Here is a 120483-nt window from a genome sequence, read left to right as displayed (position 1 = left end):
GCTACTGAGCTAATATTGGTGATGGACATTGATCTCCCGCACTCAGAGAACATTCCACACCCTTGATACTCCCAGTGCTTCTTCCAAATGTTTAACATAAAATACTGATTCATCAGCTGAGGGAAGGCAGTAGGTGGAAGTAAGCAGGAGGTTTCCTTGCCCTTAATTGTTTAACCTGCTGTTACTATTTCTAAATTGGTGTTTAGCCGATGTATTTGATTTAAATTCCTAACTCTATTCTTGTGTCATCAATAAACTTGTGAAAGCCTTCATGCAAATAATTTATGTAGATGGGACTCCAAGTGAAATTGGCCCATGTGAAGATATTTCCATTGAAAACTACCATTTGTCTATGAGGTTCATTTTTGCATCTGTGGTCAAATCAACTAATGTATTACATTAAATGAGTATAAATATACAGTAGGTGTTTGAATGGAAAGACTATGGGCCAAAGTATTCACATGAATGTATACATGTATTAGGATAAAATTGGCCATGTACATGAAATTCTTCATTTAATTTCAATGTGACATATTTTAAAAGTCAAGCAACCCCATCTATCAAGATGCTTTGTTACACTGAAGGTGGTGCATCAATGTATTATCAAACTGATTTTTTGATCCAGTACTTATAAGAGTCTAGTACTCATTATACTACAACTTTATAATCTGTGTAAATTAAACTAGTAGACTGAGGTTTGCTACTCATTGAATGTCTGTGATTTTCCTGTCCACTGAGGTAAACAGGTGCGGGATCTTGAACTGTAGTTCATATGTGGAAAACGTTGCCCATGACATGTAAATCCAGAGTTACAGCCTGATCTGATTTTGAAACAAAGCAGAGATCCTTATCTAGACAATTTAATCCACTTCGTTCTTGAGTCAGCTTAGATTGTGACCCTGGATTTGGCTGCACTTTCCGTTGTTGGCATCCTTCCATCTACATAAGATGATGGCTGCATTACAATATAGGTTTAAGCTATAAACTACTTTGTACTGATATTACAGTTGTAATGTAAGTGCACCATGTATCTCATTCCTGACATCAAATTATAGAAATTACAACACAGAAAGTGCTAATGCTAGCTCTTGAACAAGTTATTCACTTTAATCTGATTTTCCAGCTTTTTGCAGTAGCCTCATATCTTGGGGGAGGTGGTGACATAGTGGTATTGTCATTGGACTGGTATTCCAGAGACCCAGGGTAATGCCCTGGGGACCTGGGTTTGAATCCTGCCACAGCAGATGGTGGAATGTGAATCCAATAAAAATCTGGAATTAAAAGTCTGATGATGACATTATATTAATGAACACAAAACCATTGTTGATTGTTGTAAAAACCCATCTGGTTCACTAATATCCTTTAAGGAAGGAAATCTGCTGTCCTTACCTGGGTCTGGCCTACATGTGACTCACAGCATTGTGATTGACTCTTAAAATGCCCTCAGATATAAGGGCAATTAGGGATGAGCAAAAAAATGCAGGCCTAGCCAGCGACGCCCACATCCAATGAATAAAAAAAATGTCAGGGTCATCTGCCTGGACTGCTATCTCAGTGGTTATGAAGATAATCACCACACAATTTTTATGACACTGGGTTATTTCTGGCTGCCTATAATAGCAGAACTGGTACATATTCATCGAGCAACTTGCAAGGGAGCTGGGGAAGTCAGCACCTCTGGTATCACACAATAAGGCCTTCCAGTTTTACAGGATTGCTGGCTTTTGCAAGGCTCAAAGTGCAAACTTGTTACTGTGTAAGTTTTAATGCCCATGCAGCACTGCTTATTACACCTACTTTAGTTGGAATTTACACAAAGGACTCCTCCATTGGATGTCCATAGAATACCCCTCCGGGCCACCAAAGGGAACAAATCGTTTTTCACTGGCGTAAAAACAATGCAACTCACTGTGTGAAAATTCACCCGCTCCATCTCAGTAGCCACTTGAGCTAAAAATAAATTCTGGGCAAGAAATCATTTGCTTTTAGTGGCAGTATGCAGACTTATATCAATTTACTGGAGTAGGCAGCATAGGCTGCTCAGGTAGTGGTCCATGAGGCTACCTGATCCCAGGGAATTGACACAAGTCTGCGCTCAAATGAATTTCTCCCCCTCTACGTTCTAAAAACCATCTGCGTAAAAGCATTTCTTCTAACTTCTCTCTTTTTCCTTCAAGGAATGATATTAAGTATATTTCCTCATTATCAATTTGCCAAATAGAGAAAACAATCTTTCATTATAGAATCATAGAATGGTTATAGCACAGAAGGAGGCCATTTGCACTGTCATGTCTGTTCATGATTTCAGCAAGAGCAATTCGCCTAGTTTCATTTCCCCAACTTTTCCCCGTAGCCCTACAAATTTTTTCACTTCAGATAATTATCTAATTCTCTTTTAAAGACTTTGATTCCCAGGCAGTGCATTCCAGATTCCACTTTGCTGTGTACATTTTTTTTCTCATGTTACCACTGCTTCTTTTGCCAATCAATAAATTGGGGTCTTCCGGTTCTCAATCCTTCCACCGATGGGAACATTTTCCCCCTACCAACTCTGTCCAGACCCCTCATGATTTTGAACACCTCTATCAAACCTCTTCTTCTCTTCTCCAAGGAAAACAGTCCCAGTTTCTCCAATCTATCCATGTAACTGAAGTCCCTCGTCCCTGGAACATTTCTTGTGAATCTTTTCTGCACCCTCTCTAAGGTCTCCACATCCTTCCTAATGCGTGGTGTCCAGAAATGGATACAATGATCCAGTTGAGGCCAAAACAATGTTTTATACAGGTTTATCATAACTTCCTTGCTTTTGCACTCTATGCCCCTATTTATACAGCTCAGGATCCCATATGCATACAGTGTTGCCAGTGATATATTAGCATGGCTAGAGGACTGGCTAACTAATAGGAAACAGAGAGTCAGGATAAATGGGTCATTTTCAAATTGGCAAGTGTGGAGTTCCAGAGGGATCAATGCTGAGTCCTCAACTATTCACAATTTATATTAATGACTTGGATGAAGGGACCAACTGTATTGTAGCTAAATTTGTTGATGATACAAAGATAGGTAGAAAAAAGTTGTGAGGAGGATATAAAGAGTCTACAAAAGGATATAGATAGGTTAAGTGACTGGGCAAAAATTTGGCAGACGGAGTATAATGTGGGAAATTGTGAGGGTGTCCACTTTGGCAGGAAGAATAGAAAAGCAGAATATTATTTAAATAGAGAGAGACTGCAGCATGCTGCAGTGCAGAGGGATCTGGGCGTCCTTGTACATAAATCACAAAAAGTTAGCATGCAGGTACAGCAAGTGATTAGGAAAGCAAATGGAATACTGACCTTTATTGTAAGGGGGATGAAGTGTACAAGTAGGGAAGTCTTGCTCAACTGTACAGGGCATCAATGAGACCTCACCTAAAGGACTGCAGACAGTTTTGTTCTCCTTATTTAAGGAGGGGTTTACTTGCATTAGAGGCAGTTCAGAGAAGGTTCATTAGGCTGGTTCCTGAGATAAAGGGGTTGTCTTATGAGGAAAGGTTGAGCAGGTTGGGCCTTTACTCATTGGAGTTTAGAAAAATGAGAGATCATATTAAAACATAAGCTTCTGCGGGGGCTTGACAGCGTAGATGTTGAGAAGATGTTCCTCTCATGGGGGAATTTAGAACTAGGGGGCATAATTTAAAAATAAAGGGTCTCCCATTTAAGATGGAGTTGAGGAGAAATTTCTTGTCTCAGAGGGTTGTTAATCATTGGAATTCTGTACCCCAGACAGCAGTGGAGGCTGGGTCATTGAATATAATCAAGACTGAGTTAGACAGATTTTCGACCTACAAGGGTTGTGGGGGAGCAGGAAGGAAAGGGAAGTTAAGGCTACAATCAGATCAGCCATTATCTTATTGAATGGAAAAGCAGGCTCGATGGGCCAAATGGCCTACTCCTGCCATTTCTTCCTTATGGTCTTATGATATTCTTGGTTGCTGCATGGTCTTATCATAGATGCACTGTTCTTATATGGTCAGGTAGAGAGATGAGCGAGTATTCCCAGCCATCTCTGGGTCTTCATGTTGGGCCAAAGATGACAGGTATGGTTAACTGCCACAGAATGAATGCATCGTGGCTGCTGTAAAGGTAGCAGGCATTCACAGAGTATCTCCTGGGTAATGTTTACACACCAAGTGGACTTTGATAGCCCCATTGAGAGCCCTCCTCCTCCTTCAGTGCACAGCTTCCCCTCTCTGCTGGCTGTGTTCTATTTCAAAGTACTACTGCAGCTCCAGAGGTACATCAATAATTGTTCTCATTACAGAAGCAGACTTTCTCCTGAAAGACCACCTCTGATCTCATTGTCAAGATTCAGCACCACTCCCTTGCAATCCCAAAAGTTTGCAAAACTCTTCCAGTAATACTAATCACAGTACTTCCAACTAACTCTGCACCAGCAAAATAAAGTCAAAAGTGTGTCATCTGAAAGTTGGATGGTTAGCCCTTTAAATAGTTCTACTGGGGCATCCCATATGCTGACAAACATATGTGATTATAGTGATTAACAGAGTCTGTGTGGTCAAAAATGGTAGATCATGCACCGAGTCAGTGATAGAGGCTGTTTGACACCACAAAACGTCCACTCTGCATGCTTCCAATGCACACACAGGTTAGCGCACTGGCAGTCAGGGAATGCTGCATGGGCTGCTCAGGGGCTTACGAAGGAGGTTAAGGATAGCAGTAGATTAAAAGAAGAGTAGTAGCAAGTCTGAGGATTGGGAGTGTTTTAGAAACCAGTAAAGGGCCACCAAAAAGTTTATAAAAGGGGAAAATATAGATTATGAGTATAAACTAGCCAGGAATATAAAAATAGATTGTAAGAGCATTTTGTCAACAAGAAACAGAGTGGCTAAAGTAAACATTGGTCCCTTAGAAGCAGAGGCAGGCGAAATTATCACAGGAATGAAGAAATGGCAGAAGCATTGAACAAATATTTGGTGTTTGTCTTCACAGTAGAAAACACAAGTTGCAAACAGTAGAAGGCAACCTAGGGGCAGATAAGAGTGAAGAAATTAAGGGAATTAATATCAGCAGAGAAAGATATTGGAAAAGCTCATGGGACTAAAATCTGACAAATCCCCAGGAGCTAATGGCCCACATACTAAAGTTCTTAAAGAGATAGCTGCAAAGATAGTGGATGTGCTGGCTATGACTTTCCAAAATTCCGTATATTCTGGAATGGTCCCTGCAGATTGGAAGTTAGCAAATGTGACTTCAAGAAAGTTACATTTGCTATTCAAGAAAAGGTGGAAAAAGCAAACAAGGAACTACAGGCCAGTTAGCTTAACATCAGTCATCAGAAAAGGGCTGGGTTCTATTATTAAGGAAGTCTTAACAATGCACTTAGAAAAGCATAGTATGATTAGAACAATCAACATGGTTTTATGAAAAGGAAATCCTGTTTGACAAAGTTTTTTGAGAATGTAGCTAATACGGTAGATAAAGATAAGGGCTCATGGAGAGGGGGGTAATATATTAGCTTGGTTAGAGGATTGGTTAACAGACAGGAAGCAGAAAGTAAGGATAAATGGGGCATTTTCAAGTTGGCAGGCTGTGACTAGTGGAGTGCTGCAAAGATCAGTGCTGGAGCCTTAGCTTTTTACAATCTATGTTAATTACTTAGACAAAGAGACAGAGAGTAATGTGTAAGTTTTCTGATGATACAAAGCTAGGTGAGAATGTCAGTTATGAGGAAGGGTACAAAGAGGCTGCAAAGAGATAGAGACAGGTAAATTGAGTGGACAACAAGGTGGCAGATGGAATATGATGTGGGGAAGTGTGAGGTTATTCACTCTGGTCATAAGAATAGAAAAGCAGAATATTTCCTAATAGTCATGTAAATTATAAATGTTGATGTTCAGAAAGACTTGGCTGTACTTGTACCGGGAACTCAAAAAGTTAGTATGCAGGCAATTAGGAATGCAAATGGCATGTTGGCCTTTATTTCAAAAGGATTGGAGTACAAGAATAAAGAGGTCTTGCTACAATTGTATGGGGCATTGGTGATACCACATCTGGAATACTGTGTGCAATTTTGGTCTCCACATCTAAGGAAGGATATACCGGCATTGGAAGCAGTATAGAGAAGGTTCACTAGATTGGTCCTTGGGATGAGAGAGCTGGCCTATGATGAGAGGCTGAGTAAATTGGGTCTGTATTCTCTGGAGTTTAGAAGAGTGAGGTGATCTCATTAAAACATACAAGATTATGAAGGAGCTTGACAGGGTAAATACTGAGTTAATGTTTTTCCTGGCTGGGGAATCTATAACGGGTCACATTTTCAGGATAAGAGACCAAACATTTAGGACTGAAATGAGGAGAAATTTCTTCACTCAAAATGTTGTGAATCTTTGGATTTATCTATCCCAGAGGTTATGGATGTGCCATTACTGAATAGATTTTAGGCTGGGATAGACAGATTTTGGGTTGCTTCAGAAATCAAGGGATATGAGGAGCGTGTAGGAAAGTGGAGTTGAAGCCCAAGATGATATTGATCATATTGAAAATGGCAGAGGACTGTATGGTCTTCTCCTGTTCCTATTTCTTGTGTTCTTATGAAATAACCCAGCTGACGTTTTTGCAGTTTTGGCTTCTGCAGCAGCACTATGGAGTCCAACTTCATGACCCTAGCTCACCATTAGGAAAATATACTGAATTTTCTTTCTCAGATTCAAAATGCACGACTTCACATTTCCTCACATTTAACTGTATCAGCTATAGTTTTTACTCTACTCATTTAGTCCATCCATGATCTTTTGTGACGTGTTTCTCCCATTCACACTTTTCTGTACCTCCTCACTTAAATGTCATCTGCAAACTTGGATTCACAACTCGCTATTCCTTCATCCAAGTCATTAAGCTGGATGGTGCCAGAACTGATCCCTGGGGAACACCATGGGGGGGTGAGTTTTCCCGTTTTCGACGTCGGACTGACGTTTGGGACTCGAACCCTGACTTGTACGTGTGGGACATTGGGCGTGATCTCCCCACAGGAGGCCAATGAAGAAACTGCCTTCGGGAGTACCATGCAACCAGGAAAGGTGGGCAGCCTGAAGACTAAGGACACGGGAGGACCAATCAGAACGCCTAAAGTGAACGGAGGCCGATGGACCCATTGTGAAACAAAAACAGAAATACCTGGAAAAACTCAGCAGGTCTGGCAACATCGGCGGAGAAGAGCAAAGTCGATGTTTCAAGTCCTCATGGCCCTTCAACAGAACTAAGTAGAAATAGGGACCCATTGTGAATGTTGGTACTGCTGAGGTGAATGGAGGAGGGGGCGGCACAAGTTGGAGGTGCCATGCTGCTGATGGGACAGGTAGCCAATCTTCACTCCAGCACTATCCGCCGGGATCCCTCTGCAAGGCGACTACCAGTTTGCCTTCGAATGCCCTGAGGGTTGCCAACATTGCCCTTTGAAGTGACCATTGCATATGAATCTCATGTTGGGACCTCCTGCTGTACTCTCGCCTTCTGTGAGCAGACGAGCTGCAGACACAGCAAGGGTCCTGTGTGCAGCGGGAATATTGCACGGCCTTCCAGAAATACTGCTAATTGCCTCGATAACAGGCTTCCCACCACTGCTGGGCAAGGTGGTTGTCACCGCTCTGAAGCCGCCTCTGGTAAAAATGCGAGGAGGCCCTAACAGGTCGGGAAATCGGTCCGACGAATTCTTTAGGCATTTTCCTGCTCTCCCCTCCAAACCCACCTCCAAAGTATTGGGAAAAATCCCTCCCACCCCATGTGCGTCAACCTACTCCCTGTCTCTAACTCCCAACTACTTAAAAACGAATTCTCTAATTTCTGTATCATTCTACTGAATCTCGATTGTACTTCACTGTTATTCCTAATTAACTTTTTTAAAGGTACAGAACATTCTTTTCTGTTTTATTTGTACAGGATTTTAAAATTATGTTGTGAGGTCTAGGGCTCAATACTCTAAACCAAAATTAGTGAGTGCTCACCAAACTCTGAAGGCACAATATACTACTAGGTGGCAGGAGAGACACTATCCCTGTAACAGCATGTGACATAATGAAAATAATATGGAGCCACAATGTAATGTGACAGGGCCCCCTAAAGGAAAAATTATGAATCCACCCCGGGCAAAATAGTTTAAAAAGGAAAACCAAAAGGATCACGAAATAAATTGAAACATGAAAAATGTTTAAATTGGAAATAAAGTCATAAAAATGTAATATCCCTCTTCCGAATCTTGCTCCTGATTATAACCCTCTTTCTACCTCTCTCCCACCTTCCTTTCCAATATCCCTCAACCCCCAATTTCCCTTCTCTCTCCCCTGATTTTTGTCACAAATCTTTCCCCCACCCACCTCCCTTTCTCTCCCGTTCCACCACCCTTTCTGTTCTCTCTCCTCCACATTTTTCTTTCATCTCCTTCCTCCCAAATTTTCTCTCCACTCCCTTCCTTCCTTTCTTTCCCACTCATTCTCCCCTTGTTGCTAGTGTTCTCCCCCCTCCCTCTATCTACCTCCTTTTTTCTCTCTCTCAATCCCTCTCCACCCTTTCTCTCCCTCCTTCCCTTTCTATTCTCTCCCTTTTTCCTCCTGTTAGATCCTGTGGATCCTCGTTGGCAGTTTGTGAGAGGTGTCCGAGTTGGTACTTCTGATAGAGTTGATCAGCAGACACTTCTTAGGTGGAAATTCTTAGTTTATTTACAATGGTACTCAGCAGCAACTAAACATGTGAAGTTCTTCATGTATACCGGCTCTCCCACGGTAAATTTCCTCTCACCATTATGCCAGTCATGTCTAGTTTTCTGGCTTCCCTGACTCCTTTCTGCCTTCCCCTCTAAATTTGGCTTTATTAAACTCAATCTCGTCCTGAGATGGTGTTTCAACAATAACTCCGCAGGTGTGACGCCTGTTGTTGTGACGGGTAGTCCTGTAATGAAAAAGGAAGCGTGCTAGCTTGGTTGCCAAGGAACTGCCAGTTAGCTTTTTCATGCCTGCCTTGAACGTTTGAACCGCCTTTTCGACCAGTCTGTTTGAGGAAGGGTGGTACAGTGAAATTTTTACAAGTAATACAGTTGAGGCTGATAAACTGTTGAAACTTGGCACTCGTAAATGCCATGCTGTTCTTGGAAACGACTACCTCTGGTAGCCTGTGAATGGCAAAACATTGACGTAGTTTCTCAATTGCAGCAGCTGACGTTCGTGACTTCACCTTATATACATCCAACTATTTTGAACTGCATCGACAATGAGCAGAAACATTGTTCCCAGGAAAGGTCCAACGTAGTCAATGTGTAACCCACACCCGGGGTCTACCTGGCCACTTCCATGGGTGTAATGGAGCTGTCACTGGAAACTTTTGCAGTTGCTGACATTGCACACAGTTCTTTACTAAACCCTCTATTTCTCCATCCATCCCAGGCCACCATGGATAGCTGCGTGCTATAGTCTTCATTTGGGAAATTCCTGGATGGGCACTGTGTAGTTCAATTAAAAGCGACTCCCTTCCCTTTGGAGGAACTATCACCCTTGCTCCCCATAATAAGATGCCATCCTGACTGGTTATTTCATGTCTTCTGTTGAAGTACGGTTTAATTTCATCAGATATGGGCTTGTGACCAACCATGCAGCACTTGTTCTTGTATTTGAGATAGGACTGGGTCTCTACTTACCCAATCTCTAATCTGTCAAGCACATATCGGCGAAGAATCTAAGAAATTTAACAGTAAAACAAGTTCCTGTGGAACTGGGACATGCTCATCATTTTCTTGTAAAGCCAAACAACTAAGGGCACTGGTGTTTGCGATTTGATTGCCAGGGCTATGTACGAAAGTGTATTCGTAGGCTGCCAGAATTAAAGTCCTATTTGTATTTCTGTATCTTCTTTCTACGTGCCTTCTTCTTTCTAGCACAGACTTTAAACTCGGCCTTCTTTTTGACTTCACTATAGGCCAGACTTCTCTCAGGTGCAAGCGCAGCTTGTCTGAGCTCAGTGGCTGAGTCTCCCAAGATTTCATTATGCTTCTTGGAAAATTCTGCGACTTTTGCTTCTAAAACCTCTTTGGCTTCATTTAGCTGATTCTTCAGCTCTTCTGTCTCTTTTTTGTATTTGTTTGCTGCCTCCTGGAAAATTGAACATTATTGTGTCTTCTCTGCCAAATCATTCTTCAGGTTGTTCAGAAAAGCGCTGAATTCTTTCTGTTTCTCTTCATACTTTTCCAGAGGTACAAACTTTGACCTGAGGGAATCTTGCAGTGTATGAAGATCTTTTAATAGATTTCCTTTTTCCCTGCAAAGGTTTCTCACCTTGTCTCGAACTCTGTCATCTAGCAGGGTCCCTTCGAATTTCTTTTGCTGTCCTTCCAGGTTTTGGCTTAAGACAGCCTGCATTTCTTCAGGTTGTTGAGTCCTTACACACTCCTTTTCCAAAACAGGAATGCTTCCAGCTTCCATTTGGAATCTCAGTGGCCAATCAAGGTTGATTTCCCTTAGCCAATTTCACCCTAGGAGGCTTAGTCCTCTGCCTCTCAATACCAACACTGGTAGCTTTGCTGATTGGGTTCCATAATGGACAGTTACTCTGCTTGTGCCTTTTACTTGAATGTCTTCACCTGTGTATGTTTTTAGCTTGGCAGCTGTTTCTTCCAAGCTTAATTGGTGTTCACCATTATTCAAATACCTGAAAGTATGTTCCCCAATTATTGTTGTGGAAGCTCCTGTGTTCACTTCCGTTCAAACCGTAACAAATTTCATTGTAACAAATATTAGTTCCGTCTTTCCAACTTTCAGATTAAACGATGAGTAAATGTCTGAATTTGTTGTTTCAGGCTCTTCTATATTGTAGATTACATTGAGTTTCTTCTTTTGTTTACAAGCCTGCTTGAATCTTTCCTTGCACTGCCTCATTTTATGTCCATTTCTGTGACAATAGTAGCATTCGATTTTTTAAAAACTGCCAATCGCTAAAAGACTATTTGTTTCCACCTCTATTAAAATTATTCCTTGTTTTCTCTGCTAAGTCATTTTCTCTTATCTTTCTGCTAGTGGGGGCTGTTTCCCACTTCTTGGCAGAGTGTTGCATTTTCCCGCCCTTTTTGGCTCGGGCTTCCCACCCAATGTGGAGGACAGTGCCATTTTATACACCCTGTATGGCTTTTGAATCTCATACTGCGCTTTCCATTGCCAGTGCTACCTTTAGCGCCTTCTCGAAATCCAAATTCACTATGGATTACAATCTCTTCTGAATTGTGTCCTCATTCACACCGCACACTAAACAATTTCTGAGAATGTCATTTAGAGATGTACCAAACTCACCATGTTCCATTCACTGCTTCAGTTTTGCCACATAGTATGCAACTGTCTCCCTGGGGCTCTATTTCTTGAGGTAAACTTGAACCTTTGCATAGATAGTGAGGGATTTGACTGATAATAACCCTTCACGAGGTCCACCAATTCATCAAAATTTTTCAAATCTGGGGCACTGGGTGCCGTCAAACTTTGAATCAAGCCATTGATTGTATTCCCACACGTACTTAAAAGGATCACCCGCCTCTTCTCTTCCCCAGTAATCTCATTTGCTTGGAACAAGAATGTTAGATGTTCAATGTAATGAGACCAATCATCCATTGCTGGACCGAAAGGATCAATTCTTCTGGATTGCAGCATTCTGAGAGGGAATTACTTTGTCAATTTGAACGGAACTTCTACTGACAATTACTTTGCGAGGTACAGTGCTGATTTTGTTTCTCTTGATTTCTTCTGTTAAACTTGTTTTATCTTTGTCGCCGATTTGTTGATCCTGTGGATCCTCATCGCCAGTTTGTTGTAAGGGTGGCTGAATTGCTACTATTGTTGATAGAGTTGATCAGCAGACACTTCTTAGGTGGAAACTCTTAGTTTGTTTACAAAGGTACTCAGCAGCAACTAAACATGTGCTTTCGCTTCAAACTCTATCTCTACACTACTAACTACTGAGGTAGCCCACGCTACTCTTCTATTGGTTACTACAGATCATGTGATCTTCCCTAACACATATTAGTCTTAAAGGTACATTACACACTAAATAAAACCATAATTACTACACTACCCCTCTTTCCTCTCCTCCTTTTCTGCCTTTCTTCCCATCCTCCTTCTTCTTACTCTCCCCAACACCCTCCATCTTCCTCCCCTTTCACTCCTTCTCCTAGCTGTCCCTTTCTCCCCTCTTCCTCCATCCTCCTCTTCTCCCCTATATCTGTCTGCCTCCCTACCCATCCCCCTACTATCCTCCCTTCCCCATTCCCCTCCGTCCCCTCTCTCTCCTCCAACCCCTCCATCCCTCACCCCAATTCCTTCTCCATCCTCTCTTTCCTCCCTCTTTTCCCATCTCCCACCCTTTCCCCTCTCCTCCTCCCTTATTTCCCCTCCCACTTTCCCCATCCCCCTCCTCTTTCCCCAATCCCCCAACCTCTTTCCCCCATAACCTCTCTTTCACTCCCATTCCCCTGGTACCCCCATCCTCCTCCCTCTTTCCATTCCTCCCTCTTTCCCCACCCCATTCCCTCTTACCCCTCTTTCTCTTCAACTCCCCCTCTCTCTCCATCCCCCTTCTTTCTCTCTCTCCCCATTCCTTTCTCTCTCTCTCCCGTCCCTCCCTTCCTCTTCATATCTCCCTTCTCCTTCCTCTCACTTTCTCCCCCTCTCTCTCCCTCTCCTCTTTCCTTGCCTCTCTTTCTCCCTACCCCCTTCTCCCTCCCCCTTTTCTTTCCCTCCCCCTTCGTCTTCCTTTCCCTTCTTCCCTCCCCCCTCTCTTCCTCCCTCTCCCCGCTCCCCCTCCCTCCAGCCCTCCCTCTCCCCCACCACACCCCATCCCTCTCCCCCACCATAACCCCTCTCATCCTCCCTCTCTCTTCTCCTCTCTCTTCCTCCCTCACCCCCCTTCTCCACTCTCTCTCACTTTATCCATCTCTCTCCCTTCCCTTACCTCCCTTCCTCCCTTCTTTCTCTCCTCTTCCCTCCCTGCCCTCTCTATCTCTTCCTTCCTCTCCTCTCTCTCTTCCTCTCCCCTCTATCCCCCTCTCTCCAGCTCTCCCTCTCTCCTTCTCCTACTCGCTCCCACTTCCACCCCTTCCTCTCCCACTCCACCCCTTCCTACCCCCTCTTCCTTCCTCTCCCTTCCTCCCTCCCTCTCTCTTTTCCCTCTCCCCCTACTCATCCTCCACTGCCCCCTCCCCTCCCGTCCACCTTTCTTTCCCTCCCTCCCCCTCCCCCACTGTTTGATAAGAACATGGCTGCTCTGATTGTGGTTTCTACTTTCCTGGCTGCTTCCTATACAGTTTGACTCCCTTGTCAGTCAATGATCTATCCAACTCAGCCTTAATGATATTTAATGACCCAGCCTCCACTGCTCCCTGAGGAAGAGAATTACACTGACCAACAACCCTCTGAGAGAAAAAGTTTCTCTCTAAGACACCTTATTTTTAAACTGTGTACCCCAGTTTTAGTCTCTCCCATAAGGGAAAACATCCTTTCAGCATCCACCCTGTCAAGGCTCCTTATGATCTTATACGTTTCAATAAGATCACCCCTCATTCTTCTAAACACCAATAGATACAGGCCCAACCTGTCCAACCTTTCCTCATAAGGTATCCCTTCATCCCAGGAATCAGTGAAGTGAACCTTCTCTTCAATGCTTCCAATGCAATTATATCTTTTTTTCAAATATGGAGACCAAAACTACACAGTGCTCTAGATGTGGTCTCACCAACACCCTGTACCAACTGTAGCAAAAGTTCCCTAATTTTATGTTCAATTCCCTTGCAATAAATGACAACATCATATTTGCCTTCCTAATCACTTGCTGCACCTGCATGCTCACTTTTTGCGATTTATGTACCAGGACACCCAGACCCCTCTGTACTGCAATGTTCAGCAATCTCTCTCCATTTAAATAATATGCTGCTTTTCTATTCTTCCTGTCAAAGTGGACAAGTTCATATTTTTCCACATGATACTCCATCTACCAAATTTTTGCTCATTCACTTAACCTATCTATGTTGCTTTACAGGCTCCATATGTCCTCTTCACACTTACTCTCCTACCTATCTTTAGGTCATCAGCAAATTTAGTAAACATATCCTTTTGTCCACGTCACTGATGTAGATTGTAAGTAATTGAGGCCCCATCACTGATCTTGTGGCACCATTGGTTACATCTTGCCAGCCTGAAAATGACATATTTATCCCTCCTATACCATGAGCTCTTATTTTGTGCAGAAACCTTTGACATGCCACCTTGTCAAATGCCTTTTAGAAATTCAAGCACACCACATCTATAGGTTCCTCTTTATCCATGTTGCTTGTTTCTTCCACAAAGAACTCTAGTAAATTGGTCAAACACAATTTCTCTTTCACCATGTTGACACTGCCTGGTTGCACTAAGATTTTCTCCTCCACTCTCTCTCCCTCCCTCTCTCTCTCACCCCATCTCTCTCTCCTCCCCTCCCTCTTTCTCTCTCCCTCTCTCCCCTCTCCCTCACCATCCTGCACCGTCTCTCTCCCTCCCCTCCCCCTCCTCACCCCACTCTCACCTCTCCCCCAATCTCTCTCCCCTCTCTCTCCTGCTCTTTCTCCCTCCCCCCTCTTTCTTCCTTCCACCCTCTCTCTGCCTTCCACCTCCTCTCCGTCTTCCCCCAACTCTCTCTTCCGCGCACCCTCTCACTTTACCACACTCTGTCACCCCTCCTGCTCTCTTCCCCCTCCCTCTCCCCCTCTCTCTCTACCTCTCCTCCCCTCTCCCCTTCTCTCTCTCTTCGTTCCCTCCCCCCTCCCTCCACTCCATCTCTCTCCTTCCCATCTCTTTCTTCCCCCTCTCTCTCTTCCACCCCCCATCCCTCTCACCCCCCCTCCTCTTTGCTTCCCTCTCTGTCTTCTCCCCTCTCTCCCCACTCTTTACCCCTCCCCTCTCTCTCTTTTTCCTTTCTTCACTCCTCTTTCTCTCTTACCCCCGCTTTCTATTTTCTCTTCCCCCTCTCTCTTTTCCCTTCCCCTCCCCTTTCTGTCTCTGTCTCCCCCTCTCCTCTCTTTCTTCCCTCCATCTCTCCAGTCTCCCTCCTCTCTCACCCCCCTCTCTCACTCTCCTCCCCTCTTTCTCCCCCCTCAATCTCCACCCTCTGTCTCTCCTTCCTTTCTCTCTCTCCTTACTTCCTCCCTCCCCCTTTCCCTATCTCTTTCTCTTCCCCTCTTTTCTCTCTTCTCTCTCCTCACTCTCCTCCCCTCTCTCCCACTCTCTCTTCCCATCTCTCTCTCTCTTCCCCCTTTCTCCCATCTCACTCTCTGTCCTGCTCTCTCTCACTCTCCTCCCCCTCTCTCTACCATTCTCTCTCCCCACTTCCTCCTTCCCCCTCTCTCTCCCACTGTTATTTCTCCCTTTCTTCCCCCTCTCTCCTGTCTCGTTCTCTCTCTCTCTCTTCGCCCTCTCTCTCCCCTTTCTCTCTCTCTATTCTTTCTCTCTCTCCCCTCTCTCTCTGTCCCTCCCCTTTCTCCCCTCTCCTCCTTTGCTCTCTCTTTCCCCATTTCTCCCTCTCCTCTCTTTCTCTCTCTCCTCTTTCTCTTTCTCCTCTCTTTCTCTCTCTCCTCTCTTTCTCTCCCTCTCTCTCTCCCCCATTTCTCTCTCCCTCCCTCCATTTCTCTCTCCCTCCCCCCATTTCTCTCTCCCTCCCCCCGTTTCTCTCTCCCTCCCCCCATTTCTCACCTCCTTCACTCTTCCTGTCTCTCCCTCTCCCTCTCTCTCCGTCTACCTCCCTCTCTCTCCGTCTACCTCCCTCTCTCTTCCTATGCCCTCTTCCTCTCCCCCCTCTCTCCCTTTCTCTCTCCCCTTCTCTCTCTCCCCTCTCATTCTCTTCGCCCCCTCACTCTTTCCCCCATCTCTTCCTCTCCCCTCTCTCTTTCTCTCCCCCTCTCTCTTTCCCTCCCCCTCTCTCTTCCTCAATTCCCCTCTCTTCCTCAATCCCCCCTCTCTTCCTCAATCCCCCCTCTCTTCCTCAATCACTCCTCTCTTCCTCAATCACTCCTCTCTTCCTCAATCCCCCTCTCTCTCTCTTCCTGTCTCCCCCTCTTCCTGTGTCCTCTTTCTGGCTCTTCCTCAATCACCCCTCTCTTCCTCCCTCCCACTGTCTCTCCCCTTCCCTCTCTCCCCTTCTTCTCTCCCTCGCTCTCTCCCCCATCTCTTCCTCTCTCCCCTCTCTCTTTCTTCCCTTCTCCCCTCTCTTTTCCTCAATCCCCCCTCTCTCTTCCTCTTCCCTCTCTCTCTTTCTTTCCTTCTCTCTCCCTCTCTCCCCTTCCCTCTCTCATCCTCTCTCCCTTTCCCTCTCTAACCCTCTCTCCCTTCCCCTTCCCTCCCTCACTCTCTCCCCATCTCTTCTTTTACCCCCTCCACTCCCCCTCCCCCTCCTCCCTCCTCCTCTCTCCTCCTCCTCTCCCTTCCTCTCTCTCTCTCTCCCTCCCAAATGAAATCACATATCCCAGCCTCAGGCTCTGTCACCAAGGTAACGATGACGCCCGGAGACGCGGCGCTGCTGCTCGGCCATTGGTTGCTGTTCCCGATCTTAAGTCAGCGGCAATGGCGGCTGGAGGATCATCGGGCGCCGCTGGGCCCGGGTCATGACGGTAATTATGGTGTTAACTCAGATGGATTAAACCGGACGATGTGACACCCGGTAGGGAGCATGGGAAAGATCGGCATCCAGATGGCGAACAGGAAAGGTAGGTGCTGGCGGCCGAGCTCAGTGTAAGTGACAGCGGCCGCTGCTGAGTCAGGGCTTTAAACTGGAGCGGGGTGATTACAGCCACAGCGCAGTCCGCATTTCACCCCATCCGTGCAAACCAACCAGACCGACTTAGGCATAAACATCTACCCTCACCCCAGTCATCAACTGTATCTTTAATGTTTTCAAACATTTTGGTTTCACTTCATGCTCCCAAGAGTGAAGACTGCCTGACATCAGACCTAAATTTGCCTTTAACCGGTGCGAGTTTCCTCCTTGTGCTAATCTGGAATGCTGCTTCTGATTTCGGCTTTTTATGTGTTTTGTATCTGTGGTGTACTTTCATGTGATTCGCCGTTCCCTTCAGGCTGCTTTTTTCTCATTCACTCGCTTACTCACACAATCTTCAGTGTCTGGCGAGTTTAACCAATTTACATTGGACTTAAAAGTCAAGTCATTGGTGCAATTTAGATGTCGTGGGGGGTCCTAACACCTGGGGGCGTTTTCATACTTTTGAAAGCTATTTTGATATTTGCCACACTTCCAGACGAATGTAGCTCCTTTATATATATATAAGCTTTCTGGGTTACCAGCTATTTAGAATTTGGACAGTGTGGCATTGTAACAAATTAGCATGATTTCAGAGCCAGAGAGTATGTGTGTGTATGATTGGATGAATGTATTCTTATATAAAAACAGAATAAGTAAATAATAAACCCCCCTCAGTATTTATTAAATGGCACAATGTAAACTTCCAAAATCTAAGCTTTCTTTTTGGATTTTAACCTCTGAAGTCTCTTGATGCTGTAGCATCATGAAAAGTGTGTGATGATGTCACAATGCAGTGTAAATTATACTTAAATTTGTCAGCAATGAAAAGTCTTTCCTACATTATCACCAGAGAATGGCCAATTGTAGAAGGATATTAATATGGAATAAGATTTTTGTGGGTACTTACCTCAATGTGATAGCAATTTATTATACTCAAAATATACCAACATTGATTGTGTAAATGGAACATACCAAGATAGTACGACATTTAAACAGTAATTAAAAAATATATGGGAAAACTCAGCAGGTCTGACAGCATCTGCGGATGTCTTAGTTCTGATGAAGGGTCATACGGACTCGAAACGTCAACTGTATCCCTCTCAAGACCATAAGACATAGGAGCAGAAATTAGGCCATTTGGCCCATCGGGTCTGCTCCGCCATTCAATCATGGCTGATAAGTTTCTCAACCCCATTCTCCCGCCTTCTCCCAATAAGCTTTGATCCCCTTACCGATCAAGAACCTATCTATCGGTCTTAAATACACTCAATGACCTGGCCTCCACAGCCTTCTGTGGCAATGAATTCCATAGATTCACCACTCTCTGGCTAAAGAAGTTTCTCCTCATCTCTGTTCTAAAAGGCCTTCCCTTTACTCTGAGGCTGTGCCCTCGGGTCCTAGTCTCTCCTACTAATGGAAACATCTTCCCCATGTCCACTCTATCCAGGCCTTTCAGTATTCTGTAAGTTTTAATCAGATCCCCCCTCATCCTTCTAAACTCCATCGAGTATAGACCCAGAGTCCTCAAACGTTCCTCATATGTTAAGCCTTTCATTCCTGGGATCATTCTCGTGAACCTCCTCTGGACTCTCTCCAGGGCCACCACATCCTTCCTGAGATACGGGGCCCAAAATTGCTCACAATATTCTAAATGTGGTCTGACCAGAGCCTTATAAAGCCTCAGCAGTACATCCCTGCTTTTATATTCTAGTCCTCACAATGTTGGCATTTATTTCGAATTTGCCTTCCTAACTACCGACTTAACCTGCAAGTTAACCTTGAGAGAATCCTGGACTAGGACTCCCAAGTCCCTTTGCACTCCAGATTTCTGAATTCTCTCCCCACTTAGAAAATAGTCTATGCCTCTATTCTTCCTACCAAAGTACATGACCTCACACTTCCCCACGTTATATTCCATCTGCCACTTCTTTGCCCATTCTCCTAACCTGTCCAAATCCTTCTGCAGCCTCCCCGCCTCCTCAATACTACCTGTCCCTCCACCTATCTTTGTATTATCTGCAAACTTAGCCAGGATGCCCTTAGTTCCTTCATCTAGATCATTAATGTATAAAGTGAAAAGTTGTGGTCCCAACACTGACCCCTGCGGAACTCCACTAGTCACTGGCTGCCATCCTGAGAAGGACCCCCTTATCCCCACTCTCTGCCTCCTGCCAGACAGCCAATCTTCTATCCATGCTGGTACCTTGCCTCTAATACCATGGGCTCTTATCTTACTGAGCAGCCTCCTGTGCGGCACCTTGTCAAAGGCCTTCTGGAAGTCCAAGTAGATAACATCCATTGGCTCTCCTTTGTCTAACCTACTCGTTACCTCCTCAAAGAATTCTAACAGATTTGTCAGGCATGACCTCCCCTTGATGAAACCATGCTGACTTTGCCCGATTTTACCATGCACTTCCAAGAATTCTGAAATCTCATCCTTAATAATGGACTCTAAAATCTTACCAACGACCGAGGTCAGGCTAATCGGCCTGTAATTTCCCGTCTTTTGCCTCACTCCCTTCTTAAACAGGGGGGTTACATTAGCGATTTTCCAGTCCTCTAGGACCCTCCCTGACTCCAGTGATTCCTCAAAGATCGCCACTAACGCCTCCACTATCTCTTCAGCTATCTCCTTCAGAACTCTGGGGTATAATCCATCTGGTCCAGGTGATTTATCCACCTTCAGACCTTTCAGTTTTCCTAGCACCTTCTCATTGGTAATGGCCACCATACTCACCTCTGCCTCCCGACTCTCTTGAACTTTGGGGATGTCACTCGTGTCTTCCACTGTGAAGACTGACGCAAAGTACCTATTCAGTTCCTCCGCCATTTCTTTGTTCCCCACTACTACTTCTCCAGCGTCATTTTCCAGTGGCCCAATGCCCACTTTTGCCTCTCTCTTATCCTTTATATATCTAAAAAAACTCTTGCAATCTTCTTTTATATTACTGGCTAGTTTACCCTCATATTTAATCTTCTCCCTCCTTATTTCTTTTTTGGTTGTCCTCTGTTGGTCTTTGTAGGCTTCCCAATTCCCTGATTTCCCACTGCTCTTCCCGTATTGCATGCTTTCTCTTTAGCTTTTATGCTGTCCTTGACTTCCCTTGTCAGCCATGGTTGCCTCGTCCTCCCTTTAGTATGCTTCTTTGTCCTAGGGATGAATTTTTGCTGTGTCTCCCAAATTACTCCCAGAAACTCCTGCCATTGCTGTTCCACTGTCTTTTCTGCTAGGCTCATCTCAAAGTCAATTCTGGCCAGCTCCTCCCTCATGCCTCTGAAGTTGCCTTTATTCAACTGTAATACCATTACATCTGATTCCAGCTTTTTCCTCTCAAATTGCAGGGTAAATTCTATCATATTATGGTCACTTTCTCCTAAGGGTTCCTTCACCTTAAGCTCCCTTATCAAATCTGCCTCATTACACATCACTAAATCTAGAATTGCCTGTTCCCTAGTGGGCTCTACCACAAGCTGCTCCAAAAAGCCATCTTGTAGACATTCCACAAACTCCTTTTCTTGGGATCCACTACCAACCTGATTTTCCCAGTCTACTTGCATATTGAAATCCCCCATGATCACTGTAACCTTGCCTTTGTTACACACCTTTTCTATCTCCTGGTGTATCTCGTGCCCCACATCCTGACTACTGTTCGGAAGCCTGTACATAACTCCCATTATGGTTTTTTTACCTTTGCGGTTCCTCAACTCTACCCACACAGATTCTACATCATCTGACCCTACATCATTTCTTGCTATCGATTTAATTTCATTTCTTACTAACAAAGCAACCCCACCCCCTCTGCCAACCTGCCTATCTTTTCGATAGGATGTATATCCTTGAATATTTAGCTCCCAGTCCTGGTCCCCTTGCAGCCATGTCTCCGTAATGTCCACCACATCATACCTGCCAATTTCAATCTGCGCCACAAGCTCATTTACCTTATTTCGTATACTGCGTGCATTCAGATACAACACCTTCAGTCCTGTATTTCCCACCCCCATTCTCATTGTCATCCCTCTATCTGATGTGCTTGAAGTTAGATTCCTAGCCCTTTCCAAACACTCTGTCCTATTTTGTGTTCTGGAGACTTTAATAGCCTCTCCTGGGCTCTCCTTTCTTTTCAGTTTTTTCATAATTTTCCATGAAGTTGAATCCACCCCCCCCACACGCTAACCTGCTGCTTTGTTTCCTACTAGTCATACTTCTTGGAGTTTTACCCTTCCCTCCCCCCCCCCACTTTCTAGTTTAAAGTCCTGTTGACCACCCTATTTACCCTTTTCGCTAGAACATTGGTCCCAGATCAGTTCAGGTGGAGACCGTCCCAACGGTACAGATCCATCCTGTTCCAGTACTGATGCCAGTGCCCCACGAAATGGAGCCCCTTTTTCCCACACCACTCCTTTAGCCACGTGTTTACTTCCCTTATTCTCGTGTCCTATGCCAACTTGCAAGTGGCTCAGGTAGTAATCCGGAGATTATAACCCCTGAGGACCTGTTCTTTAATTTAGTTCCTAGTTCCTGATAATCCCCAAACAGATCCTCTTTCCTAGTCTTACCCATGTTATTTGTCCCGACGTGGACCACAACAACTGGATCCTCCCCCTCCCTCTCCAATATCCTTTCAAGCCAGTCAGAGATGTCCCTCACCCTGGCACCGGGCAGGCAACATACCATGCGGGACTCTCGATCCTGCTTACAAAGGAAGCTATCAATTCCCCTAATTATCGAATCCCCTACAACTACCACTTGTCTTTTTGCTCCCCCCTCTTGAATGGCCTCCTGTGCCATGGTACCGTGGTCAGCTGGCTCATCCTCCCTACAGCCCTCTTCCTCATCCACACAGGGAGCAAGTACCTCGTACCTACTCTCCACAGATGTTGTCAGACCTGCTGAGTTTTTCCAGGTACTTTTGTTTTTGTTCTAGATTTCCAGCATCCGCAGTATTTTGCTTTTAATTTAAAAATATAGTTGGGTGTCTGACATGCACAGAAACCTATCACCAGGTTTACTGAAAAACTCATATATGTGGAGTTTTGGTCCACCAAATGTAGTGTGCACATTGTCTTCTGTAGGGACATACTACATTGAACTAAGCCGCAGAAAACTTGAGTTGAAAAAGGCCAGGTCTTAACTGACACCATGATATACGGAGGGAGTTAATCAGCTAAAACTGCACAGAACTGTGGTAACCTGGTAAACCATGCTTACAAAGGCAGGGCAGAGGCTTGGTAATTTGTCAAATGGGCATCATCTCTTGACCCTTCAAAGCCTCTCCACTATCGACAAGGCTCAAGTCAGGAGTGTGATGGAATACTCAGCTCTTGCCTGGATGAGTGCAGCCACAAAAACACTAAAAAAAAGCAAGAGCAAAGCAGTCCACTTCATTGCCACCTCTGTCACTGAACTCAGTCTAAAATCCTTTCCACTACTGGTACGTAGTGCGAATTTCAACCACATTTTTCAAGATGTGCTTCAGCATGTCACCAAGCTTACTTTGGCAGCATCTACCTTCCCATGACCTCTTGGAACACCACCAATTGCAAGTTTCTTTCCAAGTCACACACCATCCTGATTTGAATATATACCACTGTTCTTATATTGTTGTTGGGTCAAAATCATGGAATTCTCTAGGTAACACAGTGATGGGAGCACCATCAACACAATGACTGTATCATTTCAAGGAGTAGACTCGCTATCTTTCAGGACAACTAAAGTTTGTCAATAAATGTGTTCTTCCCAGAACCTCCACCATCCCTAGATCAAATTTATAAAGAAAAGATATTCTGATTTCACACCTGATCCAAAATACTTTTAACTGAATTGTTTTTGCTGATTTATATATTTAAAAAAAAAGGTTATTTTCCCTAAAGTCTGGGCCTGATGGAACTGTAGGCAGCAATCTTGTCGAGTATCATATCTTTATTTCCAAGATATTAGCATGTTAAAATAATTTTTCTTCAAAGAAGTTTTGTAGCAGAACCAGGTGCCTTGGTTCTGAAGAAAGATCATTAGCCTAAAACGTTAACTCTGTTTCTCTTTCCACAGATGCTATCAGACCTGCTGAGATTTTCCAACATTTTCTATCTTTATTACCTTGATTCTGGAAATCCATGCCTACAATCCCAGTAATTCTGCCAGGATTACAAGTGCATGTGTCCTCCATGGCTGATTCTACTGGAGTTTGTGGGGTCAGCAGGAAGACACCTAATTTACATGGGGCTGGCTATACCCACGCCACTGCTGGCATGTTTCTGGTGTCCATCTGCCATGTTTTAAAGTTGTTCTCTGGATGTGGGTGAAGTTGGCAAGTCTACATTTATTGACCTTAGATAGTGGTGGTGGACCCTCTTCTTGAACTGCTTATTGTTGGCCATTAAGCCCCTCAAGCTTGATCTGCTGACATTCAATGAGGTCTTGGTTGATTTGCAGCTTAACTCCATATATGGGCTTGTGTCAATAGTACTTTCGCAATAATGTTACAGCATTCCATAATATTGATCCAGAGACAGTGATTGACAGCAAATTCTGTCCATGTCGGGATGGTATGTGACTTGGATGGAAATTTCGAGTGGATGGCAATCCCATTGCATTTTTGCTCTTCCCCTTCTTGTTGGTAGAGGTTTCAGGGAGGCGGGGAGTGTGCTGTTGAAATAACCTTGGTGAGTTGCTGTGGTGCATCCTGCAAATCAAAGATATGATGACTCCCCTCACCTGGCACACCTCATCCTGGAGGTTCCACTTGCACCCACCTTGTCTCACAGTGCACTAGCCTGGCGTAATTTACTAGGTCCTTACTTAGCTCATGGAGTGAGTCCAGTTCCTGAGTTTGTGTCTATCATTATTGGCCTTGTAAGGAGCTGGTAAATCTCTGAATTACATAGCTCTACATAGGGCAGAATTTAAGCCAAGAGGGAGAGTTGCAAAGTTGGAGGTGGGTGGGAGGGTGCAGGGTGGGACCCTACCTCCCCATGATTTAGTTTGGAGCAGGATGGTTTGCAGGCAGCCTTCCCAAACGGTCACCAATTGAGGTCCTTGTGGGCAATTAGGGGCTTCATCCCACTTATGACCAGTGGCAGGCAGAGGATATGCATGTGGGGAGATTGACCTGCAACCCTTGTCAGGTTTGTTTGAACCCTAGGGTGGGGAGAGGGGGGTGAGATTCCACGTTCAAAGACACAGTGCCTTATTGACAGCCCCAGCATTGGGAGTAGGTGGTGGTGCTGAAAGTCACCTCCATGCCCTTTCCTCTGACCCAGCTCCCTCACCTCACCGATGATCCCTCCCCAAGACCTTCATCCTACAGAACCACCCCCCCCCCCAAGGAAATCTGAACCCCATTTCCCAGTATGCTGACTTATAGCATCATGCTACCACCTTGGTGGCATTGCTGGTAATTGAGAGTTGCAGGCCTCTCTGATTAGCCAGCAGATCTCAGGGCAGAATTTCTGCCCTGCTGGGGGACATTCAGCAAATAAATGTCCGCCGAGGAGCTGGGAACCCCAGCGGCAGGGTTCCCGCTGCCAGTGAGGGACTTAACTCCCTTGGGATCCTGGAAATCAGGCTGACGAGTGTGCCGTCAATTTTGGTGGCAGATTCAGACGCCCCCAGCCCACCATCTTCATTAAATTCTGTCTATAGTGTAAACAGCAGAGAAGCAGGCAATTCGACCTAATGGTCTATGCCGGTGTTTATTCTCCACATGAGCTTCCTCCTACCATTCTCTATCTCTTTCTCTTTCATGTTTATCTCGCTTGCTGTAGATTGGTAGAAATTGGCACACTTGTAATTGGGTCATATTCTGGTAAATTCTGCTGGACTCCCATTTAGTTGCAGTAAGGAATTTGGCAGATCCCCCCTACCACCACCCCCCAAAGGAAACCTGGGCCCCACTCTCCAGTATGCTGACTTATAGCATCATTGCGCCATTCACTTTGAGCATGGTGATTAAAACAAAAGGAACTGTGATTAAATGTTCTTATTGGAATCAGTCTTAAAATCACTATGTGAAAACTATATCCAGCACGCTGGTAAGATGTTCAGAAGGATCAGAATAAACATCGCTTTGATTTAGCAAAGCATGTTGCAATTAATTTTAGACAAAGTCACTTAGAATTACAATCTCTCGAATTATTTCATTTAATGGTGATGGATTTAAATTACATTGACGTTCCCAAGAGTGATAATTTGCAAGAAATTAATTTTGTACTGACTGTCATTACTGTTTGAACACAGCAGCTGCTGTTTTATCTAGGCAATGTTCCTTCTGCAATTTAACTAGTCAATCACAGAAATATATAAGGCTTAATTTGATTTGTATCTACAGTCCAAAATAAGAAAAACACTTAGGAACTGGAGAAATCTTGTTGATTTGAACATCTGATGGCCATGTCCCTTCTAATAGTGATTTAGAAAAATACACTGCTCTGAATTTTGCAGTCGGTGCAAAGCAACAGCACTTGCTGCTGACCTCGAAGAAAGCTGCTCTCAAAGATCTAGGAGTTTTTGTGGCATGAATTTGGTCTTTTCCAAAGTTAATTTCAACCTGGTGCCAAGTCAGGGGAGGTTGTGGCACAGTGATAATATCACTGGATTAGTACTCCAGAGGCCCAGGCTAATGCTATGGGGACATGGATTCAAATCCCACCATGGCAGCTGGTGGAATTTGAATTCAATTGAAAGCTAGTCTAATGGTGACCATGAAACCATTGTCAAATGCCATGAAAACCCATCTGGTTCACTAATGTCCTTTAGAGAAGGAAATCTACCATCTGGTCAATGTGACTCCAGACTCAAAGCAATGTGGTTGACACTTAAGTGCCCTAGCAAACAACTCAGTTGTGTCAAATCACTACAAAATCTAAAAAATGGAATGAAACTGGAAGGACCTAGGCAGCAGAAACAACAACGGCACACCCAGCCCTGTCAACCCTGCAATGTCCTCCTTACTAACATCTGAGGGCTAGTGCCAAAATTGGGAGAGCTTTCCCACAGACTAGTCATAGTCACGGAATCATGCCTTACAGACAATGTCCCAGATACCATTATCACCATCCCCAGGTCTGTCCTGTTGGTGATAAGAGGTGGCGGCACAGTGGTATACAGTTGGGAGGGAGTTGCCCTGGGAGTCCTCAACATCGACTCTGGAACCCATGAAGTCTCATGGGCAAAGGTAGTTACCACCTACCTTCCCCCCCCTCAGCTGATGAACAGCTCCTTCATGTTGAACACCATTTGGAGGAAGCACTGAGGGTGCAAGTGCAGAGAATGTACTCTGGTTGGGGGACTTCAAAGTCCATCACCAAGAGTGGTTTGGTAGCACCACATGGCTGCTAGACTGGGTCTGTGGCAGGTGGTGAGGGAACCAATAAGAGGGGGAAAACCTACTTGACCTCATCCTCACAAATCTACCTGTCGCAGGTGTATCTGTCCAAGACAATATTGGTAGGTGTGACTACCACACAATCCTAGTGTAGACAAAGTCCCGTCTTCACATTGCGAACACCCTCCATCATGTTGTGTGGCACCACCACTGTGCTAAATGGGATAGATTTCAAACAGATTAATGGCCATCCTGAGGCATTGTGGGCCACCAGCAGCAGCAGAATTGTACACAACCACAATCTCATGGCCCGACATGTTCCCCGCTCTACCATTACCATCAAGCCGGGGGAATCAACCCTCGTTCAATGAAAAGTGCAGGAGGGCATGGGCAGGAGCAGCACCAAGCATACCTAAAAATGAGGTGTCAATCTGGTGAAACTACAACATAGGTATACTCGCATGTCAAACAGCGTAAGCAGCATGCGATGGACAGAGCTAAGCGATCCAACTACCAATGGATCAGATGTTCTGCAGCCCTGCCACACCCAGTCGTGCATGGTAGTGGACAATTAAACAACTCACTGGAGGAGGAGGCTGCCCAAACATCCTCGTCCTCAATGATGGGGGAGCCCAGCACATCAGTGCAAAAGCGAAGGCTGAAGCATTTGCAGTCATCTTCAGCCAGAAGTGCCAAGTGGATGATCCATCTCTGCCTCCTCCTCAGGTTCCCAGCACCACAGATGCCAGTCTTCAGCTAATGTGATTCAATCCACGTGATATCAAGAAACAGCTGAAAACACTGGACACTGCAACAGTTATGGGCTCTGACAACATTCCAGCAATTGTGCTGAAGATTAAAGCAAAATACTGTGGATGCTGGAAATCTGAAACAAAAACAAAAATAGCTGGAAAAACTCAGCAGGTCTGACAGCATCTGCGGAGAGGAATACAGTTAACGTTTCAAGTCTGTAAGACTCTTCATCAGAACTAAGGAAAAATAGAAATGTGGTGAAATATAAGCTGGTTGAGGGGATGAGACAGGTAGAGCTGGATAGAGGGCCAGTGATAGGTGGAGGCAAAGAAGAGATTGCCAAAGATGTCATAGACAAAAGGACAAAGGGGTGTTGACAGTGGTGATATTATCTAAGGAATGTGCTAATGGTGACATTAAGGGTAGATAGCAGGACAAGCAAGTGACAGATGGCCCTAGTGGGGGTGGGGTGGGGGGAAGGGGTCGAAATGGGCTAAAAGGTGGAAATAAAACGAAAGATCAAAATAAATTTAAAAATAGGTGGGAAAAGAAAAATATATTTTAAAAATTATTAATTATTGGTAAAAAGGGGATCAGAAAGGGGTTGGGGATGGAGGAGAGAGTTCATGATCTAAAGTTGTTGAACTCAATGTTAATTCCGAAGGCTGTATAGTGCCTAGTCGGAAGATGAGGTGCTGTTCCTCCAGTTTGCGTTGGGCTTCACTGGAACATTGCAGCAGGCCAAGGATGGACATGTGGGCATGAGAGCAGGGTGGTGTGTTGAAATGGCAATCAACAGGGAGGTCTGGGTCACGCTTGCAGACAGACCGAAGGTGTTCCGCAAAGCAGTCACCCAGTCTGCGTTTGGTCTCTCCAATGTAGAGGAGACTGCATTGGGAGCAACGAGTGCAGTAGACTAAATTGAGGGAAGTGCAAGTGAAGTGCTGCTTCACTTGAAAGGAGTGTATGGGCCCTTGGACGGTGAGGAGGGGGGAAGTAAAGGGGCAGGTGTTACACCTTCTGTAGTTGCATGGGAAGGTGCCGTGGGAGGGGGTTGAGGTGTAGGGGGTGATGGAGGAGTGGACCAGGGTGTCCCGGAGGGAACGATCCCTGTGGAATGCCACCAGGGGGGTGAAGGGAAGATGTGTTTGGTGGTGGCATCATGCTGGAGTTGGCGGAAATGGCGGAGGATGATCCTTTGAATGCGGAGGTTGGTGGGGTGATAAGTGAGGACAAGGGGGACCCTATCATAATTCTGGGAGGGAGAGGAAAGATTGTACTGAAGACTTGTGTTCCAGAACTAACTGTGTCCTAGCCAAGCTGTTCTAGTACAGCTACAATGCTGGCATCTACCCGGCAATATAGAATATTGGCCAGGTATCTCCTGTCCACCAAAAGCAGCACAAATCCAACCTGGCCCAGTCTACTCTCAATCATCAGCAAAATGATGGAAAGTGTCGTTGACAGTGCTATCAAGTGGCACTTACTGAACAATAACCTGCTCACTGATGCTCAGTTTGGGGTCCGCCACGGCCTCTCAGCTCCTGACCTCATAAGAGCCTTTGTCCAAGCATGGACAAAAGAGCTGAATTCAAAAGGTGAGGTGGGAATCATTGCCCTCGACATCAAAGCCACATTTGACCAAGTGTGGCATCAAGGAGCCTGAGAAAAACTGAAGTCAATGGGAATCGCGGGGGAGGGGAAAACTCTCCACTGGCTAGACGCATAGTGAGTAGATGGTTGTGGTTGTTGGAGATCAATCACCTCGGTCCTGGGACATTGCTGCAGTAGTTCCTCAGGGTAGTGGCCTAGACCCAACCATCTTCAGCTGCTTCGTCAATGACCTTCCTTCCATCATAAGGTCAGAAGTGGAGGTATCCACTGATTACACATTGTTCCGCACCATTCATGACACCTCAGATACTAAAGCAGTACATGTTCATATGCAGCAAGACCTGGACAATATTCAGGCTTGGGCTGACTAGTGGCAGGTAACATTCGTGCCATGCAAGTGCCAGGCAATGACCATCTCCAACAAGAGAAAATCTAACCATCTTCCCTTGACATTTAATGGCATTGCCATTGGAATCCCGTGCTATCAACATCTTGGGGGTTACCACTGACCAGAAACTGAACCAGACCAACCATATATATACTGTGGCTACAAAAGCAGGTCAGATGCTAGGAATTCTGTAGGGAGTAACTCACCTCCTGACTCCCCAAAGCCTGACCAACATCTACAGGGCACGAGTCAGGAGTGTGATGGAATACTCTCCACTTGCCTGGATGAGTGCAGCTCCAACAACACTCAAGAAGCTCGACACCATTCAGGACAAAGCAGCCCACTTGATTGGCACCCCATCCATCACCTTAAACATTCACTCCCTCCACCATCGATACACAGTGGCGGCAGTGTGTATCATCTCCAAGATGCGCTGCAGGAATTTACCAAAGGCTCCTTCGACAGCACCTTCCAAACAAATGACCTCTCCCACCTAGGGCAAGAGCAGCAGATGCATGGGAACACCACCACCTGTAAGTTTCCCTCCAAGTCATACACCACTCTGACTTTGAACTATATCACCATTCCTTCACTGTCGCTGGGTCAAACACTTGTAACCCTCTTCCTAACAGCACTGTGGGTGTTCCTACAACACATGGACTGCAGTGGTTCAAGAAAGCAGCATACCACACCTTCTCAAGTGCAATTAAGGATGGGCAATAAATGCTGTCCTAGCCAGCGAAGCCCACATCCCATGAACAAATTTTTAAAAAAATGTCAAGGGACCTCCAGGCATCCAGAAACAGTGGTGTTATCAGGCAGGCTAAGCAGCGAATCACATGAAGAATTTTCACAGACAGCAAACCAGGGAGTATAATGCACTGATTATCCTCAACTTTGTTATAAATGTTACAGAGAGCGAAATAAAGATTAGGGCATACACATTAAAAGCTGAAATATCATTAACTTTAAAAAATATATTTTTATTGTTTAAAAAATAAATTTTTATCTGAATGGAAAAAATATAGCTTTATGTAGAAAAATGAAGTTTTATATAGAAAAATATAGTTTTCTAGAGGTAGAGAGGTTCTTCAGCAGTAGGTATGATTTATTACAATGTTAAATCCTACACCTTATTAAGTATGCATTTTAACAAAGCGTGATATTTCAGCAAGATTTCCAGAAGATTTCAGTCTATGGGGACTTCAACAGCTCACCCTGTGTAGAAGCAGGGAATCACTGACAACTTTTGGATTCCCATGTTTAATTGTGCATGTGCGGATGCCAAAAGCTGCTGTTAGTTTCACAGTTGTAATGACAGCAAATGCTGACTATTTTGCTGTCTTTACAACTGAAAGATTTGGGCCATTCTTTCTTTGTCAGATGTAATGGGAATACATATCTGATGAACATGATCTTGGTGATCAGTCAGGACTAAAAATAGAGTTGGAGATGTTGCAATGGGGCACTATTGTTGGCAGTGGATATAGGGTATGGGCCCTGATAACATCCAGGTGGTACTGCAGAAAACTTGTGCTCCAGAACTAGCAGGACCATTAGCCAAGCTGTTTCAGTGCAGCTATAACACTGGCATCTACCGGACATAGTGAAAAATTACCCAGCTATGTCCTGTCAGCAAAAAGCAGGACAAATCCACTCTGGAAAATTACTGCCCCATCACTCTACTTAACACCTTCTACCACTTTGCTGATGGTTTAATCAAGCAGCACCTACTTAGCAATAACCTACCCACTGACGTTCAGTTTTGGTTCTGCCAGGGCCATTCAGCTCCAAACCTCATTACAGCCTTGGTCCAAACATGGACATAAGAGCTGAATTCCAGAGATGGGGTGAAAGTGACTGCCCTTGACATCAAAGAAAATTTAGGGATGGGCAATAAAAAAGGCAGTGACACCCACATTCTGTGAAGGAATAAGTAGTGAATGGTCTGCAGCCAGGGCGGGGAACAAGGGTAGCACAGGTGCCAGTTCATTTGGGAGCATGGTCACACATGAGTTCTGCTGTGGCGGATTTGGGTGACAAATTCAATGGACTGCTTTCAGAAGGAGGTTGATGGGTATGCATAATGAAATGCTTGCTGCATTGGCAAGCCTGCCAGAAAGCCTGCATTCATTGTCAAGGAGCATGAAGGAGTCTGACACCAACTTGACACAGGGCTTGCACAGAGCTTTGAGCTCAATCCTCCAATGTGGAAGTGGTGGCCAATTCTATTAGCACACTTATGGACTCAACCATGATTCAGCCTCTGATGTCCAATGTCTGAGCTTCCACTGCAGTAACAGCAACTTGTATTGCTATAGTGCCTTTAATATATTACTGTATCTAATATAACCACAGCATATTGAGAGAGTCACAACTGAGTTGGGCTAGTCATGTAGCCAGAATGCCTGACACTCGCTTGCCGAAGCAAATCTTCTATGGAGAGCTTGAGTCTCGGGTTCCCTGTTATGGCGGTCAAAGGAAGCACAATGAGGACACTCTGAAGACTTCACTTACACTTAGGATATTGACTTTGAATCCTGGAAGCTGTTTGCCTTGGATCACTGCACCAGGCATGGCCAAATAAAACTGGTGCGCCCCCCTTCGAAAATAAACAGATATCAGAGGCAGAGAGAAAATGCGAGGAGAGGAAATCCCAAGCCAGCAACTTGTCCAAAGCTCAGTCATCTGTGATATACTGTCCTAGTTGCAGCAGAACCTTCTGGGGCCAGATCGGCCTTAGCAGTCACCTATGTGCCTACCGCAACCCTATCAAACACCCCACATGCTGAACATGGTCATCTTTGCCTCGAAGGACAAATAGGAGACATCAAAGGCCCTTCAGGTGTTATAAAACAAGACTTGACACTGAGCCACATAAGGTGTTATTAAGGCAGATGGCCAAAAGCTTGGTCAAAGAAATAGGCATTAAGGAGCGTCTTAAAGGAGGAAGGAGAGGTAGAGAGGCAGGCAATTAGGGATGGGCAATAAAAATGCTGGTCTAGCCTGTGATGCCCACGTCCTGTGAAATAATTAAAAAAGAGATGTTTAGGGAGAAAGTTCCAGAGCTTGGGGCCCGGGCAGCTGGAGGCTGTGGTGAAACAGTTAAAGATACGCAAGGGCCTAGAATTAGATGAGCGCAGATGTCTCAGATGGTTGTGGAGTTGGAGGAATTACAGAGATAGGGAATGGTTTGAAAACAAAGATCAGAATTTTAAAATCAAGGTAGTGTTTGACTGGGAGCCAATGTATATTTGAGAGCACAGGAACGAAGGATACGAGTAAAGACAATGTCAGGATGCTGAGTGGAAGCTTAGAGTGCTCTCATGCACGCTTCGAGTTCCTCTCATGCAATTTCAGCTCACTGCCTTAAGCTCAGACTGCTTTTGTGCAAAACTGAGCTTGCTGCCACACAAGCTTCAGGTGGCTGCCATTGTAGCTGTAGAAACAAATGTTTAAAGGGGTTTACAGCCACAGCAGCCCAGCAATCTGTCCTCCAACTAATTGCTAGGATTGAGGCACTGCCTGTGGGAGTGACAGTGGCTATGTGGAGGATGAACTTGCTGTCTTCTCTCCGGATGATAACATTTATCCTCTCATTATTGTCACTCCGCCAGTGCCCCTGTCTGTCAGCAACCAGTGCAAACTGCTGTTGTCCATGCGGAGGTGGTGCTGGAGGAGGTAGAAAGCTGGGCTTTCTAAGACCAAGGCTGCAAGGCCATCTGCTGTTTCGCCCACTGAAAGCCAGTAGCCTTAATCTAGCTATACTGCACCCACTGAGGTAGCACTACATAAGAGAACTAGACCAGGCAAAGGCACATAAAGAATGGACACTAAGAGAATGCACAGAGTGATTAGCTGTTGTTTGTGTGCAATATGGCATGGTTTGATTTATAAATTTGATTTGAACTGTTTATTTTGTGATGGCTTTTATTTTAGTGTTGTGGCCAAGAGAATGGTGTGTTGGTGGGCAATAGAGGAAAGGTAAGATGTGGGACTGTTGGTGAATGGAAAATTGGAGTTTCACTTACTGGTATTACAGTCAGATGAGTCAGTCACAGCCAACCTGGGCAGAAAGGAGCTATGTTAGTTGCCTCTTCCTTTTCTTCCTGCTTCTCCTCCTTTCAAGGGCTGTGCCCTCATGATAGCAAGGTTGTACAGCATGAAGCAGACCACTTGGGATCGCAGTGCCTGCTCTGTCAAGTACTGCAGGACCACTCCAAAGATCTCGAAGATCTGCTATGTCACATCTTGTGTGGCAGCATGACTTTCTTATGTATGCATGCATGCTGCCAACGTGTGCATGGGTAGCACAGTGGAGTCATGAGCCATGTCACCAAAGGACAGCCTTGTGCCCCATAACCTCAGAGTTGAAGCAACATGCTTGCAGTCATTGCACTGTAACATGAGGAAGCCTGTAATCCCCATGAAGCTACACTCTGCCTGCTTTTCTCTGGCAGGAGAAAATGAAATGTATTCAGCGGTTTTAGAATACAAAGCCTTAGCGACCTCCCTTATGCAGCATTGAACAGCAAACTGGGAGATGTTACAAATATCACCTGCTCTAGACTGGACTGAGCCAGACACATAAAGGTCATAGCCACAGTCATCATCACAGCCCCTGGTAATGTTGTTCTTGGCCTACTTTCTGGCTGAAGCAGGTGGTACATTTCAGTGAGGATGTCCTTAATTTGGCCCAATGTTCCTCACTGAGATTCAGGTAGGAGAATTGCTGCTTGGACATCCTGAGTGGATATGGCTTCCTGCTGAGAGTCCTTCTCCTCCACCTCTTCCTCCTTCAAGTAGCTTGTTCTGCTCATTCTCCCTGTCATGCTCTAGTCCAAGGGGAGCACATACCATTACACCCATGTCCGGAAGCAGGTAGTTTGTACAGAATCCTTGAAGTCAGGATAAATCTTTAGCACATGCCCCACCATTCCTCCCTGTAGACTTCAGCAACTTTAAAGACCTCTGGAAATCACTGAACATTCCTGCAATTGCATCACGAACCAATGGGAATCAACGAGCAATTAACTTGTAAGCAATTGATGTTTGTCAGCTGTGGCTCAGTTCATAGCACCCTCGCCTTTGAATCAGAAGGTTGTGGGTTCATGTCCCACTCCCGGAAACTAAGAACTGTGATTGTACTCAAAAGAGTTGCAATCTGTGACTGTTGATAACTCGAAGGAATTTTTAGATGGCTCTTGGAGGTGTCAGCTGTGGCTCAGTTCATAGCACCCTCGCCTTTGAATCAGAAGGTTGTGGGTTCATGTCCCACTCCCGGAAAACCAAGAACTGTGAATGTACTCGAAAAAGTTACATGCGATCTGTTGATAACTCGAAAGAGTTACATAAATAGTTAGATGGCTCTTGGTGGGATGAGAAGGTCCCTTCCTGCTGCTGAATACATGTTTAGTTAAGTGAGGGCATTAGCTGAGGCATTGAGCTCCAAAGTGGCAGCTCTGGCTTCAAATCAATGTTGCAACACTGATTGTCCTCATGATCTGCCTATTCCGTATAGTTCCGCCGGAAACAAACAGCAGACACGCCACGTCCTCAGCATAATGGTGGACAACGTAACTTGCACCAGAAATGTGCATGCCATCTTGGAGGCAAAATGGCACTTGCCGTGCTGAATAAACAGCTGCTAAGGAGCTGAACTTTGAAGCCATACTGTCTTGGTGTGTGATGTGCTGTCAGCTGTACCTGGTTGTACATTCTCTACAGGAGAGAACTTGCACCCAGCTTTTCTCTTCTAACAGCTAATTTGCAGTGTTAAGAGAGTGTGAACAGAAACATCTGGTTAGGTGACAGCTGGAGTATCGTGTTCTACATTATAACAGTGACTGCACTTCAAAAGTATTTCATTAGCTGTAAACTGCTTTGGGATATCATGAGGCCATGAAAGGTGTTTGGCTCATGCAGATCTTTCATTTTTTCACTTCTGCTCGGAACACTGTAGGAAGTATGAACATAGGAAATAGGGGCAGGAGTAGGCCATTTGGCCTGTCGAGCCTGCTCCATGATTCAAACATCATGGCTGATCATCTACCTCTTGCGCCATCTTTCTCACTATCCCCGTATCCCTTGATGTCATTAGTATCCAGAAATCTATCAATTTCTGTCTTGAACATGCTCAATGACTGAGCTTTCTCAGCCTTCTGGGTTAGAGAATTCCAAAGGTTCACCTGAGTGAAGAAATTCCTCCTCATCTCGGTCCTAACTGGCCTGTCCCTTATCCTGACACTGTATACTCTGGTTCTAAACACACCAGCCAGGGGAGACATCCTATCCATATCTACCCTGTTATGCCCTGTAGGAATTTTGTAAGTTTCAATGAGATCACCTTTTATTCTTCGAAACCCTAGAGAATACAGGCCCAGTTTCCTCAATCTCTCCTCATGAGACAATCCCACTACTTTTTTTTAATTCATTCATAGGGTGTGGGCATTGCCAGCTAGCCAGCATTTATTGCCCAACCCTAATTGCCCTTGAGAAGGTGGCGGTGAGCTGCCTTCTTGAACTGTTGCAGTTCATGTGCTGCAGGTACACCCAAAGTGCTGTTAGGGGAGGAAGTTCAGGATTTTGACCCAGTGACAGTGAAGGAACGGCGATATATTTCCAAGTAGGATGGTGAGTGGCTTGAAGGGGAATTTCCAGGTGGTGGTGTTCCAAAGCATCGGCTTCCCTTGTCCTTCTAGATGGTAGCGGTCGTGAGTGTGGAAGATGCTGTTTATGGCATCTTGGTGAGTTCCTGCAGTGCACCTGGTAGATGATACACACTACTGCTACTGTGCGTTGGTGGTGGAGGGAGTGAATGTTTGTGGATGGGGTGCCAATCAAGTGGGTTGCTTTGTCCTGAATGGTGTCAAGCTGCTTGAGTGTTGTTGGAGCTGCACTCATCCAGGCCAGTGGAGAGCATTCCATCAAATTCCTGACTTGTGCCTTGTAGATGGTGGACAGGATTTGGGGAGTCAGGAGGTGAGTTACACTCCACAGGATTCCTAGCCTCTGACCTGCACTTGTAGCCGCAGTACTTATATGGCTCGTCCAGTTCAATTTCTGGTCAATGGTAACCCCCACCAGGATGTTGATAGTGGGGGATTCAGCGATGGCAATGCCATTGAATGTCAAGCACAATGGTTAGATTCTTTCTTGTTGGAGATGGTCATTGTCTGGCACTTCTTTGGTGTGAATGTTACTTGCCACTTTTCAGCCCAAGCTTGGATATTGTCCAGGCCTTGTTGCATTTAGACATGGACTGCTTCAGTATCTGAGGAGTCACAAAGGTGCTGAATATTGTGCAATCATCATCAAACATCCCACTTCTGACCTTAGAATGGAAGTAAGGTCATTGATGAAGCAGCTGAATCCCAGGGATTACTCTGTGAATCTCCATTGCATTCCCTCTATGGCAAATACATCCTGCCTTAGATAAATAGACCAAAACTGTACACACTGCTCCAGGTGCAGTCTCATCAAGGCTATACAACTTTATTCCTGTACTCAAATCCCCTTGCGATGAAGGCCAACACACTAATTGCCTTCCTAATTGCTTGCTGCACCTGCCTGCTAGGTTTTAGTGACTCATGAACAAGGACACCTTTGTACATCAACTCTTCCCAACCTCTCGCCATTTAAGAAATACTCTGTATTTCTGTTTTTTTTAACCAAAATGGATAACTTCACACTCATTCACATTATATTCCATCTGCCATGTTCTTGCCCATTCACTTAGCCTGTCCAAGTTCCTTGAAGCCTCCTTGCATCCTCCTCACAACTCATATTTCCACCTAGTTTTGTGTCATCACATTTGGAAATATTATATTTGGTCCCCACATCCAAATCATTTATATAGATTGTGAACAGCGATGGCCCAAGCATTGATCCTTGCAGTACCCACTAGTAACAGCCTGCCATCTTGTGAATGACCCATTTATTTCTACTCTCTGTTTTCTGTCTGTTATCCAATTCTCAACCCATAGTAGTATATTACCCCCAATCCCATGTGCTCTAATTTTGTTTACTACCTCTTATGTGGGACCTTATCGAAACCTTCTGAAAATCCAAATATGCCACAACCACTGGTTCTCCTTCATCTATGTTATACGTAACATCCTCAAAAAACTCAAACAGGTTTGTCAAACATGATTTCCCTTTCATAGACTCATATTGACGCTGCCTAACCATATAATTATTTTCCAAGTGTCTAGTTATCATATCCTTTATAACAGATTCTAGCATTTTTTCGTATTACTGACATCAAACTAACAGGCCTGTAGTTTTCAGTTTCTCTCTCCCTCCCTTCATAAATAGCAGGGTTACATTTGCTACTTTCCAGTCTGCAGGAACATTTCCAGAATCTGTAGAATTTTGAAAGATAACCACCAGTGCATCCACTATCTCTTTAGCCACCTCCTTCAACACTCTGGGATGCAACACATCTGGTCCAGAAGATTGATCAACATTTAATCCCATTAATTTTTTGAGTATTACCTCTTTATTATACTAATTTCTTTCAGTTCCTCATTTTCACTAGTCCCTTGGTTCCGTAGAGTTTCTGGGGGATTTTCTGTATCTTCCCCTGTGAAGACAGACACAAAGTAATTGTTTAGCTTCTCTGCCATTTCCCTATTCTCTAGCATAAATTGTCCTGTCTCTGCCTGTAATGGACCCACATTTGTCCTTGCTAATCTTTTCCTTTTCACATACCAAAGAAGCTTTTTTGGTCGGCCTTTATATTATTCGCTACCTTGCAGTCATATTCTGTTTTCCCTTTCTTCATCAGTTTCTTGGTCATCCTTTGCTGGATTCTGAATTGTTCCCAATCCTTATGCTTACCACTTTTCCTGGCAACCTTATAAGCCACTTCCTTCGATCTAATGTAAGCTTTAACTTCTTTTGTTATCCACAGTTGATTCACCTTTCCTGTTGGGTTTTTGTGTCTTAGAGAAATGTATGTTTGCTGTAAACCATGTAATACTTCTTCTTTAAATACTAGCCATCGCCTGTCTACCATCAAATCTTTTAATGTATTTTCCCAATCCACCATAGCCAACTTGCCCTTCATACCTTCCTAAATTCCTTTGTTCAGATATAGGATCCTCATTTCAGAATGAACTATATCACTTTCAAACTTAATATAAAACCCTATCATATTATGGTCACAATTTCCTAATGGCTGCTTTGCAGCAAGGCTATTGATTAGCCCTTTTTCATTAGATAATACTAAATCTAAAATAGCCTGATCCCTAGTTGGTTCCTGAGTGTACTGCTCCAGAAACCCATCTCGTAGACACTCCAGGAAGTCATCCTCCATACCATTAGTGCTAATTAGGTTTACCCAGTCTATATGTAAATTGAAGTCACCCATTATTACTGTATTAATCTTGTTAGATGCAGCTCTAATTTTCTGCTTTATACCATGCCCAATATTACCACTACTGTTTGTGGCCTGTAAACAAGTCCCACCAATATCTGCTGCCCCTTGTAGTTTCTTAGCTCCGCCAAACTGATTCTACATCTTGATCCTTCGATTTAAGATCCTCTCTCACTAATGTACTGATCTCGTCCCTTATTAACAGTGTTACCCCATCCCCTTTTTCTTTTTGCCTATCCTTCCTAAATGACGAATATCCCTAAATGTTCAGTTCCCAATCCTGGTCACACTAACCACGTCTCCGCAATGGCAGTTAAATCCTACCCATTGACCTCTATTTGCCCTTCAAATCATCTATCTTGTTGCGAATGCTGCGTGCATTCAGATGGGGTGGCCTTAACTTTGTCTTTTTAACATTATTCCACATTCTGACCCTATTTGATGCTTGCTTTTGTTTCATCTGCCTTCTAATTTTATTTACTACTTTTCTATTTCCTGTTACCAGTTTAGCTTCCCTCCAATCTGAGCTCCCTCTCAGGTTCCCATACTTTACTTTATAATGCCTTTGTGATGCCTAGGAAGTTTTATAGACCCAGATCTTCCGAGGAGCAGCAATCATCATCAGATTGCCACACTGCTCGAATTTTCCCCCGCCTTGACACTGTTCAACATTTCTTGCCGGGTCTTCCAAACCCAGTTTTACCAGAAATGCGGAATGCAGCGTCTCTCCAAGAATTCCATTGCAGCACTGTACAGTCGCGAGCAGGCAGGACATGCCCCCTTTTTATGGCACTAGCTGCCATAAGGTAAGCTTAAACATCTGGTGTGAGTGTTAGTGAATGGGTGAGTGGATGGGGTGGGCGAGGTAAGTGGATAGTCAGTGGTTGGATTGGTAGGTGGGTGGCGTGGCAGGTGGGGGAGGGGTAAGTAGGTGGGGAGTGGATAGTTGAGTCAGAGGTTATTTTGTTCAGGTTGTCAGGTGTCAGGAGGGGTGGTCAGGTTGGGGGCTAGTCAGGTCAAGTCAGAGGTGTGGTTGGGTGGTGTGGTAGTCAGGTTTGGTGGGGGGGCTACCTGATGGTTGGGAGTGGGGTATTAGAGTGGATGGGAGGGGTAGTTAGGTTGAGCTGGGGGAAGAATTGGAGGGTCGGGGGGATGGTCAGGGGTGTAGTTCAGTCAGGGATAGTCTGGGAGTTGGGGTAGCTGGGGAGTTGGGGGCCATAGTCGAGGATCAAAGGGGGAATTGGGGGGGGGGGTGGGTGGAGTGTCAGTGTGAGTGATTGGGGGGGAATCAGGAGTTAGACTAGTTTTTTTCTGTCTAACATTTCCTAGGTAACTAATCAGAGTCAGAGACATTCGCAGAGGGTCCAGGGAGGGAGTAGGAGAATTGCCCATCGAAAGTTCAAATCTTCCGGACAATTCCCACAGTGGTAAGCATGTCAGTTCTTCCACAGGGTCCCAACATCCATTGGGTGGCACATCCAATCTCCGACGACCCAGAAAATTTGGGCCATGTGTTAGCCATTTAGCACCAGATGTGGATAGACAACATAAAGCATTATTGAATTATGCTCTTCTCGACTGTAACTTCTCTTCTCCACGACAAATTATCTTTTTGTAAACCTCTCTTTTCCCCCTCCCCTCCCCTACCCCTTCTACTACCAGCACCAACAAGTGCAAGTGTCATGAAGCTATTAATGTATATAATATTTTGGAAAATATTTTTCTTTTAAAAATGAGGTTTAGTCTGCAGGTATGTCTTATTTGGATTAAAGCCAGCTAGTCTGGGTGCTTTGATATGTACTAGTTTTGATATGTAAGAGAGATAGCATGCATTTGCATTTTTTGAATAGAGCATTCAAGAAATGGAGTGAAAACTTGACTCCTTTCCAGTAGATACTAAGCCATATGTTTATATTACTAATAAAATTGGTACAATGAGTGGGGTTTCATCGTTAAAAGGTAAAGTTCAAAGAGACTGGTGAGACAATGAGAATTTGAATTCAATCAGTGGTGGTAGGTATAACTTCAGTAGTTTTCGAGTGTGCAGGGCAGAAGCAATGTAAGATCAAAAGGCAGCTGCAAGCCTCCAACTGGTTCCTCAGTGGAAAGAACCTCATTTTGAATTTGTACGGTGAAAATGCTTTGCCTGGCGTCTAGTTAAGTCTATGGGTTGCTGTTGCCTTAATGGAGATTAGTTTGGGAATTTGTTAAAAGTTATGATTGTAATAATTTGTAGCCATGTGTACATATATTTGTGTAAATTGATAAAATGTTTCATTTAGTTTAATGTAAAACCTCGAGAACTAGTGGTCTGATTCCTGACATTAGAGTCGCATCTCAAACATAACACTTAAAATTATTGGTTTTAACAGTTGTTTAAAGTTTCCCTCTGGGATTTTTAGAATAATTCTGCTTTACCAACTTCATCGGTCATAACAGCAAGGAACTCATGGACTTCTTTGTTACTAAAATTGGGACCATCTTTTCAGCTGCCTCTGCTGCTTCCCTTCATTCACCTAGCCCACCAAGCCAAATTTCCCCTAAGATTCCCTCTGCCTTAACCCTGAACTCACATTTTTTTTTCCAGTTTCTTTCCTATCTTCCATCATGCCGTTTCTGAGTTTATCATGTCCAGAAGACCCACCTCTTGTTTCCTGAACTCTGTTCCCACTAAACTGCTGACCACCCAACTTCCCTTTCTGACCCCCAGTTTATGTATTTTTTTATTTATTCTTTCATGGGATGTGGGCGTCACTGCCAAGGCCAGCATTTGTTGCCCATCCCTAATTTCCCTTGAACTCAATGGCTTGCTAGGCCATTTCAGAGAACAGTTAAGAGTCATGTAGGCCAGACCAGGTAAGCATGGCAGATTTCCTTCCCTAAAGAGAATTAGTGAACCAGATGGGTTTTACAACAATCAACGAGAGTTTCATGGTCACCATTACTGACACTAGTATTATATTCCAGATTTTATTAATTGAATTTAAATTTCACCAGCTGCCGTGGTGGGATTTGAACCCATGTTCTCAGAGCAGTAACCTGGGCCTCTGGATTGCTAGTCCAGTGACATTAGCAGAAAGTACTGACCCCCTCCCCTTCAAATTGGTCATCATTACCCATCCATAACTCCTCTGTTCCTGCAAACTACCCCATCCCATCTCCAACCTCCATTTCCTCTCCAAAGTCCTTAAATGTGTTGTCTCTTTGCCTTTCTCGCAACTCTATCTTTGAAACCTCCAAAAAGGTTTCTGCCACATCACAACACTGACACAGCCCTTATCAAAGAAACCAAATGGCATCCCATGTGACTGCTGGTCATCTGCCCTTATCACCTTGTCAAATATTTGATATTGCTCTTGTAAAGTGCCATGGGACATTCTACTACATTAAAGAGGCAATATAAATGCAGTTTTTGTTGTTCAGATAATTTGTGATCTAATTGAATGGCAGAGCATGCTCGTGGGCTGAATGTCCTACTCCTAAGTCCTGTGTTCCTAAAGTAATTAGGGTGGAAAACCTGATGAAGTCTTATCCTTGAACCTTAAGAATAAATTAATGTTTAGGCACAATGCCTCAAATTTCCTTGTAATCATTATTCCTGATTTTAAAAGCATTTCAGATTTGTTTTAGTATGTAATGCTAATGCTAAGGTCTTTGTCCTTATAGCTTACAGTGCAGGTCCTTCCAGGAATTTGATGGACCCATACCTAACCCAGACTCATATGGCATCCCACTACAATAGAATCCTCTCTGCCAAAGGTAATGTCTCAAAAGATTATTATATAGAAGCTAATCAGCATGGTATGTTTCACTGTGTAGTATTGTGTAGTATTATACTTTGTTGTATGTCTATATGCCCATTAAGAATTTCAAGCCTAAGAATGGCTGCAAAATAATTCCTCTTTTAGCCAAATTTGCTGATATTTAGCTACAGATAGGCAACTTAGATCAATTTCAAGTATCATGTTCTACCACTAGGTGGATCTTGTGTCCTTTGCGAGTCCTGTTGTGTAGTTAAGCACACTAGCAAATATAGTATGAGCAAAATGAACTAGGTAACTTTCTTCCTGTTATGAAAAATAGACTATTTTTACTAACTACATAATCTTTGTGATTACAAGCATTATCATTATTTTCATATCTTCACAATGAGGTAGTGGAATAGAAGGATCAGAGGCTGATTAACTGTGTGACAGCCCACAACATGAATGCTTCATCCATGGTTGTAACCATCTTGATATTAGCTGATAGGGTGCTTGGTTAAATAGTGGGAGGGTTTACTGTCTCACACAAACTCGCACTATCCACACCCATCAGAGGGGTCATCTCATTTGATGCCAACCTTGAATTCAGATTTGGAGATCCAATCTTCGCTCAAGTCTGGAGTTAGATTCAAACCCTGTACCTTCTAACTCAGATGCTGCCAATAATGCTATCAATAAGCCAAAGATTGTAACATAGATTACATGATTATGACAGAAACCTGTATGTGATAACGTGACATTGTTGCCATCTCTCCCGTCTATTGCAGTGTTAAAAGAAAATTTTATGGGAATTCTATAAATTAAGTGAGATACCAATTATGTGCCACTGATATTACAGAATGCTTCCAAGCATCACAATTTATTTTGCGGATAGGTACTTGAACTTGAAACTTAAGCCTTAACTCTTATTTACAGGGAAATCAGAAATAAGAAAGAGAAAATGGTAGAAATACTCAGCGTCTATAGAGAGAGAAACAAAATTAATGCTGTTATACTCCAGAAAGTCAGGTGGTGAAGGATAGACTTGAAACCTCATCATTATACACTTTTTTTATAAGCAATTATTCACAGAGATACACATTACAAACATCCACCTCCTCAGCCAACAGCTGCAGTTTCAGTCTCTTCCAATATATTCTTTCATGGAATGTGGGTATCGCTGGCAAGTCCAGCATTTGTTGCTCATCCCTAACTGCCCCTGAACTGAGTATCTTGCTAGGCCATTTTAGAGGGCAGTTAAGAGTCAACCACACTACTGTGGGTCTGAAATCACATATAGCCGGATCGGGTAAGCATGGCAGATTTCCTTTCCCAAAGGGCATTAATGAATCAGATGGGCTTTTACAAAAATTAATGATCGTTGTCATGGTCACCATTACTGAGACTAGCTTTATATTTCTGATTTATGAATTGAACTAAAAATTCCAGCAGCTGGTGTGGTGAGATTTGAACCCATGTGCCCAGAGCATTAGCCTCGGCTTCTGGATTACCAGATCAGTGACATCATCACCACGTCACCCCTGTTCCTATTTATTGAAATACAAATGAATCCCCAGTTAATGTCCACCACCTGTGCACAGTTAAACACAATTAACAAATGTTTCAGGTCAATGACCTTCCTGTGGACTGGCAAAGCTTAGGGATGCACATTCTGAAATTGTTGAATTCAGTGTTGAATTCAAGAGGTTGTAAAGTGCCTAATCAAAAGATTAAGTGCTGTTCCTTGAACTTTATTGAAATTGTGCATGAGATGAGCAGAATTTCCTCAAAGTGTACATTCCTGGAAGAGAAATGACAATGAATTGAACACTAATACAAAAGTAAAATATCGCTGATGCTGGCTGGAAATCTGAAATAAAGAGAGAAAACGGTGGAAATACTCAGCAGGTCAGGCATCTGTGGAGAGGGAAATCCGTTTTAATCATCTCTGCTGTATGAAAGTGAAGCTAGATTAGCACATGTGAAATAAAGGAATAGACAGATATGCCAATAGAGATAAATGAGGAGGGATGAAAGGAGGCTTGTGTAGATGGAGGATAAATGGTGGCATAGAACAGTTAGGCTGAATGGCCTGTTTCTGTGCAGTAGACTCTGTCATTCTAAGTTTTTATTACTGAAAATTATCAGATCTCTTTTAAAAGTTAATTGTATTTTTTTATTCTTTCAGCTTCAGTGGATTGTTCTGTTCCAAAAAGCATGCTGTTAAGTGTAAAATGTAAGTAATTTATTGTAAGTGATCAAGGAAAAATATGACAAAATAAACCCACAAATATTTCCATTAAAAATGGTAGAATCAAAAAATTAGGCACCACAGAAGGTGGCCATTTATTTGGTGCATCATGCCTTTGCCAATACTATTAAAGAGCAGTATAATTTGTCCTAATTTTCCCATGACATTTAAAAATTTTCATTTTGAAATATCTATGCATTTCAATTTTGAAAGTTTATGGATCTATTTTCATCATTATTTCTGGTAGAGCACTCCATGTACTAATGACTGCATTTAAAGAAATGTTCTCCTAAATTCTTACTTTGCTCTATTGATGAATTTATGCTCTATAATTACTGCACCACCAAACAGTGGAAATAATTTTCCTTGATTTATCTCACCAAAATTTCTTATCCATCTGAACATCGCTATCATATATCCTCTCATCTTTCTGTAGCGTAATGGGAGTAGGAGTAATGAGTAGTGTAAGAGAGTCCCAGTTTCTCCAGCCTATCTTCATAAATACAGTTTCCCATCCCTGCAATCATCTTGGTGAATCTCTGCTGCACCCTTCCTATGACTATGGCATCTTGCCCAAAGTAAGGCACCAAACATGGATTCATAAGAACAAAATAAATAGGAGCAGGAGCAGATCATACGGCCTATCAAGCCTGCCCTGTCATTCAGTATGATCATGGCTGATCTTCGGCCTCAGCTCCACTTTCCCGCCCCCTTCCCACATCCCTTGATTCCCAGAGAGGCCAAAAATAAATCTGTCTATCTCTGCCTTAAATATATTCAACAATGGAACATCTACAACTTTCTGGGTACCAATCCATGCAGGCTATCCATAATAAATCCACATCTTTCTGGATGATGACTAAATTTATCCCCTATTTAAGGCCTCCAAAAGTTTATCCACCACTGATTTTATGCTCAATGTTCTGTATTTTTGCGTGGTTTATCCTTTTCTCTGTTTTTGAACAGAGGTGTTGCATGCCAACCCTTCAGTAATCTGCCACTACCAAGGATATTCGAAAAAACGTGGTCAGATTTTTGCTATTTCCTCTCTGACCCTCAGCATTCATGCCTTCAGAAATAAAAACAGAAAATTTGGAAATACTCTGCAAGTCAGGCAGCATGCTGTTAAGTGTAAAATGTAAGTAATTCATTTATTGTAAGTGAAATCCAGAAAAGAGAAACAGAGGTCATGTTTAGGGTTGATGACTTTTCATCAGAACTAAGTTAGAACTGCCTTCAAATTTGTAGCTATCTCGTTTCATCGTTCCACCTTTTTTTGTACTTTTTCATGCCCATGATCATACTCATCTGTAAAAACTGAGCTAAGTTTCATTTGAATTTGTCATTCCTTAATTCTTCTATTTCATCTTCAAACTGCCCTACCCTTTTCCTAACCATTCTTTTACATTTTATGTTCATAAAATTCTTCACTATCTCCATTTTAGTCAATTTTTAGTCTGCCTTAGCTTTCCTAATTCCCTAGCTTTCCCTCCATATTTACTGTTGCTTGAATTTCATTTGTACTATTAGCCCCAGGGTTAATTCTATATTAATTATATTCAGGTGGTGGGCATTAACTGGGGATTCACCTGTGCTCATATATATAGGAATAGGCTAAAACTGAGATTGTTGGTTTGGAAATGCATGATATGCAAAGTGTGTCTCTGTAAATAAAAGTTTGTAAGTGTATATGTCCAGATTGTCAGAGACCAGACATACCACTAAAATGTGCTTCTGGACTCTGTGGAAATTCCGACACACTGACTCCATGGGACTTGCCTGGGAAGTTTGAACTTTCAATGGGCAATTCTCCTGCTCCCTGGAACCCTCTGAAAATGTCTTTGGCTCTGAGTTAGAGCCAGAGACTTTGGACGGTTGCGACTTGCTTAACTGGATAGTTATCCCGGAAATGTTCGACAGAAAAATCCTAGTCTAACTCCTGGATAACTATACAACTCATATCCTCACTCCCCCTCTGACTCTCCCCCAGGACCACTAATTCTCCCCCGCCACCCCCACCACCCAACCTGACCTGACCAGCCCCCACCACCAGACTCCCCACCCTCCCAATTAGTCCCTAACCAGAGTTGACTAACCACCGACCCACTCACCCATCCCGCCCGCCTGCTACCCTGCCTACTTACACATTCATCCATTCACCCATTTCTCATCCATTTACTCATACACTCATTCACTAACACAGAGGCTGTTTAAATGTCCCAACGCTTTTCAGTGTGTTAGTGAACACTTACCAGAATGCACCCCCCCGCCACCCCCAACAATCTAGTGCTACGAGGATGCAGTTCGATGGAAGACCGCTCTGCATTTCTGAAGAAGCTGAGATCGAAAGACCCAGACAGAGATGCAGAAGAGAGTCGTGGCGCAGAAAAATAGGAGCGGAGAAGCAATCCAACAGTGATTGCTGATCCTCAGAAGATTCGGGCCATTAAGACCAGGCTCCACTTCACCCTTCACTGCCTGGCTTTCTGAGTTAGAATACCTAAGTCTGTTGTTATGCTTGTTCAGGTCTCATTTTAATTTCTTTACTCATCCAAGGAACTCTAGCTTTTGAGGCACCACCATTACTTTTTATGGGAATGTAACTAGATTGCATTGTAATCATCTTGTGCTTGAATGTTTCATTTTGTTTGTTTACTGCCATTTTTGTCAGTTTTTCTTTCAAGTTTGTGTGTTAGATATTGTTTTATCTAATTGAAGTTGACGGCCCAAATCTTCCAATGGCAACAGCACTGAATGTTGAGACGCTCACCGCTGTTGCGCATCGGGATTCAGGGGAAGTCTTCACCTGTGCACATGCACGGTATTTACCTAGAAAGTTTAAACTTCCAATGGGTAGAATTACACTGCCCAATCCAGAGAATGTCTCTGACACTGACCTGAGTGTCAGAGACTTGAGCTAGATGCACTACACTTACCGAGATATTTACCCAATCCTTCTCCCACTGTTAACCTCAAGCATGACACAGTGATTAATATTGGGAAGAAAAACAACCCCCCAAAACCCCCTTCCCAGCAATGCTCATTCTTGCGCCCCCGACTATGCACATCCCTTCTCCCGCACCCCAGACAGTGGCTCACTCCACTCAACCTCTCAACTATGCTCACCCCTCAAACCCTTCCCGACAATGCCCACTCCCTTCAAACCCTTCCCAACAGTGCTCACAGCCCTCATCTCATTCCTTGACAATGCTAAATCCCCCTATCTCAACCCCCACTTACCCTCTCCCCCCCCCCCCCCCCCCCCCCCCCCCATTCTATCATCCCCACCCCAGTAAGAATAATTAAAAATCTTAAACATTAGAATTATTTTTAAACTTAGAAAATCAACAGGTGTCCAATATATCAATAATAAAGCTGAGATCCCCCTTTATTGAACATTTAATGATTTAGCATTCACCAATGTTTGAGATAAAAATGACAAAAAAAATTTTGACTGACCTTTGCCCTAAATTTGAGGGTCTCCTGATGACATACAGCAGTAAATACACTCCTCCTGTGTGGTTTTGTATTATTGATGGTGTTAGTTAAATGAGGTTAATCAACCCTCGCTGCCCCAGGCTAGGAAAGGTCAAACTAACCAGGGAAGGGTCATGAGGACTCGAAACGTCAACTGTTTTCTTCTCCACCGATGCTGCCAGACCTGCTGAGTTTTTCCAGGTAATTCTGTTTTTGTTAATATTTCTGGTTGTAATTGAGTAACTTCTGCTGAAAAGTGCACATCAAGTGGAGAGGCGTCAGCCATTAGGAATGGCCATTTGAATGCTATGCCAAGAGGCAGCTCAAGCCTTTGGAACGAACCATTCCTCAACATGTTCATGTCTTCTAAAGAAGAGAGGTGCAAATTGGGCGTTGCAAAAAATTCAGTTAAAAGATGGGTCTGCAGTTGTTTTTGCATGTTTTAAAAATATTTTTGATTTAGGTTTGATTTATTTAATTGTGAATCTAATCTAACATGAGGCACTTGAGGAAAATAACAAAAATACTTCTATGGCTGCATTGCAGCAATTTATATATCAAAACAAAAGTTAAGTGCATTGAAGATGATATTAATACTTTATGGTTTTTATTTTATAATCTATCCTGTTTTCCCCATCATTTGCATTAGTTACTTGCTTTAGCTCTTACTTCAGATAAGTGAACTGCAAACTGGCCCACCATGTTCCAATATAATTGCTTATTTCTTTAGCTATGTTACTCACTGTTGAGCTGAGATAATTTGTGAAACTCTGCAACAGCCTGCACTAGTGGACAAATATGCAGTGTAAAATTTTCAAATCCTGTCCTTATTGAAGTGAAGTTTAATAGTGAATTTCAATGCCTCAGGATAGCAGTTGAGATTTTATAATCATTTCACGCTAAAGTTTATACAATTGCATCTCAGTGAGACAGACTCTGTTTTTTGTTTATGTTGAACATGTTTTCAAACCCAGAAAACAGAACTATTCTTTTTTTTCAAATGTTATTCCATCACCAACAATCTGACCATAAAGATTTTCAATAAAAAATAGCAGATTAACTTTTTAGGGCCACTATTTTATTGCTAGTTATGTTAAATAAACAACGTCCTGCCTACTTGTATCTTGAATCAGTTCCCAGAGAACAATGCTTGGAATTCCAGTTGACTCCAGTGTTAGGAAATCTAGGATTTTTAAAAGATTCATAAAGAGAAGTAACATGACACTGCAGAAGAATAAAAGTATATCACATTTTCGTTAATCAGAAATGTGTTATGTTTACAATTACTGCATGAACTTTACCAATTCAAGATGGCAGCTTCATCACCACCTTCTCGAGCGCAATTAAGGATGGGCAAATAAATGCTGGTTTTGCCAGCGACACACTCATCCAACAACTGAATAAAAAAATTCAGAAGCCGCTTAGAATTGCACTAAATGTTAGTTGTTATGAGACACTTTAAACAAATCAGACTTGACATACAATAGTTAATATTAGATATAGACCATCATGCTTTTATATTCTATTTGCAATCAGGGCATATCTGTCCAATCTTTGTCATTGCTACATAACCTGCATTTCCTTCCTGTCCAATTGAATGTGGATTTTGGCCACCTTAGACTTGAGCCCATTACTTATATCCCCCTTTTGTTCTGTCCTCTTTACCCCTCTTGGGCCATTCTTTCTTGTCTCCTCCCTTTCTTGACAACTAGTCATTCCACCTTTCATTCCTCTCCAGAAATCCCTAACCCTACTGATTGTTATTTCTCTACCTATCCTTTGGCCATTGTGCCAGCCTTAAATCCCTTTTGGGTAAGCCCACAAGTCACCTCTTATTTCTGATTTCACTGCTGCCTTATCTATCCTGTTCGTCACCACCCTGCTGACTTTGCCTTTTCACTTGACCTCTCTATTTCATTATCTCAATCACAGACGAAGCTATTTTTAATTGTTTCCTTGTATCACTCACCACTCATCCTCTTTTCCCTTCCAATCCCACTTTCTTCTTTGTCTACTCCTGAAACAGTTCTTCCCCAAGCCACTTACAATTCCAATTTCAAACTTCCTATTGGCTTGCCTTTAGCGCTGTATTTCCATCAATACTTATTCAGCCATTGATCTGCTCAAGTGCTCCCTCACCTCTGATGTTGATGCATCTTTACCTCCAGTAAAACCCTTATTCTTTCCCACCCTGGGTATTCATTGGTACAACCCCCCATATTTACTTCAAATTCTAGGGGCTTGGTCTTGAATGTACCTGGTAAACAGCTAATATGGTCACCAGATCTGGCTGAACCACATAAAACACTATTGGGCCCAGCTGTCATCTACCAAAACACCTCATTATTCCAGGATCATCCTGGAATGCAAATATAACCCCCAGCTTCTTTCTACACTATCAGCTTTCTCTTTAAATCAATTTCCCCTGCACCTTCCATCCTAACCTTCAACGACAAGAGCAAGGTGCTTGTGGATTTCTTTGCCACTATTATTGAAACTACTCATTCAGCTGCCTTTGCCACATCCCTCCTTTACCCTTTCCCACCAAGTCAAACTTGCCGAAAAAGCCACAAATGACCTTATCATTCATCACATCTCTGCTACCTTTGAAATAGTTGACCACACTATCCTCTTCAATGTCTCTCCTCCATTGTTCAGATGATTAGGACTGCCACAACTTTTTTCTACTATAACCTATCCAATTGTAGCTATTGAATATCCTGAAATACTTTGTTCCCTCTCCCCTTGCTGTTATTTTTGGAACTTCTCAAAGATTTATCTTTGGCGCCTCCCTATTCCTCATCTATTTGCTGCTTCTCAACAACATCATGTGAAGACATGGGGCTGAATTTTCAGTTCCTGCCAATTAAGGTGGTTAAAGAGCTTGTTGAAAGCTTGTTAATGGGAGGCTGTGATTTTCACAGGATGCATGCGCTGTCTGGAACAGCTGACTGGAGGTGGACAAAGAGTGGGGAGCCAGTCATATAACTGGGATATATCAAAAGGATGAGCAGCATTAAGGGGTTTTAACCATTGAGGGACAGGTGCCATTTACTCAGTGCAGATGGCTGGGAGAGCAGGCAGTATGCCCTTGGGTAGCGCAGGGGCTATCACCATGTTGTTATTACAGAGGCATGAGAAGAGAGGGAAAGGCTGGCAAGCACAATTGAGGAGGTGTGACACCTGACCCACAAGGAAGAATGCAGCTGGATATAGGGGCATAACTCTCAGAATTTGGGCCCACCGGTGATGAGGGACTACACCTTCTGCAGGAACGTTGGAGTCTCAGTTGTCAGTACGGCAGAGGAGAGGGACGAGGGGCAGGAAGGACATGGAGTTGTGATGGTGTCCAGCGGTCTGATGCCAGTACCATTTTCTATAGAGTCGGCCCGAGTTGGTTGGTTGGTGTGAGAGCAGTGGCTTGAGCATGGGGCTGAGAGGAAGACCCAAGTCGGACTTGGTGACACAGAGAGACACAGAAGACCATGGTCAAATGAGGGAGAGGGGGCCGCTAGTAATCTGAGTCAGAGGTCTATAGCACAGAAAAAGGACCTTCGGCCCATCAAGCCTGCGCCGGCCAAACAAGCACCTAACTATTCTAATCCCATTTTCTAGCACTAGGCCCATAGACTGGCATGCCATGGCATTGCATGTGCACATCCAAATACTTCTTAAATATTATGAGGTTTCTGCCTCTACCACCCTTTCAGGCAGTGAGTTCCAGATTCCCACCACCCTCTGGGTGAAAAAATCCTTCCTCACATCCCCTCTAAACCTCCTGCCCCTTACCTTAAATCTATGACCCTAGTTATTGATCCCTCCACCAAGAGGAAAAGTTCCTTCCTGTCTACCCTATCTATGCCCCTCATAATTTTATACACCTCAATCATGTCCCCCCTCAATCTCCTCTGCTCCAGCAAAAATAACCCCAGTCTATCCAATCTCTTCTCATAACTAAAACTCTCCAGCCCAGGCAACATCCTGGTAAATCTCCCCTGCACACTCTCTGATTCAATCACATCCTTCCTATAATGCGGATTCCAGAACTGCACACAATACTCTAGCTGTGGCCTAACCAGCGTTTTATACAGTTCCGGCATAACCTCCCTGCTCTTATATTCTATGCCTTGGCTAATAAAGGCAAGTATCCCATATGCCTTCTTAATCTGCCGCCATGTCCGTGTTTCATGATGAGGTGGAAATTGAGGATTTTGAGTACGATGATGAAATCAGTGTTCCAAAAGGAGGAGTTATCTGATGAAGTTGAAACGTGACCCTGGGGGCATGGTGTGTAAACAGGCCTACGTCATCAGGTTTTGCAAGGGAGAAGAAGGTGGTGGCGCAGTTGAAGAAAGGGAAACACAGGCTGGATCCTGGAGTGTGCAATAAGCAAAATAAGGTTGCTGCGGCTGTTTCAGTTACTTTAAAGTAAATGACTGATCAGAACTAACCATAAAGTGCACAGGGACATCAATGACAGTTCGAATAAAGCTAATACTGGTGGATCCATGCCATCGAGATATCCTGAGCAAAGCTGAAAAGGCTCTGGAGAAGTGTGCCATTTTGTTGAAGATTGTACCTTTGGAACTTGATTTGAGAGGGATCTGCTATCTGATGAAAATTGGTAGTTAAATCCTTGAAGAAAAGGGGCTGGAATTCTACCTGAAGAAAATCAGAGCTTTGAAGGACATTGTGGCTGAAATTGGTGCCATATATGCTGAATGGACTGCCTAGTAAACCTGTGAGATCTATCTTTGTTGCATCTACTATTTAATGTGTAATCTATAATTTATATTGACTCTGATTTGCCTGTTAATTCATGTTTAATTTATTTTGATTCTGGATTCATTGTTAAAGTAAAAGTTATCAAAGCTGAAATCTTGTACATTGGTTTTTTGTTAGGATTGTTCAGTAACTTTGGTTCTTATGGGTTTGTTGATCTCCACGGGATCATAACAGAGGCCATAGGATCTACCAGCGAAGTTGAAGCTAACTGGAGATGACTGAGAACTAGTGCAGTAGGAGACTCCAGGCAGATGCTCAAAGAGATCTATGCCCTCCTCGCTAAGACTTCATACCTTGCAGCACTAGTCACCATGCCTTGCCTGTACTCATCAAAGTTATTATAGACTTGAACTTCTTTGCTTCTGGGTTCTTCAATGTTCAGCTGCACACCTTGGTGGCATTGTGCAAACAGCAGCACACCACTACATCTTGGAGGTCACTGGTGCACTATTTTCCAGATTTGGGATATATTCAATTCCAGGCAGATGGGGCCTCGCAGGCACAGAGGGCAGTTGGTTTTGCTGCCATAGCTGGATCTCCCACGGTGTAGGGCATCATCAGTTGCACCCATGTGGCCATCAAGTCACCCAAATACTGACCAGTGAGATTCATCAACAGGAAAGTTTTCCATTCCCTCAACATTAAACTGGTCTGTTACCACAGCAAGAGCTTCCTCCATATGTGCGCTTGCTTTCCTGACCGCTGCCTTCATCCTCCATCAATCCAAGTTTCACAACTCACCTCACAACAGGGGACAAGGGATATCCCTTGAAGAAATGAATATTTATCCCTCTAAGGGAATCCCAGACAGAAGCACAGAGGCAATGTAACCAAAACCATCTGCTCATCACAATCACCATTGAGCAGGCCCTTGAGCTTTTGAAGATGCAGTTCTGGTGCCTGGACTGGCTGGTGGCACTCTGCAAATACGCACCTGCAAGGGTCTTGCTCATTATGGTGGTTTGAATCACTCAGTGACATGGCTCTACAGTGAGGTGTGGACCTAGAGGGTGACAAGACCCTGGAAAGACACATTGGATGATGAGGAGGACGAAGAGGAGGCAGAGGGGGAAGATGCAGAGCACCAAGGTGCCCCAGATGCACAGGGAGCTGGCCAGGCCTGGTCCAGGGCTCGGGGATCTCACCAAGGTGCCATGTTTGTCAGGATTGTCTGATCCAGGCACGTGAACCCCCCTGACCCAGGATGGATGGAAAGGTATGGAACTTAGATGCCTGTGCTAACACTTCCATTGAAGACACAGCATGGAACATTTTATCTCTTACTGTCAATGAAGGATGCACTTCTACCCAGAGATTTCTGTCACTGTTGACGAACCCTTGCTCTCCTTCACCAATTCATACTATTTTCTTGCCCCACCACTAATAAAAGGAGATTCACACATCTGACTAAAAGTTTCATTGTTTATGTGGTGCTCATAAAGGAAAACAATGCATAGTTTGAGGAAAAAGACACACCAGTGACCCGCTGAGAGCTCTGTCTGACATTGTTGCCTCCATGTTCGGATGCTGATACCTGGTGCTCCCCTTGTGGCTTTGGATGAGGTGCCATTGACTTTGGTTGTACCTATGTGCTCTGATCCCTCACCACTGGTTTCATCTCCCACCTTGACTGCCATCTCAGGTTGAACCAGACTGTTTGCTACTTTGGCATCCGAGACGCCCACTTCTACCACTGTAACATTGCCTGTCTCCATCCTGGCCTCAGCCAGTCTGGTGTCGAAACACTCAGCCATATTTTGTCATCTCCGGACTTGATGATTCCAACATTTCCTATCTAGTCAGCCGTCCTTCATAAACTTGAGCTCGTTCAAAACTCTTCCGCCCATATTGTAACCCATGCCAAAGTCCACTCAAACATCATTGGTTTCTGGTCTGTCAGCACCTCAAGTTTAAAATTCTCAAATGTGTGTTCAGATCCCCTCATGTCTTCACCTATCCCTGTCTCTATAACATTCTCCATCCCTGCTACCTCCTGAGGACTGAGCATTCTTTCAACACTGGTGTCTTACATCACCCTCTCCTTCCTCATTTTTCCCCCTTTTTAAGATTATTTTAAAACTTACCTCTTTATCAAGCTTTTAGTCGTGCCTCCCAGTATTTCTTTCTTGGGCTCAGTTTCAATTCTTGTCTGATTACACTTCTGTGAAGTGTCCTTTGATGCTTTCCTATGTTGGCACTGATCTATAAATGCAAGTTGTTAATGTTTAACATTGATGCCACAATTTTCAGTCTCAGTCCAAGCATTAGCCTTCCCTAGACTACAGAAAAAAATAATCAGCGATTTTGCTTTTAAAAAGTGCAGCATAAATGTGAATTAACACAGTATAATGGAGACCACAACTGGAAATATTTCAAGTTGCACCAGCAAACTCAGATGTAGTTATTGGCAGAGATCTATTTTGTTGCTAAAGCTGTTTACTAGATAGTTTTTTAAAAAAAAAAATTAAATAAACATATGATCCACTTGCTATTTTGAAGATGATGAGGGAAATGATGGTAGCAGAATTTCATTGGTTGAAGCACATTAATAGCCATTTATATGCCTCCATTTTTTACTTCCAAGACTTTGGTTTGGCTTTGTAGTTAATTTATCAATTTGTTGCAATCGTTGCCAAACTTCAGTCAATGGGCATTCAATTCAAATGCAATTACTGATTGTAATAGCATATTTTCCTAATAAAATGGTGCATAGCTTTGAAAATGAGATTTGAATTTTCTTAAAATCGCTGCTCAATGAACTGGAGGATGCAACTATTAGAAAGGACTGAACAGACTAAGGCTTTTCTCTCTGGAAAGAAAGACAGACATGCATTTATATAACTCCCTTCACATCTCAAATCACTTCACAACCGATTAAGTACTTTTGAGGTTGTAATGTTGGAAATGTGTCAGCAAATTGCACAAAGCAGGCTCCCACAAGCAGCAATGTGATAATGACCAGATAATCTGTTTTTTTGATGTTGATTGAGGGATAAGTATTCGCCAGCACACCTGGGATAACTCCCCAGCTCTTATTCGAAATAGTGTCAAGGAGTCTGTGCACAGGTAATTGAAGATGGCAAAACAGATTAACAAACAATTGTAAAGTTGGGATCCTAGGCTTTATAAATAGAAGCATATAATACAAAAACTAGGAAGTTAAGCTTTTTTTATTCGTTCATGGGACATGGGCATCGCTGGCTAGCCAGCATCTATTGCCCTTTTGTCTATGACATCTTTGGCAATCTCTTCTTTGCCCCCACCTATCACAGGCCCTCTATCCAGCTCTACCTGTCCCAGCCCCCTCAAACAGTTTATGTTTCACCACGTTTCTATTTTTCTTTAGTTCTGACGAAGAGTCATACGGACTCGAAACGTTAAGTGTCTTCCTCTCCACAGATGTTGTCAGACCTGCTAAGTTTTTCTAGCTATTTTTGTTTTTGTTTCAGATTTCCAGAATCCACAGTATTTTGCTTTTACCTATTGCCCATCCCTAGTTGCCCTTGAGAAAGTGGTAATGAGCTGCCTTCTTGAACAGCTGCAGTCCATGTGGTGTAGGTACATCCACAGTGCTGTTAGGGCGGGAGCTCCAGGATTTTGACCCCGCAACAGTGAAGGAAAGGCAATACAGTTCCAAGTCAAGATGGTGAGTGGCTTGGAGGGGAAATTCCACGTTCCCACCTATCTGCTGCCCTTGTCCTTCTAGATGGTAGTGGTCATGGGTTTGGAAGGTGCCGAAGGAACCTTGGTGAATTTCTGCCGTGCATCTTCTGGATGGTACACACTGCTGCCACTGTGCGTCAGTGGCGGAGGGAGTGAATGTTTGTGGAAGGGGTGCCAATCAAGTGGGCTGCTTTGTACTGAATGGTGTCAAGCTTCTTGAGTGTTGTTGGAGCTTTGTGGATAGCACGTACATTGAGGTGGTGTTATGACACAGCAGTTGGTAAAGGCTGAGTTGTTTAAATCCCAGAGGGAAACTTGAACAACTGTCATAACTTATATTTTCAATTGGTATGTTTGAGGTGCAGCTCTGAATTCAGGAATAAAACCACCACGCCTCAAAAGGTTTTTCATATAAAACTAAATTAAACATTTATTAATTTAACAGCAAATTAAACATATACACATGTCTACAAATTACTGCCGTAATAACTTGGTGGGATGAGGTTTCATGTCCGTTTTTAAAAAGTTTAATAAAGTTTATGTCCTTTTTATTAACATGTCCCATCTCGTGTGACATTTAATGTTTTTTACGCTGTCAGTGATCTCCATGAGACACCACTTAGTCTTAGGGAGCAGTGCGCTCTTTCGCACGCACGCGTGAAAAGCGCACTTTTACAGATGGAGAATCCCTCCACCTCCCCGCAGAGGAAGCGCATAGCACTTCCTGTCGGGCAGGCTGCTGGGCGGGCCTTAATTGGCCCGCCCACTCAAAATGGCGGCAGGCCTTGTTTCGGCAGCGGAGTTTGGCTGCCTGCCTGCTGCCGAGCCGGTGAGGCCCACCCGCCCATCAAGCTAAGAATTCTGGCCATGGTTGCAGTGACCAAGGCTGGAAACTCAATATCCAAGGTACCCGATGTTTAGGACGAACAGGCAAAAAGGAAAAGGAGGTGGGGTGGCGTTGTTAGTTAAGGATGAAATCAATGTGATAGAGAGGACATTGGCTCAGAAAATCTATATGTAGAATCGGTCTGGGTGGAGCTAAGCACTAACAAAGGGCAGAAAACATTAGTGGGAGTTGTCTCTAGGCCTCCAAACAGTAATGATAAGGTAGGGGATGGTATTAAACAGGAAATTAGAGATGCATGTAACAAGGGTGCTACAGTAATCATGGGTGACTTTAATCTACATTTAGACTGGGCAAACCAAATTAGCAATAATACTATGGTGAATGAATTCCTGGAGTGTGATTGAGATTTTTTTTAGACCAGTATGTCGAGAAACTGACTAGGGAATAGGCTATCCCAGGTTTGGTATTGTGCCGTGAGAAGGGTTTAATTAATAATCTTGTTCTGCAGGACTCTTTAGGGAACAGTGATCATGACATGATAGAATTCTTCATTAGGATGGAAAGTGAAATAGTCCAAACTGAAACTAGGGTCCTAAATCTTAACAAAGGAAACTACAAAGGTATGAGGCGTGAGTTGGCTAAGATAGATTGGGGAACTTCATTAAAAGGTGAATGGACAACGGTTAATATTTAAGGAACGAATGTATGCATTGCAACAGTTATACATTCCTTGTTGGCGCAAAAACACCACAGGAAAAGCAGCCCAACCGTGGCTAACAAAAGAAATTAGATCCAAAGAGGAGTCATATAAAGTTGCTTGAAAAAGTAGCAAACCTGAGGATTGGGAGCAGTTTAGAATTCAGCAAAGGAGGACCAGGAGATTGATTAAGAGGGGAAAAATAGAGTCTAAGAGTAAACTTGCAAGGAACATAAAAGTGGACTGTAAAGGCTTCTATATGTATGTAAAAAGAAAAAGATTAGTGAAGACAAATGTAGGTCCCTTACAGCCTGAAACGGGAGAATTTATAATAGAAAACAAGGAAATGGCAGAGCAATTAAACAACTACTTTAGTTCTGTCTTCATGGAGGAAGACGCAAATAAATTCCCAAAAATACCAGGGAACCAAGGGTCTAATGAGAAGAAGGAATTGAAGGAAATTAGTATTACTAAAACAATAGTGCTGGAGAAATTAATGGGACTGAAAGCCAATAACTCCCCAGGGCCCGATAATCTACGTCACAGGGTACTAAAAGAGGTGGCCATGGAAATAGTGGATGCATTGGTTGTCACCTTCCAAAATTCTATAGATTCTGGAACAGTCCTGGCAAATTGGAGGATATCAAATGTAACTACGTGTTAGGGTTATTTTTGTGGTTTCCTGCACATAATGCCATAGGAATTATATTGACCTTCTGTAATGCCTAGAATATGCATTCGGCTTTCTGGGAATAGGGAGTTTTCCTCTGGATTTGGAGATGTTTGCATACTCTGCAATCAGAGCTTATCCTTTGTTCACCCCAGGAGCATAATATAACATCATTGGGATACAATTACCCCACTGGCAAAGTCTCATTTGGAACATTGTTCGCAGCTTTGGACATCATACCTTAAAAAGGACATTAATGCATAGGAAAAGCTTTAAGGCCAATGAAGATCATTCCTTTCACCCCTGGTGCATTGTGGCTGCAGTATGTGCTATTTACAGGATACACTGATATGTCAGCAAGTTCAAAATCTCAGACCTCAACTACCAAGAACAGTGGGGTTATTGCAACACCATCAACTGCAAGTTCCCTTCAAGTCATGCAGCATCCTAGTGTGGACGTACACGACTGTGCCTTCATTGCTGCTGGGTCATATTTCTAGAATTTCCTATGGAAACTATCATGGAAGCATCAGCACCACAAGCTGCATTTTAAAGAGAAAGTGCACCATCACTTTATCAGGTCAAATTGAAGTGCACTGTCACTTTATCAGACCTTGTCCACATCTTGAGAATACATTAAAGAAAAGCAGTCACCAATGTTTCTGTTTGTAGATGCAATTAGACACCAAAAATATTCAAAGGTAATTCCTAATTGAGCAATTGAAGCTTCAGGAATTGAATGAAAGGTAAACCTGATGTCCCCGAATGACAGGAGGTCATTTTGTGGTACAGTTATCAGTAAGACTTCTGTGTTTTTAAACTTTTTTTTTACATGTTTTATTATATATTTTTGGAGGGGGTCTTGTAGTGGATTGGTTGGAAGTTGGAAAATTATTAAGGATGATTTTACTGTTTCCTTGTGTGGCTGCTAATTGTTCATTGGTGGATTTTTAGTGAATAAAAAATTTGCAGGGGAACAAAGTAAGTTTGTTTAATAGTAAAAAAGAAATTAAGTGGCTTTTGATTGGCTTAAGTAACTCATTGTCTAAAAATCAATCAATATGCTTTGTGCCATGTGGGCATATTAGCTACTTTAATGGTCATGTGCAGTGGTCAGGTTTTTGTACATAACTTAACTTCATAGAAAGTTTGCTAGCTTTGGTCGGGAGGTGGGGGGAAATGCCATATTTCAAAAGATGTAGTAAATGCTGCAGTGGCTTCATGTACCAATTAGCTGTATCATAAAATAGAATGACAGATTATACTTCATAATGCCTCATGAACTGGATTTATAGGTACCATTTTGGGGTGTGATATCACTGATCTTGCAATGATCCTCAACTCGTTTTTAAAAACAACAGTTCATTTACTTATGTGCCGTAAGCCTTCAATCTGTACCCTTTGTACATTAGCATTTAGAATCCAAAGTGTTTGGTTGTTTATAGTGAATATCAGAATGCTTTTCCTAGGAATTGAAATATGCAGAAGTGTTATGCCATTGCAGTCTATAGCAACATGTTAAACACTATTGGATAGAAATTTGACTTGGGTGATGACATAAAATGAGTGACATCTGACTGGATGCCCTTTATATGCAGCACAGGATATTCAGTTCTATTGTATTCAATGAAATTAAATATCAGGTAACGCATATGGTGGTGATATGATACTGCTCATTTTGTGTCACCGCCAAGACATATTTCTACCTCTGCATTGCTTGCTTTCATAAAGTGTTGCTTCACCTGGTCAGCAATGCTTAAATTTCTCCAGAATTTTTTCTGAAATTCAATTGTGCAGGAATTGCCATCTGTGCGTACCTTCACATATACCATGGTGCTCTTGAGTTTCGAAGGAAGTCTGAGTACCTAGTATATGTGGTCCATTTACCCTGGCTGCATACATTTAAGTTTGTTCGCTGATGCAAATATGATGTCATACAATTCTATGGTACTGTCACTGTGACAGCGATAGCCAACAAAACATAGCTGGTCTCTCTAGGAGGTGAAAAAGCCAAGTAATTTGGCTGGCACAGTACATCAGATTTTACTCTAAATTCACATCTCTATTAAGCATTTTTGAAGTGAAAATGTAAACTTAGCAAAGCATAAATCTGATCTTAAATTGCTTTGTTTCTTAAGACAAAGACCAACTGAAGAAGCAAAATCTACAAACTAAGTATCAAAAGGGATTCATCTCAGCCAGATCGGAATCTTGGTCCAGCTCTGGTAGCAGTGGAAGATTAACCGTAACAGAATCTATCCAGGTATGTTTACTGATGACGAATGTTAATTGATCCTTCAGAGTTATGATTTTTTTTTTTACAGGCCAATAGGCATCCATATAGAATTACAGTTTTTAAAATTTTTTTTATAAGTACTAACTCCCCTTGAGTTTGCCAAAATCTGTTCACGTCATAATTCAGTACTTGAAAGTTGGAAGACGGATAGATTTAGTAAAATGAAAAATAAACCTGTGGTCCTGTTGTCCAGAAGCCTCATCCCACATTACCTCTTCATTCGCCTCAGTTCTGCAGTTCCACCTGTGTGCCCTTTGGTCATATAATTCCAGCTTCTCAAGCATCCCACTCGTTTACTCTCCCGCTGGTGATGTGATATATTCAGCTCTACTTATGTAACTCCCTTGCTGAATCCCTTTGCTTGCGACAGCTCTCCCTGACTTTAAAACATGTCTTTAAACTTTACTTTTGAACAACTACAGCCTTGTAACATAGAGAATCAGTCCAAAGTGCTTCACAAGTAGATGTAAGCGAAACAAAGCCAGGACAGGAAGGCAAAGATGAGGAAGAATGAATAGCTGGGTTTTGAGAATGTTTTTAAAATCTGAGGAAGAGGTATTAAGCTGAGAGATTTAGGGAGGAACCTCCAGAAAATAAGACTGAGGCTGTCACAGGTACTGCCATAAGGTGGGATGAAAGCAGGGGGAGGGAAGGGTGCACTTGAGGCCAGAATTCAGAGCAGTGGAACTTTTGGGAGCAGATATAAGCCTAGAGGATATTAAAGAGTTAGGGTAGAATGAGATCATGAAGATATTTGTAGACAAGTATTTTAATTTCAATGCTTTAGGGATGGGAGGCATTTTCGATAGCCACAATTGGAGGTGATGGCAAAACAGGACTTAGCGTGTGGAAGGATAAGTACAGCAGATGTTTGATGCCTTTTTGTGTGTCTTAGGTGCTACGTATACATACGTTATTATTGGAGAAGGATCGGAGGCCAGGAAGGAGACTATTGATATAGTTAAGTCTGGAAATACACAAGTTTCAGCAGCACTGAGGCTGAGATGAGTAATATTGTATAGCAGAAGTAATTTGTCTTGGTGAGCAATGAGTATATGGAGTTTAAAACTCAAGTCAGAATTGAACAGGATGCCAAGGTTTTGAACGTTTTATTCAGCCTGAGAGAGTGGCTGGGCAAGGGAATGAAGTTAGCAGGAAGGGAATGAAGGTCATGGAGGAGGCCAAAGACAAAGGCTTCCATCCTTCTCGTATAGAACATAAGGACATAAGAAGTTGGAGCAGGAGTAGACCTTATGGCCCCTCAAGCCTGCTGTATCATTCAATGTGATTGTGGCTGATAGTTACGATCCCTGTAGAGATAGATAACTTTTAAAAAGTTATTTGAAGTTCCTGTGATCAATTTAAAATCTTGTTGTGCAATTTATTTAAGTTTTAGGACTTTCACTGTAACAAACAAACTAAAAGCAATTACTTAGTAGGCAACTACACAGAAAGGATAACCCTTATTATATCTTAACGTGACTGATAACCTCACGCTGCATGTATTATAGCACACTCTCCATAGAATTACAGTCTTTTCAGGAAACAGTCCAAAGTTACTTCCAACGTGTTTTCTCCCTGTTTCACCAAGTTGTAATGTTCTGCAACTTGTTGAGCGCCTCAGTCTTCCATGAAATCCTGAACCGACCTCCAGCAGTCGCTCACCCTGATGATTCCTTCCCCCGACCATGCCAGGATGAATCCTTCAGAATTCTTAAATTTCTTCCGGTCCCCTCTCCTTGACTAAAGGACCAGCTGTCATTAGCATTCCGATTGGTAGCTAACTCTCTGTCTCTCTCTGTTCCCGTTCAAAGTCTGAGTCAGAAAGTCTGCAATAATAAGAACATCTGCTTTTGCCTTTATTTTCAGGTGTTAAACCTGGCACGTGAATTTCATTAGCACACAACCTGGGCCCCCGACTTCCATAGCAACCAAGTTTTACAGGCTTGTTGTCGAGCCGAACTCGTAGCAGATCACATGACTCTCTTCATTACACCATTTTACCTTAAATTGAAAATGTTTAAAACATAACCATCTTATAAAATCTCACATTTGCAACACCCTCCCCCCTAAAACTGAAGTAATAATTTTCTACAGCATCAAAATATAATATTGTAAACGCCTTAATAACTAACTTGCTACATACAGTACAACTAATATTCTCCTTTGTCACATCATGTCATGAATGGTGGCGTACAATTAAACAACTAACGGGAGGAGGAGGCTGAATGAACATCACCCATGCTCCATGATGCCAAAGCCTAGCATGTGAGAGCAAAAGGCAAGGCTGAAGCACTTGCAATGCTCTTCAGCCAGAAGTGCTGAGTGAATGATGCAAATCCACTTCCTTCTGAGGTCCCCACCATAACAGAAGCCTGTCTTCAGCCAACTCGATTCATTCCACGTCATATCCAAAAATGGCTGAGTGCACTGGATATTGCAAAGGCCATGGGTCCCAACTGCATCCTGACCATAGTGCTAAAGATTAACACTCCAGAACTAGCTGCACCTCTAGCCAAACTGTTCAAGTACAGCTATAAGTAATGCTGGCTTCTACCTGACAGAGTGGAAAATTGCCCAGGTATATCCAGTCCAGAAAAAGCAGACAAATCTAATTTGGCCAGTTACCTCCCCATCAGTCTCTTCTCAATTGTCAGCAAAATGATGGAAGCTGCTGATGACAGTGATATTGAATGGCACTTACTCACCAATGAACTGCTTACCATTGTTCTACTTGGGTTCTGCCAGGACCACTCAGCTCCAGACTTCAATGCAGCACTGATCCAAACATGGACAAAACAGCTGAATTCCAGAGCTGAGGTGAGAGTGACTGCCTTTGACATCAGGGGCAGAATTTTACACCTCACGGGCGGGCGCGCGGAGGAAGAGAGGGGCAGAAGGGAGAGGAAGCCACGTGTCCCATTGCAGCTTCCATGGGAGCAACCTGTGGGAGGAGAGGCGCAGGCACAAGGGGCGCGGGGCCAGCAGGTAGTCCAAGGCGGAAGGGGCCGCAGAAATGGCACTATCCTACAGCCAGGGTTTACAGGCAGCGATGCAGCTACCTCAGTATGTCTGAGGTGCAGAAGTGGTGGCAGCCTGCAGACTCTAGTGTCTTGTTGGCCTTGATGACCTTGGCAGTCATCCTCTGGCCAGTGGAGCCTGTGTTGGCTCCGCCTGGGAGGGAGTGGCCAGTGCCACGGCTGGCATCTCTCCAGTAATTTCAGCCTCATCAGATGCCACAGCCTCTCGCAGAAGGGCAGAGGAGCTGCTGCCGTCATCCAAAGCTCCTGGAGAGGAGCCCGCAGACACAACAGACAGCTCGTGTGCTAACGTGAGGTCGCTCTAGACTTCCCTGCTTGCCATTGATGGACAGGAACCTAACTGGGGATACTGGGTGCCTCATCCATCTCCCAGACTGGCACTGACCACCTGAGATCATTGCCTGTGTGAGGGCTTGCAGGTCTGAGCGCAACCCCAGGAACCCCTGATTCTGTCCCTGGAGCTGCCTCTCCATGAGAGTCACCACTGTCTTAATGGAGGAGGCGGTGCGCTTGGCCAAGAGGGTCAACGCAGTACTTATGCTCCGCTTGGGCTTCTCCACAATAGAGACCATGGCAAGCTTACCCTCGTGGATCTCCGCCAGATCCCCCCACACATCCCCCGGACATTCAGCATCCGCCACTTAATGGATGACTCCACAGGCTCATCATCTGCCTTTGACTCAGCATTGTCCTGGTCTCCAACAGTCATCCGAATGCCGGCGCCCTGGGCACTCTCTGTCTCCGCCAGCTCCTCAAGTGAGTGTGAAGTTCCCTCACCGCTGTGCTCCAACATTCTAGCCAGAGATCTAATACCCATTGAGGTGCTGGTATCTGCTGGTGCCTGGTTCAGAGAGCAGGTGTGACACAGGTGCATGTGAAACCCGGCGGTGCGCTGAGCTGATGTCAGGGGTGGCTCTTCAGAGTCCTGAGATTGAGTGCATGCTGGAGGATCTAAGGGAGAACAAAGACATGTCATTAGTTTAAGTCATCACATTGTCACTGTGCATGCCAGGCACCCTAGTGAGACAATGGCGATCTGCGTCATGGTGCCATCGTCTTTCAATGATCAATGGGAATCCAGTTTTGACTATACAAGAATGTTTGCACCATCGGAAACTCTCACCTCTGTGCACTGCAGCCTTACCTTCGCCCGACACCCCAGCCTCTCCGCGACCGGCTGACCGAGGTGTATGGTGCCTCTCTAGCACCAATGCGTCCTGCTCAAATCTGGTTAGGATTAGGAGGTTTTGGGGGATTCGGTCTGTCCGCGACCTCTCAATTTTGTTATGGGTCATTTTCTCCTGAAAGGGCAGAGGAGCCTGGTTGGTCCACTCTCTATCTTCAGCGCCATTGCAGCCTGGCCAACTCCACCTGAGGAACACCTTGCAGGACACATCGGAGTCATGGCCCTCAAGCCGTAAGGGCCTCGGTCCAAGCACCCAGGGCTCACCCCTTTGGCCAGCTCTGGAGTCATTGACAATTGGCACTCAGATTTTAACATCCCTGAGCTCCACAGGCGGATGACCGGACCTTAATACTTCAACATACTGATCCTTGTCAACACGGTACTCAACCTTGCTGAGCCCAGCAGGTCGTTAAACCTTTTGCAGCATTGCGCCCACGTGCACCGCACAACATCATGGCTGCTGACCCGGGCTGCCACCTCCTCCCAAGCTCTTTTTGTCTGGTGCGGTGGCCTCCTCCTTCCATCTCTGGGGATGAGGGTGTCCCTCCTGGCAGCCGCCTCCTCCAGGAGGACCCCGAGGCACTCGTCTGAAAACCAGAGGACTGAATGACCACCCGACTTGCTGTCTTGCCTGGCGTCTCCAGCACTTGAGGCCATAACTTCAGCCTTCAGAACGTTGCAAGTATGTTCTTCCCTGGCAGCCTTCAAGGAGCTGCCTGTGCCATTTTTAAACTGCCCGCTTGGTCACCATTGGACCCAGCAGCCGACAGGCCCCCGCCCAGCCCTTCCCGGGAAGATGTGTTTCACGCTGGGCGAGCCTTGATTGGCCAGCCAGCATGAAATTGCACCCTAGGGCTGATTGCACGCAGCAGCCCATTTCCCAACTGGTTGCGAGCCCACCGATCTTGCACGCACCCGCCAAGGGTAAAATTTAGGCCCAAGGCACCATGTGACCAGGTGTAGCATCAAGGAACTCTAGCAAAATTGAAGTCAGTGTGAATCGTGGGGAAACTGTCCACTGGAAAGAGTAAAACCTAGCACAAAGGAAGATGTTTGTTGGAGGCCAGCCTTCTCAGCTGTAGAGCATCACAGTTCCTCAGGGCAGTGTCCATCAGTGAACCATCTTCAGCTGCTTCATCAATGACCTTCCCTCTATCATAAGGTCAGAAGTGGAAATGTCCGTTGGAATGATTGCACAGTGTTTAATTCCGTTCACAACTCCTCAGGTAATGCAGTTTGCGCCCACATACAACAAGACCTGGACAAGTGACAAGTAACATTAGCACCACATACATCTCGGGCAAGGACCCTCTCCACCAGAGAGTCTAACCACCATCACTTGACCTTCAACAGCATTATCATTGCTTAATCCCCCACCATTGTCAACCTGTGCAGGGAGGTGGAGTGGTCAACATTGACAGGAACTAACTTAGTACAGCCACATAAATACTGTGTCTAGATCAGGTCAGAGTCTGGGTATTCTGCAGCAAGTGATTCACCTCCTGACTCCTTTTCCAGGAGTGTGATGGAACACTCTCCACTTGCCTGATTGAGAACAGCTCCAACAATACTCAAGAAACTGAACACCATCCAGGACAAAGCCACCTATCCACCACCTTAAAAATTCATTCCCTCCAGCACTAGCACATCATGGCTGCAGTGACACTATCTACAAAATTCCCCCCGTACCTTCTATGACCACTGACCTCCATCGTCTAGAAGAACAAGCGTAGCAGGCTAATAGGAACACCATCATCTGCAAAAAACAAAAACAGAATTACCTGGAAAAACTCAGCAGGTCTGGTAGCATCGGCAAAGAAGAAAAGAGTTGACGTTTCGAGTCCTCATGACCCTTCAACAGAGCTGAGTAATATTAGGAGAAGGGTGAAATATAAGCTGGTTTAAGGTTTGGGGAGTTTGTGGGGGCGGGGGGGGGGGGGGGGGGTGGGGGGCGCAGTTGTAGGGACAAGCAAGCAGTGATAGGAGCAGATAATCAAAAGATGTCACAGACAAAGGAACAAAGAGGTGTTGAAAGTGGTGATATTATCTAAACGAATGTGCTAATTAAGAATGGATGGCAGGACACTCAAGGTACAGCTCTAGTGGGGGTGGGGTGGAAAGACAGACAGGGCATTAAAGGTATAGATTTAAAAATAATGGAAATAGGTGGGAAAAGAAAAATCTATATAAATTATTGGAAAAAACAAAAGGGAGGGGGAAGAAACGGAAAGGGGGTGGGGATGGAGGAGGGAATTCAAGATCTAAAGTTGTTGAATTCAATATTTAGTCCGGAAGGCTGTAAAGTGCCCAGTCGGAAGATGAGGTGCTGTTCCTCCAGTTTGGATTGGGCTTCACTGGAACAATGCAGTAAGCCAAGGACAGATATGTGGGCAAGAGAGCAGGGTGGAGTGTTAATCTGCATCTGCAAGATGCATCATCTGCAAGTTCATTCTAAGCCACATACCATCCTGACTTGGGAATATATTGCCATTCCTTCAATCTCACTGGGTCAATATCCTGCAACTCCCTCTTTAATAGCATTGGGGATCTACCTACACAACATGGGCTGCAGCATTTGAAGAAGGCACCTCACCAACACCTTCTCAAGATTAATTAGGGATGGGCAATAAATGCTGGCCTTGCTGGCAATGCCCACAGCCAGTGAATAATTTTTCTTTTAAAGCCCTGCATAAATTTCCCCTTTTTTGATCCTTGCTAATTTATGTTTCTAACTACTGAAGACTTGGAGAATGGTATTCATCTGTGATGAATGTGGTGTATTTTTCTTATATGTTCTGATGCAACAATTGCTGTTTGATGATCAGTTCAGATACACTGCAACATTTTCACTGTCTGGAGAAGTGTCCACATAGGAAACCTGAGAATGGATTTAAAATTAGCAATAAATAATCATTTTTCCTTTCAGGAGAAGGTATCACACCATATTCAATAATCTTTCTTTTTCAAGCAACGTACTTCTCTTTTCAGTACAGTTGCCGCATTAAAACACTTGGGAGCTGAATTTACTTGACCATTGTATCAACTTCTTGCCATAACTCTACTGGGGTGGGGGGGGTGGTGCGGTCCAGCAGAATGACTCACATTGCTAAGTGCAGTTTCTTTGTGTAATTTTACATAGGCTTACCATAGTCATGTGACCTCTGATGTCATCATTGGTGTATAAAGTCTTGAGAGCAGAAGCAATTTCACCCACCACTTGGAACATGGTGTCAGGAGTGTGCAGCTGAAATTGAGTGGACTTTAATAGCTGTAAGAGAGCCAGCGGCTGTAAGAAACAGCAGAGAATCATTAAAACTTCAGTCTGCAACTTTGTACGGGTCATTGGTCACTGGGTAAGTCAGAATGGCTTTGACTTTTCCAGTATCTGCTGCTATGTAGATGAAGGCTGATTTGAAAATAACCTGGAAAATGTTCCAGTCTCTGGCAAAACTATGAAATTGCTACAGGATTAAACAAGAAACCTGAAAAAATAAGAGTAGCAACTTTTAACAGTGCTGGGGAAAGAGTGCTACAAGCTTTATTGCACCCTAGACCTCACTGAGGAGCAGAAAAGCCAGTCTTGTGAAATTTTGGAGGCCTTAAGGACCCACTTTGAGCCCATTACTAATGTTACTTTGTTAATTATGAATGCTACATGTTCAACATCAGAGCTAAGGAAGAGGGGGAGAACATTGATCAGTATGTGAGTGTACTGAGATGTCTAGCCTGAATCTTGAGTTTGAGCAACTGAAGGATGATCTGATCAGAGATAGGATTGCCTTAGGATCAAGAGATCCTGCCATGAGAGCACGTGTGCTGAGTGAAGAAAAGCTTACTCTCAAGAAAGCTATTAACGTGCAGAACCTCTGAAGCCTTCACTCATCAGCTGCAGAGTATTGATGAGAGAACTGATGAGGCTTTGCACGCTTCTGTTTTATGTTTTTAACTACTCTAGACCTGGAGAATGGTAGAAACATAAATCCAAGCATAAAACAATGGAGAGAAGGCAGAACTATTTGTGGAGAGGCCAGCAGAAAGATCAGGGTCAGAGGACTGGATCCAAATACTGCAGAGGACACCACACAAAAGAAAAGAAAAGCATGGGGAAAGCAGTGCTCTAATTGCAAGAAGCTGAATCACTTTGCACACAAGTTTTTTGCTATAAAGAAGAAAAACAAGCCTATAAAGATGGTTGCTGCAGAGATGTTGGACAATGAACCTGACAAACCACTCTACACCCCAGAACAGGTTGGCACCCTCAAGTCTCAAGGCAAAAAATGGTTTGTCACTATTGGAAAATAACTGCAGAAGGAGAGTATCAAGTTAATATTAAGTGTCAGATAGACACTGGTGCTACGTGCAACATCATGAGCTTCACAGACTTGTGTGAAGCTGCTCAAAATGGTGACCCAAAAATGAAGCCATCAGAGGTAAAGTTGAGGCTATATGATGGAACAGTGCACACCCCAAGAGGGCAAACTAAGCTGAAAGCCCAATGCAATGGGAAAAAAGAAGACTTTCAGTTCCAAATAGTAGACACTAAGCAAAATCTACTCATCTCAGCTGAAACAAATCAAAAGCTTGGACTGGTAACTCTCCATGTACCAGAAGAGGTTTGCAGCATTTTGCAGGGCACAAAGCCAGTGATTGCTGAACAAATCCTAAAAAAATTACAAAGCTGTTTCCATGGCTTTTGGATGTCATCTTGGTGAATATCATCTTGAAGTATATGAGAGTATGCGACCAATTCGACATTTTCTGAGGAGTGTTCTAGCTGCTCTCAAGTCCAGCCTGAAAGACAAGATAGAGGAGCTTGAAAAGATGGGAGCAATCAAGAAACTGACAACTGCTACAGACTGGATTGGCAGCATGGTACCATGGAAACAACCTGGAAAGCTGAGTGTGTGCATAGATCCAAAGCACTTCAATAAAGCTTTGAAGAGATCTCACTGCCCCATGCCAACCATTGAAAACATTTTGCCACAACTTTCCAAGGCAAAGGTCTTTCCTACTCTAGATGTGAAGGTTGGATACTGGCAAGTGAAATTGGATGAAAGCAGCAGTTCCTGACTATGATGCCTTCTGGGAGGTACAGTTGGTTGTACACACCATGTGGAATTTCTACTGCTCTGGAAGCCTATCAAGGCTGGCAGCATCAGATAGTCAATGGTCTTCCAGGAGTGGAAGTGATCATGGATGATCTGCTAGTCTATGGATGTGGAGATACGATGGAAGAAGCCATTGTAGACCATGTTCAGAATCTAGTGAGACTGTTAGAGGAAACTCTTAGGATGAACCTGAATCTGAATAAGAAGGAATTGCAACTGAAGATGACTGGAGTTAACTACATAGGTCATGTACTGACAGCAAAAGGAGTTCACCCTGATCCTGATAAGGTGAGAGCTGGAGCAGAGATGCAGCAACCAACAGATGTAAAGGCGGTGCAACAATTTGTTGGATTTGTGAACTGCCTAACAAACCTCTTGCTGAATTTCTCATCGGAGTGTGAACCTCTATGTAAGTTCACTGCAAAGGATATTCAGTGGTATTCGGGCACAGAACAAGAAGCAGCATTCACTCGCATCAAACAACTAGTGACAACAATGTCAGTGCTGGGGTATTACGATGTTAATGATGAGGTCGCCCTGCTGTGTGATGTCAGTGAGACAGGACTTCCTCATGCAGCAAGGACAACCAGTTGCGTTTGCGTCCACAGCATTAAAGCAGACTGAACAGTGCTACACACAGATTGAGAAAGAGTGCCTGGCTCTTGTCTTTGCTTGTGAACATTTTAATCAGTACCTGTTTTGGAGAGACAAAGTGTTGGTACAGTGTCCAGAAGCTGCTTCAAAGCATCCTTCTCAAACCACTTCTATCTGCTGCAAAGCATCTGCAAAGGATGGTACTTTGTTTGCAGAGATATCATCTGGAAGTGAAGTACAAGCAGGGGAAGCAGATGCACATCACTGGCATGCTGTCAAGAGCTGCACTCCCTTTGAAGAAAGTTGCTGGTGCTAGTACAGAGTGTGAATCTTCCAGATTCAATGAGAAGCAACAGCACAACATACTCCGGAAGTCATCAATCCAGCAGAGACATTGAACCTGACAGACAAGCGTCTTGCTCAGACCAAGCAAACTACACGAGTCGCAACTCCAAGTTCTGCAGGAAGTAGTGATAGAAGGATGGCCAGAAACCATCAAGGACACACACATTGTTTTAAGAGAGCATTGGGCACGCAGGGATGAAGTGGCTGTCCAAGGTGGCATCTTGTACATAGGGACTAGAGTCATCATCCCGAAGGAGATGAGGAAAGAGATGTTGAAGCGCAAGAATGCAAGCCACCAAGGAATTGGGCGTAGTCTGAGTAAGGCAAGAGAAATGCCCTAGTGACCAAACATGAGCAATGAGATCAAGGACCATATCAGTCAGTGCAGTGCTTGTAGTGAACATCAGGTTAAGCAAGCTAAAGAGCTGCTCATGAGTCATGACATCCCAGACAGACCATAAACGGAGCTTGGAACTGACTATCTTTTCACAGTACTGGGAGTTAGACGAGCTGGTCAACAACCACCAATGAGACCGTAGAATGCCTGAAAGCACACTTCAGTCGTTATGGCATTCCTGACATTGTGATGAGCAACAATGGCGTCAGTTCACAAGTGAAGAATTCAGACACTTTGTAAATGATTGGGAAATTCAGCACTACACATCATCTCCACACTCTCGCCAGTCAAATGGAAAGGCTGAGGCAGCAGTGAAACTTGCCAAAGGGATTATCTAAAAAAACTGAGTAGATCCAGCACAGATGTGTGCAGGGCAATACTAGGGTTGAGAAACACACCCACTGAGGGCACGGAAGGTAACCCAGTTCAGTGACTAATGTCACACCGCATCCAAACTACTCTTCCAATAGCCAAAGCACCACTGAAGCCAGAAGCGTTAACAGGCATGAGTGACAAAATCAAAGTAAAATGACCAAAAGCCAAATTTCATTTTGATAAAGTGACCAAATCTTTGCCACAGCTGATAATTGGAGAGCCAGTCAGAGTGCAAACATTCAATGCTCTCAACAAAAGCCAGCCCACTTGGTAACTTGCAACCCATGTAGAGAATTTGTCACCTCTAGCGACATGGTGAAAATGAATGTCATAACCACAGATATACACGTACAATTGGAGAAGCTGCTCCTTCACAGCAGACAGCTAATGAGGAAGATGTGAGTTCACCAATCACACGTGTAAAGAACATATCTTTTATTTCTGTTAGACTGTGGATTAAAATTACAATGGCTACAGTTTGATAAACATGTCCACTAGAACAGGGTGAGGGATATACAATGTTGCTGTCCTGGAACACAGTGTGCCATGAAAGACAGGATGGTGCCGAGGAGGAGTCCAGTCTAATGGGGAACTGCCTGGCTACAACGTTTTAATTGGCTCCTGACCAGGTGACTGGGGTTTGTGTAAGAGCAGTGCAACAGAATAGCTCCGTTATAGTTGTTTACTTATTACATTTACAAACCTGGTGCTTGTATTCTGTTAACCTAAATTAAACAATTAGGTGGGTTGATCAGATTCTTCACGTTTGTCACGGCTCGGGGAGCAATGGGGCTTGATATTGCTGCACACTATCCCCAGTGAATCATGACACGAGGAGCTGAACAACCATAGTTCTAGAGGTCAACTGTTCCCCAACAAAGACAACAGAGCAGCAGCAATAATTACTACGGCAGCAACAGCGAAATTCCCCAGAGAGGCAACCGCCCCAAGAACAAGCAGACAAACGGCCAATAACAAACCACACACTTACCATTAGAAGACCTGAGCGCTTTAAGGATTATGTGTGTAATGCATGCGAAGGGACAGATTAAAGTCAGTCAGACTAGAATTATCAGTTTTCTGTGCATGTGTGATGATTTTCATTGTAGACCATGTATGTGCCCGACTTGCAACTGCAAATGATAGTGCACAAAGGTTTTTTTTTTATGAAAGGGGGGATGTTTGGGGAAGTGCCTTTGTGCAATGTGGTCATTAGCTTGCCATAGTCATGTGACCTCTGAATTTATCTTTGGTGTATAAAAGCTTGCGAGCAGAAGCCATTTCACCCATCACTTGGAACACACCTTATGTGCCTTATTAAGTTAACATGACAGAATACTGTGATTACCCTATACCATCTGTACAGTCAAAATTAGCATGTATTTTGAGAATCCTTCATGATCTTCCTATTTGTAAGCTCTGATTTGATTTTCTTTACCTCCTCACTTTATAATTTCCTTAAAAGGGACCTTTTCCTAATCAGTTCCTTTACCCAAGCATAGGAAGAAAATCAACTTCCTATCATGAAAGTTTTTTTGAATTAACTGGTATCTACAAGTGAATGGTATTCCCAAGCCCTGAACACAGTCACAAGCTGCCTGAGTTGCACAGAATTTTTCCTCTGAAGTAGCTTATAAACTGGTTATGATTGGGAGAGGTATACAATGTCATCCAGCAGCTTCTGAAGTTTTGTTTCATTTAAAATTTTGTTCCGCTGTTGTCCTCAACCCATTCTGTGCATACATGCTGACAGAATTCAGATCTACTGCTCCACTACCCTTAAGGAAGGAAATCTGTCCTTACCTGATCTGGCCTACATGTGACTCCAGACCCAAAGCAATGTGGCTGGCTCTTAAATGCCCTCTGAACAAGGGCAGTTAGGGATAGGTAATAAATGCTGGCCTAGCCAGCGACATGCACATTCCATGAATGAATATAAAAAAAACACTTGTCTTGATCCTCTTCAATTGCCAGAAAGCTTGTACAACATCAATCTTGGATGAACTCCAATTTCTTCCATTTAAATGCTGGGAAGACCAAACCCACTGTCTTCAGGCCCTGCTGCAAAATCTGTAACCTTGCTACTAATTCCATCCCTCTCCCTGGCCACTCTCTCAGCCTGAAACAGACTGCTTGGTGACTCAGTGACTTTTTCCACCCCAAGCTGAGCTTTCTCCCTCAAATCCTTTGCGCCACAAAGACACCACCTACCTTTGCCCATATCTCAGCTCATCTCCTACTGAAATCCTCATCCATGTCTTCTTTAACTCAAAGCATGACTGCCAATGCTCTCCTGGCTGATCTCCTATCTTCCACCTTCCATAAACTTTAGGTCATTTAAAACTCTACTTTCATATCGTATCTTGCTAACATGCATTGACTCCAAATCCCTCAATGCCTCCATTTTAAAATTTTCATGTTTAAATCCTTTCATGGCTTTACCCCTCCCTAATTCAGTAACCTCTTCCAACCCCACAAGCAACATCCCTCCCCGCAAACTCTGCATTTCTCTTACTCTGGCCATATGCATTCCCCTCTTCCTTTGCCTGACCATTGGTGGCTGTAGCTTCATCCATCTTGACCCAGTGCTTTGGAATCCCTCCCTAAACCCGTGACCCACTTTACTTCCTTGTTCTTCTTCCAGACCCACCTTAAAAACCACTATTTTGACTAAAAAATTGTTTACAAGTAGGAAATACTGGGGAAGTAGGTTTCTATTTTTTGATTATGCCTCTTGTGACATTTTTGTATATTAAAGGCACTATGTCAGTGTTGTCCAATAGAAATTCTTGATTTTCCACAGGCATGGCTATGGTGACACCATTAGAGCTATATACAATAACTTGAGTAGCAACGTCTTATTCAGGTAAACATACGTGATGCGTATATTTACCTGACAAACATCTACCACCATTCATTACAGTTTAAGTTTGCAATTGTTCTTTTACTAAAGTTTGCAATTTCTAAGTTATTGTCCAGCAGTTTTGAGTAGTGCTTTGATTTCAACAGAGTGACTGCTGAGAATGTTGATTCACATGAGATGCCCAGACCTGTCCCTGTTCTCAACCTTTGAAAAAATATTCAAAGTGAATTAATTGCCATTTTGAATGCTTTAAAAGTTTTTTACTCATTAGTTGGACTATGGTTTATTTTCCTGAATGAAAATTCTCAGTTGAACATGTATCAGTCAATGCCCTTTTCTGCATTGAGCAGTGTCTCAGTTGCCTTAGAACTTGAACTGATAGATTCAAATTTATAAATGTTGGGCATTTCCAGTAACATATGATCATTAAAAGTATCTAATTCTTCCTTGCCCACAACTTCAAAGAATGAACAATCTGCTTATAAGTGTTGAAAAGATTACAGCAAACACCACAAGTACTGGAAGGGGATCCTCAATCCTCCTATATTGCCTGGGATTGCATTTTGACCTGAGCACTTATGACTGGATATCAGGTAACTAGCTAATATCATGGTCTTGATGTTGGCTGTTGCCTAAATGTGTACATCTTCGAAAATCCTTGGTATAAGTGTTGGTGCTAGATTAGTATTCTCTTAAAGGGATGTTGACCATTACTGCTGTGAGAATAATGTGTGCAACAATCCTTTCTGTCCCAGAGTTATCTATGGGCCTGACTCATGTTTCTTACACCAGCTACAAAACATTGAACACTTTAGCACTGACTGAAATTTTCCTGAACACTTAGGATAACAGTATTGTCTCCGCTTCTCATCACTATATGGGGAGCTATAAATAATATTTTCACATGCTCATTGCATTTTCATTTTTGGTTGACAGAATCTGTCCATACTAGAAAACAACGAGTATACCAGAGACTTAGCAAATGGTTCCGTGACTCCTGAGCGAACTTTTGTCACTTCCAAAGGGAATTTTTCAGTATTGCCTTCCACTGCCAATATTAATAAGGAAACTACTCAGAAAACATTCAGTAGGTGCTACTCAGACCTGAGCTCCAGGATCTCTACATCTCCCAGACAACATTATAGAACTTTCTGCCGTTCATCAACTAGCCTTGCAAATAGCCAGCGTTGTTATAATTCATTTCAGGATGTACGCCAAAAAACATATAGTGGCGATATTTTGGAGAAACATGCTCATCATTTTACAAATGGACAACAATTCACTCCACGCATTCTGAAGAAAGAAGCACAGTCTTCCTTGGCCCATTATAGGTATTATACTCCTGTGAAGAAGAAAAAGCTCTCAAAAAAGAAACTCGTGACGCAAGAAACACAAACCGATTTCACCAGGTACTGTGAATTGCTAGAATGTATTTTTGCCTTGTGTTTTCAGAATTAATGCTACATAGAATATCAATGTCTTTTAGTTGTATTTATTATAATTATAAACCTATATAGACTAAGTAATTTTTCTTGGGAGAAGTACTGTCAAGCTAAGGTACACCTCTGGAAAGAACACACAAGTAAAAGTTGAAAATCATTCTGCCCTGAATGGAGATATTCTCTTTTCCCACAAAACATGCAGTTTCATAGACACTGGCAGTTTATGAAGTCCCAATTTTGAAACATTAATGCTTGACTTTCATGTCAGGTAAATGTCTCCTGCCAGCTGCCAGTAAGATAAGTAGGGACTGGTATCCTTCCCAATTCTAATCCTTTCTGATTCTAGTACTTAAACACAACTTCAAAGAGGTCTCAAGTTGATTGTGAGGCTTTCATCCCTGAACTAGCAATACAAAAACATGGAGTGAGAAGAGATATCAATTGGGAAAATCCCCAGTTCCAACAATATAAATGTAACATGTACTAGATAAAATGGGTCTAAAATATAGTTGCTCACCATGGCTGCCTCCCTGCATGAAGAGTTATGTCCCTCAATATAAACTCGGACACAATTTTACAGCCCTTAACTGATGTCATCTGAAGGATTGAGAGGAAGGTTGCAAATTCATGCCAGCCTTATAAAAAAAATTAGTTAACCAACTACAGAAATCTTTAAATTCAGTTCTCAATAACTTTATAATCAAAGTATTACAAAATTTACAGACGTTCTAACTGAAAATATCAATCACATTGTGCAAATCTAGTTATTTAGATTTTAATTCGAAATAAGATCTCTACTTTTTGATGACTAAATGAATTACATAGTAGCTTGATGAGAATTAGGTTTCAGCTTCAATTACCACTTCTTTTACAAGGTATTTACAGTACAGAAACAGGCCATTCAGCCTAACAGATCCATACTATTGCTTATACTACAGATGAGCTTCGTTCCAAATTTCTTCATTTAACCCCATCAACCTGCCTTTCTGCTTCTTTCTCCTCAATGTACTTATCCATTTTCACCTTAAATGTATCTCTGCTATTCACCTCACCCAATCCTTGTGATAACAAGTCTCACACTCTAACCACTATCTATGGAAAGAAGTTTCTCCTTAATTCCTTATTAGATTTATTGGTGACCAACTTATATTTATGGCCCCTTAGTTCTTGTCACATCCACAAATGGAAACATCAAACCCTTCCAGAATCCAAATCAGGTCATCGCTCAGTGTTCTCTTTTCTAGAGAAAAGAGTCCTAGCCTGCCCAGCCTTTCCTGATGAGTACTGTACTCTCTAAAATGTGCATTGGATAGTGACTTGTTTATAATCACGGTGTGTTTTATTTCAAATGAAATGTACGGAAAGCTGTGTGGCTAGTTGGAAACCGTAATTTGGTGAGATTTTTGTTCCATCTAGGTGAAAGGACATTAATCCTGAAAATTGGTACTTTTTTTTCTTCTTGCATCCAGGACTGCATAAATACTGAATAGAACTCCTTTACCCTATCTTGAAAATATACCCAGTCTTGAAACCATCAGTCTGACATTTCAAAAACAATTCTTCCCAGATACTTTAGGAGTTAATGAAACTCCAAGGTGCCCAAAATGAGGTATTGAGCTGCACCACTGGTTTCACCTGGATTTAATGTAAGGCGCCGTTCTTTATAAAGGAGTTGAAATGTGGGCTATGGAAGGCCACCCAGAGATTGACAATTAAATTGCCTGTTGGCAGTCATTAATGAGGTTGCAAGGAATTTTTGAGAGTAGTGCATCAATTAACAATCTCTTCCAACAGCAAACAGCTAAACAGGAGTAAGCAAATTGTTGTTCAGGATTCTGAGCGCTACTTAAAGCTATGCTTGGCTTCCAATGTTCACTTACTGATTGAGATCAACTGACTACATTCATTTTAAGAGGACTTCTGGAACATACTGGAAACTTTTCAGGGATATTTTGTCACGACTTCTCCAACTCTTAAACAACAGTATTCCTGGAAATCCTCTCAGGTCTTCACCTAAGAGTGTTGCGCTACTATTCTTCATTGGATACCTTATAGGGGTCACCAGGAGAAAGGGAGTGTTTACGAACATGCGAATTAGGAACAGGGGTAGGCCACTTGGCCCCTCAAGCCTGCTCCATCATTCAATAAGATCATAGCTGACCTGACTATAACCTCAACTCCACATTCCCACCTGACCCCAATAGCCTTTCACTCCCTTGCTTATCAAGAATTTATCTAGCTCTGCCTTAAAAATATTCAAAGACTCTGCTTCCACCGCCTTTTGAGGAAGGGAGTTCCAAAGGTTCACTATAAGGAGAAAAGATTTCTCCTCATCTGTCTTAAATGGGTGACCCCTTAGTTTTAAACAGTGACCCCTAATTCAGGATTCTCTCTCAACAGGAAACATCCTTTCCACATGCACCCTGCCAAGATCCATCAGTGTCTTATGTTTCAATCAAATCACCACTTACTGGTCTAAATTCCAGCAGATACAAGCCTATCTTGTCCAATCTTTCCTCATAAGACAACTCTCCCATTCCAGGTATTAGTCCAGTAAACCTTCTCTGAACTGCTTCCAATGCATGTATATCTTTCCTTAAATAAGGAGACCAATACTGTACACAGTACTCCAGATGTGGTCTCACCAATGCCTGTATAACTGAAGCATAAGCTCTATATTTTTGTATTCAATTCCCCTTGCAATAAATGTAAACATTCTATTAGCTTTCCTAATTACCTGCTGTAGCTGCATACTAACCTTTTGCGATTCATGCACTAGGACGATCCCTCTGTATCTTAGAGCTCTGCTGTTTTGTCATGGACACCGAGCTATAGGTTCCCCTTGTTCTACTTGAGGAATTGGAGGAGGTGGAGATGAGGACAGGCAGAGTATCACCAGCTGTTGCATGAGAGAGGAACAAGAGAGCAAGGAGGGCTCTGAGCAGAAGGCCCTATGCACCTCCGGTCTTCAGCACGACCTGTAAGCTTTCAGACAGGCTCTCCTTTGCACCAAACACTTGATATGTCAGATCCTTCAAGCTTCACACAGGACCAAGCTTTAAAAAGTTGTCATCTGACTTCTCTACAACAGAATTAACATACATCCTTGTCCCCCAGAAAAGGTGGCATCTGTGATGTCCCTGTACCCAACGTGATTGCTGCCCATTAGTGCCTGGTGTGATCTCATTCTAATTTAGCCTCTAAGTTATGCATTGTTCCAGTCTCTGACCTGGTGCCTCTGACAATGGTAGCTATTGATATAGTCCATTTTCCTTGCTCTCCTCTTCCAATGGGGTGGGGGTGCGAGATATCTCTTGCTTATCTTGCACTTTCTCCAAGTGTGCTCCTGGATTGAAAGGGACTTGCAGAGCATCTATGAAGGCCAGAGATCTTTCCTCCCACCACTGAGCTGTCTATAGCAATCTGGAGCAGGAACATACTTGCAGGATGTCAGCATTGCTGCTCCCTCCCCCGCCACTCCACCATTGCGTTTGCAGTTGCTTGTCAACCAGGAGGCCATGCTGAGTTGGTGCAGCCTGAAAAAACCATCATAGCCCAGAGCCTCTCAAGCACATCACAGGAGGACATCTGAACTGGACTTTGTAGAGGCACTAGATTTGGCGAGTGCTTATGGATGGCCACTAAGTATAAACACCAGGGTGAATAGTGCGAAGTGGATTTTGCTCCTCGGAGCTTGCAATAATAAAGCTAGAAGGTTTAAGGTGTGGCACCTTAAGGAGGTTGCGTGTGATGAGATCATTGGAGTTTGGAAGTGAGCATAGCTTTGGTGATTAGGGATCAGGAATAGTTGTGCCTCTGTAAGGAAGCTGGAATTGCCATATACCTCTATTTCCCCTGCACTGTCTCTGGCCACGGTGCCTCTCACTCCCTTCCTGATCATTCTTGTTGAAAGGAAGAGAAGTTATGCAAGTGCGCTTTATCTCCCCGACCTGATCTTTCTGCCACCTGTTAAGTGCTATCCTGCCCTGAAAGAGAGAGAGAGGAAAATGTGTGTGTGCGCACGTGCATGTGTCTGAGATGCCACACATGGTTGAAGAGCTGTGATGTGTGTTTGAGGTGTGATTAGTGCCTGTGAAGGATGCAGTAGTGTAGGTTGTGTGAATGTCAGCATATAGTTAGATGGTGGAAGAGGTGTGTTAAGTTTTAATGCTAGTGATAATGAAGATATTGAAAAGTGTGTTTGGGAGATGAGATCTTCCTACCTTGACCACTCAGCTGAAGTCATTAAATCTCTTGCGACACTGGAGTCATGTCCTGGAGCCAGGTCTTCAGGCTGTCACTACCCAGGTGACCTCCTCCCATGTGCCACAGCAACTACCTCTGTGGCTTTCATCCCCTCCTCCTCTACCTGCTCTACTACTCCAGTACCACATTCAAGAACCTAGGCGCCCTTTCTCCAGATACCTAAGCCATCTTTTCACGTTAGCTTCTCACCCAGCCAGCACACTGTACAATTTCAGTGGAAGTTGGTGACAGAAGGCTACATGTTTAGCTCCAGGAAAATTTTATCTAGCTAGCACTTGAATGTTAAATATGGAGATGTCTGTTTCAGTGTCTTCAGGCACATTTAAATTATGATAATCATCAATTAGTTAAAACTCCTACTTTCGAACAGTCGCTTCTTATTTGCACAGCACCTGTTTACTGCCTGATTTCACCAAAATAACTCCCTTCAATTTCCTGTCTAAATGTTCCAGTTGCCCTTCAGTGAAATTGCCAAATTAGTGACAGTTTTGAATTATGCCTGGGTTTAGGCTATATAATTGTGCCCATGATGATCTGGATCAAGTCTATTTAACATAGTTTCATTTTGTTCTCTAGTGCCACGACCAGGATAAACACGTTTTCTTAAAGTGGCCCATGAACTAAGAATTGGTGTGTGTATGTAGCCCCCTTTTAATTTGTGAGAGGTTCAATTTAAAAATAACCCAACAGGCAAGCTTTAGTCTCACAAGATATAAGTTAGTTTATTACAAAAGCACTGCTGAAAGTTATTTAAGTAAAAGTGATGAAGTTATTAACTAAAGTACAGTTACAAAGATTAAAATGCAGATAAAGTAAAAAAGATACTTAAAGATGAGATTTCAAACCTCTATGAGATATTGATGCGGGCACGTTCCTTGAATTCCTTCTTTCCGAAGTGAAGGGGTTGAAATTTGAGGTTCAGTTTAGCAGCTGCGATGGCTTTTGTAGTTGACTATTCAGAGGTTTGCCTTTGCAGGTGCACTCAGCAGGTTTTTGCAAGAGAGAGAACATTTCCTATTCCTCACTAATTCTGCGGTTAGGGCAATTGCAGATTGCCTGGACTCATTCGGCAGAGCAGCAGTTGATTTCTTAATACCTTCCTCTATGTCTTCCCTTGGCCAAGAACCCTCTCTCATGTTCTTCCTGAATTCTTCCTTGGCTTCTGCACAATGCCAAGATGGCTTCTTACAGCCCCCTTTATACAGTTCAAAAAGCACAAAATCACTGCTATGTTTATTTTCAAGGAGCCATTGTTTCCACCAGGCAAAGAAGTTAATTACATTGTGGTCCATTGTGGACCCTTCCCGTCTCCTGTTCTCTCAGAAGCTGAGAGGTTTTCACACCTTTTTTAGAGGGTACAATGGGCTCTCTGGTGGAGTCTTTTTGCATTTGAATGACTTTGCAGCCAGCTGTAGAGATATGAGTCTGAAGGTTTGAACAAACACAGAAAGGTGCAATGTTGTCTGTCCATACTTCCATTTTGCAAAAGGCTTTTTAAACTCAATTGGTAAAAACAGGAATTTCCCTTTAAAACAGTTGTCCTTAAAATCTGTAATATCATAATTACATGTTCATGATAATAGTTAGCAGAGTGATTTTGAAACCCAAATTTCAAAGATTGACAGAGTTTTAATTCATTCTGCCAAACTTTTACGTAACTTTTTATGTAATATAATCTTCTTAAAATAGCCTAGAAATTATGAATATTTTAAAGTAGAACTAAGGATAAAGAAACATTTTGTTCCTTTTGTATACAGAAATGTTTTTGCAATCTTCAAATAGTTAAATTAAAACTGTAGTTCATAAAGGTATGTTCATGTTTTGTAGCTCTCAAGATACACCTGCACTGAAGAACAAGAAGGATCGTTCACACTTGGCTTCACTGCAGGTTAGGTGATGAAACAGTTCACTTCTGCAATAGGCAATCTTAAATGCTGTGCTAAATGATTAATCTTCACATTACTCAAGTGGAATACAATAAGATTGAATATTCCATACACAGAATAGCATTCACAAAGTCTGACATAAAATTGCTATTCTTCATATGACGTTATGCTTTTGAAATTTGGAGCTTTAGAAATTCTAACGTAAATTAGTGTTTACAAATTATATAAGATTCCACGAATATCCCCTGATTGCGGAACCCAGCATGTGGTTGCAAAAGCCAAAGCGCTCATGACCACATTCAGCCAGAAGTTCTGAGTGGATAATCCTTCTTGGCCTCCTCTTGAAGTTCCTCTATCACCGCAGATGGCAGTTTTCAGCCAATTCAATTAACTTCACATGATGCCAAGAAACAGCTGAGTGCACTGGTCACAACAAAGGCTGTGGGTTCCAACCACATCCTGGTTATAGTGCTGAAGACATGTGATCCAGAATTAGCCATGCCTTTAGCCAAGCTGTTCTGGTACAGCTACAACATTGGCATCTACCCAATAAAGTGGAAAATTGCCCAAGGATTGTCCTGTCCACAAAAAGCAGAATAAATGCAACCCAGTCAATTAATGTCCTATCAGCCAACTCTCAATCGTCAGTAAAGTGATGGAAGGAGTTGTCGACATTGCAGTCAAATGGCGTTTGCTCACCATTTATTAAGCTGCTTGCTGCTGCTCAGTTTTCATTCTGCCAGAACCACATGACTTCCAACCTCATTTTCAACCTTAGTTCAAACATGGACAAATGAACTGAATTCCAGAGGTGAAGTGAGAGTGACTGCCGTTGACAACAAGGCAGCTTGTAGCTGTGTGAGACAGCAAGGAGCCCTAGTAAAACTGAAGTCAATGGAGATCAGAAAGAAATCTTTTCATTTGCTGGAGTCACATCTAGCACAAAGGAGAGTATTGTGGTTGTTGGAGACCAGTTATCTCAGCCCCAGGACATCGCTACAGGAGGGCCTCAAGGATGACATCCTAAGTGTGGTTATCATCAGTTGTCTCACCAATAACCTTGACTCTATCATAACACCAGAAGTAGGGCTGTTCGCTGATGATTGCACAAACTTCAGCTCCATTTGCAGTTCCTCAGATAATGAAGCAGTCCATCCCCAAATATAGAACATCCAGGTATAAAGCTCATGTGGCAAGTAATATTTGCATTAGATAACTGACCATTACCAACAAGAAAGAGTACAACCATCTCCCCATGACATTCAATGGTATTAACATTGCTGAGACCTATCAGACCTTGCAGTTACTAGACCATGCCAGAGGCTGAGTGTTCTGCAGCAAGTTGTTCACCTCCTGACTTCCTATGTAGGTGACCACCACCTACAAGAGAGAAGTCAGGAGCATGATGAAATGCTGTCCAATGCCTGTATGGGTGCAGCTGCAACAACACTCAAAAGCCAAGGCTTTTTAAAATCACCTTCCAAACCCCTAACCTAAAAGGACAAGGCCAGGAGGTGCATGGAAGTACCTTCAGCTCCAAGTTCCCCTCCAAGTCAAACACCACCCTGACTTGGAAATTTATTGCCATATCTTCATTTACACTGGGTCCAAATTCTGGGACTCTGTACCTTGCAGCAGTGTGGCATTATCTTCACTTCATGGGCCGTGTTGGAAAAAGACTTACCACCACCTTTTCAAGGGTAACTAGAGATGGATTTAAAAAAAAGCAAAATACTGCGGATGCTGGAAATCTGAAACAAAAACAAAAATTGCTGGAAAACTCAGCAGGTCTGACAGCATCTGTGGAAAGAAAGACAGAGTTAACGTTTCGAGTCCGTATGACTCTTCTTCAGTCTGAAGAAGTTATATGGACTCAAAACATTAACTCTGTCTTTCTCTCCACAAATGCTGTCAGACCAGATGGATAAAAAAAATGTTGGCCTTGCCAGTGACACCCAAATCTGAACAATGAGTTTTTAAAAAAATATTTTTGTTATAATTATTGCAGACCTAGTGGATGTATTATTAATATGTCAGCTGAGTACTGACCAATGGAATAGCAAGGTGACATTTAAAAATAACATGTTGTATTCAGTAGAACTGTAAGGTGTATCACTTTGATCTGATAGGCTGTTTATAATAAGCAGGTATGCTCTGATGATGAACAAGAGGACAGGAATGTTTTATCTCAGAATTTCCATTGCAAAGAGCCACAAGAATGTTTTGAATGCACTTATGATTACTCTGTACAAAGGTATGTACACAAATAAAAATCTAAATGTCTACATAACATATATTAACATAAGTCTTGTATATATCATATATTCCTCTGATACTTTCCTATTTTGCTATGGCTAGGCTGTCATATTTGACTTATTATTTTCTTTCATTCTCTTACTCGTTCTCTTTCTCTTCCTCTTTCTTTCTCCATTTCTCTTTAAATTATCTTTGTGACTTCCTAGCTCTATCTTCAAGATAGGTGCCATGATAATATGAAGTGACACCCACCTGAAGTTTGCCTAAAGCAAACCTTTTGCCCAATATTCACAACAGTGTTTCAAGTCCTTGATTATGTACTACTTTTTCTTTCCAAAAGTAATTTATTTAACTTTTAATAAAGTTATGTTTTTAGTTAACCTTTCCCAATCTAACTACTGTCCAAGGTAGCCCGAATCATAGCTGGCAGATGTGGCTACCTAATAGCATATGCGGATGATTGAGCAAATTTGCATTATGGTAATGTTCAACCACATCATTAAAAATTCAACAATTATCAAATACTTTCAGTAGCAGAAAATAAAAATACTACATTGGCACCAAAACACACTGGGAGAAAAAATTGGATTAGGCCAGTAATTAGACATAGGGATCACAATGAATGATTAATCCATGCCCATTCAAAGCGATGCAGCAGCATGCAAACTTTGTGCTGCCTGCTAATTTAAATAGTGGCAAGCAGCCGAGCACTAAGTACACTCCTGAGTGGCTACACGGCTCAAACAAAGGACCCAAGTTTGTGTAAGGCTAGGACTACTAAGAGTTGGCTATACCACATAAAGCTAATCTGCACCTCGTGAGGTGCATTTTTGCTGGAGTAGTTGTTGGAACTGGTTCAAGAAGAACCTCTCGACAAAAAAAGGAGTACAAATGGTACAGGAGAGAAACCGCCTAGGTTGTCCGATGTTGCACTGAAGGCCTTGGTGCAGGATATGGACAAGAGGAGAGAGGTCCTCTTCCCTCAGGGAGCCAGGAGGCCCTCTGGAGAAACATTACAAAAGCTGTTCAAAACAAAAACAGAATTACCTGGAAAAACTCAGCAGGTCTGGCAGCATCGGTGGAGAAGAAAACAGTTGATGTTTCGAGTCCTCATGACCCTTCGGCAGAACTGGTATAGTTAGGAGAGAGGTGAAATATAAGCTGGTCTAAGGTGTGGGGCGGGGGGGAGAGAGAAGTTGAGGGTGGGGTGGTTTAGGGATAAGCAAGCAGTGATAGGAGCAGATAATCAAAATATGTCACAGACAAAAGGATCAAAGGGGTGTTGAAGGTGGTGATATTATCTAAGAAAAGTGCTAATTAAGAATGGATGGCAGGATACTCAAGGTACAGCTCTAGTGGGGGTGGGGTGGAAAGACTAACAAAGTTTTAGTTTTAGATTTAAAAATAATGGAAATAGGTGGGAAAAGAAGAATCTATATAAATTATTGAAAAAAAAGGGGAGGGGGAAGAAACGGGGTGGGGATGGGGGGAGGGGGAGTTTAATATCTAAAGTTGTTGAATTCAATATTCAGCCCGGAAGGCTGTAAAGTGCCTAGTCGGAAGATGAGGTGCTGTTCCTCCTGTTTGCGTTGGGCTTCACTGGAACAATGCAGCAAGCCAAGGACAGACATGTGGGCAAGAGAACAGGGTGGAGTGTTAAAATGGCAAGCGACAGGGAGGTTTGGGTCTTTCTTGCGGACAGACCGCAGGTGTTCTGCAAAGCGGTCGCCCAGTTTGCGTTTGGTCTCTCCAATGTAGGGGAGACCGCATTGGGAGCAACGAATGCAGTAGACTAAGTTAGGCGAAATGCAAGTGAAATGCTGCTTCACTTGAAAGGAGTGTTTGGGCCCTTGGACGGTGAGGAGAGAGGAAGTGAAGGGGCAGGTGTTGCATCTTCTACGTGGGCATGGGGAGGTGCCATAGGTGGGGGTTGAGGAGTAGGGAGTGATGGAGGAGTGGACCAGGGTGTCCCGGAGGGAATGATCCCTACGGAATGCCGCCAGGTGGGGTGAAGGGAAGATGTGTTTGGTGGTGGCATCATGCTGGAGTTGGCGGAAATGGCGGAGGATGATCTTTTGAATGCGGAGGCTGGTGGGGTGATAAGTGAGGACAAGGGGGACCCTATCATGTTTCTGGGAAGGAGGAGAAGGCGTGAGGGCGGATGCGCGGGATATGGGCCGGACATGGTTGAGGGCCCTGTCAACGACCGTGGGTGGAAAACCTCGGTTAAGGAAGAAGGAGGACATGTCAGAGGAGCTGTTTTTGAAGGTAGCGTCATCAGAACAGATGCGACGGAGGCAAAGGAACTGAGAGAATGGGATGGAGTCCTTACAGGAAGCGGGGTGTGAGGAGCTGTAGTCGAGGTAGCTGTGGGAGTCAGTAGGCTTGTAATGGATATTGGTGGACAGTCTATCATCAGAAATTGAGACAGAGAGGTCAAGGAAGGGAAGAGAAGTGTCAGAGATGGACCATGTAAAAATGATGGAGGGGTGGAGATTGGAAGCAAAATTAATAAATTTTTCCAGGTCCCGACGAGAGCATGAAGCAGCACCGAAGTAATCATCGATGTACCGGAGAAAGAGTTGTGGGAGGGGGCCGGAGTAGGACTGGAACAAGGAATGTTCCACATACCCCATAAAGAGACAGGCATAACTGGGGCCCATGCGGGTACCCATAGCCACACCTTTTATTTGGAGGAAGTGAGAGGAGTTAAAGGACAAATTGTTCAGTGTGAGAACAAGTTCACCCAGACGGAGGAGAGTAGTGGTGGATGGGGATTGTTCGGGCCTCTGTTCAAGGAAGAAGCTAAGGGCCCTCAGACCATCCTGGTGGGGGATGGAGTAGAGGGTTTGGACATCCATGGTGAAGAGGAAGCGGTTGGGGCCAGGGAACTGGAAATTGTTGATGTGACGTAAGGTGTCAGAGGAATCACGGATGTAGGTGGGAAGGGACTGGACAAGCGGAGAGAGAAGGGAGTCAAGATAACGAGAAATGAGTTCCGTGGGGCAGGAACAGGCTGACACGATCGGTCTGCCAGGACAGTTCTGTTTGTGGATTTTGGGTAGGAGGTAGAAGCGGGCCATCCGAGGTTGGGCGACTATCAGGTTGGAAGCTGTGGGAGGAAGATCTCCAGAGGAGATGAGGTCAGTGACAGTCCTGGAAACAATGGCTTGATGTTCTGTGGTGGGGTCATGGTCCAGGGAGAGGTAGGAGGAAGTGTCTGCGAGTTGACGCTCAGCCTCCGCGAGGTAGACCAGCTTATATTTCACCTCTCTCCTAACTATACTCAGTTCTGCCGTAGGGTCATGAGGACTCGAAACGTCAACTGTTTTCTTCTCCACCGATGCTGCCAGACCTGCTGAGTCTTTCCAGGTAATTCTGTTTTTGTTTTGGATTTCCAGCATCCGCAGTAGCTTTTAGCTTTTTGTTTTTATTACAAAAGCTGTTGCCCATCAGCCAGCCAGTCCAGACTGTTGCTGGATATGCTGAGTTGGTGTCGTCCAAAGTCAAGTCTTCCAGGCCCAGAGCTCTGCAAAGGCATTCCGCAAGGTCATCTGCAGTCTGCCTCCCCACTGAAAGACAGCAGTCTTCTGCTAGTCATTGCTACAGCCATTGGGATAACATTTGAGTAGAAGCACTAGGCCAGGCAAAGGCTCCCACAGTACAGGTTGGCATTAAAGGAATGCACAAGGGTGATTAGTTTTTGTATGGAATATTGGATGGTTTGTTGGATAAATTTGGCATAGAAGGTTGTGTTGTGGTGACTTTTATTTCAGCATTGTGGCCAAGAGGGCAGTGTGATCATCTGTAACATAGGGATGCTAAGGCGTTGGACTGCTGTAAAATGGGAACTTAGGGTTGTGTTCATGGGAACCTGAGTCGAATGAGGACAGCCATGATGGAACAGCATGTCTCCTCCCTTTCTCCTGCTTCTCTTACTCCTCCTACTCCTACTCCTCCTGAGCTGCTTGCAATTTGGTGGCAAGGGGTGTGCCCTCATGATCGCCAGATTGTGGAGGATACAGCAGATCACCAGCAACTGGGACGTTCTCTCCAGAGAGTACAGAAGTGGTCCAGGCAGCAGAACCAATGCTTCAGCACCCCAGTGGTTTTTTCTTTGATGTTTCATGTGGTAGCATGGCTCTCATTGCATACATGTTGACCATGTGTGGTTGGGTTACAGAGCAGTCATGAGCCAAGTGTAAAGCAGAAAGCCCTTGTCACCCAGTAACCACACTCTGATGTGGTGACTGAAAGACCACGGGAACAGCGGACTAGTGCAAAACAAAAGAATCATGACTGCTGCCAGGATTGCTAGCTTTCACCAGTATAGTGTGCTGAGTGTAGTTGCACACCAATTTCACATTCAGTGAGTGGTAACCTTTTCGATTGTGACACATCTCAGCATTGAAATGGGGTTCCCACAAAGCCATGTGTGTGTAGCCGATGGGACCATGCAGCATGGGGAAGTCCACTGTCCTGGAAAAGCTTCATGCATACTCTGCCTGCTTCTCTCTGTTCAGGGAGAACACAACAAACTACCCCCTCCTGGCATAAGGAGCATTTGCCATCATAAGATGTTATATTTGTTGCTTGCTCCAATCTGGAAGGATCCCAAGGTGAAGAAATGCAGGGCCATGGGCACCTTCACAGCCACTGGCAGTACTGCCCTTGTGCTGCTCTGAGACTGAGGGTATGGTTGAAAGAGGTGGCAGAATTCCATGAGCACCTCCTTTCTAAAGTGTAGGAGACACACACACTGCTCCTGGCTTTGGTGGAGGTAAGAGAAGTGACAACCCTAAATGGATAAGGCCCCTAACTGAGAGCTCTTCTTCCTCCTCCCTCTGAAAGCAGCTTATCATCTTCTCTGCTGCCTCTGCTCCATCAGCCTCTCATGCTGCAGCCCAAGGGCAATTGCAGCCATAGCACCTGTGACTGGTAGCAAGTAGTCTGATCAGAACTATTGAAATCACAACCAAGGCTTTCTCATTGTGCAGCACCACTCACTCTTGACTTCACCAACTTTAACTAGCTCTTCAATTCACCAAGCATTTCCACAAACTCAAACAGATACTGTAGAGATTGATCAGAATTCACCAGCAACTAGTTGATGATTCCTTTAAATAGCATTTTTGCAGGAGTCCTTTGTGCTGCTGAATGCATGTTCAGCTCTGCAACTCAGCTCAGCTAATCTAGAGTGGTGGGGTTGAAAATGGCAACAGTGGCACTAAATCAGCATAACATGCTGACTCATGTCACAATCTGCATACTTATGGTGCACAATCCTAACACGTGCTAACACCCTCACCAAAGATGGCCATGCCAGAACTATGAGCACGCAACACAGACACCATTTGATACCAAAATGGCAATAGTAGTGCTGAAACTACAGAGCACAATTTTGCAGCCACTATTATAAAGAATCAGTTCAGCCAATCTTAACCATTCAATCTTAACCATGTAATTAAAATTTAAAAACTTCCAACAATCTTCAAATACAAGACAATGTCAAAACACAATACACCCACATAAATAGAAACGGAAAAGTATGCAACCATAACACGATCACATATGGACAACCGTAATAACATAAATAACATAGCCATATCAGAACAAAATAAAACACAACCATGACTGATTAAAGTTATGTACAAAACTAGAAATTGTGAAACTTTCAGTTATTTTCTTTTAATGAACTACTCTGGTTAGATAGGTTGGATTTTTTAGCATCAGAGATAACATTGCGGGTATGCAATCGACCACCTGAGCAGTATACAGTAAAGAAGAGAATTTGCTCTATGATGGAATAAGAAAGGTGTGTGAAAAAAGTTATTTTAGTGGAATATTTCAGTCAACCTAATGTAAACTGAGAAAATCCAAATGGCTCAGTGTCAGAGTTACTTGATGTAATGCATGACTATTTCTTGATGCAGTGCATTAAGGAAGCTGCAAGAGGCAATGCTCATCTTTTTTAATGACCCAGAAAACAGACAGGTTGTGGAAATCATAGCAGCCCCTAGTGGACAATGTCAATAACATGATAAAGTTATGAAATCATTTGGGAATCAAGAACATCCAAAACCAAGACCCAGGTACATATCTTAAAGGATTAAATGTAATGAAATGAGGTAACTGTTGAAGTAAATAAATTGAGGAAGGTTGTTCAAAATCACCTCAGCAAAATACAACTCCAGTGGGAGGATTTTCCCTTCGTCGGGCAGGCTTGGACTGGGAACGGCTGCACGACAGCCCCCACCGCAATTGGGCCCCGACCGCGATTTCACGCTGGCTAGCCAATTAACGAGCAGCCAGCATGAATCGTGCGCTGAAACGTTCAGCGCTGCCTGGTTGTGGGGGGAGGAGGGCGCGCGTGGAAGTCAGCGCATGCGCGTAGGCCCGCCCACAGAAAGCTCTCTGAAGGCACAGAGCTGCTGCAGGGAGCTGAAAATTTTTCACATGAAAAATAAAGTTTTCAAAAAAAAAAGGAAAACATGTCCCCCCCTCATGTGATTCTGTCGCATGAGCAGGATCATGTTAGAAATGAGATTTAAAAATTTCTGTTTTCTTTTTAATTAACATCGGAAATCTCATCCCACCCGTGGATGATGTTTCCTCAAAAATCCAAAGGCCTCTTGGCCTTTTCGCCTGCCTGCCAACCATAAGGTTGGACAGGCAGGGAAAAATTCAGTTTAATTAATTGATTAATGGGCTTAACAGCCCTCTTAATTGCCAGCGGGCGCATTCCCAACTCCTGCACGCACCAGCCAACCGAAATTCACACAAGTGCGCAATGACGTCGGGACGCTACTTCACGCTCGTGCGTGTCGGGCATGCATCCGCACGCCAAGGGGAAAATTCAACCCCAAGATACAATGTTGAACACACAGAATAAATGCATGCCCAAAACCAACAAGCTCAGTTAAGCCAGTATGATGCTTTTTGGATCAACAACAAATTAAAAGTGAGGTAAAGAGGTAAATTGACCTGGACAAATATTACAGAAAGAAAGGGAAATTGGCTCATTGAGATATAAGAAAATGCATGATTATACTAAAAGCGTAATCAAAAGGGCAGCAAGACTTAGAAAAGAACATGGAGCTGAAATTAAATAGAGCAGTAAAAAAATTTAGCAACAGAATTACTCGAGCAGTCAAAGAGGTGAAGTTGGCACAAGGTTATATTCAACTTTTAACCATGGTGTAATTAGCAATTTTATGACTATCTATAGGAATACCCCTGAGGTTAAGAGCCTAAGGGCTGGATTTTACAAAGTGCTGCGGTCTCTGCCCATCCCTCTAAAACACTGGGGGAGCACCCAACCCCCACTCCACAATCCTGACAGCTGTCCACAACAATTTAACGCAGGGAACAGTGTTAATTGCTCTAAGGTGAGACTGCTGCTTTTTTCTCAGGAGGAAGTCCCACCTAAGAGAGCTGCCAGCCAATTGGATGACTGGAGCTCTATAGTCCCAGCCAATTGGATGGATGGCAGCTCTGTAGTCCCAGCAGCTCCAGCCAGGAGCAGTGGCTACTTCTGGTACTACAGGTAGTCTCACCAAGGAGCCCAGCTAAGTCCGGGGTCAGACACATTGTGGAAATCAGAGCTGCCCCTAGTGGACATTGACAATAACATGATAAAGTTATGAAATCATTTGGGAATCAAGAACATCCAAAACCAAGAGCCAGGTACATATCTTAAAAGGATTAAATATAATGAAATGAGGCAACTGCTGAAGTAAATAAATTGAGGAAGATTGTTCAAAATCACCTCAGCAAAACACAACCCCAAGTGGGAGAATTTTCCCCTTGTTGGGTTGGCGGGACCGGAACCAGTCGCGCAACAGTCCACCACCGGCAATCAGGCCCCAACCGTGATTGGGCCCCAACCGTGATTTCACGCCGGCTAGCCAGTTAATGAGCAGCCAAAGTGAATCGCGCACTGAAACGCTCAGCGCTGCCTGGTTGTGGGGAGGAGGCCAAGCACGGAAGGGCCAAGCTCAAGAGGCCTCGGAGGCCGGTTAAAGTGAAGATGATCTTGGGGGTTGTGGGGAGAACTACTTTGTGGGTCGCCTGGGCCCATCAAAGTCACCCCCCCTCCCAGCCTACTTTGCCCAACGCCAGCCCATACAGCTAAAGTTGCTGGACTTCCTGCATGGAGTGTGCCTTCTCCTGCCGCAGGTAAAATACCAGTGACAATGTGATGAGGGCCTTAAATGGTCATCAATCGGAGCCTCAATTGGCCTCCCCAGACCTGCGTAAAATTTCAGACAGGTCAGGTGTGGGTGGGTAGGCAGCCAGAAGGTCACACACTGGATTTACATGTCCCTTGCCTTCAACCCAATGGCGGGAGAGGGTGAAATCCAGCCCCAAGTGTAAATGCAGTTTTGCATCAATGATATAATTACTGATATTATGACTCATATAGGCTGCTCTGACCGCTGACCTCGAGTCTAGGTGTGTCAATATTCCCCAGTTCCTAGCTCGGTTCCCTTCCTATCAGGTTGGCCGAATTGTGGGGTTGACCCTCATCCAAATAGCAAAATATCTCAAGATGCTTCACAGTTGAGGTCAGGAGAATAGGAAAGGTGACTGAAGGTTTTAAGGATGCTTCTGAATTTTTTTTTATACATTCAAGGGATGTGGACTTCACTGGCTAGGCCATCACTAATTGCCCTTGAGTAAGTGGTGGTGTGCTGCTTTCTTGAACCGCTGCAGTCCATGTGCACCCACAGTGCTGTTAGGGAGGGAGTTCCAGGATTTTGACCCAGTGACAGTGAAGGAACGGCAATATATTTCCAAGTCAGGATGGCGAGTGGCTTGGAGGGGAACTTCCAGTTGGTGGTGTTCCCATCTATCTGCTGCCCTTGTCCTTCTAGATGGTAGTGGATTTGGAAGGTGCTGTCTAAGGAGCCTTGGGAATGTGCTGTCTAAGGAGCCTTGGTGAGTTTTTGTAGTGCATCTTGTAGATGGTAAATACTGCTGCTACTGTGCGTCGGTGGTGGAGTGAATGTTTGTGGATGGGTTGTCAATTAAGGGAGCTGCTTTCTTCCAAGACAGTGTCAAGCTTCTTGAGTGTTGTTGGAGCTGCACTCATCCAGGCAAGTATCACACTCCTGTCTTGTGCCATGTAGATTGTGGACAGGCTTTGGGGAGTCATGAGGTGAGTTACTCGCCACAGGATTCCTAGCCTCTTGACTTGCTCTTGTAGCCACTGTATTTATATGTCTAGTCCAGTTCAGTTTCTGGTCAATGGTAGTTTGAGGGGGCATTTAAGAGTCAACCACATTGCTGTGGGTCTAGAGTCACATGTAAGGTAAGGACAGCAGATTTCCTTCCCTAAAGGGCATTAGTGAACCAGATGGGTTCGATAGTCGACAAAAACCATTGTCATCATTAGACTTTCAATTACAGATTTTTTATTAAATTCAAGTTCCACCATCTGCCATGGCGGGATTTGAACCCACAGCGTTACCCTGAGTCTCTGGATTACTAGTCCAGTGACAATACCACTACACCATCACCTTCCTGATGCCATTGAATGTCAAGGGAATGTTAAGGCAATGGTTAGATTCTCCCTTGTTGGAGATGGTCATTGCCTAGCACTTGTGTGGCGTAAATGTTACTTGCCACTTGTCAGCCCAAGTCTGGATTATTGTCCAAGTCTTGCTGCATTTGGACATTGTCTGCTTCAGTATCTGAGGAGTTGCGAATGGTGCTGAACATTGTGCAATCATCAGTGAACATCCCCCCCTTCTGACCTTATGATGGAAAGAAGGTCACTGATGAAGCAGCTGAAGATGGTTGGGCCTAGAACACTACCCTGAGGAACTCCTGCAGTGATGTCCTGGAGCTGAGATGACTGACTTCCAGTAACCACAACCAACTTCCTTTCTGCTAGGTATGACTCCAACCAGTGGAGAGTTTTCCCCCTTATTCTGAATGTGGGGAGATATTTGGCATTGTAACAAAATTTAGGAAGAAGATTTCATAGTGTGGGGACAAGCTAATAAATGCTAAAAATGGAAGGAAGGGAAATATACAGTGCATCAGCCTGGAAAGCAGGGATAAAGGGCCAGAGGAGGTTGGTGAGGCAGGGTAGAGGCACTGAACAGAGTTGTGTAGATGAAGATCAGAATTTTGATGCACACAGTGCAGCTCCAAAGGACATCCACTTCCCTTCCTTTTAAACAAGTGTATAAGAAACGGTCTGCCCACTCCAGCCTGCCTGCCCACGCCAACTGTATTATGGCGTGGGCAGTGTAATATACAGGTCAATTGGCTTGATAACGAGCTCAATTGACCGTTAATTATTTATTTTAAAATGGCAGGCAAGCTGCTGATTTGATTGCCCAGCCGCCTACCATATTAAGGAGAGACAGCTCGGATAGGCAGGAAGATGCTGGACATGCCACCCCTTGTATCTGACATGGTCCCCCCCACCCCCATTGCCGAAAACACGCCCAGTGGGGGGCCATAAAGTCCAGCCCCATGTGACTTTCTGGGAGAAGTGACAAACCAAATTTAAAAGCCCAGGTGAATTGGCGGAAGAAAAATCTGAAATTCCTCTCTGACCCATCTAGACAATTGAAACTAGTGCGGGAGATCACTCTGGTCATTAATTTCCTGAAGTACCTACCTTTTGTAAGAGATGATGTCTGCCCCAACTAGAAACAGGCCCAGCACCCACTTGAAGGAATAAGATAATCAGCGTCAACTGCACAAAATGTCTGCCTATTACAGTGGCTCACTAGTCTCTGGGAGAATAGTGTGACAATTAACCTAGATCTGGCCTTATAAAACTTAAAATTCTGACCCTGGGCCTTCATTAATTACTTAATTGGAACAAACTGTCAAATGGGACACAATCTATTCCCTTCATTATCTTATAAACCTGAATCATATTACCCCCTCAGTCTCTAAAGCATAGAATCCCAACCTTTCTAGCCTCTCTCAATAACTGAGATGCATTATACTGGGAACTAATCTCGTGGCCTTTCTCTGCACCCTTCCCAAAGCCTCAATATCACCCATCAAGTGAGGAGACCTGACCAAGCTCTTCTGGTGGTCATGTGTTACAGATTACTTAGGGAGTCCAAGTTGCTGTGGCAACATGCACTTCTACATGCATGTTGCAGTTTTGAAGCTATGGATAGTGATGGTAGAGGCTTGAACTTTCTTTCCATCACATGGCTAACCAGGAGTGTGTCTCACTGCTACTGGCATTTGTTGGCAGGATTTGCAGGTTGACAATCAACCTGTTTGGCCGCGTTATGTATACACCTTCGTTGGCCATCAAGTCCTGGGGTGGGACTCGAACCCAGAGCTTCTAGCTCAGAGGTGGGGGTGCTATCTACTGCACCTGTGCCACAAGAACTCCACAAGATCTTGTACAAAGACAAGTAATATATATGTTTTGTATATATTGTATATATATTCTCTGTGGTCGTACTTAATTGTCATATGAATGCCCCACCAACACCCTATTTGTTCTAGCTATCGCTTCATGTTCCTTTAGGGATGTATGCAATAGAATGCCAAATCTCTTTCTTTCTCAACCTCCTTTAATGCTTTTCCCAGAAGGGTGTATGAAAGTTGAATATTCACCCTGCCTACATGAATAACACTGCACTATCCAATTTATGCATCATTTGCCGATAATGAACCCAATCTCCCAACACATTGAAAAATGCCTAAAGCAGATGAGCATCGTCTACAGTCCTAAACTTGCACAGATCGTAGTATCATCTTCAAATTTGCAGGTCGTGCCCCCAATACCTACATCCATATCATTAATAAAAATAGTAAAGAGCAATGTCCCCACATCACTGGTGCCCAGTCTCCAAACTGATCCAATTCCATCTGTAACTACTTTCTGCCTACATCCTGCCATCCAGTTCTCAATCCAGCTCAATATATTACTACTAATACCAGAGGCTTCAATCTAATAGAGAAGCCTCTTGCACAATACCTTGTCAAAAAACTCTACTATGGGAAGAAACTGAACATTGTGCCTATTTTCTGAAGATTTAACTACCTGTGTTACATTGCTGTGTAAAGAAATGCCTTCTAAATTCTTGCTGTGGATAAAATCAGAGTTAATGTACAATTAGATTTAGTAGGTTGGTGCTTTAAAGGAGGCATAGGACAAATTGAATCTGAGGGTGTACGTGACAGTTTTAGCTCACTGAGTTGCTCCCAGATAAGAATAACATAGGGCTGAATTTTGCCCTTGACGGATGGGTGGGCCCGACCATCTCGGCGGCGGGTGGGCAGCCGATTGCCACGGCCAAAACGGGCCCTGCCGCCATTTTAAGTGGGCGGGCCAATTAAGGCCCACCCAGCATGATGCCTGATGGGAAGCGCTATCCGCTCCCTGTGTGGGCGGGGGAGGATTCCCCAAATGCAAGATTGTGCTTTTTCACGCATGCGCGCGAAAGAGCGCACAACCCCTGAGGCTAAGTGGTGCTTCAGGGAGATCGCTCAAAGGTTTTCAAAGTTTAAAAATAGAAAAATAAAAATATCATTAACATGTCCCCCTCATGTGACAATGTCACACGAGATGGGACATGTTAATAAACTTCACTCAAACTTTAATAAACTTTTTAAAACCCTGCATGGAACCTCATCCCACCAGTGGATGAGGTTTCATGTTTTTTCAGAAGCCCGTCAGGGCTCCTGGCCTGCCCGCCAACCTTAAGGTTGGATGGGTAGGTCCTTTAATTATTTTAATTATCCTTTCAATGGCCTCAATTGGCGGGTGGACAGCTGATCGTGCTGTGCCCCCACCTTCCTGAATATTTAAATGGGGTGGGAGTTCCCCCTGACATCATCCCACGTCGTTTTGCGTCAGCGAGTGGGCCCCGCCCCCTTCTCGCCAACGGGAAAATTCAGCCCATAGAATTTACAGCACAGAAATTTAAGGCAGGATTTTCAGCTCAGCGTGCGGGTACGCATCCGACATGTCCAAGTGTTAAATAGCGCACGATGACGTTGCAAATCATCCTGATGTCATCGCGCACTTGCGCGATATTTCAGTTGGCGGGCGTGTGCAAGAGTCGCAGCGCGCCTGCTGACAATTAAGAGGCCTATTAAGGCCTTTAAGCTGGTAATTAAGTTGAATTTTTCGCTGCCCGTCCAAACTTACAGTTGGCGGGTAGGTGAATAGGCCAGACGGCCTTTGCGTTTTTTGCGTAACCTCATCCAAGGGCGGGATAAGGTTTCCAACAGTGAATAAGAAATCAGTAAAAAAAAATTTAAACTCATTTCTAACATGCCCTGTTCTTGTGTCAGAGTCACATGTGGGAACATGTTTCCCTTAATTTTCAAATGTTTATTTCTAATTTTTAAATCCTTCAGCTCCCTTAGGCAGCTCTGTGCCTTCGGGGAGCTTTCAATGAGCGCAGTCCCACGCATGCGCAAACTTCAGCGCTCACGCTCCTCCCGCCCCCACCCCGGCAACGTTGAGGCTCTCCGCACACGTTTCACACTGGCAGCCATTAATTGGCCAGCCAGCGTGAAACCACGGTCGGGCCCCAATCGCAGGCGGCAGACCATTTCTCAGCCGCTCCCGGGCCCGCCCAACAAGGGGAAAATACCCCCTGTATATTTGGCCCAACTGGTTTATGTCAGTATTTATACTCTATTCAAGCTTCCTCCAATCTTAATACCACATTGAATCTTCTAATTCATTTCCAAAAATGTGTACTATTTTATTCAGAATAAAAATACTGCTGCAAGCAGTGATTGTATTTAAATAGAACACCTACTGACTGATTCTAATTTTCCTGGTTACTTGGTTCACCTTGAGATCTGACATTTAAAGTGTAACCACTATCTTCTATTCAAACCAACTGTTTTCAGGTTATCTACATCAAATAGAATCAAGTCACCAATTATGAGAAAAGTTAAGGCTGAGTAAGTACTGTGTTTGATTTCATTATGGCAGTTGTAAATGGCAAAGTTTTTCAAACTGGGGCCCCACAGAATCCTTGAGGCCATCTGATCTTCTGTTTACCTGTGGTCAGATTTATTTTCTCTTTATTTTTGTTGTCCTTATTGTGTATCCTGAAAACATTACAGTGTTTTCCTTTGGGCAGTTAACACTACCTTTTGAAAATATAAAGCTGTGCTAGTTGTTTAGCAAAGCAAAAATTTTATAGATAACATTAATGGGAAATATGTATCAAAAATAATATATCCTGGTCTCAGTAACAACAGCTTAACTTAAGTCCATTCAAATTCCTGTAGGCTGGGTTGATAGATATAGATTGGTTCCTATTTTTTTCCAAGACCCAAGCACCAAACATGATTGTACTTACAGATTACTTACATCTAAATGTATTTCTCTACAGAGAAGAGGAATTGAAGTATCTTGAGTTCATCTCTGATATTACCAGTGAAATATTGACTCGAGGATTATTTTCAAACAGGTATCTAATTACTTTCTACAATCCATCATTTGTAAATTCACTCTTATCCAAAACTATGGGTTAAAGTAATTTTAAATGGAAGCTTGAGTAGTTTCAAATTGATAGTGTAGCTAGGTTGAAAGTTTTTTTGAAGAGAGTTGCATTTATATAGACACTCAATTTCATCCCTCCAAAATGTAACAAAGCACACCATATGTAATGCATTACTTCAAAGTGGCTGTTCTTGTCTAGGTAAATGTTGCAGCCATTCTGCACATAGCAATATACCCCAAATTGCAATGAGATGAATGACCATTTAGGTTTTGACTGAAGGGTGAATATTTCTTGGGACAAAATAGTGCAATGGCATCTTTAACATCCAGCTGAATAGAACCTCTTTATAACAACGAAAAGAAAACATACCAGCGCTATTGCAGCACTCCCTTAGTATGGATTGAACTGTCAGCCTAGATTGTATAATCTACAGTTTTAGGCACTGTATTACAGGAGACATGGAGATCTCTGAGGGAGTACTAAAGACAATTAAGTTGATAATTAGGATTTTCACCTTTGCCACAAGGAAACATTAAGAGTTTTCAAAATTTTTACATTGGATAAAAAGCAGCTTAGAGACCATCTGACTGGAACATTGAAGATCTTCAAGGGAATTGATAAATTAAATGGTGTACAATATTAACATGAGATCCAGGACATGAGCAAAGTTAAATACACAGTTAAGGATAACCTCTTCACGCAGGTGGTAAGCACATGAAATAGGAAGACAGCGGACAGAGCAAATATTATAAATTAATACTTTTAAGTTTTGTCAGAAGGCTATCTGCAATAAAATTAGGTAAGAAATTTGTGACCTTTAGTAGATGTGCAGTGGATATGGTTGATCCTTTCCAGTTCTGTATAGTTCTTGATACCTAAGTACATTGGAAGATAAAGGGACGCAGCCAGTTCATTTACATTTGTCTAGTGACGTTTCATGAATAGGAAGGCAAGTTAGGATGGTGAGAAAGGGGTGGGAATGTTGCCAGGGTGGAGGGCGAGGGTGACAGCAGCCCAGATTATTTTTGTGGGCACTAAAGTGAGGGCTCCTCTGGGGCACACAAAATAATTAAACACTTACCTTTTGAGGGCCTCTTCTCTTCCATTGCTTATGGAACTGTTTGGAGCCTGCTCCAATTAGTTCCTGCCTAAAATAACAATCGTGATCCTATTTACATCATAAGCAACGTTTAGCTAAGCAATGCATGTGCGCAGCTACGCAGCAGCCTAGATGGCTTGGTGCAAGGCATGCTTCATGTTAAATACTGGGCGAGTGTAGCTGCACAAAAAAAAATTAAAGGTTCTACACATTGGAAAAACTGGCTGTGCACAAGAACAAAATTCTGCAGGGAACATTAGTCATAAGACCACAAATTTCCATATCTAAAGGGACCTGTAGCCTGAATAAGATGGATGCTATGCACATCTAGTGGTAGACCCTTTTTAAATTGGAGCCAGCTGCATTCCCAATGTTAACGGGGCAGTAAGGCTACCAGACGTTAATTCTCATGAATTTCAGTGTTTCTGAAGAGAAAGCTACCGAGTAAAGCACTCTTGATGAATGACTAATAAGATTAATACATATAGCTTTGTTTCAATTAAGGCTTTCCTTGTAAAATTTCCACATAAAATTCTATTCAGCACTGATATTAACATAATTAGGATGATAAACAGTGTTTTTCTCTAAAATCTGCCTGTGAAACACTCATTCTAACTTGTTAACTTAAAATCCTGTAAATAAAGTTCAAACTGACTTATGGAGGCGATAAAGCACAGATCTGAATTAATAAAAGTTATTTTAATCATTTATTCAGGGTTTTAGAAAGAATATTTGAGCGTCGCATAGAAGAAAATAGACATCGACTAGATGAAGTGAGTATACATCTCGGGTCTCTATTTTTAAAACATACATATATGTTTTATCAAATGGGAAAATATGTAACCTTCAAATGGGAAATGTTTTTCTTCTCTATACCTGTTGGGATTGTGTCGTTTCTAAGGGGTAGGGTGCCTTGGTCACCCACAGTATTTCAACCAAGTAGATGTTAATCACGTGATCCGTGACAATTCATCAACAGTTGAGGAGCATCACAAAAAGCCAATCTGCTTTCATTGAAACGCAGCCACAAGTACCTCCAGCAAGGATTGCTAAATAGCTATTAGGCCTTTTCACCTTTTGGCTTGATTTCTGCTACATTTTTCTTTGCCAAACTTCCAAGCTTAATATTACACAAACTCAAATCTGCTATTTGTATCCTACCTTATATTAAATCATGCATTCCTACCTTCCCTTGCTGATCTCCATTACCTATTCTTCCTGTAGCACATCAACTTTAAAATACTGAACACCAAGTCTCTCGATGGCCTCACTTCTCCCTTATCTGGAATAGTCTTTCTAAGCCTGTTCACTTCACTAACTTGTCCCAACCTTTAGAAAACCATTTCCACCATTCAGTCCCTTTGAGCCCTTGTGGGAATGCAGTAGTGTGCAAGCAACCACTATGTCATTATTCTGATCCATTTTCTAACTGCCTAGCTACCATATTAGCAGTTGGCCTTTAGTTTGCTGAAGCAAGCTTCTATACTGCCATATATTCATGGTATGGCAATATAATAGTATTGGACTAGCACAACATATTTTGAATGGACAATAAAGATAGTTTTGTATTGTTGAAAATGCTCAGAAAGTTATGATTATCATAGTAATTATATGAGATGGCTGTCAAGGTCTGGGTCATTAAACTTCAACCAGATATAAATGTTTCCAAAGGCCTGGCTAAAGATGCACATTTTACTCCTTCAAACTCCTGTAAAATGACGATGCATAATAACTGTTCACTGTTTCATATCTTACTATAAAGACTTTTGCTCAAGCATTTTTTAAGAACTATTATGTTATAAAACATCATTAAACTAAATAGAGGGGAAGGGGTTCTGGAGAGGGGATATGTAGGCTTACAAAGCAAAAGGATTTGGCAGCCATGCAAGGTAGTTATTTAGGCAATGATACCCAGAGTGTGACAGGAAGGGACAGAGTGTCCAAACAATAAAAAAAACAGCAGCAAATAGGGTCAAAGGGAGAAAGAAGTGATAAAAAGTTAAAATTAATGGCACTTTACTTAAATGCACATAGTATTCGGAACAAAGTAAATGAATTAATGGCACAAATAGAGGTTAATGTGTATGATCTTATAGCCATTACGGAGACATGGTTGCAAGGACGTCAAATCTGGGAACTAAATATTCAGGGGTATGTGACTTTTCGAAAGGACAGGCAGGAAGGAAAGGGTGTTGGGGTAGCCTTGTTAGTACAAGATGGAATAAGTACGATGGCAAGAAATGATCTTGGATCGGAGGATGTAGAATCCATATGGGTGGAGTCTAAAAATAACAAGAAGAAGTCACTGGAGGGGGTGTCTATAGGCCCCCTAACAGAAACTATGCTGTAGCTCAGAGAATAAATCAGGAGCTCATGAGGGCATGTAAAAAAAGTCAGTACATTAATCATGGGTGACTTTAATCTTCATGCAGATTGAGAAAATCAAATTGGCAGAGGTAGCCACGAGCAAGAATTCATAGAGTGTGTTCGAGTCAGTTTCCTAGAACAGCATGTTGTGGATCCAACCAGGGATCAGGCTATCTTGGATCTGGTAATGTGGAATGAGGCAGGTTTAATAAATGATCTCAGAGTAAAAGATCCCCTAAAATACAGTGACCATAACAAGGTAGAATTTAGCATTCAGTTTGAGAGTGAGAAACTTGAGTCGGAAACAAATGTGCTAAACTTAAATAAGGGTAGTTACAAAGGAATGAGGGCAGAGTTGGCTGGAATGGACTAGGAAAGGAGTTTAGCAGAAAAGACAGTTGATGAACAATGGCAGACATTTAAGAAAATAGAATCTGACTCACAACAAAAATATATCCTAGTGAGAAAGAAGGATTCTAGGAAGGGGATAAACCAATCATGGTTAACCAAGTAAGTTAAGAAGTGTATCAAATTGAAAGAAAAAACATACAATGTGACAAAGGTTAATGGTAATCCAGAGGATTGGGAAAGTTTTAAAAACCAACAGAAGATGGCCAAAAAAAATAAAGCGGCAGAAAATAAACTGTGGGGGTAAGCTAGCAAGTAACATAAAAATGGTCAGTAAGAGCTTCTTTAAATATATAAAAAGGAAGAGTGAACATTGTCCCCTTAGAGATTGAGGCTGGGGAAATAATAATGGGGAGCCAGGAAATGGTAGAAGAGTTGAATAAATACTTTGCATCAGTCTTCACGGTAGAAAACATTAATAGCATTCCAAAAACACTAAATAGTCAAGGGGCAAAAGGGGGGAGGAAGTAAATACAATAACTATCTCTAGAGAAAAAGTACTAGGGAAACTAATGGGCTAAAGGCTGATAAGTCCCCTGGACCTGATGGGTCGCCTCCTAGGATATTAAAGGAAGTAGCTGCTGAGATAGTGGATGCATTGGTAGTAATCTTTCAAAAAACCTTAGATTCTGGAAAAGTCCCAGAGGATTGGAAAACTGCCAATGTAACACCCTTGTTCAAAAAAAAACAGGTAACTATAAGCCATCATTGGGAAAATGTTAACGTTTATTATAAAGGATGTAATAGCAGGGCATTAAGAAATGCATAATGTAATTAAGCAGAGTCAGCACGGCTTCATGAAGGGAAAATCATGCATGACAAATTTATTAGAATTCTTTGAGGAGGTAACAAGCAGAATAGATAAAGGGGAACCAGTTGATGTAATATATTTGGATTTCCAAAAGGCATTTGATAAGGTACCGCACATGAGGCTACTTAATAAGATAAGAGCCCATGGTGTTGGGCGGTAATATATTAGCATGGATAGAGGATTGGCTAACTAATAGAAGACAGAGAGTTGGAATAAGGGGGGCATTTTCAGGATGGCAACCTGTAACTAGTGGAGTGCCACAGGGATCAGTGCTGGGGCCACGATTATTTACAATATATACTAATGACTTGGATGAGGAAATGAATGTACTATCACCAAGTTTGCAGAGGACACAAAAATAGGTGGGAAGGCAAGTGGTGTGGATGACACAAAGAGTCTATAGAGGGATATAGACAGGTTAAGTGAGTGGGCAAAAACTTGGCAGATGGAATATAATGTGGGAAAATGTGAGTTTATGCACTTTGGCAGGAAGATTAGAAGAGCTGAATATTATTTAAGTGGAGAAAGGCTGCAGAAAGCTGCAGCACAGAGGGGGTCATCGTGCATGAATCCCAAAAATCTGGCATACAAGTTCAACAGGTAATAGGAAAGACTAATGTAATGTTGGCCTTTATTTCAAAGGGAATGGAGTATAAAAATAGTGAAGTCTTGCTAAAACTATACAAGGCACTAGTTAGACCACACCTAGAATACTGTGAACTGTTTTGGTCTCCTTATCTAAGGAAAGATGTACTGGCAGTCCAGAGAAGGTTCACTAGGTTGATCCCAGGTATGGAGGGATTTTCTTATGAGGAGAGGTTGAGTAGATTGGGCCTGTACTCATTAGAGTTTAGAAGAATGAGAGGCAACATATAAGATTCTTAGGGGGCTTGACAGGGTAGATGCTGAGAGGTTGTTTTCCCTTGTGGGAAAGTCTAGGACCAGAGGGCATAATCTCAGAGTAAGGGGTCACCCATTTAAGACAGAAATGAGGAAGAATTTCCTCCCTCAGAGAGGGTAGTTAATCTGTGGAATTCTTTACCACAGAGGGCTCTGGGGGTTGGATCATTAAGTATATTCAAGTCTGAGATATACAGATTTTTAATCAGTAAGGGAATCAAGGGTTATGGGGAAAAGGCAGGAAAGTGAAGTTGAGGATTATCAGATCAGCCATGATCTCATTGAATGGTGGAGCAGACTCGATGGGCCGAATGGCCTACTTCTGTTCCTACATGTTATGGGCTTATTACTTTATAATTTCTAACACCACAGTCCAACATTTATCTTTTTTAATCAGTGCCTTGTTCTTTGTACTTAACAGAAATAAACACTGGGACATGCAAAGACATCTTTTTACCCAGCGATATACATTATTAACACATGATCTCCTGTTTACAGGAAAAATTACTTAGAAAAGAATAGGATTTTGGTACGTGGCCTGCGACAAATAGTGTCATTCTAAATTATGGTATTTATAATTTATAACTCCTGGCATGTTGTTAGGATTCAGACTGGGCCAAGCTATGAAGGAATGGGAAACACCAATGCCTAATTATTCTTGGGGAGAAATGGTAATAAGTGCTATTAACAACTTTCCAGGAAGTACAGGAAGTCGAGATAAATTTGGAAACAGCACAACAGCACTCTGGAAACTGCACAACCAAAGCCCCCAGCATCAGAGAAGGAGGTAGCTCTCCTTTCTGGAAAGGCTGATACGGGGAGTTCTAACTATTAGTGTTCTTTCTTTAATCTTCTCTTTCTGTATCTTATTACTTTCTTTGTACTCATCTGTTGTTTTTTATGTCTGCAACAATCTGCCGGATTTTAACTTTTCTTTGCATTTTTGCTAGTGTTTTTTAGTTTGATTCTGTCTCTTATTTCATTCATTGATGATGGTTGCTTAATTATATATGTGGCCCCTTTTGCTTTTTTGGGGATATGTACTCTTTGTATTGTATTAAATACATTTTTGAATACTTCCCAATGTCTGTCTATAGTTAACAGTTAAGCCCAGTTTACTGTGGTCAGTTTATTTCTCATCCCTTTGAAACTTGCCTTCCTTAAATTTTCAAGCCTTGCTTTGCGATTCAGCCTTCACCCTCTCAAACATATTACAATCACTATTCCCAAGATGTTTCTGTACCATCAGATTATTAACTAATTCTGTTTTGTGACACGTCACTAAATCTAGTATGGCCTATGCTTTGAAGTGGGAAATTTAGTGACTGACAACTGACAGCAGCCCTATGAGATTGGGAACCACATGTGCAATACGGCAGAACCAGCCATAAACTGGCCAGACCTTAGGAGAGGGCTCTTGAAAAACACCTTGTGATAAATCCAGCCTATTTTTGGCCCAGAGGCGGCATGCACCCAATCCGGAGGGCTAAAGATTGATAGAAATTAGTCCTCAGGTCTCAGCTGAATAATTGGGGTCAGATGCCATAATTGGTTATGCCTCTAAAAGCAACAAGCCAATAGACAACATCAGAAATTTTAAGCCTGCTGCCTCGCCAACAGCAGCTCCTTGCCTGTGCCCTTTACTGTATGTATGTATATAGTTACAAGTAGTTAATAATGACTTGCTGTTAACATACAGAAGACTACGAAGGCTTCTTCAACAGACACATTCTGTAACCAACACCATCCCAACAGATACCAATTTCCGTCTCTTTACTTAATAATCTATACTCCAGCAGTTTAGAGAGATGTTTTTCTTTTTCCTGAATGAAGTATGCCAAATGCAAAAGTCACACTACATCATAGTGAAGTAATAATTACATTGATCGGTGAATCCCTGCCAAGACAATAAAACAAAAGAATATTTTGTAAAAAAAGAAGAAACCTAGTAAAGAAAAAAGATTAATTTGAACTGATATCTTCTATCAAATGATTGTAAGAGGAAGGTCAGGGTTTTTTTCCACAATGCACAATACACTTTAGTCCCACCCATATTGTGCTTTAGCCTTTAATTTTCTGAACATTTGCGCTAAAAGAATAGTGTAAGAACGGCATAATGCCTATTTTTGAGGAAATTCAGATGATTTTTAGGCTACGCTCAAATTTTCTCAATGTTTCATGCTGATTCTGTGAAACTTCTGCTGAAATGCTGCTGCTTATTGATTAATGTGACCCCACCCCAATGCAAAATTTCCTTAACTTATGCCATTTCTGAATGACTAAATTTACATCTAATATTTTAGGTGCAAAAGGACTCATAATCATATTTCTGATGTTTTATGTTGTTTTTTTTTAATTCTCTGCTTTGAGACCAACATGTATTTTCTGTATATTTAAATGCAACTTTATGGCATCAGAATTATTTACTTTTAAATTTAAAAAGCTTCCATGGTTGAATGTTCTTAAAGACATGACTTAAATGTTTATTTGTAGCACTTTTAATACCGCCTTAAAGTTATCTTGAAGGCATGCAAACAGATTTAAAAATTAAATTATTAACAATGTTACATTATGAACCGTAGTATCTTACTATTTAACTTGTTGCAATAATCTAGAAATTACATTTGCTGACATTAGTCAAAGAACGCTTAACGTGTTCATTTACATTCCTTTATCAGCTGATTCAAGAGCTAAATTTTATGGGGCCTGTAGGTGTGAGTAAGGGGGTGGGGGGAAAAGCCCAAAAATCAGGAGGGAAGGCAGGACTGGAGTTCCCCTCATCTTCCTGCCTCCATAGCATTCTGCCAGCATTAGGGAACATAGAGAATGACCCAGAGATAAAAACAAAAAGCTAAAAGCTACTGCGGATGCTGAAAATCCAAAACAAAAACAGAATTACCTGGAAAAACTCAGCAGGTCTGGCAGCATCGGTGGAGAAGAAATCAGTTGACGTTTCGAGTCCTCATGACCCTTCGGCAGAACTGAGTATAGTTAGGAGAGAGGTGAAATATAAGCTGGTTTAAGGTCGGGGGCGGGGAGAGAGAGAAGTTGAGGGTGGGGTGGTTTAGGTATAAGCAAGCAGTGATAGGAGCAGACCGCTTGCTTATCCCTAAACCACCCCACCCTCAACTTCTCTCTCTCCCCGCCCCCGACCTTAAACCAGCTTATATTTCACCTCTCTCCTAACTATACTCAGTTCTGCCGAAGGGTCATGAGGACTCGAAACGTCAACTGATTTCTTCTCCACCGATGCTGCCAGACCTGCTGAGTTTTTCCAGGTAATTCTGTTTTTGTTTATAGAGAATGACCCTCCTGCCCAGAGGCCAAATGTGTTTGTGGCTGATTAAGGGTCTGGTCTCATCGCCACTGGTATTTATCCAGCAGTGTGTAGGCCATGCATGCACTACATGGGGAAACGACCTGGTGAACCCTGGTGGGCTCCCGGTGGAGGGGTGTTGCCTCAATCTCTGGTCCACAAAGGGACCCCCGGCAACAAGGGAGGACCCATCAACCACCATCCATCCCTTGCTGGGATTTCCCTAACTGACCCTGGCTACCCCTGACTCCATTTACCTTACTGCTCCCAGTGACACTGCTGGGACTGAAGAGCTGCCAGCTCTCCAGTTGACTGGCAGCTCTTGGAGGCGGGCTTTCATCCCTTAAAGGGGTGGGACCCTGACAGCAGCTCTCATTAGCTGCAAGATGGGCATAAAATCCAACTGGGGCTCCCCCAAAAAAACTGAGATGGGGTTGGCCCCAGCTTTCCAGCCCGTCATCAGGACCAGCACGGTGCTGACAAAATCCAGCCCAATATAGACATTAGCTTGTTTATTTTGCTAAAATAATGGACAATTATTGGACAATGGATATTAATGGACAACGACCGTGTATCATAAAGCTTCTCATCAACCTTTCTTTTCAACACTAAAACTGACAATTGACTTCTTTGTCTTAATTTTGCAGCAGAAATTACGTCATATGCTGGATGAGTTAAAAGAAGATTTGAGCTGTAAACCAGAAAAAAACTGGAAGACCAGTGATTGTGAAACTGTATTGACAAAAACTAAAATGATAGAATTAAATAACTGTGATTCTTTGGAAAACCTTAGGTTTGCACATAATTGGAGGGAAGAAACTGATAGAACTGTGAACATTTCAATTAACAATGAAAATGATAAATCATGGGATCATAGACTGCATGGAAATTTTAGTGCAGTTAATTGTTACGAGCAGAATGTTACTGGAAACACAAGTCCTCATGATATTTGTGGAGAACAAATCCAGGAGGTTCAGGACTTGGAGCAAGATCATTGTTTGGTTGCAAATAGTGAGGAAAACCATGGCGATCTACAGTCTGTGGACCACTCAGACTCTTCCACTGATTATGACACTGTTTTTGATGGAACAACAGAACTGACAGAGATTGACAATCTTGCAGTGTCTCTTCATATTGTTGACGTTAAGGAAAACTGTGAACCTGAAGATGTTCGGAGTGGATCTGCATTAAGTAAAGAGTCAGAAAAAGCTTTTGATGATGGCATTAATTTATAGTGCTTGCAATTCCCTGCAATTACACAGCAAGCAGTCATGGATCACAACAGAATTCTACATCTTTGTGATGTAAACCTGTACTTGTTACTGAGTCGGTTATTGACTACAACAAAGTTTGCATCAGAAGTGTTTTTGGGTATTTTTCCTGAAAAATCTATGCCTCCTTGCACTGTACATATTTTGTGCACATTTCTGAGAAATAGTATAGTATATATTTTACTACAGTTACTAAGGCAGTGTACATCATTTTATCATTGTGTAAATGATTAAGCAATGTTTTGCATTAGGTATTATAGGTAACTGCTGCATCACCAAAGCTACCTCTCACATCTTCCTGAGTCTTGCACAGATCTCTTTAATTTTTATTAGAACTTTACCAGTTCTGTTTCTCTATAATCAGCGACCAAGAGGAATGTGAAGGTCATTCATTGCAGCCTCGCTGAAATCAGGAGCTTGCATATAAAGCCCCAGGTGCAAACCTACAGTGTCCTATTTGAGATGCGGTACATTGGCATTACCAATTAGATTTAACTTCAATACTTCATAATAAGCTAAGTCAAACAAGTATTTAAATGTGGTCATAATACAAAGATGAGATAACTTACAAAATAATTATCTGCACAATCAATCCAGTTATTGTATTCTTGTCATTTTAAAAGGGAACACATTCGACTGAAATGCCCCATAATCCTAAATCATTGAAGGGGAGATAATAATTGGCATCCATTTGTCATTCTGGCTCTTTTTTTGCTGTTGAAGGCAATTTAGGAATAAATACCGTGCAGAAGTCCTTTTATGACAACATAGACACTAGTTTGACCCCAGTTAGAGTAACATGCCCAATTCTGGACTTCACAATTGAGGAAGGATGATAAGGCTTTGAAGAGAGTACAGAAGAGATTTACTAGAATGATTCGGGATGATGAATTACAATTATGTGGATAGTCTACAGAGTTAAAGCAGAGAAGGCCAAGAGTCAATTTGATAGAGGTGTTTAAAACCTTGTAGGGTTTAAATAGAGTAAATAAAGAGAAACTATTTCCAATGTCTGCAGGGTTGATTATGAGAGATAATTGACAAAAGAACCAGAGGCAAGATGCGTAAAACCTTATTTATGCAATAATTAATTAGGATTTAGGATGCACTGAGTAGTGGGTACTGATTCAGTAGTAGCCTTCAAAAGGGAATTGGATAAATACTTGAAGGAGAAAAAACTGCAGAGGTCCAGGAAAAGAGCACGGGTGTGGAAGTAACCAGAGTGCTTTTTGAAAGAACTGGTGCAGACACACTGGGCCAAATGACCACCTTCTGTACTGTATTATTCAATAATTCAATAAAAGACAGTGGAGTGTGGGGTGCTTTTCCCCATTGATGATATCATATGATAGAATCTCATGATGTCACAGAAGGGGAAGTTCTGCAGAGATCATTTATTTCAGATGGTCTCAAAACCACATTTTTGATTCAAAGTAGGAACAAAAAGAGGTAGGGAATAGATGTAAATATATGTGCAGGCATTTCATGTTATTGTTTGGAGTTATGCAGCAATTCAGTAGAGTATAGTTCTCTTTTAATATAGTCATCTTATAGGTTACTCCAAATTGTGTTCATTGTACAAGAGTGACATCTTCTAATTTTTGTACCAGCATGCATATTTTATCCAATAGTCTCACATTATTCGTTATTGACAAAGGTTGGCCATTGCAACTTGGGCATATCAATGAAAGATATGGTCTCATAAAATAAAAACTATCATGATATAAAGATACTAAAACAATGTTATTTTATAATGTGGAATGGGACATTTACAGACCTTAACATAAAAATAAAATGAATTTTTAAAACACGATTTTATATTTCACCAGTTGGTAAAAATTACTAGGGTGTTCCCATGAGAGTGGGCACCATTCAGAACAGTGCTCTTTATCCAACAAATAAACTGAAATTGTCACTCAAGAGAGGCTGATGTTGGAAATGGAACATTGCCACACTGGTGCATTTGATTTGTTTTCCTGATGTTGAAGTAGAACAGAGATGCTGTTACTCTGCATCTAACTCTCCTGCACCTAACCTGATGATGTTTGATGGGTGACAGTAAGGGACAGAGAGTGTTTTGTTTCCCTTGTCACATTCTTTACGTTGATAAATACATACAAGGACAAGACTATTGAATTATATTTCACTAAATATTTATGCCAAGTAATTATAATGTTAAAAGCAAAATACTGCAGATGCTGGAAATCTAAAATAAAAACTGAAAATACTGGAAAAACTCGGCAGGTCTGGCAGGATCTGTGACGAGAGAAACAGGGATAACATTTCGAGTCTGCATGATTCTTCTTCAGATGTTAATGTTGATCTTGTTTCTAGAGCTTTGGAGTGCAGGTGGGAGAGGACTGAATTACTTTCATTATAATTTCTCTCTTTACAATTAAGATCTTAAAAATTGAAAATAGGCATTTATCTATTTCAAGTATTTAGTTACAATGAACTGTTTCTGTACACGTTCACAATCAATATAATCCATTGCAAAAAAAACTAGCATGGTCAATATGCATTTCAATTAAAATATCTTGATCACCTGTGCTCAAGTTCTGTGCATTAACTTATTAAAATTTTATATTAATGTTTAAAACAATTTGTACATGTAAATTTGCTATCATTATAGCTGTCATATATATGGATGTGTGTACCTGGGATTCTTAAGGAATTTTTCTGTCTGTATGAGTTCCAATAACTCCTTAGCTTTAATTACAAAATGAATCCGCGGTTCTGTTTAATCCCTTGAATACCAAATTGTAGTTTTTTTTTTCTTTTTATTAATTTTAACATGTCCTAATTCTTCCTGGGAAGTAACCTGTAAAAATAATTTAGTTTATTTTCTGACCTATTGCTTATGCACAAAGGCAGAGGTTTTAGTAGTAAGGAATGATGCACTTTCTTGTGTGTTTCTATTGTGAAAGTGTCCCCTCAAAGTTGTAATGTGTTGGTAACAAAATAAAGCAATCTTGTTTATGTTGATTTTTTTTATTCACTGTTTGCTGGTCACATAACATTACTAGCTGTTCCTACTACATAGAGAATATAAGTTATGGTCTGCTATGCCAAAGGCATTAATATAAGTTGTTTGCTGCCATTGTACTTTGGTGGGGATTGCAGCTCACTGATCATTCAAAGTTTGGAAGAACCTGTTACATTTCCCAGGGAAGGATCAAGTCACTCTACTCAATTGCAAGAATAGCTGACCAAAAAGAAATGCAACTTTCAATTATTTTTGTTCCGTTATATTTTAGAAGAAATTTAGAACTATATCACACACAGTGGGCAGAATTTTCTGGCTGACGTGCGGGTGGCAGAGCCCGCACGTCAGCGCTTAAAATGTCGCACACTGACATTGTGCGAGCGTCCTGACGTCAGCGCGTGGCATCGCGATATTTCAGTTGGCGGGCGCGATATTCAGCAGGATGCGTGCCTGCCATTAATTAAAGGCCTCGTTAAGTCCCTTAACTTGCTAATTGTCGACAATTTTGAGGGGCCCGTGCGAACTTCGGGTCGGAGCATGGGCCCAATGGGCAGGCGGGTAGGAGATTTTTTATTAAAACTCATGCACTGGCGAAATATGTGGACTCAGAGGGGTTGTTCATGTTTTTCATGAAGTATTTAATGCTGAAAGTGTTGTAAACTTGCCTGTGTGATTGTTAGCAGTTCACACCGATTTCCAAGAGCTTTTTGTGTACTTTGAAACCAGTCTGCAGACAGTTATCTTTATCGGGCCTGCAGCTTTCCGGAGGCCTCCATTTAGCCTGGGTATGGGTTCTGACATCTCTACTGGAGGCAGCTCCTCTGAGGAGGGAGGGATAGAATAAGGAGGAGGCGAGGAGTGGACAATCAGCCTCCAGGGGAGCGACCTTTGGGAGGCCAGGCGCAGGCACAAGGGGCGCAGGGCCAAGAGTTTGTCCAAGGTGGAAGGGGCTACAGAAGACGCCACTATCCTGCTGCCAGGTTATACAGGCGGCGAAGCAGCTACCTCAATATGACTGAGGTGCAGTGCCGAAGGACGCTCCATCTCTCAAGGGAGACAGTCAACTATATCTGTCAGATGATTGGCCCTGAGATCTCCGCTAACTGTGTGGGTGGACACCCCCATGCCAGCGGCTCTAAAGGTCACAGTTGCCCTCCACTTCTATGCTTCTGGCTCCTTCCAGGGCTCGGGTGATCTTTGCGGTGTCTCCCGATCGGCTGACAACACTTGTGTCAAGCAGGTTACAGACGCTCTGTTCAGACGGGCATTGACCTTCATCCACTTCCGCTGCGACCAGGCAAGTCAGGCACAGCGAACCAGAGGCTTTGCAGCCATTGCTGGCTTCCCCCGCGTCCAGGGTGCAATAGACTGCACACATGTGGCCATCAAGGCGCCAGCAGGTGAGCCCGGTGCCTTCGTCAACAGGAAGGGATTTCACTCCATGAACGTGCAGATAGTGTGTGATCACAGGATGCTGATTCTGTAAGTTTGTGCAAGGTACCCAGGCAGCTCCCATGAAGCCGACATCCTCAGACACTCCCAGGTGCTGGGGCTCTTCAGTGCTCTGGCTTGGCTGGATGGTTGGCTGCTGGGTGACAAGGGCTATCCCCTCCGAAGGTGGCTCATGACGCCTCTCCGCCATCCAAGAACAGAAGCTGAGGAGCACTACAATAGGAGCCAAGACACCACAAGGGCTGTGGAGGAGTGAGCCATCGGTCCTTCCGTTGCCTGGACCGCTCAGGGGGCGCACTCCAGTACTCCCAGATCACATCTCTTGCACTGGAAAGGGGGGATGCAGTTGACAATGAAGACCTTGATGCAATGGATGAGGCTGCACATGATGAATCCAGCAGTGGCTCAGAGGATGAGGAAGCACAGGGCGATGATGAGGGGCAGCACGCCGACCCGCTATTACACCAAGGAGGCAGGGACATCCGGGACAATTTAATCCAACGAACCTTCAGCTAGCTCCACACACATCGATCAGCAGGACCAGCATTGCCTGGCACTTCCACACGTGGCATTTAGGTGCCATATCTTCCACCTGTTCAGCTGCAACTAAGGGCTTAGCACAGAAACATCAATGTCCACTCAAACACTCATGAGATGTCTGTGAAAAAAACAAATGCAGCACAAAGGAAATACCCTCAGCCATGGAAAAGTGGACTTTATTCTGTCCAATATAAAACAGAAACGTCTCTATGACAAACATAAGTATTTGTTCCCTAATCTAAGGGCAACACATAATCACCAGTGACATACCTGTGGAGTGCCTAACGTGCCTTATGCTTTCATTTGCAGGTGCTACGTCTTGGTGCCGCCCCATCACTCGGAGTGGCTTGTGAGACAGCCTGCTGACTCTGCTGTCCTGTTAGCATCGATTACCTTGACGGGCGTCCTCTGGCCCGTGGAGCCTGTGATGGCCCCGCCTGGGAGGGAGTGGCCAGTTCCAGAACTGGCACCTCCCTAGTTGTCGCAGCCTCAACGGATGCAACATTGACTGGCAGAGGGGCGGAGGAGCTGCTGCCCTCATCCGGAGCGCCCTGAGAGGAGCTCGCAGCGATGACAGGCAGCTGCTGCGCCGATGTGAGATCACATTGGACCTCCCTGCTCACCGCAGATGCATGGGCACCGAGCAGTGACACTTGGTGCCCAGAACATCTCCCACATTGGAAATAACCACCCGTGGCCATTACCGTTGTGAGGACTTGCAGGTCAAAGCGTAACCCAATCAGAAGAGTCTCCATCCGATCGAAACCCCTCTCCATGAGCGTCACCAATCTCTCAGTGGAGGAAGCGTGAAGCTCTGTCCTGAGGTTCATACCTTAACTTACACTCTGCCTGGACTCTTCCACCACAGAGACCAACTGAAGTACACCCTTATGCAACCCTGCCAGATGCTCCCGTGAATCCTGCCGCTTGTCCTGCAGCTGCTGCATTGGTGACAACTCCAGAGGCACATCATCACTGCTGGACTCAGCATATGCCTGATCCACTGCAGTCCTCCGGCTGCTGGCGCCATTGGCAATCTCTGTCCCTGCCATCTCCTCCAGCGATTGTGAAGTGCCCTCACCACTGTGCCCCGGGACAGTAGCTAACGTTATATTCCCCACTGAAGTGTTTGTGGCTGCGCTGGTGCCTGGCTGGCTGAAATGATATGCCGCAAGTTGCACGTCTTGGCCCACAGGTGTGGAAGGGGAGCTCCGGACATGTTGGCCGCGACCATGCGGTGGTGATGCTGAAATTAACAACAAGAACAGTACATCAGTTAGCGTTCAGTCAGTAACACATTTCATCCCTTTTCCCCCCCCCAAGCCTCATAAGTCGCTCACCCTTCAAGACCCTAAGGAGACAAACATTGGTGGGGTGGAAAAGAGTCAAGAGGAGGCCCAAACATTAGACGCGCATAAAGACAGGCTGGTCAGATGGCCTAAGGAATGCCACATGGAATGTTATGTGGCATTGGAGTGGGGAGAGTGCAGAGGTACCTGACCTGGATGCATGCTGGCCTGGATAGTTGCGGTGCTGAGGATACATTCCAAACACTTGCGACATTTGCTGTGGATCACAGGAGATTGACAGGACACATTATTGACCTTCATACCGTTATGAGGGGCATAGAACGGGTGGGCAGAAGGCAATATTTCCCCTTGGAGCAGAGATGAGTAACATGGTGGCATTTATTTAAGTTGAGTGCCATGAAGTTGACAGGTGAGGTGCTGAGGACCTTTTGGACAGAGTAATGTTGGACGCACTGCCTGATAGGCTGGTGGAGGTACCAACCCTCCTAAGATGCAAAACGTCTTTGGCTGTGCAGCAGCAATACCATGGCATGTTAGGCCATGGGGGATAGTGGTCACAAATGGGATAAGGCGACTTTGGAAGGTGCTGGAGACGCGCATCCTCAAGGGGCCAAGGGACCTTTGTGTATGACTGCGTGTCTCAGTCTGTGAATGTTGCAGTGTTGCAGCATTAATGATTGCAGCAACCATTAGTAGTTTGGATGGTGGGGAGACAGAGTGGATGGGACTGTGGACCTCAAATACCTGGCCATACTATCTTCTGGGGACTGATCACCAGTTGTGTGGACAGGAGCTGCTGGAGGCCTCAGATGGACCACAGTGGCCGCTGCACCCCAGCCTCGCCGACAATTGACGCCCTGGCCGCCTGCCTCCTCCCCAGCTCCATGGCCTGCTCCTCGAAGGCAGTGAGGCGCTGGAGCACGGCATGCCCACCACCAGTCCTCTGGTGCTCCCTTTGATTGTGCTCAGTTTTTGCCTGCAGAACAGAGAAGAGGGTTTATTGGGGCTGTTCACTCATGTACTCTGCACGCGCACACCGCACCCCAACCACAGTGGCCCATCTGAGGCCTCCAGCAGCTCTTGTCCACACTACTGGTGATCAGTCCCCAGAAGATAGTACGGCTGGTCCCAACCCCCTCCCCCAGCAGCCACCTTGGACACATTTGGCGTCCATCACTTTGAATAACACACGGGTCTTAGTGCCCATGGCAAGGAGGCGCAACTAGGTGCAGCGCCGAGGCCAGCAGATGGCTCTTGGCCACGTCACCTTGAGGATCCCCTTCCACCATCTCATCACCATCAATATGACATGTGTTGGAGTTCTGAGTATGTGTCTAGCTGCCTCCCCTGCAGGTTGCCCCCAGGCTACTCAAATGCAACAAATGCAACATATGCTGCAGGGAGAACCTATCTTCTCTTCAACCACTAAGGCTGATGTAAGCATGGTCAGTACCTGTTTGCCCACCCAGCGTGTGCCAAATGCCCATTGCAGTAACGACAGTAAGACGTTGGTGGGGGGGGTGCTCAAAGGCTAAGGCTGCCTGCTGGGTCAAATGGCCAAGGCTGACATGGTACTCACCCTTCCAGAGCGCAGCAAATCATTGAATCATTTGCGGCACTGTGTTCCTGTGCGCCGCACATTGTCATGGGCGCTTACTGCACCCCCCACCTCCTGCCACGCCTGCCTGGTGACATGGGGAGCCCTCCTCCTCCCATCCTCTGAATACAAAATATCCTGATGACTGGACACCTCTTGCAGGAGAACAGCAAGGCAGGCATCTGAGAAGTGAGGGGCACAGTGGCCCCCCCGCTGGCCTATCCTGCAGCCTGCCCCCCTCCTGCTCCTGCTCCTGTGGTCTGAGAGCAGCCTGTCTCTCTCTCTCTGTGACTGGCCATGGTGCACTGCCTCAACGAGGCTGCTTGGCCACTCTTTATACAGACTGCTGGTTCTCCAGGTGGTCTGAACACGCCCGCCTCCTCAACGATTTTCCCTGTTCTACACGGGAGTTGCTAACCCGCTGGGCAGGCCTTAATTGGCCTGCCCACGCAAAATGGCGGCATGGCCCATTTTGGCGTCGGCAATCAGCTGCCTGCCCACCGCCGAGTCGGTCGGGCCCGCCCACCCGCCCGTCAAGGGCAAAATTCAGCCCAGTGTTAGGAACATAGGCACAGGGAATTCCAAACTTCTACCAGCCTTTGTCGGAAGAAGTGTTCCCCAGTTTCACTCCTGAAAGATCCAGCTCTAATTTTTAGACTATGCCAACCTAGTCACAGACTCTCCAAGCAGTGAAATTGTTTCCCTCTATCTAGCTTATCAGTTCCCCTTAGTATCTTGAAAACTTTGATTGCATCACACCTCAACCTTGTAAATTCTAGTGAATACAACCCTGGTTTGAGTAATTTAATCCTTGGAGTCCAGATAGCATTCCAGTATTACATAAACCCTTAGTCAATCTGAGGCTGTCAGGGGGCTAATCAGAGGAAGTAGCCATTTAAGAAGTAAGCATCTGGGCAATAAATGCTGACCTTGCCAGTGACACTCACACCCCATGAAAGAATAATAAGAAATAGATAATTGGAAAAAATACTAGGGGGAGATGGTGGAAATTATTTTATATTATTTTATACGCTGGAAAAACATGGGTTATGGGGAAAAAGTAGTGGGACTAATTGGGACTAAATAGACAAATGGCCGCTGCCTTTGCTGTGATCCTATAAATGTTTCTTGTCTTCTTCTGGGGCAGGATCTTTAGGTCGGTGAACAGGGGGCGGGACTCGCTCGCCGATGTGTAAAATGATGTCGGGTGGAACTCCTGATGTCACCCTGTGTCATTTCAATTTTCAGGTTGGCGGGGGCGCAGCCGAATCAGCTGTGCGCCCGCCGACCTGTCAACGGCCTATTGAGGCCATTGACAAAGTCATTAGCCTCATTAATGGACCTGCCCTTAAGGTTGGCGGGCAGGCCGGGAGCCCTGACAGGCTTGAGAAAAAGCATGAAACCTCATCCACGGGCAGGATGAGGTTTCATGAGGGTTTTTAAAAATTTAATAAATGTATGATTTAAAGTGATGGACATGTCCCAACTCATGTGACAGGGGACATGTCAGGGAAATTTTGTTTTTGCACCTTTACCACTTTTAAATTTGGCGCCGATCTCCCTGAGGCAGCACTTAGCCTGAGGGAAATGTGTGCACTCTTTCGCATGCATGCGCAAAAGAGCGCACTCCCAGCTGAGAGAATCCGCCCCCACCCCCCCCTCCCGCCCACACAGGGAGCACATAGCGCTTCCTGGCGGACGTCACACTGGGCAGGCCTTAATTTGGCGTAAAATGGCGGCGCGCCCCCGATCTGAGGCGTTGATTGGAGGCGTGCCTGCCCGTGCCCGCTCCTGCACAAAATTCTTCCTCTGATGTCAGTTTGACCCCATTTCAATTATCTTTCTGGACATGGGAAAGGAAGGAACTTTGTAAAAAGGAAAAAAAAGACTTGAGTGACAGGTTTTACTATTGAATTCAAACCACACATTTGGGAGGTGTTAAGAAATAGAGATAGTTTAAGTTATATGTGTATTTGGGTGTGTTAGGAATAAGGTATATCTTTAAGTTTTAGCTTTAAGTTTAATTTGTATTTCTGTATTTGTGGGTTTAAAGGTGAAACCTGGAATCTAGTTTCATTTTTGAGTGGAGACAGCAGGCCTAAGGCTTTGTTTGTATGCCTGCATTCTAATGAGTTTTATGACCCTTGAAGTGGAGAGCTGCATTATCAAGGGAAGTTAAAAAAAACAAGGTAAAAAACACTGTGCTGTTGACTAACAGGGGTCCAGAGAGAGGGACCCACAGAAACAGAGAAAACTAGAAAAGCAGTTACAGTTCAGTTGAAGCCAGGACTCCAGAGAAGCGGGACATAGGAGAAGGAACTGCGGGAGCAGGTTCCAGAAACTAAAGAAGAAAATCCCCAAATCCAGGGAGTGGAACAGAAAAGGTCCCAAGAGCACAGTCTAGTCAAAGGACAAGGACAGGGATCTGGAAAAGGTCCTGTTCTGTGGAAAGTAAGGAGCAAAGAGGAAGGCTTCAAGCTTAAAGAGAAGAAAGCTGCAGGAAGCAGATTTAAAGCAATAAAGATTTGCGAGAAGAGAGAAAATACAAGGAGACAGCTGAAGGTCCACAACTCTTCACTATGGGCAAGTGAAGCAGTGGTGTTCTGAGGGCATGGCTGAGTCAATGAGAGAGAGTGCATGGAAGAAAGCTTGAATGCACGTGGCGATCTGGGAGAGGAACATAAGGAGAGTTTGAAACTTTGGAGATGGACCCTTGGGGGAGGCGTCTGAGAGAAAGCATCATTTGGGAGAAGATTCCAGAGTGAGTTCTTGGAGAGTGGAGATTGGAAACTCTTGTGTGAAAGGCAGAGTTCAATGAGACCAGTTGGCTCATGGTGTGACAAGCGTCGGGGGTTAGCTGATGAGAGACCCATAGCATCTGTTTGGGGTGGCATCTGTCACTTGATTTCAGAAAGTGTTGTGTGCGACCACAGGTCGCCTATTGGTTTACATGGACTGTGTACTTACTGGGAACCTTGGAGTATAAGATAGCTTTTGTGACTTGTACTATCCTTACAAATCTGTGTATATCTGTGAAGGTATTGTTGTGGGTGAAGGAATAGGGTTCATCTTTTCTTGTTTAATAAAAGTTTTATTCTTTTGTTAAAAGTTCATCAGCTGACTCCTGTGACTCTGTTCAGTAGCCACTCTCCACGTAGCTAAAGAAAAAATAAAAGTTAGGATCTACCAAGCCGGGTTCCACCCTGAGATCTGGCTTATCCAGTAGTAACATCAGCTGAGATTATAAGAGGAAACTTCTCTTTCTCTAGCAATCATAAGGATATTATGTGAACTTAATTTGAACAATATCAACACACTCTTCTTGAATGTAGGCACATCTTTTCTTCAATTCGTCACTAATTATGGCAATTTAGATAATTATACATTGGTGCAGCAAACTGCTGTCTGAGGTTGGGCAAGGCTTTCTTCATTCATGCTTAGGATGTCAATGTCGTTGCTAAGGCTAGCATTTGTTACCCATTCCAATTCGCATTTGGGAAGGTGGTGGTGAGCTGCT

The 120483-nt window shown here is 43.5% G+C and overlaps 1 protein-coding gene across 3 annotated transcripts; it reads left to right on the top strand.

The window, feature by feature from the left end:
- The first annotated feature begins 16610 nt into the window (after nucleotides 1–16610).
- spata7 (spermatogenesis associated 7) lies at nucleotides 16611–112066 on the top strand. Of its 3 annotated transcripts, none has more exons than XM_078562305.1 (12): nucleotides 16611–16752; nucleotides 41926–42018; nucleotides 44191–44238; nucleotides 45220–45391; nucleotides 60531–60655; nucleotides 75534–76006; nucleotides 82133–82193; nucleotides 84339–84445; nucleotides 98308–98361; nucleotides 98799–98876; nucleotides 100724–100781; nucleotides 108458–112066. In XM_078562305.1, exons 4-12 carry the CDS (start codon nucleotides 45319–45321, stop codon nucleotides 109043–109045), a joined length of 1617 nt encoding a protein of 538 aa, XP_078418431.1. In that variant the 5' UTR covers nucleotides 16611–16752; nucleotides 41926–42018; nucleotides 44191–44238; nucleotides 45220–45318; the 3' UTR covers nucleotides 109046–112066. The 3 variants fall into 3 exon arrangements, with proteins under 3 accessions (XP_078418431.1, XP_078418430.1, XP_078418429.1); XM_078562304.1 differs by lacking the exon at nucleotides 45220–45391 and adding an exon at nucleotides 39589–39686; XM_078562303.1 differs by lacking the exon at nucleotides 45220–45391.
- Nucleotides 112067–120483: the final 8417 nt, after the last annotated feature.

The sequence above is a fragment of the Cetorhinus maximus genome, chromosome 18 (genome assembly GCF_964194155.1).
Source record: "Cetorhinus maximus chromosome 18, sCetMax3.hap1.1, whole genome shotgun sequence".
Taxonomy (NCBI): Eukaryota; Metazoa; Chordata; class Chondrichthyes; order Lamniformes; family Cetorhinidae; genus Cetorhinus; species Cetorhinus maximus.
Note: the sequence above shows the minus strand (reverse complement) of the source record. Positions and strands in the feature narration are given on the sequence as shown.

Coding starts and splice junctions, on each gene's coding strand:
- spata7 (XM_078562303.1), top strand. CDS start 16,716: ATGGGAAAGATCGGCATCCAGATGGCGAACAGGAAAG. Junction 82,194..84,338: donor CACACTTGGCTTCACTGCAG/GTTAGGTGATGA, acceptor TATAATAAGCAG/GTATGCTCTGATGATGAACA. Junction 98,877..100,723: donor CGAGGATTATTTTCAAACAG/GTATCTAATTAC, acceptor TCATTTATTCAG/GGTTTTAGAAAGAATATTTG.